A 120,935-nucleotide genomic window follows, 5' to 3' on the forward strand; every position below is an offset into this window, starting at 1 on the left:
CCTATGCTCCATCCTTTAAATCTTTCTTTATGGTAGCAGCTAATTATTTTATTATTGGAAAGATTTGCTCTCTATTTTCAGTCCTAACGATGTAAACCCAGCAACATTTACACGTAATGAGAAAAAAATATCACAAATGCTATCAGTTCTCTGCATTCCCGCCCTCGGTGGTGTGGCCAGGGTCAGGGAAGACCCCCACACTGTGCGCAGGGCTGGCCGGCGTGTCGGAGGCTTGAGTCCTCCATCTGCCGCATCTGGGATCGGTCAGCGTGGGAGACAGGAAGGAATTGGGAAGGTGACCCGTTGGGCTGTGTTGGCCTGGCCATCTCTGTGTTCCTGGGAGAGCTCTGAAGACAAACACCTCTGCCTGTTGAGCAGGCCCATGTTGGGGGACAGGTGTGGCCAGGGTGCAGTCAGATCAGGAATCCACCCCATTCTATCTACTGCTTTTCCACACCCAGTGTGCTGGAGCCACCAAGAAACAGGACACAAAGGGTCCCAGGGCTGGAGAGAGCCACACGCTGCAGCTCCCGCCGGGAGTACACCAGTCGGCCAGTCCTGACCAGCTAGGCACCCAGCATCCCCTTCCCTCGTCCACACCCAGGGACCATGCACCAAGGCTTTGGCTGGGCTGTCCTCTCTGAAGCTGCCCTTGTCCCACCTCCTCGGGCCACAGGGTGCAGCCCCACCCTGCTGGCCTCTGGGACCCAGGCTGGATGGGGGCTGGGGAAGGAGCATGAGCGTGAGGGTGCCTCACAGCCTCGCCCCGTGCTCTCGATGGCAGAGGACACTTCACCTGAGCGAGGCGAGTGTGCTCTGGGTGTGAATGTGTCACATTGGTGTATGTGCGTGTGTGTGTTTGTGCATGTAGTGTGTGGATGCACAAGTGTGCTGTGGGTGTGCACATGTCACATCGGTGTGGATGTGTGTATGTGCACGTGAGCGTGCACAGGGAGGGTGTTGTTAAGTCTGGACCTCGGCCTGACAATCCAGAGCAAATCGCTGTCTCCACAAAGACCAGAGAAACGTGGACTATTTCCAAGCTGAGCCTTATAAATAACATATTGCCGGGGCCGGCCCGTGGCTTAGCGGTTAAGTGCGCGCGCTCCGCTGCTGGCGGCCCGGGGTTCGGATCCCGGGCGCGCACCGACACACCGCTTCTCCGGCCATGCTGAGGCCGCGTCCCACATACAGCAACTAGAAGGATGTGCAGCTATGACATACAACTATCTACTGGGGCTTTGGGGGGAAAAATAAATAAATAAAATCTTAAAAAAATAAAATAAAAAAATAACATATTGCCTATCAATACACCCTGTCCAAACCGGGCGAGGCTGATTACTCGTAGAAAATCGTGTTTGGAATTCCATAGACTAAATCTCTAATGTCTGAGATGTCTGGCACGTAACTCACCAAAAAATGTGGCCCCAGAAAATCTGTCCCCCATTGGTTTAGTGCTCTGGGGTTTGGGGACCCAGGCCTGCGGTCCCTGTGGGGTTTGGGGGACTCCCTTTCACACATGCACAGCGAGAGACTCTCCCAGGACCCTTGTCATTGTAGGAGGAGGAGGAGTTCGACTCATAGAGATATTCTTCAAAGAACTCAAAAGAGTTTGTCTCATCACAGATATTTTTTGTGTGTGTGTGAGGAAGATCAGCCCTGAGCTAACATCCATGCCAATCCTCCTCTTTTTGCTGAGGAAGATGGGCCCTGAGCTAATATCTATTGCCAATCCTCCTCCTTTGTTTCCCTTTTTCTCCCCAAAGCCCCAGTAGATAGTTGTATGTCATAGTTGCACATCCTTCCAGTTGCTGTATGTGGGACTCAGCCTCAGCATGGCCGGACAAGTGGTGTGTCGGTGCGCGCCCGGGATCCGAACCTTGGCCGCCAGTAGTGGAGCTCACGCACTTAACCACTAAGCCACAGGGCCGGCCCCCACGTCACAGATATTTTTAAGTTAAAAAATTATATATAGAATGAATCTAAAATAACTTTCAAATATATAGACCCATCATTATATCTTACAAACTTAGTATTTGATTATTTCTCACAATACATGCTTATTTTGTTTTTGATGACTTTCCCAGTACTACCATTAAAAAAAAAGAAAAAACTTGATAATTATAAATGAAATGCACTTAAACATTTCAATCTTTCTGCCCAATGTCTTTCTCTTTACTGGACCCAGTTTTCCATTTCTACTGTGCATCTCACTAGCCTGGGCAGCTCTTTGTGATTGTGCCCCGAGGCCTCTGTCACAGCCTGCCATTGCCTGAGATGGGACTGCCCCCACTTGAGGAAAGCTAGGATTACAACCCGAGTCTCAATCCTGATTATTTTCACTTGGATCAAGTACCCAAAATCAGGGGTTCAGGTGAGTGGGTGGCAGGTAAGCCTGTGGATTAGAGTTTGTGATGAGAACAGGTTGGGGTCAAGGAGAAGGCCCACGGGTCTTGGCTTAGTGCCAGAGCGGGGTCTGCTCTGAACTTCGGGTGAGTGGAGACACCCCAGGGTACAGTGGAGGCTCCCTGTAGGATCCAAACTCTATGGCTCCAAAGTGGGGGTGCACCAGAGGGGTATTTAAAATTCTATATGTGCATAAAAGTATACAAGCATACGTACACACACACACAAAGTACAGAGGTGGATGGAGTATCACAAAGTTACCCTGCAGACGTGTTTTGCTTTAATGCCTAAAATTTTTCTAAGTTTGTTAAAGGACACATTTTTTAAAGGTAAAATTATGATCCTCGTACAGATGTCAAATGAGCCTCGTCAAGGATGTCATTTAGCACATTAGCTAATGAGGGACCCCGTCAGATGTTACAGCAGCACCAAGGAAAGTCCAGAGAGGACGTGAGTACAGGCCGCCAGGGAGGCGAGCGTGAGGCCTCCAGGGGCCGCTCTGGCAGGTCCCTCCACCGAGCTCCCACAGACAAAGTGCACAGGCACGGGGGCTGTCCGCCACCAACAGCTGTGACATTGCTCCAGGACTGAGGCGGAGACAGCCGAGGCTGCGCCAGCCAGACTTCCAGCCCCTTTTCGGCTCCTGTCAGGTTTTCATGAGTCACACCTTCTCCCCTAAATCAAGTGCTAAGGAACCAGCGGCTGAAGAATGACAAGACAGCCTCGAGGGACAGACAGCAGAGACGAAACCCTGCGATTGCTTAAAACAAACTAATGAAACAGCACCTGCAGTTGCAGGCTGTGTGTGGTCCCGGCCCTGTGGCCAGGGGGCACGTGAGCCGTGGGCCGGAGCCTACTCGGACATCTCCCCACCCTGGCCCTAAGCCCTAGCCCCCCGAGGCCGCATCTCCTTGTCATTTGCTCCCTGAGAACCTCAGGTAACCACCGAGTGATGTGTCCAAGGAGACACGTGCGTGGACCAACGCTTCTCGTGAGGGATCCCTTGTCCCGGGGCCACGGCCGCCCACACGGGGATGGGAGGAGAGGACGGGAAAGGCCGTGTCGCTGGACTGGGGTGGCAGGGGAGGGGGACTTCTAGGACCACGCTGATGGCTGGGTGGGGGTCTCCACCACACAGAAGTGGGGCAGGCACCCAGCCTCACAGAGAACGGTGGAGCAGACGCTGGGGCCAGCCGGCCGGTGGGGTCTGAGCTGGTCCTGGCCTGGATTTGAGGCCACGGACTCCAGACCCAAGCTGAGAATGTTGATGCCACCCAGCTGCCCTAGAGATCGGGGGGTTCGCCAAGTCCTCCTGACCACCATCTGTGGCCTTCCTGTGGGTATCAGCTGGGGGAGGCCGTTTCTGCGTCCCGGGATGGGCAGGGTCCCCACGTGAGCTGACGCTGTCTCACCACACCCACCTCCCTTCCTGCGCATCTTCCTTGCCCACCCGGCTGCTCTGTCCCCCACTCTGCTCAACAACTCTCCCAGGACAACCCTAGACTAGGTGCCCTGCTCCTGTGGAGGATCTTTATTTCTCCCCAAGAAGAGCAACTGTTGTTTCCACAGGTCTCTCAAGTCAAGGCCTCCAAGTGACTTGAAGCAGAATCCCTGCTCCGGGGGCCCCCGTGACACCCAATCTGCCCTTGTCCCCCCTCTGAGACCCCTGACACCCCAACCTGCCCTTGTCCCGCCTCTGGGACCCCTGACACCCCAACTCTGTCTCCTGTCCCCTCTCTGGGATCCCTCCCCTGACACCCCAACTCTGTCCCATGTCCCCCTCTGGGATCCCTCCCCTGACACCCCAACTCTGCTCCCTGTTCCCCCTCTGGGATCCCTCCCCTGACACCCCAACTCTGTCCCCTGTCCCCAAACTGGGATCCCTTCCCTGACACCCCAACTCTGCCTCCAGTCCCCCCTCTGGGGTCCCTCCCCTGACACCCCAACTCTGCCCCCATGCCCCCTCTGTCCATCTGAGCACTAGTTAGGGACACAGGTGGGGGGGGGTGTTGTCCTGTCAAATCCTTCTTCAAGTGAAGATTTGTATAAAATTCTTGTATAAAATTTGTATAAAATTCTTCTTTTATAACTTAAAGAAATCTAAACATAACCTATTATTCAGATGAAGAGACTGAGTTGCAGGCCCTCTTGGGACTTCTCAGTGACACGCTGCAGACAGGCTGTGGGAAGGATTCAACTTGCCAATGCATGAGTCAAAATCCGTCTCCTAAATTCAATAAACCAATAAACCAAGTGCTGGAAGTGGTAAGACCTTGGTTTCTAGAATTATCTAGAATTTTCTAGAATTACCTAAATACAGAGGGGAAAGGGGTTTCCTATGCTCCTGCCCTGCATCCTTGTCAGAATTTACTGGCTCTGAGGGTAAGACCCCCGCCCGAGGCTGAGAGAATCAGAATCAGGTGTAAAGGACCCTTAGGGGGCATCTGGTTCAGCACCATCATCTTATACTCCAAGACACAAGGGGCTTCCCAGATCCTGTGCTCACAGGGTAGGCTGATCCCCTGTGATACGTGGCGTTTAGGAAGGCTCACCCCAGGGGTGCCGTCCAGCACAGCATTCTCCCCTGCCACCAGTGACAGGTTCCAAGTAGAGGTGTGGTCTAAAGCTAGTCCAGCAGAGTACCCCTCCAGATCTGGCCTCTGACACTGGGACGGGAGACCCTCACTCTCATGGCTCACGTGCTGTCGGAAACCCCCTCGTGATGGCAAGTGGAACGAGCCTCAGGACCAGGTAGAAGAGAAAGACTTAAAACAAAAGCAAGCACTTGGTGTCATCATTGAGCTGCTGGATCAAACCATCCCTAAAGCCTGCTCCTTTGGCCCTGTCAGCTATAAGGGCCAATATATCTCCTTTATTATATTATTTCGTAAGTGAGTTTGGACTGAAAGTAATCTAACTGATACAGCTGGGTATAAGTTGAAAGTTAGAGTTGATTTCATATAGCCTTGACAATCCCACCCAGGCCAAACGAAGCACTAAATGGTGTCAGGTAAGGGAAGCACCTCCACGGAGCCCTGTCAAGATTTGCTGATTCACAGAGTCTCAAGAGAACGGCTTTCAACTGGTGCAACACTTGACTTTATTTTTCCTGGATAGAGGCTGCTAACTCCAGGACTGTGCATCTGCCACAGGAATCTCAATTCTACGAGATTTCTATCTAAAGCCTAACTGTGCCTATTAAAGATAATATTTAAAATAATAATGATGACATTATGCTTTTGAGAGCAAACAGTTGCTCCAGCTCCACTTCAAGAGGCCACAACCAGTTTTGTCAATTTTTAATCCATTTACCAGTGAAGGAGCTTTTAATTAAAAATGCAGAACTAAAGGAGGGGGCCCGGAGTGAAGTGGGGCTTTCCTGTGTTAGCGATCGGTCGGCAACGCTAACATGTCTCACCAGCAGAGAACTATTTCTGGGGAAAGCAGAAACAACGAACTAACTGAAAATACTCATGATTGATCCAAGCTTCCTCCTTCAGAGAAAAACCGGAAGTTTCCCCTTCCGTATTCTTGTGGAAAGCCTCCCAGGTGCGGAGACACGAGGCCCCTCCCGAGACCCGCTGCTCACTGACTCACAGGCTGGGCCCTGCTAACAAGCAGTTTCCAGCCACGTTCCTGTCGGGCGGCTGCTCCCCAACACAGGGTGCTGTACAGTCACCGTTGGAGACGATGATTAAAACTTGAGTGGGCTTGCTCCTTTGCACTGGAACTTGAAAAAATTAATTTTTCTTCTTGGAAAAGTACAAGCAAAGCAAAGCAAAACACAACAAAACAAAAAACCTCCAGTTATAGGAAGGATCTGTGCTACCAACACATTTAAAGATTTATAAAGACGCAGCCATTGAAATCGTGAGGGCCGCAATCAGGCCAGGACAGACGGAAGAAGCAGGACTGAGAGCCCAGAATCAGACCCGAGGACGCCCACAGACGTGCAGCACGTTACACGGTCACATGTCAAATCATCGGCAATAGAATGGATTCTTCAATAAATTTTGAAAAGCTAATTGAAGACAGCATTTGTCGAAATGAACCCCAAACAGCTCGTGTCTGGAGCCCTGGGGTTCTCCTTCACAGACTTGCTCCAGCCACTCAAGTGACCAGGCGCTCAGAGCGTTCTGATCCTGATTCAGCTGCCAGGCTCCACATGGGAACCTGGAGATTCCCGTCAGGTGCCGAGCCTGAGCCAAGCTGCTCCTGGAGGGAAAGGACCCCCGCCACGTCTGCAGGCAGCTCTCCGCAGCGCCCCAGTACAAAACTCGGGGAAGACCTGCACCAGGTCCCAAGGGGCCCGGCCTCCCAGAAAGCCCCACCCCATTATGTCTGTGCTGCAGGATCCACTCTGAACCCCAGCTGCTCAGGGCTCTGCGGGGAGCAAACATCCACCCTGAGTCCTTTGCCCCTGCAGGAGCGCTTTCCAGGGACTCTTGGGTTCTGCCACTGGCTCTCTGCCACTGGAGAGACAGAGCCCACAGTCGCTGGGTGGCTGTGAGGCCATGGTCTGCTCTGCGTGCAGGACCCAGCAGCAATTCCTGTCAGAGTGAAGCCTGGGGACCAGGGGAGAGGCTCTCCTCCCTCAAACACAAGTACAGTATGGGCCACAAGCCCTTTCTCCCGTCAGTCTTCAGACCACACCTCAACCCACCACCCCCGCCCTGGGGGCTGCAAACCTGGGGTCCAGCCTCCCTGGACCTCAGTTCCCCCTCTTGTTTCCTCTGGGCACAATTTCTTGTTTTCCACTCATGGTGCACATTTTGTTTCATGATCTATCTCCAACCCTTTCTGGAACTAGGCCAGATCTAAATCAAGGGACCAGTTGACCTCCTTAAAGTGTGGTCATCTCCACCTTCCCCAGGTCATCTTCAGGTCGGTAACGCCTCACACGCAGATGCCTGGGGAGAGAGACTGTGAAGTCCTTCAGGAGTGAGGGTGGGTTTTACGTCTGTTTTGTTCCGTGCAGGATAAGCCCATCCCCGAAATGTGTCAATAGAACTGAGTTCAGATGCAGCAGCTGGTACCTATTAGCGCCCACGGGCTGTCCCCTTGGGTGGGAGCTGTCATCCCAATGCTAAGCATAACTGCTCCCCGTTTCACGGCCACAGCCGTCAGGAAGTCACCGGAGTTTTCCACCCACTTTTAAATCTGCATTTGGGAGAAGCCTATGTTTAAGGGCTCCTAACAGACAGATGGCAGCGTGAATGTCCACTAGGCCCGGAGCCCGCCTGACGAGAGCCAGCTTGACGGGCTCATCGGGCCCGCACTGGCCATCTGGCCGCACAGAGGCTGACTCCAGGAACTCGGGGGAGACAGTCGATTTGCGAGCAGCGAGTGCAGTGATTGTCCAGTTAAGACACATTTTTAAACCCAAATAAGCAGGTGTCAGTCTTGCTGCTGGAATTCTAAATCGGAGCTTGAACCTTCTCTCCTCTGCTTGAAAAGCAGCAGCAGGGACACGTCGGCAGGGGCAGGGGCCTGGCTGGGGTCCGGGGAGGTGATACCGATGTAGACCTTGGAGGATGAAGGCTAGCTCACGAAGGGCGTGGGACTGAGTGTCAGCAAACTGCTGGGAAAGGGATCCTGGAAAACCCAGCAGAGCTGGAGGAGCACACGTGGCTGAATGGTTTTCCGGATGACAGGGGACAACGAGACCTGCAGTGCTGCTGGCAGAAAGCCTCTTCGAGGTGTCTGTGTAACTCAATGTCCACAAGGGCGGCTCTGACGGGCCCCCTGGGCCCTGAGAACTGACCCCCAGGGAACTGGACAGAGACAGATCACCTGAGCCAGGCCTCGGGGAAGGGCGGCTCCCACACCTCTGGGGGAAGAGATGTCAGGCTGGTAGGGCCCCTGGAGATGAAGCCCTCACCTCTCTGCTCTCTGTTTCCCACATATTAGGCCTAGATTTCAGGATGGACTGACCAACTGCCTCTGCAGAGTGGTGGACGGGAGAGGGTGGAGAAAACCTTTATTCAGCAGAACTGGCTTCTTTCTTCCCATCACAGCTCCATTACCTCAGACCAGAATGCCACACCTTAAAACACGGAGGGCAGACACCTGGGTCCTGGGTGGGCTCTCGGGGCTCGAAGGGCCACACCGCTTAGTGGAAAATAGTGGTGAGGCCGTTACGGTGTTCTCCCCTCACGAGGGGCGTCCTGGTCTGAGCCGGGTGCACGTGGTTACTCTACTTCCTCCCAAACGCAGGGAAATCTGGGAGATGGTGGTGATGGCTCTGACTCCCCTGGGGGCTTGTGTCGGTGAGTTCCCCTCACACGGCCACTCACCACCTCCTGTGGGCAGACGCTGTGCTGAATGTGGTTCTAGTGCAGGGCCCAGCGCCAGCAGAGGCGGCCGGAGCACCCCAGGGCAGGAAACAGTGGTCTAGTAATGTGTCTCAGGCAGGAGGAAAGGAATCTTTAGACCCAAAAAGGCCGAGGAGGGTGAGGAGGAAGCATTTGGGCAAAGTAGAAATGAACCAACTGCCTCTGCAGAGTGGTGGACGGGAATTTACCGAAACATAATATAGACTGGGGTCAACTATAATTATCTTTAAATATCTGGTTTGGGGTGTTGTAAATAATTGAAAATGATGCCATTAGAACTAACCCAGCTGGGAGAAGATGCCATGTAAGAAAACATGTCTGCTTTTGTCCTCTTCTGAAATTCAATTTCTCCTACTGCAATTCAGTACAGAGATTTTGTAAAATAAAATGGCAGACAGAGGAATGAAGATGAGACAGACTGGAAAGAAGATGGATTTATGGCAAATGACTTTTGAGGCAGCAGGAAGGAAAGCCAAGAGCAAACCTGATCCAGAGTGTGGACTCCCAAAGCCTCAGGCCCCTAAGGCCCCCAGACTGGAGCCAAGGCTTCAGACAAGCCCCTGGGTGGGCCTGAAGCATCTTCTCCAGGGGCTCTGCCCAGCCTGAAGGACACCCTAAATTACTGATGGGGCCCCAACCAGATCCCCTAGAGGGAAGTTCACAGTAAGCAGATCCCCACCGCCATGAGTGTCCATTGGCCTCCCAGCTCCTCACTCTCAAACATGAGCAGACCATCAGAGCTTCTGAACCTCTGAGCAAACTCTATCACGAAAAACACGAACTTTGAGCAAAGGCTTTTTGAAGTAAACAGGAATTATACAAGGATAAAACCTCACTATCATTACCCACAGAAAGTTATCACAGTCATGAAATGTGAACAAAATACTATAGTTACAACAGAGAACACAAAACTAACACAAGGAGCCCTAGAAATTAGAAATACTGTGACAAAAAGGAAAAAGATCAATAGAATGCTTGAAACCTGAGGAAACCTACCAGCAAGTAAAGCTAAAGATGACGAGATCAAAACTTGGGCAGAAAGGGCAAGGAAGCCAGGGAGTGGTCCAGCAGGGCGGACATTTGGCCAACAGGAGTCCCAGAGAGGGAACAAGGCCCAGAGAGGTGGAAAGGAAGAGATCACCAACTAACAATTCAAGAAAGATGTCCCAGAATTGAAGGCGTGAGTTTCCAGGCAGGAAGTCCCACACGGAGGCTGGAAGCGGAGCCCCCGTGGCTGCACCGTGGACTTCAGTGATCCAGCAGACGACACAGAAGGACACAGCGAGGGCGTCTCATGGCTCAGGATGCTGGCAAGCAGTGCAACAAAATAGTGTCGGCAAATGATTCCAGCAGTGGGTAATTACGAATTTGAAGGAAAATGGAAAACTGTGCAAGGAGAATAATCATAATTTACCGTGGGCTCATTGTGAACACTGTTGATGCGGCCATAACAGTGCTTCTTGATCAGCATCACTGTCACAGCATCGATGGGGAGCGTGCACATATGGTGGAGAAGGGGGCACTAAAGCTTCCTCTTTCGTCCCTGGGAAGCAATAGACAACGCAAAAATTAATATGTCACAAAGTAGCCATAGCAGCTAGTTATTTAGAGACTGGAGGTAGTGCCAAGAAAATCAGCTTTGAGACCCGGGAGTGAGTGCGTCTGGAAAGACGAGAAGCGGGGTGGAGGTCAGGGATGCTACTTGCAGAACACACCTTAACAAAAATCAAGTAAGCCTGACCTGAGGGGTGTCAGCCTCCGACAGAGGAAGACAGTTTTCCCCGGAACACACGGAGCACTCACAAGGGTGATGACTCAATAAACGCCATCTGTCTCCATCGTCATTATTATTATTACTAGGGGCCTTGACATCAACGTATTAATAATTAATATCAAATTGTCTTTTCATGTGTCTCCCAGCGGTGAGAAGATGCCGTCAGTTAGCTTCAAGTCCTAATCAGCCTCAGAGATCTTGGTTTAGGAAAACCCCACATTGATTTGCTGTGTCTCCACCAGTCTCCCGGTCTCTGGGCAGCCCCCTTGGACTGTCCAGGTGTGTCGGGACATCTGAAGGATACTGAGGGGCTTTAAAATGGAATCAGATTGCCGTTCAGACCGTTGGCATGGATCTGCTGGCAGAATGATTCTGTGTGGCACGCCAGATGCACAAGCAAAGAGGAATCAACGTGTGAGCACAGGCTGAGCAGTTAGCCCTTAGAGCAGGCTGTCCACCTGTGAACTGGAGGGCTGGCAGGTGGGACGCCAGCTTGTAGACCACTGCACTCTGGTGGCAGCCTCTTCAGTGAGTCACAGAACACTCCCTGACCCGTGCCTCAGTTTCCCCCTTGTAAATGTGAGGGCAAATGTTTAAGCTGCAGAAAATAACAAGTACCATAGGAACAGGAGGAAGTGTGGTTGTGACCCAGCAAACTCGTGGCCATGACTCTTCCTGACTAAGACACTACAGCACCCGCGGTGCGAGGCTGGGGCCTCCAGCCTGGCGTGGTGGTTGCTGATCTTTTGTTGGTGACTTTTCAGGGAGATCTGTGTCCACTTGTATCCATTAAACTCACTGGGAATAAGGACAGTCAGCCGCATACAGCTATTGTGCGTGCATGTGCGTGGGGGGTTGTGCATGCATGTATGCTCACGCGTATGTGCATGTGCATATGGCAGATGTTCACGTGTGTGTGCTTGTGTGTGTGCAAGGGCATCCATGTGTGTGGGAGTGTGCATTTGTGTGTGCGTGCACATGTGCGTATGTGTGTCGAGTCACAGGACCTACACACAGCTAAAGCCAAAGCTGACTGCCCATCTAGGCCGCTGCTTCGAGGCCAGGCCTGGAGAGCGAGCCACAGTGGACACCATGGGCATTTGCCTGCCTGCTGTTCTCTGCACGGCTGTCGCTTTGGGACTGGGATTCAGATGGGAGGTATGTAAGCTGGGCGAGACCCGGACAATGCCAACGGCAGGGCCCTCACGCAGAAGATGTGGCTGGTGGAAGGAAGCTAGATTACTCAGGGTGTTGGTCTTAAGATTTTATTTATTTATTTTTCCCCCAAAGCCCCAGTACATAGCTGTCTGTCATAGCTGCACATCCCTCTAGTTGCTGTATGTGGGACGCGGCCTCAGCATGGCCGGAAGAGCGGTGCCTCGGTGCGCACCCGGGGTGCGCACCCGGGATCCGAACCCGGGCCGCCGGCAGCGGAGAGCACGCACCCAACCGCTAAGCCACGGGGCCGGCCCAGGGTGTTGGTCTTAGAGTTGCAGACTCCTCTGGTTGGAAGTGGCGGAAAAACCAACAGCTCCTTCTCAACACTTTAGTTCTTTGTCAATATTCAAGAATGTACACCAGGAATTCCTAGAAATGTCTGATTTGTTGGAGGGAAAAAACGGTAAAAGAGGAGAGTCCAAAACCCACCCAGCCATGATTACAGAACTGAAGGAAAAGGACGATGATCTCCTAACAGTTTTCACACTGGGCTTGTTTCTTCGACTTCCTCAATCAGCTGGAAATCCAACAAGAATTGATGTTCACAGTATTTTAGATATTCTCGTTTTAGTCCTGGTTGAAGCCATTTAATTTCATGTGTACTTTGTGGGGTTATCTATTGAACTATCCATGTTTAAAATGCATGATCCTTAGTAATCAACAGCCCTTAATTATCCATATTTTGGAGGGCATGTGAATTCAGCTTTGAAGCAGAGCGTCGAACAAGAATATTTAGAACATGTGAAAACCACGCTGACTCGAGGGCAGTGAGTCCTGACCTGGACTTGCTGAGTGCATCGCCGGGCGAGCCTTGAGACGAGAGGCAGGAGGCCGTGGCCGCGTGGGCAGCGCTGGGTGGAGTCACACCTCAGACTGCCTCGAAGCGTTGTCCTTGGCTCTAAGGGGCTCTCAGTTAAGGTGGCGGGAACTGCACAGCTTTGCCGACCGGAGGGTCACAAATCTTAACCAACTCTCCAGCACACTTTGGGGTCTTGAGAAGCCACATTTCCTCTTTCAGGCCAACAGAGGGCCGTGGAATGAGTGACTGGGATCCCAGTGGCTCGGCCAGTGGGTGTGGGCCTTGGGCAAATGCAGTACAGCCTGTCACCCCCTCTGGAAGCACTGGGCGTCTGGGGGCACCGCTCACGGGGATTCTGAGCGCAGGTGCGATGTGCTGGGACCCGGAACAACGGGGGCACATCCTCCTGTCGGTCTGCTCCCACGGCTGGGGCCACGTCTAAGCTGTCCCACGTCCTCCCGTCGGTCTGCTCCCACGGCTGGGGCCACATCTAAGCTGTCCCACATCCTTTTCTCTTCCAGGATTCCCTTCGGTAAAGCCCCTGGTTGTGACTTTTCATGCAAGAGAACATCAAGCTAAGGTATTTTAGCAAAAAAAAAAAAAAGGAAAAAAGAAAAAGCTTTTTTGAGTGTCCATACCCTTAAAAACTGAACACAAAACTAAGAAATGAAAACTGGGAACTTCAGAAGGTCCCGGCTTGATAACGAGACCAGCTGCAAACCACAGGCTCCACGCCCTCGAGCTCGGGCAGCCGAGTCATCTGGGTCTGAGGAACGGCGCTCACCCGCCCCAGGGCTCACAGAGGCATCGGTGTGGCTGCTGTTGTGGTTGGTCTGGCGGCCGCGGGGTGGCGGGCTGTGCAAGGGTGGGCACGGGCACAGGCGACGTGAGGCCAGACCTCGTGTGTCCCCCCCGGCCCCTGCGCCTCTCAGGGGACCTGGGTGGCGGCAGCCGAATGTTAACCCGAGAGCTGACCTCGAGGTTCAGAGGAGCTGAGAGTGCCCACCATGCGGGTCCTGGAGGCCCGAGAGCCTCCCGCACCCTGGAGGGCAGATGCTCACCTCCAACCGAAGCTCTCACCCAAGACTTTGTGAATATACCCTTTTTTTCCCTCAGATAAATAACACATACTCATTATAGAAATTTGGGGAAGTATAGAAAAATGAAAGAAAGAAACCAGAGTCATTCAGAATATCACCACCCAGAGTTAGCTAATGTTAACATTTCTGTGTATTTCCTCCCAATGTGAGTGTGTGTGAGTGTGTCTGTCTATATACACTTGTGTATGTGTTTGCATGTGAGTGTGCCTGAGCACACACGCACATGGGGGGCCAGAATAATGCAGTGCTGACAACCACAGACGTCACCGGCCTGGGTCAAAGTCCAGCCCCACCCCGTGTGGACATCGGGGAGGGCGACTGTGCCCCGTCCCACATGTGGAGGGCAGGCTGGTGATGGCATGGACCCCACAGGGCCATCGTGACGACTGACGGCCCATCCGAGTCGTCAGCAGTGTCCAGCACGAAGCAGACGTTTAGTAACTGTGAGCTCTTGTCACAAGGCCAGTTGTGCAAGTCATTACATGTGTACTACGCACAGCTGTGTGTCTTGCCTTCTCACTCACAGCTATACTGTTTTCCCGTGGCAGTCACCATTCTCTGAGAATAGGGTTTTTACTGCGATTATGGATAATGCTGCAGTGAACACCTCATGTGTGGGTCTACACAGGTCTGATTGTCTCCTTAGAATTAGTCCTGGACACAGGATTGCTGACCAAAGGATGCAGACATGTTAGGGGTCATGATCCATGTGGCTTGGAGGAGGGACGCTGATTAGGACCCCACCAGCCGCACTGCGACCTCTCATCGCTGGGCGCTAGATCTCGCTGCTGCAGAGATCTGATTTGCTGTTCTGGGATCATCACTAAAGTTGAACATCTAGAGCTCTGCATGTGCCCGACTGGAGGGGCCGACAGAGAGGCCAGCCTTCCTCCAACCTGCTCCCCCAGGAAGGGTCCTAAAAGGCCCCCAGAACCCACTGAGTAAGCCTGTGACAAAGGCCCAAGGTGCCAGGACACAGGAAGGGACAGATAGTGCTGGGTCACAGAGCATATTGACCCTTGACCCTGGGCCATCCCAGGACCCTGGGCCCCAGCGGGCAGGGTGAGGATCTCCCGGAGGATTCCTTAGTGGTGGCAGAGAGGGAACACCCCCGGCGTTCTTCCAGTTTTCCGGGTGGCTCTGAGTGGCTGTCAGAAGAGATTCCCCCGTCCCAGGCTGGCCTGCCGCTCTGCCCCGCAGTCTGCAGGGCCCTGTGCTGCTCCCTCCAGCGCCTCCCATCCATTCTCCTGGCGTGGCCTGCACCCTGCTACCCGCTCCTCCTCGTGGCCCCACTCCCTCCCCCACCCCTGGCTGGCTGCTCCAGATAACACCAGACGTGCCAGCCGGTCCCTCTTGCTTAGGACACCCGTGTGCCCTCCCCTCACAGCCATCTTCTCAGTGGCCCTTTTTCTGTCCATCCCACTTAGATCTGCACACCCACCCCCAACACCGCTGTCTCCCGGTCAGTTTTCTCTGTAGCTTGCCTCCTGCCTGACAAACATCTACTTTGCTCACTGCCTGTCTCCTGGAGTCGAGGTCCCCATGGCGTCCGCTGGTGCGATCTCAGCCCCAGACGGTGCCTGACACACCGTAGGCCTGGATTTCTCGCCCACGCTGCTGAGTCTGCACCCTCCTGGCCTCCAGCAGGGACAGAGGGCCGTCTGCACCATCGCAGTTACAGACCGTCCAGTTACAGACACTTCAGGTCTCTGGGATGCTCGCTGCTCAGGGAATTTCTCCCACTCGGTCTACTCACAGCTGGGCGTTTCCTGACGGAGAAAGTCAGGGAATTGTTTTCCTGGTGTCCCCGCACCTGCTGCTCACCCCCGGAGCTTCACAAACACCTGCTCCAGCCCCGAGGTCACACCCACCCTCAGCCACACCCACAGCCGGCGGCCAACAAGCTGACCAGCGCCCGCCAGCCTTGGAGAGACCCTGCGAGGCCCGGATAATACACTGCTCGCCTGGATTCCTCCAGACCAAGGGGCCCTGCTCCTTCTAAGTCTACGGAGCGTTGCCAGCAGACGCGGTGCTCCAGCGTGCCCAGTCCCGCATGCCCCACGAAGCACATGCCGCTCCGCGTCCAAATCCAAATTCAGATGGTCCAGTGATGGAGGGCCTTGAGGGATGGGGATAAAAGTCCATGAGAGACTTGCAAGGTGGATGGAGAGCGGCTGGCAGAATCTTCCTGCCCCAGGTGCTGCTTTCTCTGCAGCAACATGCCTCCTCATGGGCCCTCAAGATAAATCCCCTCAGGGTTGAGACCGTGGGTCCCTCCTTCCGCGACATGTAGGGACAGAAGAATATAGCCCTGCCTCATGCCTCGGGACCAGGAGGCTCAAAGCTGAAGTTAGTATCTGAGTCAAGTCACATGTCAATGTCTTGCTACCTTGAATCAATTTTTGTTAATTTTTAATTTTAATCTTATTTGTCCTTTTATATGTATATCTTGGTGTTATAAGCGTTTAATCCTTTTTGGGTGAAGGAGAATTATAAATCTTAAAATCAAAACAAAAAAGTAGTGGCTGTAAAAATGGTCATGTTGATGGCCGACCCACAACCCATGGGGGTCCATTGTCTTCAGGTAAAACTGCCTTGGGGGTCAGTCAGTGCTCCAACCCCCAAGCAGGGGAGACCGGCAGAGACTGGCCGCCACGGGGGGTGTGAGTACCCGCCAGGAGGCCAGGCTGCAGGGCAGGGACCTGCTCGATCCACCGTGAGCACTGTCCTCTTCCTGCAGAGCAGTCGACGCACAAGGCGGAGTGGCACTTGTCCCGTCAGGCGTCACTGTTCTACTTCTAAAACACGAGAGCGAGTTTCAATGGGACGATGGGCTTTTACAGTAAGATTTTAGTTTGGGACGTGGTAGGAAACCAAGACAAATTACAGTCAATGGTGGTTTATACTTGTATTTTTATATATATTTTTAAATAGCTTGATCAAGTCCAAAGAGCTATTATAAACTTCTAGGAAACATCAAAAAATAACCTATCTGAAACAAAAAAGCAAAATGTAAGTAAAATTAATTAAACGAGAATTCTGCCACTAAAAAAATCCAAAAATCTAAAGAAGCAAATATGGGACACGCATGAATGTGGGGTGTTTTATAAAGGGCTAGACCACATCCTGCTCTGTGTGGCAGGTTGCTACCAACCTGGCCTCCTCGGTGACACCACAATGTCAACAGATGTGGAACAAAGTCTATTTAGGGCAAAACTTTCAAGTACAAGGCTCAGGCCATCTTGGAGCAAAATTCTACTTTCCGGGAAAGTAATTTACGTGCTACATTTCAGAATCTATAACATGTGAGGCAATCTAAATAAAAAATAAATTACACTTGTAATTGCTGCATTTTAGACATCTTTCTCTGTCCATCTGTCTTTCCAGGTAAATTTCCTTCCTGGAGGAATTAAATTACCTCTTTCTTTCATCCTTTCACTTGTTTGTCACTCGTTCATTCTCATGCCGGGTCATCAAGTAGCGTTTACTGAAAGCTCGCTGCATGCCAGGCACTAAGTTATCAGGCTCCGGGGACGTGAAATAAGCCAGGAGAGTCACCTGTGCTCACCTGTGTCAGTCCCACAGGTGGACATGGACAGTAGACAGAGGCAGCAACACGAAGTTTCTCTGGAAGGACACGCAGCAGAGGGGCCTGGAATGCCGGCTGTGCTCCAGGCCGCAGAGCGTTCTGACAACACGCAGCACTGAAGCCATCACAGCTCCGTCTGGGAAGCCAAGCTGTTCTGTGGGGCCTAGAACCTGAGGAAGAGGCACCAGGAGAGGAGCATGCCCACCACAAGGGTCCTTTTGTGCCGTCGGATCTGTCCCACGGCCACTGGCACCACCACCATGAAGGAAAGCAGATTGTAGGGATCCTGGGGACAGTGAAGGGACAGTTCTGCAAACAGCGCCAACGAGGACCTCAGAAGGCAGGAGCTGTAAGGTTAGAAGAGGTGTTGGGGGGACGGGAACATGATCCCACAGAGGTAGAGGAGGGCCAGCTCTCCCATCCTGGCTGGCCCTTGGCAATGAGGACCAGGGGGTGTGGACCGAGGGGGCGGACTGAGCAAGCAAGCAGGGTCATGCCCAGGTCTGAGGTCACAATCTGACCTGGGGTCACGTGTGGACCTGGGATCCATTGGACCTAGGGTCACACCCCAGCCTGGGGTTACACCTAAGATCTGTGGTCACACCAGACCTAGGGTCACACTGGACCTCAGGTCATGCCTGGACCTGGGGTCACACTGGACCCAGGGTCACACCCCAGGCCTAGTGTCACACCGGACCTGGGGTCACACCAGCTCATGGCCTCACTTTCTTTCTGGTTGCAGCCCAGGATGATAAAAGACAAGCTGTTCAAGAGAGCCTCAGACTTCTCTTTTCAAACTGGAAAGGGCATTACTTGTCAAATTTCCTATGAATTTGCACCAGCACACTCACCGCACTCGAAGAGCCTGGACAACTCTGCCTCTCACACCCCCACCCTCTGGGGAGAGGAGAGAGAGGCTGAGACAGAGGTTTCCACTCTTGGAAGGCTTATTATTGTCTGGAAAAGCCAGGGGAAGGGGCTGGGCCTGGCAGCTCCTGATGGCCACCAGGTGGGAGGAGCTCCAGCCTGGGTTGAGGGACCAGGCCAAGGAAGAGACACAGGGTTGCCAGCTTCCGGAATCTTCTATCCCCGCCAGGAGCCTGTGGGGCCTGAGGAACGGCCGCCCAGGTGTGTAGTGGTGAGCCTTGGCCAAGTGGCTGAGGGCTGCATGCACCCTCTGGCAGGAACAACGTCCTCCTTAGTCACTGCGACATCACTAGATGCCAGGTTGGGGCCCTCCAGAAGACAGCAAGGGACCCCAGGCTCCCATTCCTAATCGGAATGAACCACGTTGATGTCACATCCCAGAGCTTGGAGAGGCGCTTGGATGAAAAGTTAACTTCTGAGGGCTGGTTTCTGAGCGGTCCACACCTTTTAAGGCTCTGAAATTTGGAAGGCTCCAGGTTTTTCTCCCAAGGTTTCTGGGGTTGCCTCTCTGGAAGGCTTCCTGTTGGTGGCCTGGCAGCCTTCCTTTCTGTGGGCCAGATCAGAAATGAACATGCTAGAAGGGGCGTGGGCTGGGAGCTATCTCCACCTGAGTTGTCACCAAACTTGTGAAAAACGTTCATCTCTCTTCTAAATGGGGAAGCTCAGCTCAGTTCCCACCTCACTGGCCCAGCATGTGTGCTAAGGCAAACTTGCCAACGTCTGGACTCTGTAAATAAGGAACTCTGACCTAAAATTTTTTATAGGCTTAAAAGTTTTAGTGAAAATACTCCGGCAGTAACATTTCTCAAGAAGCAGGGTGTAAGAAAAGAGCGTTTATTTTGCTTAAACGGAAGCAGGGCCTCCTAGGCTATTTGTGTTGGTCTGTGCTGTGTGAGCCTCAAACCCAGTGACTTGGGCTAATGAGAAGCCTTTCAATGGAACAGAAATGGTCTGCGATGCCTCCCTCCCCGAAGAAGAGAGGTCTCTTGTCTGAGAGGGTTGGCATGCCCTCCGTTCAGTCGGAGGCAGGGCCCCTGGAGCCTGAGTCGGCCCAGGGGCAGGTGCCCACGCAGAGGTCCTGGCAGCCTGGAGACTTTTCCACAGTCTGAATGGGAGGAAAAAGCCTTGCACCACCAGAGCGGGCTTTATTGGACTGAAAAAAAAAGTGACATCCACTTAAAGTATGTCATAAACTCCTTTCACAGGATGGATGGAATGTGGTCGGCCACACCACCAGGAGTCAGAAGACAGAAAAGGGCCACAAGGAAGCAGCGCCCACGCGTGTCCATGGGCCATGTGCAGCACGTGCAGGGTTTTTTCAGGGGCCTGTATGCGGCCAGAAGCGTCGGACAGCTTGGCGGCAGGACACCCCCAAGGAGTGGCTGTGTTTCCACTGTGCCTGAGCGCGCTCCCTCGGCACGGTGACCCTTAGAACACACTGCCGTCAGCCTCCTGAGGCTCTGGAACTCCTCCTTGCCGTTTAAAACAAGAATCAAAACAAAACCCACACATTCTGTCTCTCTGACTGTGGAGCATCAAAGCGCCTCAGGAGAAACTGGGGGCCCTTCAGAAGAGTCCTACACAGTCCCTGAGACCCACACGCCCGGGTCCCCTCACTTTAAAGATAGTCACGGTGAAACGTCCAGGATTCCCAAATAGCATCAATGCAGAGTGAGTCCTTCCCGGATGGTGAACTCCTTCACTGTATTTTTTAAATTGTGAAAAAATTTGCCATCTTAACCAGTCTTAAGTGGACAGTTCAGTGTATTGAGTCCATTCACATTGTTGAGCAACCATCCCCACCATCTGTCTCCAGAACTTTCTCACCTTCCCAAACTGAAATTCTGTCCCCATTAAGCACCAACTCCCCATCCCCCGGCACCCACGATCTACTCTCTGTCTCTACGAATTGACTGCTCCAGGGACCTCGTACAAGTGGAATCACACAGTATTTGTCCTGTTGTGACAGGCTCACTTCACTCAGCATAAGGCCCTCCAGGTTCATCCATGTTGTACCAGAATTTCCTTCCTTTTTAAGGATAAATACTCCATTGCATGGATAGACTACATTTTGCTCATCCATTCATCTGTCAGTGGAGACTTGGGCTGTGAATAATGCTGCTATGGACATGGGTGCAAATCTCTCTTCAAGATCCTGCTTTCAGTTCTTCTGGGTGTAGACACAGCCTTCACTGTATTTTAATGCATGATTTTATCTCTCTAAGCCACTTTTTACACGTTTGTAAAATTTAACTCTTCATTTAATTGAGATATACCTGTAATTACTCTTTTTTACATTGATAACCAGTGTCATCTCCAAGTAAGTTTTCCGCTGACAAACTATCTGTGATTGGAAAGAGAGAGAAAAGAAAGCAAAGCTCTGAAAATCTTCTCAGCCTCCCAGGCCCAGGCTGCCACTCGGTTTTGCTCAGCCTCAGCCGAGTCCCAGCCTGGTGACAGTCCCTCAGGGCAACACTTTCCACAAGACCCCTCTCAGCCGCCCGCCCGCCACTGCAGCAGGAATTGTTCCCTCCGTGGCCTGCAGACCCTGCTCTTGAGTCTCTCCTGCACTCGAGCTCGGGTCAGGCTCTTCTTCAGTAATGACTGATAACCTCATAAGACTTCATAGGTGCTTAACTCAGGGGTTCTTGTCATCGCATGGGTGGCTATATCCCTTCTTAAATCTTCACCCCATGCCTCCCAGCTCTGCTGTCACCCCAGGCCCCACCACCTTCAGTTTTGGTGGTTTGCCCACTTCTCACCCATGTGACTGACCTCGATTAGGCCACTGAGATTCTCACCTGCAGGCCTCCTGCCCTCCACGTGTCCCACCTCAGACCCTTGCGCTTTCTTAGAACCAGGGGGGCTTATGAGTTCTGTCTAAACCAGGGCACTTTGGGGGTGAGAGGGGCACCGATCCTAATCACACGGGCAATGGGCGTAGGTCCAGACAGCAGTGAGTCAGCCCACTGCAGGTCCTGCCGTGACACTGGCCCCTCTCCCCACTTCTGCCACGCTCGTCGTCATTCTGATTCCCGTCCCCTTAAAGGACACCTGGTCTTCACACTTCTACACACTCTGCACCTTCCAGCTCTTTTTTAAACCCCTTTCCACTTTCATTCTTTGGATAAGATGGCAGCACACCTCTCTCGTTAAAGCTGACCCCTTTCTTTCCCTGTTTACTAAACAGGGTTTTGCCGTTTTTGTTTGAAGGATGCTATAAATATGGAAAAATAAATTTCATCCTGCACATATAATTTTTAAAGGTCCAATTGTGCCCCAGTGTGGTGACAGAAAAGAATGCAGACTAGAGAACCTCGTATCGACGTGCGAGTCTGACATGCTTGCTCAGGATCTTACAGCAGTTCCAGGAACTGGAAAGAATTAGAGTGACAGTCATGCCACACCAGCTTCTCTGTAGAACTCTGGTCTTTGTAACGCTTGATAAAAGATTTTATTAGCTTGTTAATTCTTTAAGACCTGGTACTATGTCTATTACCTAATTTATTCATTTATTTATTTCCTCAACAAATATTTCTTAACGCCTTTTATATTCCCCCAAGCATTTTAAGCAGATGCTTAATAACAGGAAACAAACACCCCTTTTATGCAATATGATTATACAACACCACAATTTGTCCTCACAAAGTTAATTACTTAGTACATGAATTCCCTTCCAAAAAATGCAACACTTCATGACATGAAGAAATCCTATGTCTAGGGTTTCTTCATTCCAATTTTTTTACCCACGAAAAAGCTGGCAGTTACCATGATAGAAGAAGGCTAAGTGTGCGTATTTGCGCAAGCAAGTGCGTTATCTTGCTGGGGTGAAAATAATTCTGAGAAAGCATAACATGTTGAAAGAAAATCTGGATTTAGAAGACCAAAATTCAAATGCCACCTCCAGTAACCAGTCAAGTTGCTCAGCTGCTCTGAATGCCAGTCTCCTCATCTAGAAAACGGGGATCATAAGACCTCTGACCTCAGGGGCTGTGACTAAGATAAGATACGAGGTGAGGATAGACAGTGGGAGGGCAGGGGCTCACTACAGGGGAGATGCAATGGAGAGGAAGAGCTGGAGAGCACTGAGCGACCCCAGCTACCGACGTTTGTTTCCAAAATCCTTGTCTCTGGGTTTCAAAATTGTCAGCTAAGCCCCACTAACCGCTATTTGCCCACAAAGAGCCTTCCTGTCCCTGCTCTCTCTCTGTCCCTACTGTGCACACGGCGAGAGACCTAACTCCAAGCTCGCACGCGTGGACCTCTAATTCTCTAAGGCCTGACTTCCTGATTGCATTATCAGCCTGAGCAAGGTCCCAGCTCCGGAGGGGCGGCTCTCCCCGTGCTCGGCTCTCCAACAGCGTAAAATAAATCCAGGCCTCTTCTTCAGAGGCCTGGGAGGAGAGCAAAGGAGTTGGAATTATTCCCTGCTAATCAGCAGGTGGAGGACTCCCAAACCATATGTGGCACAATAGTTTCTATCTGCTTCTGGAAATGGAATTTTCCCTTCTCACCAAGGTTAAGGGATTTATACTGAAGCCTCCTGCAATCACTCTTCCAGCACTGTTCCCAAACACAGACACTTGAGCACCCCACACAACTTCTGCCATATCCACGTCACTTGTACTATTAGTCACTCAATATTTTTAATTTTAAACATAATCTTTTTTTTTTTTCACTTGGCCTTGTCCTAAGTAAAACAAACAACACACGGGCTTAATGTAGTTGTTATATTTCTTCTATTACACATTCAAACAAATATATAATAATTATTTAACGGGTAAAATAAAAAATATTTTTCCATATGCTACCTAACAAGCCTCTCCTGTACCAAAGGATTTAGTGCAGCAAATTCAGGAAACTGGCTTGAAAAAGCAATGTTAGCCTTTGGAGAAGGCCCCTCCCATCCCCATTTGCTCAGGGCGCCCACGCCTGGCACAACTCAGGACAAAGCTTGTGCGGGAATTTGCTGAAGGACTACCTCCATCTAGTGGCCATGACCTCTCACGACACTGAGAAGCAAGCTCCCAGGGTGATGGGCACCGGGCTTCCACTTGGGGATGAAAGTGGTCTGGAATTAGATAGTGGTGATGGTTACATGACTTTGTGAATATACTAAAAACCACTGAATCGTACACTTTAAAGGGATGAATTGCATGGTGGAATTTATACCTCAATTTTAGAAAAAGAACTATTGTGAAAGGATTCAATATGAAGAGAGAAAACACTGCCATGCCCTCTTAGGGGAAATTAAATTATGTAGAGCAGATGTCTGTCTGTCTGTTCCATCTTGGGGACATAAAGTTTACATCCAGAGGCCAAAAGTCTTAAAAGTAGAAATTGAGAGCCAGCCCTGATGGCCTAGTGGTTACAGTTCAGTGTGCTTCGCTTCCGTGACCCAGGTTCAGTTGCTGGGCGCAGAACCACACCACTTGTCTGTCAGTAGCCACGCTGTGCCAGCGGCTTACATAGAAGAACTAGCGGGACTTGTAACTATGTACTGGAGCTTTGGGGAGGGAAAAAAAAAGAGAGAGAGAGGAAGATTGGCAACAGATACTAGCTCAGGGCAAATCTTTTCCGGCAAAAAAAAAAAAGAAATCGATTCTTTCATTTGGGTGTTTGCAAACCACAGCTACAGTTCCTATTAAACACCATCTTCCCAGGATTCCTTTATCTGATATCCTAAAAAACTGTTTCTTTTTAAGGCCATTTCTCCCTAAAAAGTGCTTTCAAGCTGCAATTACACAGATCTGAGATGTGCAGCGTATGCCTTCGCTCCTGCTTTGCAGTGGAGTTTGTAGGCGTGGTTAAATTATGATGTTTTATCTTAGGGGGCTAAGAAACATCTGCTGCCTGACAGAAACCATGTGTTATTACAAGACGCTACGTCAGGCACCCTAACACGATATATGCCTTACAATTACACTTACCACACAGAATACCATTACAGAATTCCCACTAATGTTCCCATCACACACCAACTCAAGAATCTCCCTCTGTAACTCACAGGAGATTGATCAGTGCAATTATTTTGTAAAGGTCTTTGTCAGTGGATGCAAAATAACCAGAAACAGTAATTATTATTCTTTAGGATTCAAGTGTTAATTTTCCAGCTGAGATGCAGCCTCAGCCTCACACAGCTACAGGTGTGGATCAAGTGGAAAACAAAGCCAACTGTGCACAGCCGATTTTGTAGGAGGGAGAACACTGAGTGGTTTCTCGTCCTGCGAGGAGCGTGCTCCACTAAAGCGTGTTGGAAGTATGGCCCTGAGATCTCCAGAGAACCCAGTGTGACCCTCAGGTCTGCCACTGCCACAGCTCGAGTCTTCAGAGCCCTAAACTCACCTTCCTCATCTGTAAGCTTCAGAGAGAAAGGGCCTTCTCGGGGTAAGCAGAAGCACCAGGCCCACTGGCCCCCAGCAAGAGCAGTGTGTGCTCCCCCAGCCTCAGGGCCTCAGCTGCAGAGAGCCACTCTGGGGCCTGGGCAGGGCAGGAGGAAAAGCCTGAGCAGCATTCGGGACAGCAATGGTGGTCACACTCCCTCTGGAGCTCTGGTCCGGGCAGTACGGCTAGTGGGGCCAGCACTGCAGTCAACTCGTCCCTCTGCCCATCCTGCTGCCAGTCCTCGCCTCTCACATTTTGGGCTGTTGGCCCAAAATACATCTCACACCTCCAAGTCCACCTGCATGTCAGCCTTGGTCTACAACACGCTGGACAGCCCTCCACACCACAGAATTACTCAGCCCAAAACGCCAACAGTCTGAGGCTCAGAGAGCCTGAGCCAGATGGACCAAGAAAAAGGAAAGGAGACACGGTTAGCAAAACGGACAGTGAGAGAGGGAATATCACCCCAACCACACAGAGAAGAAAAGGATTACAAGGGAATATTATGAACAACTTGATGCCAATGAAGACAAAATGGACAAACTCCTAGAAAGATACAGATGATCAAAACTGACTCAGGAAGAAAGAGAAAATCCGATAGGACCTATAACGACTAAAGAATTTCAGTCAGTGATTAAAAATCTTCCCACAAAGAAGAGCTCCGTCCCAGATGGCTTCACTGGTGAATTCTATCGAATATTTAAAGAAAAAATCATACCAATCCAAACAACTCTTTCAGAAAAAAAGAGGAGGTAACACTTCCCACCTCATTCCATGAGGCCAGTCTCACCCTGATGTCCAAATCAGACAGAACATTATAAGAAAACTTCACACCAATGTCTCCCAGGAACAGTGACACAACCCTGACCAAAATATTAGCAAACCGAATCCAACAGCATATAAAAAGGATTATAAACCATGACCAACTGGAATGTATCCCAGGAACGTAGGTTGGATGAACATCTGAAAATAGATCAATCAATAGATGTAGAAAATTATCACTGACAAAATCCAACAGCTATTCACGATAAAAACAAAAAAACCCTCTCAATATACAAGGAATAAAAAGGAACATCCTCAACCTGATAATGGACATGTAACAACCCACAGCTAAAGTCATAGTTAACAACGAAGGACTGAGTGCCCTCCCTCCTAAGACAGGGGACAAGCAAGGATGTCTGTTCTCACCACCCTACTCAACACTGTGCAGGAGGTTCTAGTCAGTGCAACACCACCCCCTCCCCAAAAAAAGGAAGGAAGGAAGAGAACGAGAGAAAGGAAAGGAAATTAAAGCCATAAATATTGAAAAGAACTAAAACTCTATTTACAGACAACTTGATCCTGTATATAGAAAATTCTAACAAATCCACACACAAAAAAACTACTAGAACTAATAAACGAGCTTATCAAGGTCCCAGGATACAAAATCAACATGCAAAAATCAATTCTATTTCCATATACTATCAACAAACAACCCGAAAATGAAATTAAGAAAACAATTCCACTTATAAAAGCATCAAAAAGAATAAAATACTTAGTATTAAATGTAACAAAAGAAGTGCAAGATTTGTTCACTGAAAACTACAAAACATCATGGAGAGAAATTATAGAAGATCTAAATAAATGGAGAGACATCCCATGCTTATAGTTTGGAAGATTCAATATTGTTTATATGTCAATTCTCTAAAAATTGCTACAGATTCAACACAATCTCAGCATGCTTTTATAGAGATTGACAAACTGATCCTATTATTTATATGGATGTGAAAAGAACCCAAATAGCCAAAACAATTTTGAAAAAGAACAAAGTTGGAGAATTTACACTATTGGATTTCAAACTCACTATAAAGCTGCAGTAATCCAGATCATCTGGTGTTAGCAGAAGGACAGACATAAAGATAGGCAGAATAGAACTTGAAATTCTAGGACGTTCAAAATCTATGTCATAAAATGTGACACCAAATAACATTTTAAAGAGTCATTGCAGAGAGGTTTTCCTCTATTAAGGACTCTCTCACCCTATAGTATATGCTCATGTCTATCTTGTGCTGGATTCAGAACAGAGAAGGTTGACAGGCAATGACTCCAACCCACTCTGTTTTGAATTACACTAAGATGGTCATCTTGGGACCTGCTTTTTATAAACTCTCTCTCCAGTGGCTGTAATGGAAACTTGGCAGTTGTAAGACGAAAAGCAAATTAGAAGGTAATTTGTACATAAATTACACGTGGAATTTATATAGGAAGATTATTTCCTCTAACACATTAAAATTTTTTTTATTATGACAGGTTTCAAACACATGCAAAAATACTGATGTTCCTATTACCTTTCTCTAGCAATCATCAGTACAGAACCTGTCTTGTTTCAGTCATACCCACCATTCCCTAAACCAGGTTATTTAGAAATAAATCCCAGGTATCATATTACTTCAACTGTAAATATTTCAGCATACATCTCTAAATGATAAGGATTCTTCTTAAACCAACATTCAAATAAATCATCCGTAATTTCCTATAGGAATTTTTAAAAAATAAACAGAAGAAATCCTCCCAGAAGCTGCATGGACTATCTGCATTCAGCCTATAAAGCCTTTTAAAAGTCTATTTTACACCCATCTGATAATGTAAAACCAAATAAGTCATGCTCATTTTTCAAAACAAATATATTTTTTCCAGCTGCAAAGCATATGTTCCAGTATGCAACGGTCAATAGCCTGTTGCTTTGTTATGCCAGGGTAAATATGTTAGATAGAATAAATGTGTTAGAGTCCATTAATTTACTCACTCCCATGAGATGTATTGAGTGTATCTTAGGTGACAGCTAGTAATAGAAGGGCTGAAAGTTGCCTAGAAGCTCTCAGGCTAGGAGAAAGGCTTACTATCCAGTTCTAAACCTGATAGACTGAATTTTTAAATAAAAACGTGTGGCTTAGAGATGTGAATAAGACTCACTCTAAAATACATTTGCTTAATGCCTGACTTGAAATAATAATAAAAAAATTAAACCCAAGCTACGTAGGAAGGCTCAGAGAGTAAAACGTTTCAATGCCATCTCTGCCCTGCTGTAATTAACAACATACTGGTGAAAATTCTGAGACAAAATCGAATCCTAACTCCGTGTACTGTCACTAGAATCATAATCCCATAGGATATTCCAGTGGAATGAACCACAGACTTGATAGTGTCTCGCTTTACCAGAAGTGTAACAGTAAAAAGAACGAGCAGAAAAAATTAGTCTGTTTACTTCTTCTCTCATGACTACCTGGTTGCTTCAAAGTGCTGGGAAATGCTCCTGGAAAAGTCACTGTTAGCATAAAACGCATCCTAGAAGATTCTGACCCTGCGTGTGCACAGGTCCTAACGGAAACCCTCTATTCTGGTCGATTTGTGGGATTATTTAAAGGGAATGTTTCTGACTGATGGTTAGAAATCAGCATGCTCTATCCCTTATTCAAATCAGCCCCCACAGCACACCAGCTACTCTCGTGAGCAACAAAATCACAGATGTTGTCTTCACTCCTTATGACTCTGCCTGCTCCTGCAGAGCATATGAGCCATTTAGTCTTCCCAGTAGTCTTTTCCTTTCCAAAATTCACAGAACCTGTACTACTGCCTCCTTTAAGGAAAAAAAAAAAGGAAGTATGTTCCTTTTAACCAAGATACATTTGTTTCCATTATTCCTCCCTTCTCACAGCGCCATTTTTACTGAGAGCGCAGCGCTGTGTGGCCCAGCTCACCGGGTGGTAGAGCCAGTAAGCAGCTGATCCAGCAAGCACGGTCGTAGCACTCACACGCCCGACAGAACAGACTTAACTGGTGTGTGTACTGTTTTCACAGTGCAATGCTCTAGGGGGAGTCCACCATGTCATTACATCTTGTATGCAAGTGCTCTGTTTGTGGACACCTTGTCCTATGGAGCTCTCTCAAGAGGACTCCACAGTCTTCTGTCCGAGTCTCTCCAGACACGTCCACAGTGCTCTTCCACCAGGAGGAACTTCCCGGTCTCCACCTTCCCCTGCCCACTCATCCAAACAAAAGGACTACGAGCATGTGACTCCTCTCAGATCAGTGCTGCATCTTGAAACACAGGCCAAAAAGGAGGAGGAGGAGGAGGGGGAAAGGAGGAGGACGGGAGGAGAGGGAAGGAGAGGGAGGAGGAGGGAGGGGAGGAAGGAGGAGGGGGAGGAGGGGGAGGGAAGAAGAGGGAAGAGGAGGGGAGGAGGAGGGGAGGGAGGGGATGAAGAAGGAGGGGAGGGAAGAGGAGGGGAGGAGGGAGGGAAGAGGAGGGGAGGAGGAGAGGGAGGGGAGGAGGAAGGAGGAGGGGGAGAAGGGGGAGGGAAGAAGAGGGAAGAGGAGGGGGAGGGGGAGGGAGGGGAGGAAGGAGGAGGGGGAGGAGGGGGAGGGAAGAAGAGGGAAGAGGAGGGGGAGGGGAGGAAGGAGAAGGAAGAGGAAGAGAAGGAGAATGTTTTCCCTTTTGGTCTATTTGATCCAGTTAAAAACAAACAGAAAAGAAAAATCAAAGAGAAGAATTTCCACTCCAGACAATATGGCATTCCAGCTACTCTGAAGGGCCCTCACACTATAAAACAATTAGATTCTGTCTAAGCCTTAATCTTCCATGCCAGAAGTGGGCTTGAAGGAAGTAAGGACATCTTGAAGGTTCCCAAACCAAGGAAATCCTTATGAGCTGAATCCAGGGGGGAGGGAGAATTCCAGTAAGAAAATAGAAAAAGCAGGGTTGGCCTCAGAGAACTTGCCAATATCAGAACCACTTAACGTTGTAGAGGCAGGGACAGTAAGCCTCGGGCTCCTGGCACAGCAGGAGAGGAGAACCCTAGACTCCTACTCTGGAAGGATTCAAAAGCGCCCCCACCTTGGGCCCTCTGGTCCTTGTCATAGCAACTGTCACCAGGATTCCCACAGATTAACATCAACCAAATACGGGCTCACAGTCAAAGAGCACCGACAATCAAAGGAGACACACTTCTATGAACAAGAGTCAGCAGAAACAACTACAAACACAACACAGATTTAGACCTACAAAGACTTCAATTATTCAAATGATCAGATTCAGAATCTGAAAAATTAGGTGTGAACTATTAAAGAAAAAAGATAAAGTTACAAAAAATGAGCAAGTAAAAAGAGACTATAAATGAACAGGCATATTTGAAAAATATCCAAATAGAACTTTCATAAATTAAAAATATAATTTTTGAAGTAAAGCCTCAAAAGATGAGTTAGCAAATTACACAGATGAAGAGAGATTAATAAACTAGAGGCTATATAGGAAGAAATTCCCCAGAATGCTGAAGAGAGAAATAAGAAGAGGAAAATATAAAAAAGATTAGGGATGAATCATAGAATAAGGAGGTTTAACAAATATCTATTCAGAGCTCCAGGGAGACTAAAAGGAAGAAGAAATATTTAAAGATATAATGCTTGAGAATTTTCAAGAACTAATGAAATTCATGAGTCCACAATATGTTCCAAACAGAATAAACAAAAAGAAATCCACCCTTAGGCACTGCAATGAAATTACAGAACCCCAAAGACAAAGACAAGACAGATCACCGACAAAGCCATACAATCAGACTAACAGATTCTCAACAAAAAAATGGAAACCAGAGTTCAACGGAACACTGTCTTCTAAATGAAAAAAAAAATCATTGTCATCCTACAGCTGTATGTCTACGAAACCACCTTTCCACAATGAGAGCAAAATAAAACATTCTCAGATAAACAGAAACTACGCGTTGTACTCCAACAGGACTTTTCTCAAGGAGTTCTAAAGAATGTGCTCCAAAAAGGCTAATCCCTGGAAGGATGATTTACTTACATACAACATATTATACATAAATATATACTATATACTACTTCCCTCCTCTTTTTCTTATTGCTTTTGTCATCTTAAATTGGATGTTTAAGCATTAATTTTAGCCTGTCTTATTTTTAAGTAAAACTTCAATGCATAAATGTCCTACTAAGTATTGCTTTTGTTTCATCTCACTAGTTTTGATATGTAGGCTCTTCATTATCAATCATTCAATTATTCTTTTATATCCATTATGATCTTTTTTTGACAAATGAGTTATTTAGAAGTACGTTTTAAAATGTGCAAAAGCATGGGAATTTTTCTCCATCTTTTTATTGTTGATTTCTAAACTAATTGCATTCTGGTTTGATAACATAACCTGAATGATACTATTTCTTTGAAATTTAATGCAATTAACATAATTCCAGTATATGGTTAATATATGCTTCAAAAGAATGTGTATTTTTTCCTTATTTGATTCAGGATTCTATATCTACCCAATAAATTAGGCTTGTTGAATGTGTTACTCAGATTTCCTATGTTTACTTTTCTTTTTCTGATTGAACAAGCAATGATTGAGAGGCAGATGCTGACATCTCTCACTATGATAGTGGATTTGCCAATTTCTCCTTGTAGTTTTATTTATTTTGTGTGTGTACACACACACACAAAATGTATATATATATACACACCAATAGAGAAAAAGAGGGGAGCTGTTATTAAAAGCATACACATTTAGAATTTTTATATCCTTGATGAATTGAACCGCTCATCAAGCCGTGCTGTGGCAGCGTCCCATACAAAGCAGATGAAGATGGGCTCAGATGTTAGCCCAGGGCCAATCTTCCTCAGCAAAAAGAGGAGGACTGGCAACAGAAGTTAGGTCAGGGCTAATCTTCCTCACCAAAAAAAAGAACTAGAAATACAAAGGAGGGAAATCTCCCCAACCCATCCCATAACTCAGTATGGCCTTGATGCCAAATTAAGCACGAGTGACACAGGAAAGTAGATTTAGGGACTATTCTCACTAATAAACAGGGATGTAAGAATAATACAAAATGTGTTAGTAAATTAAAACCTAGTGACTGAATTGGGTTTATCCCAGAAACGCATAACTTAATTTAGCTATATGAATGGAATTCGAATATATGTATGTGTGTAGATACATATTTTTCACTATTTTAACAAAAGAGAAAAACCATATGATCACCTCAATAGATGTAAACATTTGATAATACTCTAAAATAGTCATAAATTCTTTTAAGAGAGTAATGATAGAGTGAAGTTTCTTTAACCTGATAAAGACCATACCAAAAAAAAAAAACCCTCAGTAAACATTTTTCCTAATGGGGAAATGTTAGAAACAGCCCCTTTAAAATCTGGAATAAGACAAGGATACCCACCACAACTGATCTGGTGCATCAGTGCAGTGCAGGGATAAGCTAGCACAGCCAGGCAAGAGAAGAAAGAAAGCTATAAAACTTGGAAAGGAAGTAATAAAATAGTCATTATTTTAAAATCATATGATTTTCTACATAGAAAATGCCAAAGAAGCTACTGATACACTATTTAAAATTAAAGAACTTAGTAAGGTAAATGGGTATAAGACCAGCTCACAAAAATCTATTGCATTTTTATATACCAGCAACAATCAATTCGAAAAGGTTATTTTTTTTAAAAAGTATCATGTACCAACAAAAAAATAAGGTAACTAGGAATAAATCCAACAAAAAAAGTGCAAGTCCTATACAGAGGAAATTATAAAAATCTTATTGGAAGACCTTAAAGAAGACCTAAATAAATGGAGTGATATACTGTGTTTACGGATGGGAAGATTCAAATAACAAAGATGTCACTTCTCCCCAAATTGCCTTATAGATGTCACACTGTTCTGATCAAACTCTAACAGATTTTATCAATAAACCTGACGCACTAATCCTAAAATTTATGAAACAACAAAGGCCAAGAATAGCCACTAAACTTCTAAAGACAGACTATTGTGGGACACTTGCTCTCCCAGGTATCAAGACTTACTGTGAAGCTACAGCAGTTAACAAAAGAATAAACCAGAATGGAAAAGTCCAAAATAGGCTCACACACTTATGGAGACTTACTGTGTATCACAGACGGCCTCATACATCAGTGAGAAGAGGACGAGCTCTTCCACATACAGTGCTGGGACAACGGGTTACCCACGTGGCAAAGAAATCGGATCCCTGCCTCACACCACACACAAAACATCCATTTCTCATTATTTACAGACTTAGCTGTGAAAGACAAACTTCTACAAACCCCAGGTTAGGGAAGGCATTCCTAAAATTCAGAACTTCTATTTATCAAAAGATCTCATAAAGCAAATGAAAAAGACAAGCCAAAAATGGGTAGACGATGTGGGTAACAGATAATAAAGGCTCTGTATTCAGAAACCATAAGGAACTGCCACAAATCCATAAGACAAAAGCCCAACAGAAAAATGAGCGACGAGCATGAACAGGGATTTCACAGAAAACACAAGGCAAATAAAAAATAGGAAAAGATACTAAGCCAAAATGCCTATTAGGAGAATTCAAAGTAAAACCACAACTTTTAATTTTAACACAGATTTCCACCTAGATTGGCAGAGATTAAGGAGTCTGATAATACCAAATTGTTGAGGATGTGGTGGGAGTATAAACTGAGACAACCATCTTCAAAACTAATCTGGCGTTCCTTATCTCATAGATCTGAACATCTGCACATCCTACGACCCACGGTTGCACACTCAGGTCTACACCCTCAGGCATTAACTCCTGTGCCCCAGGAAACACGCAGGATGCTCACTGCAGCACTTCCCATAACACCACAAAGTGAAAACAATTCCAGTCTCCATCTACAAGAAAATGGACAAATACATCCTGCTACATTCATGCAACAGGCTATTACACAAGAGCCACAATAAATAAACTATAATCAAATAAAATAATAAGAACTTGGATACATAGTGATGAACAAAAAAGCCATTCACAGATAAGAAACATACATACGATGCATTTTTATAAACGTGGAAAACAGGCGTAACTAAACGATAGCTTTGTGTGTACATAGACACACACACAGCAAAACCCCATATAGAATAATGGCCACCAGGAGACTGAAGCTGGCGGCCACGCTGGTGGGGAACTGAGAGGACAAGATGGGATGGTGAGGTAGTTATAACAACACTGGCAATGTTCTAAACTGTAGGTGGGCTGACGGGTTCATTCTAGGATCACAGTCTTTGGTATGTACACAGTTTACGTAGTTTTTAAAGTGGGGAGAGAAGAACACAGGGAGAGAGAGATCCGAGTAAAGCTATGAGACGTGACCACCGGGCAGAGATGTAACTGTAATCCTCACCCATGTCTTTCCCCCATCACTTCTGTTTCACAGAAACATTGCCCCTACTCCCTCAAGGACCAGCTTGCTCTTCACGTATTCCTGGCCCAGCCTGGACCTTCCAACACAGCCCCTCCCTACTGGAAAAGTCAGCCCTTGGTCTCACCTGAATGCTTCACAGTGGTTGACCCACTGACCACTCCCTGCTCGCTGCTCCTCCCCCTTCTCTGCCTATGACATTACTGTAGCCACCTCCCCACACGAGAAGCTCCGCTCACTTAATGTCATGTACACTGTCCCCCCAGAACCCCCAGGAACCTGCTCACTGGCCCTGCTCTCCCACCAAGGGCTGACTTGACTACATGCCCAGGCAACTCAGACATAACAGATTCCAAGGGGACTCATCTCTTCCCAATGTGTCCTGTCTCCCTTTTCACTAACCCATCCAACAAGTGATAAAACCCACTGGTTAACTCAGAAACCCTCCCTGCGACCCTCTCATCTACTGAGATAATCCCAGAACTGGGACATCTACTTCTGGGCTCTCTCTGCCCTTAGCTGCTAGCTTTGACTTAAGCACAGATTGGGTAAGCACATATGTCAGCTCAAAAATTTTTAATGACTACCCACTGCCTACCAGGGTGGTTCTCAAACCTTGATACACATTAGAAGAACCCAGTGAACAAAACTCCTGATGCTCCGGCCCCACCCAACACCAATTAAATTAGAATGTGAGGGATGGAACCGTGGTATCAGTAGTTTTTCAAACATCCTAGGCCTGTTCCTCACATTTTTTCCACAAAGGACTCTATTAAGGGAACGCCCAGAACCTCAATCATGATGGATGGTCCTTATGCCTAGAATGCCCATCTCCTCTTCTCCTCATGCCAAGACCCCATCCACTTCTTCTTCCAGGTAGGATGACGTAGGTGGAAACCAGCTATGGCTCCTGCTGCAATAACTTGGGAAAAATGGATAAATGCAAATATCAAGACATCAGATAGGTCTGGAAAGTAACAGGACTGAAAGAAAGAAGATTCTAGAGGAAAGAACCATTCCTAGACAAACTTCTTTTCTCTCAGTGGCCCTTTCCTTCTCTAAGGCATTTGATGAGTCTGAGCAGTCTGACCTTGAGCTTGACACAGAGGGGGAGGCTGGACTAACATGAAGACAACTCCTCCGCTTGGGCTTGCGCGACAGACTGGAAACAGATGAGCCCCAGACACCCGGTGGCTTCCTCACAGGACACCTACTTAGTACTAGGGACACATGCAGGATTGGGGGTATCGCTGGGCTGGCGAGATGGTGTGAAATCTCCTGCAGTTGGAAGTGATTCAATTCCCACTAGCAGGAAGGGCCCACAACAGCACACAGGAAGGCTCACTTCTGAGACATCTGAAACCAGGAGTGGACTGAGTCATACCTGAGACTTGAACACAGCCCTGCCCCTAATCAATTCTTGATGGAATGGAGGTGATCGCCCCTTCACCCTGTATGCCTACAGAAGAAAGGCTCAGGCATCCTGTTCCTACGCTTCTTCGGTACAGCGTCTGGCACACTAGTAAAAACAATCCCAACAGCTGCATCCCGTGTTTCTCTAGAAGTCCTGGGGAGAGCACCAGGCCTCGTGGGCTACTGCAGAAGGGAGCGAGCAGGACCAAGGAGCGAGTCCTGAGGATCTCACTGGGCAGCAGCTGGGAGGAGCCAAGAAGGCTCTCTGGAGCATTGCAGATCCGCCTCTTGAGGCTTCTAGACTGTTTGGGGTGACTTTGAGGAGGCGAGGAGCTGGAAAACTTGCAATAGCCAGTGAGCCTGAAAAAATTTGTTCTTTGTGACAGCTAGAGTCACCTGGGCATGGTGAGAGGGACTGAGCTCCTTTTGTCAGCAAAAGGATTCAGGCAACAGAAAAAAACAAAACGCCAGCACCGCAAACAGGTCAAGATAAGGCCTATACAGCTAATGCGTGGCCTTCTGGCGTCCATTAGGATTGTGAAACACCAACCGCCCCCACGGCAACAATGTGAAAACTGTGTTGCTACTTCCTAGGGAGCAGGGTCCAAGTCACACTACTAGAAGATACATGCTTTCACTCAACAGCGCCAGACTGTGTTAACCCCAGAAAACGATGCTCCTTTGAGTGAGGGTACTTGCTTCCCGGACAACCAGAGGAAAAACCAGCGACAACTCTGTCTTGCTGGGCAGTGTGGCTTCCTTCAACACCCGGTGAGCCTGGACCTGGGCTTTGAAAAAAGCTTCTAGAGAAGGCTGTATGGAGGCTCAGAGGCGAGAGTAAGAAAGCGCTGACGGAGAAAACCCTCTTCAAGGGTCCGGAGTCCACGAGGCCCCCGTAACACCGAGATGAAATCATTTCTGTTTACCTGGTGTAGCTCTACTCCTATTTTCTACTTCCTCTTGAGTCAATTTCCGTATTTTGTCTTTCTAGGAGTTGTTCCCTTCACCGGTTACCTGATTTGTTGGCACAAGGTCGCTCATGACGCCCTCGCGCTCCTTTCCACTCCTGTAAGGCCGGTAGTACTACTTCTCCGTTTTGCTATCCAGACTTTAGTCATCTGACGTCCCCTCTTCCTCCATCTAGTTCACGGTTTGTCAAACTTGCTCACGTTTTCAAAGCAGCAGCTGCCGGCCTGCAGATTTGCTGTTTTCCGTCGCATCCACTCCTGCCGTGATCTTGACTCCTGCCCCTGCGCCGGGTCGTCCGCCCTTCCTTCCCACGCCGCAGGTCGCCGCGGACGCGCTCCTCGGGGCCCGCACCCGCGCGGCGCAGGCCGGGTGCGCCCGTCTCCCTCCCGCCACGGGCGCTCGCTCGCTCCTCGGCGACCGCGAGCCCTCCTCATCCCGAGCGCCGTCCGAGTGCCGCAAACCGGGATCCCGCGGCTTGCTTCCCGTTTCGCTGACCCGCCCCTCTCCCGCTCCGCGGGAACGGTCACGGGCAGCGCACGGCCCGCCCGGAGAAGGCGCGCGCACGGAGAGACGGGCGCCCCGGGCCCCCGCACGTCCTCACTGACCCGCCCCTGAGAGCGCCGCCGTCGAAGCGCCCCCCACCCCCGCGCCCGGCGGTTTCTCCGCGGCCTCCGGGCTCTGCCGTCGGGGCCCCGTCAGGATGCGCCTGCGCGTGAGGCTCCTCAGGGGCCGCCCCGAAGGTGACCTTGAGGGCCCCGGGCGGCCCCGAGAGCACCTCTCCCCTGCGGGCCAAGGCGGGAGGCCGCCCCACGGGGGCACGTCGGCAAGGCGGCGAGGAGGAGGCCAGCGTCGGGGACGCCGAGACACACGACCGCCGGGGCACGTGAACGACCTGGCGCCCTCCTCCCTCTGACCCTGGACGGCGCGCCGCATGCCGGGACCGCAGCTCCGCGACGCCCGCGTTGTATGCCGGGACCAGCCGTCTAACGACACCGAGCCTCAGCGCCTGACGAAGCCGTGGCACGGCGGCCCGCATTGCATGCCGGGCCTCGTAGTTCTCACGTCGCCGGGCCTGAGCTCGTGACGGGCGGGGCTGTGGGTCGGCGGCCCGGGTTGCATGCCGGGACCCGTAGTCCCAGGACGCCAGCGACCCTAGGGCAGATGGGGCGTGTGGTGACACTGTTCTTGCCAGGCCCACCCCGCACGGTGGTCCTAGGACGCTTCCGGTACTCGGGCCGGCGCAGCGCCTCTCGCGCCCGCGTGGGCGTGTGTTTACCCGCAGGCCCCTCGGCGCACGCGCACGTACGCGGCGTCACGTGATATTGCACGCCGTCCCGGAAGTCGGCGCGGGCCAGGGCGGCGGGTGGAAGCCGGTGCCGGAGCGGGAATCGCAGCGCCGCCGTCGCCGCCTGGGCCGGGTCGCCCACCCGCGATGGGCGTCGGGCCCTGAACGCCCGCCCGCCGCCGCGTTTCCTCAGCGACCCGCCGGCCGCGATGGAGGCGCCGCTCGCCGGCCGCCTTCCCGCCGAGGGCGCCGCGCCGGCCGCCGTGGCTGAGGTGCGCTGCCCGGGCCCCGGGCCGCTGCGCCTGCTCGAGTGGAGGGTGGCGGCGGGCGCGGCCGTGCGCCTCGGCTCCGTGCTGGCAGTGTGCGAGGCCGCCGCGTCCGCGCAGCCCGCTGGGCCCGCCCCTGCCCGCGCCGGCGCCGGGGGTTGCGTGCGCGCCGAGCGCCGGTTGAGGTCGGAGCGCGCCGGCGTGGTGCGGGAGCTGTGCGCGCAACCCGGCCAAGTGGTGGCCCCCGGGTGAGTGGGGCCCGGGGGAGGGGAAGGGAGGGGGTGCCGGACCAGGAGAGGGGATGGGGCCGGGATCTGGAGGGGGTCTCGGGCCGGGAGAGGGGAGGGGAGGGGAAGGGGTCCCGGGCCGGGAGCGGGGAGGCGGCCGGGGTCTGGAGGGGGTTTCGGGCCAGGAGAGGGGATGGGAGGGGAAGGGAGGGGGCCGGGGTCTGGAGGGGGTCTTGGTCCCGGCACTGGGCGGGAAAGGGTCCCCAGGACTGCAGCTGAAGGGGCTGTGCTCACTGTGCGTTTGCGGCTGTTTCTAAGGTTGGACGACAGTCACTGCTTGTGATTTTATCAAATGCAGGTGTTTGCCTTTAAAAGAACTCCTGAGCCGCCGAAGTTGCACTCTAGGAAACAGTGTGGTCGTTCCTTTTTTTCTGTAGTAGGTGCCTCCCCGTCTCTGAGATGCCGCGTTTGTAAGTTAAGAAAACTCGGGCAGCTCCACGCTTCTCGCGGTATAAACTGGGGGGGGGGGAGTGCGCTTCTTTAGGTTTGAGTAAATCTTGTGAAGCACGGTTGTGAAACCTGGCGCAGTTTTGCATTAGAGCTCGGGAAGGGGTTGCAGTCTCCCGCTAGTGGTTCAGGGCGACAGAATAGAAGCACACTCTCCCACCGTAGGCTCTAGCTCTCTGTACGTGCGTTTTAACCTCATAAAGAGCCTTTTTTCTTTTTTTGCATTGTGTGAATCCGATAGTCTACCTGTCTGAGTTTACCGGTGTTGTGCTCTGAGATTAGGTTGATGTGTGGGCACAGGTGTGTGCCCGTGGCGTGACTGTGGTTGTCATTGTCAGGAGCAGAAAGCCAGGGTAGGTGAGCGTTCCTGCGTGTGGTGATTGGTGCACAGCTTTCCTCTGCGGAGCCACAGGGCATCCTGGGTGTTCAGACCCTTTCTGCCCACGTTGGCCAGCCTCTGGCGCACGGTGCCACTTGCTTTGGTCTTTGCTCCTCTCCCTGTGGCTTGCACTGATCCTCTGGCTGTTGAGCATCTGCCGCTTGCCCTCCACCCCCCAAGAAGCTGATGACCAGGATAGGATGGGAAAGGACTGGTCTTTCTCTCAGCCCCAGGAGCCTCATCCTGTGTTCCCTTTTCCTAGGTCATTGTTTGGAGATAGAGTCTGGGTCCTCAGCCTTCAGCTCAGGCCCCCACGCCTGCCCACGGAATGCAGGTGGGGTGGAAGGGGAGCTGCCTCGCGGCACCCTCCACCGGAGCCCCCTGCCTGGCTTCTCGGAAGACAGGGGCTCACTGTGCCGTACATGTGACACTATGGTATGCTGCTGTTATCTTGGAGTCAGATCTTACCTGACCATCGCTTGCGCCCTAATGAGCCCATAAACCCGTCAATCCATAAATTATGGAGGTGAAGCCCAATGCTGTGTGTCGCTGTGTAGAAAACCCTGAAGTGAAAAGCTCTTCTCGGTGTTGTCCTGTTTCTCTGGTGTAGAAGGCTACCAAGGCCCAGACAGGGCAGTGACAGGTCACAGCTGGTGAGAAACACCACATGCAGTGCTTTGACCCCATCACCTGGTCTGGCCAATCGCAGGAGCCCAATGCATTGATCTCACCAATCAGCCAGTTCCCAGCTGTGAATAGTCTTTTTCTTTTGGTGTGTTTGGTGTTGAGATCCTGGGGTGTCTCACTGCGGTGGTCTGTCACGGGTTCCTTGAGAGCCTGTTGAGTGGCAGCGTTTCTCCTGGGATGCAGGTGTGAGTGAGTATGAGGAAGGCACCAGCACAGAGCCAGGCTTACCTGGCTGGAGCTGTTGTTGCCATCGTCATCGCTGTCATCAGCAGGATTCATCCTGACCGCATCGGGTTATTCTCTGGCAATGAACAGTTCTAGGAGCTTAGAAATGTTGCATCTGGGTGTAGTGGAAATGATCACCCCATTACCGTTGCGACCTGTGGTAAGATTGTATGTGTTTGTAGTGCTTCATGCCATCAGGTAGAGGTAGGAACTATCCTTACTCCACAGACTGAGGAGGGGACTGAGGTCCAGAGGTTTTGATGTGTGCAGCACCTTACCTTGCTGAGGCCTGCCTCGTTTTCTCCTCCGTGTTGCCCTCTCCTTAGGCCATTCTTCATCCAGAGAGTCTCAGTGGGGGCAAGTAGATAGAAAGACGATTTATGTTTTTGTAATATTTATGTGGGTTAAAATTATCTTGATTTGAAAATATCGTGACAGGGTACCATTTGTCAGAAACCAACTCTGTTAGTTATTAGTTTACCTAATGATGTCCTTCCTTGTTTGCTCTTTTGTCTGTCGTCATTGACTGGGAGATGCTGAAGTCCCCCAAAAAAAGGAAGATATGTAAAATAATCAGGGAATGAGTAAGGGAATGAGTTACCATCGAGATGGGTAAGGAGGAGGCTGTGGGAGCATCTTTGTTCTCAGTGGGCGTCTGACCAGCTTTGTCTGTGCCCCGTACCTGGTTTGTCTGCAGGAAGAAAGTCTGCCTCAGCCAGTCTGGGGTGAGCGGCGCCGGAGAGCAGGAAGGAGGATTGCTGGATAACGTGAAGGCCCAGCCGTCGCAGTATTGCTGTCTCCCTTGCTCTGTAGACTGAAGAATAAGGAAAACAACCTGCGATTAGTACCTCGTTTTAGGGTTCTAAAATTAGGTAGTGACGCTTTTTATTAAATTCTAAACACAGTTCAGTCAGTGCACTAAAGTAATCATCTAGAGAAGTCTTGCCTTGGAGTCAGGAAATTACTTTCTCATCCTGATCTCAAGAATCTTGAAGAATTAGTAGATTCTTTTAGTTAAATCATTTTATCCTTCCCTGTTGACGTGTGCACTATTTAAATATTAGTTAAAAAGACATTTTTGTCTAAAACTGGGGAAATTGTCATTTTGTTTACTTGAACCCATTAAACTTAATCTCTGCTTCAAACGGATTCCTGTTTTGTTTTTCTCCAATTTTCGCTTAACAGAAAACCATTGGCCTTTTTACTCCCTTAGTTCTCTGTACATGCGTGATTTATGTTTGCTGCAGTTGTTTTGATTTGTAGGTATCTTGTCTGATCTTTTAAATAAAGGCCTTTGAACCAATGGCCTTTGAAGCGTGTCTGCCTAAAAAATGATGTGTAGGTTTAAAGAAATTGTAGTGTGCGTTGTCAGATTTATCTCCATTTTCATGTTTTCTTTAAAATTAGTTTTAAACTGGGTCCACGAAATCAGATATCTGGTTAGAAGAATGGGTAAATCTTCAACTTTGTATATATTTTAAAAAACTGCACAAATATTGATATTAAAGCTGTAAATGACAACAACAAGTAATGTACTGTGTCAGTTGTCTCAGAAAAAATGATGCTTTTTATATTTGGGGAGTGAGCGAATCTAGAGAAAATACAGCAAATCAGTTTCACAGTATTTGCATAATATCTTAAAAAACAGGTATACTTCGTAATGATCGTAAATAGGTTTTAAATATTACTCGTTGAGCATTTTATATTTACAGAATTCCTTATAATTTCCAGAAGAACTTGAGCTAAACTTTAACTTATTTAATCTTTGTATTTTGAAGTAGCTTTAAAAGAGGTTCATGGTTTTCGTGTAGTGTTTTCAGTTTTGGACGCTGCTGGCTCCATACTGTCTTGATGCATTTCGTGTGCTGGTTCTAAGGTGTGGGAATGACGGAGTTCAGTCCACCTTGTGCGTTAACTGATAGATGTGTGCTTAGCCCGCGCTGCTTTTCACCTGAGCATGCCATGGGGATGGTGCTGCTTTTTAAGGCTGGAAGCATGTAAAATTGCTGGCATGTTATTTTGAAGAATTTCATGGCCCTCCAGGGTACGGGCTGGAGACACTACGGCTGTGAGGCTGTTGACCCAGCAGTCGGGGAGAGCCTGGGTGCATGTGGTTCTACCTGCTTTTGAAACATGTTAGGAAGATAGAGTTTGTCCAGTAAGTCACCCTGGAGCACACTGGAATTGTGTGCAGTTTTAAGAGGGCTCTGTAGGACTTCCTTTGTCGAGTCTCAGTAGCGGGCCTAGATTCCGACTCACTGGGAGTGGGTAGTCCCATCCTCGTTAGTCTCTTCTTCAGACGCTGTGGCCTTTCCTCTTAAAACCATGGATTCAGAGGCCAGGCCAGAGCGGGCCCAGGTTCTCTGCTGTGGCTTTGTCTTAGCTTGGGGTGGTGTCCAGCTTCGTGCCCAGCTTGAGTGATGGTGGGGTGTTGATGGCCATGTCCCCCCCACCCCCACTGCCCGCAGTACTTGTAGACAAAACAAGTACGCCTTGAGCTCCTTTTGGACATAATTTCAGACTTAGTGGGACCTTGCAAGAATAGTACCAAGAATTCTGAAGAGCTTCACCCAGATTTCCCAAATGCTGACATTTCACCATATTTATTTATCCTTCTCCCCCCTTGCACACGTTATTTTTTTCTAAAGGTGAGGTGTAAGTTGCAGGCGTGATGTCACTTTACCCCTGAATACTTTGATTTCCTAAAAACCGAGACATTCTCCTACCCAACCGCAGTGCGGTTCTCAGAACCAGGGTGACTGGTGCAGGGCTTTTCTGCTCTGCCGGTTCCCTGCTGGGCCCCAGCGTCCTTTGTAGCGCGAGAGACTCTGTCTGGGTCACGTGGTGTGGTCAGTGCCAGGCTCGCCAGTCTCCTCTGGCCTAGGGCAGCTCCTCTGTCTTCTCCCTTTATCTTTGCATTGTGGGCTGGTGGTTTTGCACAGTGGCCGTCAGTTAGGCTCTGGTGTGCATTGGCCAGGATGTCACCGGGGTGTCCATGTGTGCTCTGAGCAGCCCTCCTGGCGGCACATGGTGTCAGTTTGTGCCATTCTGGTTTGTTTGCTGTTGATCCCTTGGTTAAGGTGGTGTCTGTGGTGGAAAATGACTAATTTTCCTGTTGTAAGTGTCAAGTATCTTGTGAGAGATACTTTATTACTCAGTATCTTAAATTTTCATCAAACTGTTACCCACCGTTTTTGGCATCTATTGATTCTTGTCTGACTCTGCTAGTTTTATCCGGATTGTCCAATGGTGATGTTCTTGATTCCATTCCTTCTGCATTTCTTGGTTGGCCTTCTACTGTAAAAACAGTTAATTTATCAGTGTGGACTCACGGATTCATATTTTATTCAAGGATTGTAGTCCATTGCTATTATTTGCCTTGATGCTCAGGTTATCCCAGATTTGGCCAGTGGGAGCCCCTTCAAGCTAGCTCCTCTGACAAGGCCCCTTCCGTCTTAGAGCGTGGCCCTGTTTCTGACACAAATGGCATTTAGCCTCCTCCTTTCCAGCTGTAGCCCTGGAATCAGCCATCTCGCCAAGAAATCCCGCTTCTTTTTGGTGGAGAAGGGCATTTAGCAACCAAGATCTGGAGCACGGCATAGTCTCTTCTTCCCCAGTATGTGTCCATACTCAGACATCAGGAGCCTACAAGGATTCTTGAGCTCTCCTAATCCGTAAGGGGAAGAGGCAAGGCTGGACCCACCCAAACCCAGTATTTAATAGCAATTGCTTGACGAGCATCGAGTTCAGGCGCTCAGCTCCTTAACACTTGGCTGATGTACCTCGTGCCCTCCGATCTTCCCATTAGAGCAGACCCAAAAGCTGATGAGTACAAAAAATTCAGGGGAGTTTGGTACTTGTATATTTTGGGAGAAATAGCTTGTTTAGAAATTGCATTTCATGATTTTCCTGTGGATTTTCTTCAGGGACAAACCAGGAAGTTCTCATTTGTTTGTGACTGGACGTTCTGGGGCTGGTATCTTTGGTGGAAGCGCTGTGTTCACGGCACGTTCGTCCCTTTACAGTGTGGTGGCTGTTTAGGGGCTAAGGGGAGAAACACTCAGATCCACTGAGTGCCTGTCACCCCTGGCTTGTGTCCGTGTCCTCAGAGGTGAAGAGAGGGAACATCTTGCACCGAAAAAGGACATTGCTGTTACGGTGTTTCTAATCCCTTTCCCTCTCCCATGGCCACTCCATCTCTGTCTTTGAGAGTTGTTTAGCTGTGCAAAGATGCGGAAGGGGTCTGCTGGGGTAGTGTTGTACCTAGCTCTGACCCTGAAAGGCAGCTCTGAACGATCTTTTAACTGAGACAGAATAAAGGCTGTTTCCCTTCCTTGTAACTTAGACTGCATGTTTCTGAGATGCTGCGCCCTGGGCCTCATGCAAGTGTAAGTGAGGCAGGCAAACAGCTGGTTGCCTCGGCCGCACATCTGAGCCTTGTGTGAAGGTCACAGACCATCACGGGCTGCAGTCGGGCAGTGCTGTGTGTGTGTGTGTGTATGTGTGTGTCCCGCGGGGTCCAGTCCAGCAACAGCTCTGAGCCCCAGGCCTCTCCTGCCATCCTCCCCAAGCTGAAGAACTCCAGAAACTGGGCTTGCCAGGCAGTTGGGTGAGCAGACTGTGCTGTGCAATATACAAGTACCAAACTGCCCTGAATTTTTTGTACTCATCAGCTTTTGGGTCTGCTCTCTCTACTGGGCAGATCGGAGGGCACAAGGTGCATCAGAAAGAGCCAAGTGTTAAGGAGCTGAGCGCCTGAATTCTATGCTCGTTGAGCGATCACTATTAAATACTGGGTCTGGGTGGGTCCGGCCTTCCTTCTTCCCCTTATGGATTAGGAGAGCTCAAGAATCCTTGTAGGCTCCTGATGTCTGAGTGTGGACATGTTCTGGGGAAGAAGCGACTGTGCTCGCCCCTGCCTGCCTTGGGTGCCTGCTGGCCGGCCAGGCTTTGCCCAAGACTCAGAAACAAGTTAGGGCCAGTGCCTCCCTGCTCCCTCAAGGACTCTGCGTCTGGTGGGTCTTCTGGTTACAGCTTAGCGAGGAGGGCATGCCACCTGGGGCGGTGGGAGCAGACTTCCAGGAGGAAGTGCAGCTCTGGGTGCAGGAAGGTGCTTGGGTTGTTCAGACAGAAAGATGAGGTGGGCGTAGTGAGTAGTAGGTGGGGACCTCCAACAGTGCTTGGAGGCACATTATTGGCCAAGCACACGGGTCACGGTGGCCGTGGAGTGGCGGAGGGGCTGCAGCACCAGCCCCCTGGGACTTGGCCCCCACGCTCCTCTGTTCTTGCTGTGGTATTCTGTCAGAAGGCCTTTCTGGAAGGTCACCAACAACTCTCAACCGCCAAATCTGATGGCCTTGGCCTCTTTGTTGTAATAACTAGTGCAGTGCCCGAGTTTTAAGTGCACAGTTTGGTGAGTCTTGATGAACGTATGTGCCTTGGAACCAGCACCCACAGTCAGGATGCGGACGCCTCCCTCCCTCTCCAGGCATCTGGTTTCTCTTGGGGGCGTTGAACACTGACTCTTACTTCCTTTCTTAAAACGTCCCCTCCATGTGTCTGTCCTGGGCCTGGCTCTGCAGCCTCTGTGAGCACTGATTTTTTTTTAATTGACATTCTTTTGTCTGCACATCCCTTAATTGTTGGGGTTCCCCAAAGGCCCATTGTTGTCTGTTTTCTCCTTGGTGGTTACGCCCTGGCCTGGCACTCGGGCCTGTCAGGTCTGCATCCCAGCCCTGGCCCATCCACGTCCGGCGTGCATTCAGCTGAGGCGCCTGCGCCTCCCTCGCTCTGTTTCCAGGCGAACTTGCTGGTCTTGTTTGTACGTCGCTCCTGTTTGTGTCCTCTCTCCTTCCGTGTGTCTGGTCAACCATCAGCCTGCAGGTTCATTCCAGGGGTGTGTGGGGATGTCTGCCTTCCTACTTGGTTCAGGCATCCCTTGGTGTCTCCTGCCGTCCCGGTGCAGTCAGCGTCTGCTCACCCCGCTCCCGCTGCCCAGGCCCTTCGGTGGAACCCTCCTGTGGGTCCTCTGTGCTGCCTTACAGGCTCGAGATCTCTGCTCTCAAATCCTCCACTCCCTCACTCCTGTTCTCACGCCGGGAGGGAGGCCTGAAGCCCCTTGCACCTCGCCTGTGCTGCCCGGCCGCGGCTCTTCTTCTCTCCGTTGTGTGTCGAAACCCAGATATCATCTGTCTGTGAGGCTGTCCTAAGAGCTTCCTTCCACCTCAAGTAGAGTTAGTCATCTAGAATGAGTCGCCCCACCCACTCTGGGTTCCTGTTGAATCTTAGTGACCTGGGTAAGACACGGATTTCTTAATAAGGATACAGAAAACTTGATAAATTGGACTTTATCAAAATTAAAAACCTAGTCTTCAAAAAACACTGTTAAGAAAACGAAAAGGCAGACCACAGCCTGGAAACACGTACATCACATATCTCCAACCTGGTTGTTGGTTGAGCTAGAGACACACCAAATTTTCCTTGAGGTTAATGTTTTTCGGGGAGATTGGTGAAATCCTCTTAGTACATTTTTGAGATTCCTGAGAAAATATCCCCAAAGCCATAAGTTTTAGTTTAAAAATAAGTGAAGTGAACGAATGCAAACTCTGTAAGTCTCCCCCATCAGCTGTGCCCACAGAGGAGAAGCGGCTTCTCAAGGCCCAGCCCCTAGGTCACACACACCTGAGCCTGGAGCCCACCCATCACGCGTGCTCGTGCGGCCTGTGTGTGCTCATGTGGTGGGTGGGCAGCAGAGCCTGAAATTAGAGTGTCATCAGCATCAGTGCTTTTAAGAACTTGTCAGTTGGTGGATGAACCAGTTTACTCTGTTTCTCATAAAACCTACCCCGGCATTCCAAGGGGCAAACAGCAGACTTTTACCAGGTTCCAGAGGACCCCGCAAGCGCCCCTGATAGACCCTTTAAAAGACTCATTAGTGAATGATTGAAATACGCCTTTGATGACTGTCAGGAAAGTGCCTGGGGTCCTTTTGCGGCTCTGCCAGTGTAATCCAAGACAGTTTCACGTCATCTTCCCCACGTGCGTTTGGGATAGCAGGACAGGCGAGGAAGGGGCCCCAGTAGGAGGGAGTCTGAATTACAGGTGTTTTCAAGTGGGGTCTGGGCAGGTGGGTGGGACCCCATGGACAGGGGCGTGCCCTTACTGCGGCAGGAGTGGGGTGTCCTCGTGAGGGCTGGTTTGGAGGTCCTGCGAGTGGTGAACCGAGGGACCCAGACCGGGTGGCCTCTCCGGGGGGGGGGGGTGGGATTAGAAACAGGTGAGGGAGCTCCTGTGCGGGGACCCGGCGAGCCTAGATAACTGGAAGAGCGGTGTCTGGGTGAAGGCATTTCAGGGTGCCCAGGCAGTGGGCTGGGTTTTAGTGTGCGTGGGGTGCTGTGGAGCCAAGTGAGTAGAGAAGGCCAGCTGGGCCAGGGTCCCGAAGCCAGACCCGAACGCCCGCTCTGGAACCAGAGGCACAAGCCTCAGTGGGGAAGGGCTGAAGAAATGCAGGGTGCCCAGAGGAGGTGGACAGCAAGCCAGGGCAGAACTTCCCTTGGCACGTGGATCACCAGGGGCCACAGCTGGTGGAAGCCTGGAGCACGAAGACGTCCTTGACCAAGTGCTGTAGGGAAGGAAAGGTTGCCCTGAGGAGCCATGTGTGGTCTGGTGCAGGGGTTTATCCATTCCTCTTGTTTATTTAAGATTGGGGAAATTGAGGCAGATTTTTAGGTAGATGTTTAAGTGGCATTAAGGCAGGGGAGAGCACGCCCCAAGGAAAGGGTGTGGACTGATGGAGCACATCCCTGGAGAGCGAGCAGGGGAAGAGGTGCCCCACCATGTGACCCAGCACCGTGGTGTGGGGCCGAGCACCCGGCCAGGCTGTGGATACACAGTGGATACTGAGGTCCCTGGCCGCATCCAGGGTGCCCTGAGCAGCTGGTTGTGAGTGCTAGGGACAGAAGGGAGGGGAAGAAAGAGGCTCCTGCAGGGAGAGTGTTGCTCCCTGGTTGGAGGTATATCCATTTGGTAGCTCTATCAGCCCTGACAATCAGTTGCAGCCGGGAGCCTCCAGGATGCACCTGGGCAAGGAGGGCGGGGGCATAGCCAATTATCTGAGTGTGAGGCCCTGGCTGGCCCTGACTCTTCAGACTTCAGAGAATGTCTCTGTCTTTCGTGGCCTGATTTTGTGAGGAAAGGGCCCGCTCCACAGACACTGGCCTGACACGTGGCCCCAGTGCCCTGGGTCTGAGCGAGGCTCAGCTGGGTCGGCAGTCCCCACCGTCCTGAGTCGTGGGGCCTCTGGGGCACTGACTCGACAGGTGCTCTGATCACACAGCCTTTAGGTTCACACGCTGATTGGCTGCCTTCTAGGAGTGCTGCCAGGTGACCAGTGTTTGATGTGAACATACAAAGAAAATAGTAATTTCTGTGTTTATAAAAACTAAAAGTATTACAATAGTTCTATCAGAAAAACGTAGATGAATCATAGCCTCTTTCTAGACTGGGAGGTAACAATCACTTGTTGCTCGGTATTAACAAAGTTGTTCCTTGTTGAGGTAACCAGAGTTTCAGTTTTTATAAATTGTTTATCAGAAATAAGAGGATCGCGTATAAATATTTAATACATTTTGAGACAGCTTTCATGTTATCCCCAAGTCTCTCCTGAAGGACGTCCTTAGTTCTTTCAGCTGTGTTGTACGCACTTTTGTTTTGTTTTACGTTAAGAGACTCCTGGGTGAAAAGGCCCTTCATTTTATAGCCTGAGAAGTGGAGCCCTGCAGCGTGATGCAACTTGCCTGAAGTCACACGGGGGTCCCTGGGGGGCTGGTGCAAGACTCCGGTGCCTATTCCCGCTCCGGTGCTTCCCTTTCCAACTGTGGTTGTCTTCATCCCTGTTTCTAGAGCGGTGCTGGTGCGGTTAGAAGGATGTAGCCACCCAGTTGTCATGAAGGGCCTGTGCGCCGAGTGTGGCCAGGACCTAACCCAGTAAGTACTTGCAGCTGGAGCACGAGCACGCGGCACCTCGCGGTGTTTGAGAGGAGGTGCCCTGGGGGTGCAAAGAGATGAGATGTCTGAGGGCCAGGGTGGAGGGCGAGGAGCCCCACCGCGATTGCAGACAGCAGACACCCCTCCCTTACCTGGCCGTGAAAAGTCAGTTAGCTTCTGGCTGTATTTCTTTAAGTTCTGAAAGCACTAAATTCTGTCTGATGCTCATGCCAGGTATGGGAGGAAAGTGCTAGCAGGTTGAGCTTTGCTTCTCGCCCCAGCTGAAAAAGCTGCGCATCCCTTAATGTCTGGAGCAGCCATCCCTGAAGGTGGCCTGTACTTCACAACCCCCAGGCCCCGTCTTGCACCTGGGGCTACTTTACCACCAGTGTCAAGGGGTTACCCTCAATTACACATGTTGAGCCTTGGACCACTCTGTGTTTTCAGTTTGAGGGCCTCTGTGTTTTGGTGTGACCATCAGTTTATTTTCACAGAGAACTTTGTGAATGTGACTGTTACTTAATTTTTTACCAGTTTTCCTGTCTGTTTTCAGACAGTGGTGGATATTTTAGCTGTGGTCAACAGAGTAAAATTCTGCAGTTAGCTAGCACTATATGTCAACTAGAGTATGAATTGAAATCATGTCACCTACAATTCAGTGTGCTTCCTGATACAGGTACTCAGTTCCAGGCCTTCATCTCACACCCCTTCTCGCGTCCACAGGTTGCAGAGTAAGAACGGGAAGCAGCAGGTTCCGCTGTCCACGGCCACCGTGTCGATGGTGCACAGTGTCCCAGAGCTGATGGTGAGCTCCGAGGTAAGTCCAAGTGCTCGAGAAGACATCTCCTGGGGCCAGTGGAGCATCTGCGGGCCTCACCTACTCTGTAGAGGGACGTTTGGAGAAAATGTCAGATGTGTAATGGTCGTTATTTCTGAAATAACCACTGAGGGGACAGATAGTGCTTGTGGAATGTGTTGTCTTCCTGCAAAACCCAAGGCTGCACTTCTTCCTTTTTCTTTCCCAGACCACTGCTGCGCCTGCTCTGGAGGCATGGAGCTCTCCAGGGTGCTGCTGCTTTGCAGGGCTCAAATCCAGTGTGGTCAGGGAGGGACGTGAGGCGGGGAGCTGGAGCATGTCTGGGAGCCATAGGAGCACGTGAGCAGGGACAAGGGGAAGGTAGTGTGCAGGCTGCCACGTGGAGAACAGGTGGCAGGGCTGGGAGCGAGTGGGCACAGGCCATGCGAGAGGTGAGAGTGTCAGATCTGAGAGGGCATTGGTGGTGCTAGGCACGTGGATGTGGGGTGGAGGGAGAGGGGCACCTCACTGCAGTGCTCCTGGGGGGCGAGCCCCACGCATCTGTGTACCAGCAGACACAGGCACACAGGAATTGAAAAGACAAGAAGCTTGGGGTTTTACCTTGAGTGTCTGTTACTTTTTATACATTCTAAGAATCCCTAGGCAGTGTTGGTCGGAGGCATCCTGACAGCTCGTGTTTTCATGGGCTAAGGGTGTAAATGGGGTGAGGAGCATCACCAGGACGGAGCAGGAGGCCAGCACCCATCTCCCAGGGTCACATAAAAGCTGGGTTCTCGTCTTAGTTATAAAGCACTGTTAGAGCTGCACATTTTTGTGCATAGGCAGGTAAAATGTTTTTCTGTGTTATAATTTTATTGGATTTGTGCTGTTAAATGGTATATACCTTGTTTGTTTTTTGTAGGAAAGACAAATGTGAGATGCATGATTCTAGTTTTTCTGACTTACTGAACTTTAAACAAATATAATACATGAGAGAGAGAGTGTGTGTGTGTGTGTATAAAACAAAACTAGGAAGTTTGGGATAAAAAGAGAGGAGAATGTTCCCCACTGTTTCTGCTATAACAGAGTAACTGTTGGCTTTTCTCCATAATCCCTTTCAGGAACAGGCAGAATTCTCCTGCGTAACCTAATCAGGAACAGGAGTCGGTCTGTTGATAGTAGTAGCTGAATATCGGTTACCATGAGAAATCGTAAAACGATGCACACCGTGAGGCACTTGTCACTGTTATGTGTCTGGTTCCCTCTGTTGGCTGATGTGAGGTAGGGCCAGGGCCCCACCCAGAGGAGAGCCGGCGCTGGCCCCGTGTGGGCGACATCTGTGCTGCACTGTCTCCAACCCGCCCGGGTCTCTCCCGAGGTGACGAGACAGCGCTGAGCGTGCAGGAACCTGAGACTCGTGCTGCCTCTCTCCCGCCTGGCCCTTGTTTCCCGTTGTCCACCCTTCTCCCAGCTCAACTTCCTGCTGTCTTCATTGATTCTCCACCTCTTTGTGTTGAGTTGCTCCGTAGCATTCAACTGAATGTTTATAGATACAACTACTCTATTTTCCCCTCATTTTTCATCGGTTTGTGTATTTAATTAGATTACAGAATTAGGATCACAAGCGATTTGGGCCAGAGCAAGCTAGCTGTGGGCAACTGCGGTGTGGCCCCCTGGCCCCGTGGGATACGTTAACTTGCAGCAGGTTTGGCTGGCCAGGAAGGCAGTGTGGAGGGTGGTGAAGGACATCTCTCAACTTCTTCTTGTTTTTCTTGATAAAATTGAACTTTATTTTGGATCCAAATATACTTACTTTTCACTTTTCTTTTTTTCTTTTTAATTTTAGCAAGCTGAGCAGCTGGGAAGGGAAGACCAGCAACGACTGCATCGAAACAGAAAGCTGGTGCTCATGGTCGACTTGGACCAGACCTTGATCCACACGACAGAGCAGCACTGCCAGCAGATGTCAAACAAGGTGAGGCCTTGGCGACATCTGGAGGCTTCTTCGGGCCAGCAGATGCAGGAGCAGACACTGGCTCCCCGTCAGCCCTGCCCATCTGGGCCTCCTCCACAGGCCGGTGCTCTGGGGGTGTGGGGGGTCCTCCCTGCTGGTCCTCGTCAGGAGGCACTGCCAGCTCATGCTCACCTCCTCGTTCATGCGCGCCTCTTGTGTGCCAGGTCCACACATGGCCGTGTTAGTTAGCAGGGTTTAGAGTTCCGAGATCTGGAGTTTCTTGTTCCTGCCTCTCAAGGTGGAGTGGAGGGCAAAGGAGGAATGGTCTTGGTGGAGAAGATGAGCTGATTTTGGATGTTCTCCAGGAATATCTGGCATACTCAGGGGGAAGGGGGAGCAGGTGGGTACCTGGGTCTGTACTCGAGAGAGCTGGGCTGCAGAGAAAGGCTGGGCATCACCTTGCCTGGATTCTCCAGGGAGATACAGAGAGAAATGAAGGGGTCAAGGATGGAACCCTATTTAAGGACAGAAAACTTTCCCACGTTTCAACTCTGTCCTAAGTACAGAGCCCGAGAAGTTGAATTTCTGGACTCTTCAGAAGGCTTTGAATGCCTATTACAAATGGTTCTCCGAAGGGAAGGCTGGTGCCAGCTTATACTGTCATTAACTAGGGAGGCCTCACCAACACTGAGGTTATCATTTTTTAAGGTTCTTAGCTATTAGACCATTGATGTGTAGATTCACGTTAGATCTTGGGTTTTCAGTGTCTACAGATCTCACCAATTCCTGATTATGACTGAGCACAGTGGGAAGGTGTTCTCTGACGAAAGAGGACTGACGCCAGGCTGGGCAGTGCAGCCTGGGGCCAGCAGGGCACCTGCCCCAAACCCCATCAAGGGTGAGACCACTGGATGACAGTGTGATGGTAACAGGAGAGGTTTGATGGAAACAATTCAGTGACAGCCACGTGTCTTCAGAGTTTTGTTACAAACTTCATCTGAAAGAAGTTTGGTCAGTTTAGTTTGGCTTAGTCCATGAATCAGGCGATACAGATGTGCATGCAGATCCTCTGTGCAGTCCCTAATGCAGTAAAAATCACTTCTCTCGTAACTTGCGTCATTAGTGGTATGGAGAGAATTGAGTAGTTCTGTTGAGCGGTAAATTTTCTTCTTATGGCTAGAATTCATTCCTCGCCCACAAAACAGTTCACATTTTTTAGTTGTATTAGTCACTTTTTTATATATCATGGTGTCCTGTAGGGAATATTTGGTATTCTTTTGTGTAATGTAGGCTCGTAGTAAATACTTTCAGGTTGTTTCATTCATAACAACTACTCTGCTCATTCATTGTCTTAAAGAGTTCGAGGCCTTTATGCAATATATTTGACACGTATGTACCTGCATATATCACCATAGCTGTTTCTGGGTTTTATTGTGCCTTTGAAGTTGGGCATTTTTAGTTGGTTTATAAAACACTTTAAACAAGTTATAACATACCTGTTTCTCAGCTTGTGTGGTCTAGAGGGCGAAGGTGTCCTCGTGTCTGCATGGATGGTCCTCAGCTATTCCTGCTGGCTTTAGTGGGCCTCTGCCCAAACCCCGGCGGCCGGGCTCCTCTGCTGGACTCATTAATAGCGTAATTACAGGGCTCTGCTTGGTACAAGGAGGAGTGCCCACCCACACATCACAGCTCCTAAACCTGGACTCCTGCTGGCGGCATCTAGAAAGACATATTTAATTCTTAACTTTGAAGATCCAAACTTGTGTTTTTAAGGATGTTTATATTGCAACTTCTGGACTTTTTAACTGTTGACTAGGGTCAAATTGTTTATAAAATTTCACACTCCTGAATGTCTTAACAGGATGGTGTGACTGATTTAGAGCTGGTGAGAAATTCACTAGGCCTGGAGGGTTGTACCTTTCTTCTTCAGTTGTTGTTTAGAGTATTTTTACTAAGAAAATTAATGATACACAGGATGAAAAGGTTCAGAGTTTAACTTGCTAGGGAAAGTAAACTTCTTTACATATTAATCGTGTAAGCAGGTTGGTACAGGTGTACCTTGGGGATATTGGTTCCAGAGCACCACCGTCCAGCAGGAACTATGTAAAGCGAGTCACACGGAGTCTGGATTTCCCAGTGTGTGTGGAAGTTATGTTTATGCTAACCTACAGTCTGCTAAGTGTATAATAGCATTATATCTAAAAAACAACATACCTGCCTTAATTAAAAATACTTCATTGTTGGGCCGGCCCTGTGGCTTAGCGGTTAAGTGCGCGCGCTCCGCTGCTGGCGGCCCGGGTTCGGATCCCGGGTGCGCACCGACGCACCGCTTCTCCGGCCATGCTGAGGCTGTGTCCCACATACAGCAACTAGAAAGATGTGCAGCTATGACACACAACTATCTACTGGGGCTTTGGGGGAAAAAAATAAATAAAAATTATAAAAACAAAAATTAAAAAAAAAATACTTCATTGCTAAAAAATGCTAACCATCATCTGAGCCTTCAGCGAGTCGTAATCTTTTTCCTGGTGGAGGGTCTTGTAAAAACTGCAGTATCTGCGAAGCACAATGAAGTGAGGTCTGCTGTGTTACTAATTTCATCCATCTACTAAAGATGATCTAGGATACTGTTTCAGCTTTTCTCTTGTGGGTGTGAGTTAATAAAGCTGTCTTAAAGGAGTCCCTGAGTTAGACCAAGTTATGTGGGAATATTTGGTTTCCTTTCATCAGTAACTCAGGAAGACACTGTGGGTAGATTACTGGAGATCTGTTCTAAGCAATCTGCTGTGGCTCTGCTACTTGACAATACTAGTGTTTGAAGAAACAAAGACGTGCGTGACATCACTCAGATCCTGCTTTATCCGTTATCAGACAGATAGGAAGGGTGAGGATCTGCTGCATAGCCCCTAGTGAAGCCCATAGCAGCTGGGCGGTTACCTTCATTTCCTTAGAGAGCTAAGATACCATAGTTATCATCGGTAGTTATCATGGGTAATTACCATAGGTAGTTATTGTGTTATCATAGGTAGTCATACTGTGGTTGGTTGTCATAGGGAGTTACCATAGTTATAATAGAAGTTACCATAGTTATCATAGGTAGTTGCCATAGTTATCATGGGTAGTTGCCATGGTTGTCATAGGTAGTTGCCATAGGTTGTTACCATTGGTAGTTGCTGTGATTTCACAGGTAGTTACCATGGTTGTCATAGGTAATTACCATAGGTAGTTACCATAGGTAGTTGCCATGGCTGTCATTGGTAGTTACCATAGGTAGTTACCACAGCAGAGAAGGCTGCACTAACTCTCGTAGAGCGTGTGAAGGAAAGCATTTGTGCCACATGAGTTTAGCACACTAAATTGACTCCTTGTCCGTGACAGTAGAGCACGTATGTGCAGCTCTGGGGGACGGTGTGGAAATGCTGTCTCGGGAGCTCCTTTCTTCTGACTGGACACCACTCATTCTTTTCAGGGCATATTTCACTTCCAGCTGGGCCGGGGCGAGCCGATGCTGCACACCCGTTTGCGTCCCCACTGCAAGGAGTTCCTGGAGCAGATCGCAAAGTTGTACGAGCTGCACGTCTTCACTTTTGGTAGCCGACTGTATGCGCACACCATCGCAGGTGAGTGGCTCCAGTGCCGTTCAGTTACCCTAACTGAACTGAGCATTGTGTGGATCTGAAACGTGCATATTGTTGACAGTGGGTTTGGTTTATTTCTTATTTTCAGTGGTGTTTTCTTGAAGATGAAGGAAAAAATCAAGAAGCTCTCCCAAACTAAATTTCATTCTTACTTATAGCTGGCAGTTGGGGGTGGCAAGGCAAAGTTCAGTCCGTCTGGTAGACGAGAATGGCCCAGCCCCTCGTCTCCTGGGAGGGTGCCTCCCTACTCTGCCGGGACCCCACAGGCTGTTGCTGGACACACTCCAGCCCAGATGGGCAGGCTGCTGTCATTCTGGCCAGGTGTGCACTGCAGGCCGTTTTGGAAGTTGGCCAGGACCACAGATATGTGGAAAGGTGGAAACTTTCTATACAAGCGTACTTAAGATATTTTAGTAATTGGTTTGGAAATAGTTCTGGAGCAGTGTCATGCTTGTTTGCACTTGCACTTGAAGTGCAGACAGAATGGGTAGCTCTTATCTGCGAGTGGGCGATGTCTGATTCAGCTTGACTTGCTATCTTGGTAGAGACTCTAAGCTGCTCTGCTGGCCATGCTCGAGCAGCGCTTGTACACAGGAATCCCTGGGCCGCACGGCATTGCCCACCGGTGGCAGCTCTGGCTGAGGATGGAGTGTAGGGCTAGGCTTCACCCTGCCTGAGGACAGCCGGGCTCTGGCCTCTCTGACCCACTGGTGGATGTTGGCACCTGCGTTATAATGTGGTCACAGCTCCTTAGTATTAGATACTGTGTGGTTAAATTTAAGTACTTTCAAATTCAAATGTCTTTACAGATTGATCTTGGTCTTTTCTTGTTGACAGCGAAATGAATTTTGAATCCCCTTTTAACATTTAGTACTTTTTTAGGAGATTTTAATCATGAACACGTAAGCAATGTATTAAAGTTAATTCATCTTGTAACTAAAATTCAACATACCTGCCTTTAGTATATGGCTGCTGTGTGGCTGCCTGAGAGACATGATTTGAAGACCAGTGTAACTACTTTCTAGTGTTCTTGTACCAGTGAATAAGCAGCACCCCGTGTGAAGGCTGCACATTAAGTCCTTCAGGTGCAGACCTCTGGGGTAGCCGTGTGGCCAAATGAGGGCTTCTGCCTTCCCCTCTGGAAGCTTGGTGTCTCTCTAGGAATCGATTAGTAATGCAGGTAGAGAAATAGTGAAGATAATACCACCTGAGATAGAAGTGCCCAGGGAGGTGTCCCTGGAGGGTTAGGAAGACATCCCAAGTAGAGCATGTCTGCACTGCCCAGCAGACCTGGGGAGGAGCGCTCCCTCCTGCCTGCAGTCAGTGTGAGCCTTCTCCATTCAGGCTGTGCTTTGTACCTTAGAATTCCCACGTTCCAGCATGTCTAGACAGACAACACAGGGAAACTATAGGCTGGTATCCCTGTCAGGAGGGTGCAGAGACCCTCAGTAGAACAGCACCGTATTCAGCGGACCTGTGGCTGCTGTGTGGCTACCCCCCAGCACTGGCTGGGACGTCGAGACCGACAACATGTCACACCGGGGAGGACTTGGGAGGCAGTCATCACTCACAGGACGGATGCCCTGGGTGGCTCTGAGAGTGGTTGGGCCTTCAGAGGGCTGGGGGTGGGGATGGAGAAGTTCCCGTGCGTGCAGCAGGGGTTCACGGAGTTTGAGCTTGGCGTCTGCACGTGATCGTGGCGTTGGAAGGAGTCAGCAGATCATCTAGGTCCTGTGATTATTCACAGATCACAACCAGAGGCCCAGGCTTTCACTGATTCCTAACCGTGGTTTTGAAGAGGCATGGTTTCTGTAGCTTCCTCTTTCTATCAACTTTTAATTTTGGAAGTTACCATTTTCACAGAATTTGTGTGTTTAGTGTAATTGGGATAGAAATATTTTCATTCGGATAGAACTGTTAAGAGCTTTGGGTGTTTTTCATGTATTTTATTGTAGAGACACTAATAATTCTATTAATAAATTTTAGGTTTAGCTACTGAGTGGGTTCAGTGTTCATATAAAACTTACATTCTGTAAGAGCAAGCATTTTCTGTTCATGAAGTGCTCATGACTCAGTACCCCAAGGATTGAAGCATCTGGAGGTTACTGTATAGAGTGGTCCCCAGGGAGACCACGTGGACTCCAAGCGCAGTGCTCGTGACCAGGGAGACCACGTGGACTCCGAGTGCAGTGCTTATGGCACAGCGTGTGAGAGGACTTCGAGGTGCACAGACTTGTTTTAACCATGATGTGTGTATTGCAGCTGATAGTAGCAAACAATAAAACCTGTGTATCAGATTGGTGATTTCCGAGACAGACTGCGGCAGAGGGTGAGGCAGGGTGTGGATGGGCACAGGGAGTAGCTGACTGGACGCCAGTCTGAAGAACGTGGCGACTAAACACAGTGCATTGGGATGCACATCAGGTCAGGAAGGCGTGCTTCCATGTCTGTGTTTGGGCAGTGCTGATGGGATTTAACCTAAAAATGTCTTGGGAAAGCATGGATTAGAGTGTGAGTTTAAAAGTGCTGCTGAGATGTCCAGCTCACCCCTCTGCTTCACAAGAAACTGAAGGTACAGGGTGACTGCACATGGTGGCACAGCCAGAACTCAGCTCCCATCTCGGGTCTGCCTCCTCGTGTCCAGTCTCTGGGCTCCTTTTGGATCCCAGCTCCTTGGACACAGTGTGTGGGTGGAAACTGTGTGTTCACTTGTCTGTTGTGGGTGGAAACTGTGTGTAGGTGTCTATTGCCCCGCAGACTCTATTTCCTGGGGAGGTGACACTGAGGTTTGTTCATCCTGTATCTTCTGTTCTTAGCAAAATTCCAGGTAATGTTAAATCAGTAATTTTTAATGAGGATATGCCCTTAAACGCGTTAAAATAAGAGAAAAGGAACCGGAAGTGAGTGACAGTCTTACCTGAAAAGAGAAGCATATTTGATGCCGATATGTGATGCTCCGAGTCTCTGATGTACAGACACTGTGAGAGGCCTGACCGTGTGCACAGGGGGATGGCAGTGGATCTTAGACACGTGACCTTGTCTGTTTTCTTTTCAAAGGCTTTTTAGATCCTGAGAAGAAGCTTTTTTCTCATCGAATATTGTCAAGGGACGAGTGTATTGACCCGTTTTCTAAAACAGGCAACCTTAGGTATGTACCTGGCACGTTCACTGCTGAAGCTCACTCTTCATTCTCACTCTAAAGACTGGCATTTTGGGCCTCAGAGCATTAATCCTGTACTTAGTCTCCTGGTTTCTTAGGAAGCCCGCTGTCTTCTAACCAGACCCCTTCCTCCCTGCCTCTCCCTCAATGTCCAGGCTCTGGGGGACTCAGGCCAGAGCCCAGGAGGACAAGGGCATGGGGAGAGGGAGCTGAGGGCAGGGCCGGGGTTGGGGACGTAGGAAATGGAAGGTGACGATTGGAGAGCCAGTCTGGACAGAAGAGTACCCAGAGCTTCCCCCAGTGCAAGATGGGCTGTCTGGCAGAGTCGTGAGTTTGAGGAAGGTGTTTTTGGCATTAGTGTTGGCGTCTCAGGTTTATACTTCCTGGGGAGCTTGTATGTTAATCCTCATAGTGAGTCATGAAACCCTAAGTCATGGCGCCTTCTGCCCCACCCTGCCTGTTTCCACGTCCTTCTCATCACCGTGTGCCCCTTCCTGTCCTCTGCTTTTAGGAGGGGGCTCTCCCACCGCTGATCAAAAGGCTGTTTTACATTCTCGGAAATTTCTGGCTTGCTCTGTACAAGGGATTTCCCCATTTCTACCCAGAAGGGTAGGTCTGCCCGTTATGATACTATATCAGACGTGACTTGTTTTCATGGATGTTGATTCCTGACGACACTTGGACAATAACAGCTGTAGTCTCGGTGGCCTTTTGGCTGGTGTTGGCCACTCTCAGCTAACAGATTTAGGGTGTCCACGCAGACTAAGACCTATTCAAGTCCATATGAACTAAGAAGAGTGTCTGCAAGGACTTGTTTCAGAAAACGACCTCGTGTTTGCTAGTTAGCGTTGGAGTGAGCAGACTGACGATGACAAAGGAAAATGAGAGACGGTGTCAGTGATTTATAATGGGGACAGGCTACCCAAAAGTGAGACTGTCAGAGCAGAATGGGCCTCCTCCCCAATAGACACAGTGGCGGGTGCTGGGCTTGGTGGATATAGGCAGTCAGGTCTGCTTTCTCAGTCTGGATGTGGTGTGGTTTTTCTCTCTCTCATCTGGAATTAAATGTGCCAAAAGCACTAAATCTGTAAGTTATTTTAGCTACCTATGTTTCGCCTATGGCAAACACACTCATAGAAAATCATGTTAATTTTGGACACACGAACATTTTTTTCTGGGTAGTTGTGGCCTTTATTAGCAGCTGGAGAACCTAAACATGCAGGCATTTCTCATGGGTTTATTTCCTGATCCTTAAAGACAGGCGAGAAGCCTTTGTCACTCTCAGTTTTGAATGCTACGAGCCGACATCTCTGAATCTGAGTTGTGGACAGAAATTGAATTTCACAAGACACTTGAGGGTGGCAGCGCATGCCTGCGTCCATTAGATTGCGTTTTTAGACCTTGTTAACATTTCTGCTTACCCCGTACATCCTAATAGCTTTTGGGAATAGAGCAGTCACTTTTTTGGACTTGAAAAGATGTCACGTAGGCACACTGCAGGAGACGGTGGTTTATTTCAAACTGCTGAGATTTGAGTAAGGTCACAACCTCCTGCCTGTAACTGAAAGCCCTCACCTTCGGGAGCAGCCTGTGTTTGTAAATAAAGTTGCATTGGGACGTGGCCACGCCCACTTGATTAATACTGGCCATGCCACGCTGCTGGGAGTGGGGCCTTGCTGGGACCGGGGCGGGCCCCCCAGAGAGTAAACTCTTTATTTTCTGGCATTTAAGGAGAGCGTGCTGACTGCTGCTTCAGGAATATCACAGACAGTGGAGAAGAGTTTGACTATTTTAATGTTCCTTTCTCTGGAAACTTTGAGAGTTTAAATGTGAGCTAAAGAAAAGCCCTTCAGAGTAGTTTGCATCTGTTTCTGATTAATTTGCTATTTACTGGTTACATATAAAAAATCATGACTTTTAATTGATGATGATTTTTTGTAAATGGTATTAGTAGTTCTGATACATTTTTACTTCCAGAAATCTCTTTCCTTGTGGAGACTCAATGGTTTGCATTATTGATGACCGAGAAGATGTCTGGAAATTTGCCCCCAATCTGATCACCGTGAAGAAGTATGTGTACTTCCAGGGCATAGGAGACATCAATGCTCCATCTGGGTGCCGGGAGTCTCAGGCGAGAAAGAAAGGTGGGTGACCTTCTTCTAGTTGTCAGAGAAGTATTAGCCTTTGCTTCACTGTTCACTCCTCTATTTCTTATCTCTCTTGTGGCTGCTGTAAATTCAAGATTCATTTTATTTATTTATATTTCAGTAGTTACAGGGGTTGTTGGGTTTATTTATGTTGTACTGAAAAGCATGATATTGTTTGGTTTCAGTTTGGATTTTTCTTTTTAAGTAGTACTAAGCTAAACATTTTTCCAGTTGAGTAAAGATTAAAGAATACTGCTTAATTTAATAATCTGAGTACTACCTTTCATCCCAGTTTTCCTTAAAAGTCAAGCACGACGCTGGGAATTTGGCCGTAGGGTTCTTTGGAGGGAGCAGACGGGTGTAGTGGCTCCGGCATGTGGGTGGCAGACACCGTGGCCTGGAGCCTCTGGAACCACATGGTCTAACCTTTCAGGGAGCGCAAAGCCAAAGTTTGTCTGAAGAAAATTTAAAGTTTTGGTTTAGTGTTTCTGATGCTCTTTAGTTTTTAAATAAAATATTTTGAGGTGTATACTTATTGCTACAGTCACTGATGTAGAACTTAGCGGTCTGGGCCGGGGAAGTGGGACCTGTCACCTCTGCAGAGGACGAGGCTCAATGGCCTGGCTGGAGCAGGGCAGGGCGGGCTGCTGCCCACAGGCCCGGTCTGACCCCAGCCTGTGAACTGAGAGTGCTGTGTACATTTTTAAATCGTTGTAGAAACCAAAGGTGAGTGACCATAAGTGGCCCGCAAACCTAAAGTACTTGCTCTCTGGCCCTTGCCAGCCAGAGTCTGCCCACCCCAGGTCTAGAGTGTGGTTGAAGCTGGTCATGGGGGCATGCTGCGTTCGCTGTCACCAGTAGTTTCATGTTTAACAGAAAATGACAGTGGCCTCTTCTTTTGTACACATGTGTAGTGAGTCATTCTTCTAAAGGTGCCGATGCCACAGAGCAAGCTCCATCTGTCAAGGACCCCGAAGAAGGAAGGCAGGTTCCTGGGGTCGAGCAGAGTAACGGGCTTGGGAAGCCCTCAAGGGAGCTCAATGGGGGCACTCCTCCACAGGGGGACTGGCCCTTGCCTTGTCAGGAGGAGGAGAGGGGCACACGGCCTGCCACCCATGCCCCCTTGGCTGATGGTAGGGGGCCCCCAGCGTGTGCTCCTCAGCATGGTCGGACATTGCCAGAAAAGCGGCCTGCTCAGGGCACGGCGGGTGCTGACCTGGACTTTGACTTATCCAGTGACAGCGAGAGCAGCAGCGAGTCAGACGGTCAGTCTTCCTCTCCTGCCTCTGATGGCGAAAGTGGGGAGAAGAGGGGCCGGAAAAAGCCTAAGGCCGTGCGAGATGCTGGGAAAGTCGTGCCGCAGGGTGGCGTCCCGGGCTCAGGAGGGGAGAAGCCTGCAGGAGCAAATCACTGTGGGGAGTCTGTGCCCGCTGTCCATGCGGACGTGCAGGAGGAGAGCGAGCGGGACGGCCTCTGCGGGCTTGGGGGCGGCTGTGCTGACAGGAAGGAGGCTGAGACGGAGTCCCAGAACAGCGAGCAGTCGGGCATCACGGTGGGCGAGTCACTGGACCAGAGCATGGAGGAGGAGGAGGAGGAGGAGGAGGACGCCGACGACGACGACCACCTGGTCTACCTGGAGGAGATCCTCGCCCGCGTGCACTCCGACTACTACGCCAAGTACGACCGCTTCCTCAGCGGGGAGATCCAGGAGGCCCCCGACATCCGGAAGATCGTCCCGGAGCTCAAGAGCAAGGTGTTGGCAGACGTCGCCATAATATTTAGTGGGCTGCACCCAACAAACTTCCCAATAGAGAAGACCCGGGAGCATTACCACGCCACGGCCCTTGGAGCAAAGATCCTCACTCAGCTGGTGCTGGACCCCGACGACCCCAACAGAGCCACCCACCTGATCGCGGCACGGGCGGGTAAGTCTCTGGCACCTTCCTGCCACCCTCCCTGCTCCCTCAGTCCTGCCTGTGGGTATAAAGATGACCTGCGGGCCTCCTGGTACAGAGCAGCGTGGCTGCTGATTTCATGTAGAATTTTCAGAAGCATTTTCCAGAATCATTGCCTTTTAAGAGTTTATTGATAATTACGTTGTGGTCAGATTCTGATTTGACTGCTTTTGTGTGTGCCATATGGGCATTGTGTGCGCAAGTGTGTTCTCCTCGTATGTGTGCATTGCATGATGTCAATACGGCATCTTGAGTTACTCGGACAGCCACCGCTGTGTGCCATGTATGAAGTCAGGATCTTCTACCATGAGTAAGAGCCTGCGTGGGTAGGGAATGCACTGTCGTGAGTTTATAATGGAGTGACTATGGGCCAGTTACATAGTTGTCAGGACACTTAGTGGGGGAAAGATCGAGTTAGAAAATGGAATGCAAAGATTTCAGCTGGAACCACGTACAACGGAATTGAAGTTGGAAAAGTGAGGATGGGCCTGTTTTCTCATTACAGAAAAGTTCATCTCGGACACTCAGACTCGAGTGATTGCAGCCAAGTGAAGCAGCCCCTTGGTGACGGGCAAATCGTGAAGGAAGGCTTATGCCTGGTTGCTTGAAAAAACAACCTAATTACTTTTTTAAAATGCTCTAATATTTCCCAACAAAGACTGCTCCAGCCCCTGCTCATCCTTCCATGGCTTCCCCTCCTGAGCCAGGGCTCCCACATACCTGCCCCCACAGGGTGCAGGGCAGTGTCATCAGGGTGGGCTCCGAGACGGCTTGTGACATGCATGCGCTCAGAAAAGCATTTGCATGAAGGGGTAACGGAAGGTTCTGTCTGTGTGGAATAGTGCAAGATCCTCACTGGGGTCGGGGGCAGGCTGGTCAACCCTAAAGCAGCCCTCGTGTGCAGCAAGCTAGCTCTCCTGAGTAGTGGGGGACTGAGGAAAGAAGGCTCTGGGGTCAGTGAGCGTCCACCTGCTCTAGGACCGCTGCCCGGGTGCCTGCCCCGTAGTCTTCCCCTCAGATCCTGAAGCACTGCTCATTCGCCCCTAGACACGTGTTTGATGACAGTGACAACAGCTGGCCTGGCCTCTCTGCTCTCGTGGTCATGACGCAGCATGATCCTTTCTAAGCTCATGGTGGGCAGGACGGTGTCCTTGTCTGACACTGAAGGAGACTTTCCAGACACAGCCGCCTGCGTGTCAGGCACTGTGCCCAAGCCTCTGTTCCCATCCCACTTGGGCTGCTTGCATACCCGATGTGCCCGTGGGTCTGCCCTGCCTGGATTCCATCCCTGGCACTTGTCACTGGCCGGGAGACAGCGGGCTCTGCAGGTCCGGTAACAGTGTGATCCTGGCAGAGGGGAGCTGGGGTGGGGACTTTGAACATCTAGCAGAGGAGCTCAGACTCAGTGCAGCAAGAAAACGGCATTGTGGCGACTTTCTGAGCAGGTGGAAGTGGTAGCAGGAGCTTTCGAGAATGCCGACCACGTAGTCTTGGAGAGGAGGGAGAAAAGAGGGCTCTCAGGCAGTTGGCGACAAGGGCGAGGAGGAGGCAAGGGTACAGCTCAGGTTTTTGTTGCTTTGCGCCAGGACGTGTGTGGATGCGCTGGGAAAATGTCCTGCAGAAACAGACGGGCACCACAGCTCACCTGTCAGAGTGTACCTGTGGCCAGAGCGCTTAGCTTTGGGGCCCAGGTTTTCTCTGTCGTCCGCATCCCTCCCCTCCCTGCTTGCTGGCTAGTGCGTCTGGTGGGCGTCACCCTGCATCCAGTGAGAACGTAGCATCCCCCCATGCTTTGTGGGACATCCCAGGAGATGGGAGCTCGGGGCTTCAGGGGAGGAGTCTGGAGGCAGCCGAAGGCAGGCGGGTGGGAGCTGATGAGCAGTAAAGCCGGAGTTGAGGCTCTGGAGTAGACTCCGAGATACAGAAATTGTGCCGGTGGGGGTCAGTGCCCGTCCTGAGTGATTACACACTGCGCCCCTATGCACCTACCTCCCTGTCCTGCCCTGAGGCCGCCCCTACGCACCTGCCTCCCTGCCCTGCCGTGAGGCCGCCCCTCCTGAGCCCCAGGTAGCCTCCTCCGCCCCGTCTGTCTCCCGGTCCGTCTCTCGCCCTCCCTTACTGACAGGGCCCCGCGTGTAGGGTCCCCCCAAGAGCAGCGGAACTGAAAGCAGTTGTTTGATCGCAGGCACGGAGAAGGTGCGCCAGGCCCAGGAGTGCGGGCAGCTGCACGTGGTCAACCCCGACTGGCTGTGGAGCTGCCTGGAGCGGTGGGACAAGGTGGAGGAGCAGCTCTTCCCACTCCGGGACGACTGCAGCAGAGCGCAGAGGTGAGTGCCACGCCTGTGGTGGTGCCGCGGGGAGTCCGTGCTCTCGGGCCTGAGCAGGCCTGTCTCTCCCCGGGGAGCTGACCTGGACCACCAGCCTCCTTCCTGCTCATAGCTCTGCGCAGGTTCTCTTGTGTGATCACCGTGCCCGCCCCAGGCCAACATTGTCCCCATGTGCAGGCAAGAAGAGGGAGGCTCGGAGGGTCCAGGTCCATGCCAGTCCCCACAGGCTCGCTGCCTCCCTCTCCAGAAACCCCTCCCATGTCCCCCTTGCCACTCTCCCACTGGTTGTCTCCCACAAGCACGGGTTGTCTTTGAAAGTGCCTGTGTGATGTCACCTCCTAGGGAAGAAATACCATTGCTTTTTCTTTTGGCAGTGCAGCTGGCTTTTAGCAGTGAATCAGTTTGCACGTTTCTCTCGGCTGGGAGGTGGTTACGTAAACTGCATGAAGGTTTTACAGAGGCTGACAGCGCACAAGGGAAACGATGCCGGGAGAGGGGTGGGTGGAGAGCAGGGCCCGGTGGCACGTCCTCTGGTGAATACTCGGAGGTGGGGTGTGGGGAAAGAGGTCCCGTCTGCTGTGCATTTGTGGGGAGGGAGAGGCCCGTGTGTTGGGGAGAGTGGTGAGCAGTGAGAGTGCCTGTGTTTGTTGAGAAAGGCTTGCAAAATGCTTCCTTTTCTTTGTCAAAGTATGAATATTGTCTTCAGAGGTAATGTCCTGGACTAGACATCAGAGAAACAACAGATGCAGACTCTACGCTGAGGTTCTGGGCAGCCGCACTTGCGGTTCTCCACAGCACCTTGGGTCGCTTTTGTGCGTGGGGTTGGGCCCTAGAATTTAAGAAAAATCACGTCTTTGCACAGGCTCTTGTCTCAGACTTGGAAAGATCTCAGTTCATGGGCCTGGGTGGTGGTTGCTGGGCTTTAGTTCCCGCACTTTCTCATGGCCTTGTTCTCTTCCTGCAGGGAGGAAGGCCCGGCAGCCTTTCCCGACAGGCAGGGTGCACTTCCAACCGCCTTGTTCCATCCGACGCCTGTCCATCCCAGAGCCCAGGCCGGCCCTGAAGTTCGGATCTACGACGCCAAAACGGGCAAGCTCATTCGGAAGGGCGCTGTGGGCCCCGGGCCCCCCAGCTCCCTGCCAGTCCACGTGGAGCACTCCTCCTTCAGGTACATCCACCGTGCTAGCAGGGCCTCCCTCTGAGGTTTAGGTTGCCGTCCTAGCCCCACCAGCTGAGGGAGCAAGGTGCTGCTAGGTGTGCTTGTGAAGTTAGGGGTTGCTTCTGCCCTGAGTTGGAGTTGCACTGCCTGGCTGAGGGCTCTGACTTCCAGCTCATGGAGACTCCTCACCCACTTACACACCGGCCCTTTCTGCTTGTTCTCCTGTCTTGGGTCCCTAAACTGGGTCAGACAGATCCGTGGTTCAGCCTGTAAAAGTCCTGCACCTGTGCCTGGCAGTGCACACGCTCACGTGCTGACTCAGTGCCGTCCTCCACAAGCTGTTTCATTTGCAGACCAGACACGTGCGGTAAAGTCAGCCCGTCTCCTCCCAGTGGAGCCAGGGCCTGGGAGGGGCTGGATCTGACCCCTTCCTGCCTGGGTCCTCCAGGTCCATCCCTTCTGCAGGCCAGTCAGCAGTTGTGTGGGAGGAGGGACGAGCTTGGGGCCTATGCCCAGAGCCGGCTGCAGCTCTGGCAGACCCAGCCTTTCCAGCTGTCTTATCCCACTTCCACACTGAGGTGGGCCTGAGGCGGGGCTGGCGGTGGCAGTTTGTAAGTAGGAATGTAAAGGAGAGAGACCTAATTTTAGGTTTAGGACTGATGCTGCCCTCATCGAGGCGCTGCCTGAGCGAGCCAGTCTCTGCACATCCTCCATACGCGCACCTTCCCTTCCTTTGTCTGGACTGGGCATCACCTTCCGCCTGAAGCTGAGGACCATGCAGACCACTTTGTAAATAATATTAGGGCATTCTTTGAGAGTTAAATGAGGGATCTGAAGTTTTATTTCATATTGTTTTTTGAAAAATGGCCATGGCTTTGAAATTTCTGTGATAAGCTTATGGTCCTGCATCCATGTCCCCTTCTCCTTTCTGGAAAGCACTGAGGCCTTCCCCAAGGAGCCGCCCTTCGCCATTAGCAGCCCATCCAAGGCAGTGGCCTCCCTTCTGCCCCAGCTCCCAGTGGGCCTGTGCTACATGCCATGGCTCCACCGGCGAGCTCTTCAGGGATGGGCAGTGACCAACCAGAATCCCTGCCCTCTAATCTTCCTCTGGCCACAGCCACAATTCAGAGCCCGACACGAGCCAGGGTTGGCTCAAAAGGACGTGGATGAGCCCCAGGGTCGGCCTCAGGATGGAGCTGCCCCCATGGGCGAGGTGGGGTCTCCATTGACCCTGGACTGGATTCCACATGCAAGCCAATGGGTGCCCTGGGTTCAGCCGGTTTGAATTGGGCTTTTGATTGGTTGGTGGTGGTTTTGTTATTTGTAACTGAAAGCATCATCACCAGTTACACTTCCATTTTCTTCCAATAACGTAATCCTTAATTATTTAAGTCGTTAGATTATGATCTCTATGTACTGCTGGTTATGTTCCTGTGGAGTCACTTCCCAAAAGTGGTATTACTGTATCTTGAACTTGACTAAATGGTGTCAGTTACTTTGTCACAAATTTGTTGGGATTCACGGTCCTGCCAGTAGGGCGCAACCCCCTCCTCCCTGTCAGTGCTGGGGGCACAGCGCATGGTGTGCCCGTCCGTCCATTTCCAGGGTGGTGGGTCAAGAAGCACGATCTCGCTCTGACCGTCGTCGCTGGCTGCCCGAGGGTGACCTCTCACACCCTCGTATCACGTGTGCTGACAAGCCATTCGGATTTCACGTCAGCGGATTTCCCTTTACAGCCTGAATGCCCCCTTCTCCTTACGGGGTTTTGTCGTCTTTTTCTTTGTCCCCTGTGGGAGATGTTTATTTAAGTTAGAGAGATGTTCTGAGGAAGAGGTTGCCCAGCAGGCGTAGGAGAGGACGGCATGCGTTGCAGTGTTTCAGCAGTTCCTGCCCAGCCATACTAGACTCCGCGCCGTTGAGGACAAGGGACCCCGGGTGTTGTTCGCTATGGTCAACGCTTCTAGTGCTTCGTGTTCTCTGTGGGAGCTTTCTTGCGTGGTTTCTCACAGTGGGTTCATTGTGCATTCCACCCTCTTTAAGATTCTTTGGTGAGGTGATGCTGCTTCAGGTAGGTGTCGTTTAGGACACAAGGACAGGTGGACATTTGGGCATTTCCTGTGGCCGGAGAGCAGCCTGACTGAGAGTTCACCTCCCTAGTTGTGGAGGACGTGCAGTCGGAACAGAAATCCCCCTTGTGTTTGAGAATAATTCATTCGCAGTGTGCTGCAAAAAACTGGAGTGTTAGATTGTAGCTCTATATTTTACTGTCCCAAAAAATTTCAGAGGTAGGTTTCTTTAAATCTAATCCTGTCGTTCCCTTTCTCAGACTCTTAGTGTGCATAGACTTTCAGTTGTTCAGGGTGGGCTCTGCATTTGTTGACATGTAGTGTATATGTCGTGTCTGTTCATTTTTGTTGCTTAAAATAGTGAGATCATCCTCATTTCCGAGGTTCCTCCATTTAAAAGTAAATCCTGAGGGTGTGCAGAGTGCACCTCGAGAGGAACCAGTCCCAGGCAGGATGCGGGGGGCCACCTGCGGGCCTTCAGGGAGGGGGCCGTAGCCATCCTGACCTTTCAGGTTCTGAGATGTGAGGTGTTGTGCCAGACCGGATGGCAGTGCCAGGGCCTGCCTTCCCGCACACAGCACCACGGGCGCAGATCTTACTGGCTTTGGCTCCTGTCTATGGAGACAGCAGGTAGAGGAAACCACTCCCTGTGGGGTCCACTCATGAGTTGAATAGGGCTGGGTCTCGAGGACAGGGTCGGGTTGCAAGATTTTAAACAGAGAGTTAGACCGCGGCACCGGCTCAAAGCGAGGCTGACACCACGGCCCCAGAGCCGCTGTGTGTGCATGTGCTTCCTGTGGACCACAGAGCTGTCAGGGAGGCAGGAGGGGTCTGTGAGTAGTGGCAGGGACTGCTGCCTTCTCTGGGGCCAGGACAGCATTAGGAGAGGCTCACCTCGACTCAGCACCTGGGCTGTGTTCCAGGTGGAGGGAGGTATGAGTGGAGGCTCACAGGAGAGGAGCCCTCGGCCTCTGTCGTCAGGGCAGTGTGGGTTAACGCAGTCTGCCGTTTCCCACGTGTTCAACAGCAGAATATTCAGAAGTGGTGATTCCCGTGCTGACCGTTCATTCATGGCACCAAGTGCCCTTCTGCTCTGCTCAAGGAGGGCGGATGGTACAGTGCACGGGGCTGAGAGCCCGAAATCCTCCTGACCCGGGGTCTCACTCTGGGACTCTGCCCCTCAAGTGAGTGCTCTGCCCTGATGTGACCTGTCCATGCGTGGAGGACTTGCACTTCCGCGTGAGGGCACCGCTGCTATTGGACTAATCCTCCTGCTGCACATAGCCATCAGGGCTGTGGTCAAAATGCAGAAGACAGCTATGTGAGGGTGTTAGCGAGCATGCGACACCGCGGGACTTGAGCTGCAGCCTGGAGGAGGCGGGCAGAGCACCACACTCCCCACCTTTCCCTTAGGGTGTCTTCCCAGCGTGTCTTGTGTGTTGGCCTGGGAGAGGGAGCCAAGTGGAAGGCCATGTCTCTCTGAGCTCCCGAGACAGGCTGGGGTCTGAAGCTGTGAGCGCAGCTGGGAAGTGGGGAGAACCCCAGGAGAAGGAGCCCAGGGCCACAGGCGCCCTCGAGTTCTCAGGCTGCACGGGATCCCCAGAGGCTGAGAGCCTTTAAAGTAATTGTGATCATTGGTGGATAAGGTAGAAGGACGGACAGGTGAAGTAGGTGGGAAGGTAGAGAATTTCAATGGAGAATTGCAATCTATAAAAAATAACCATGTGAACATTTTAGAAGTGAAAAATATAAAATCTGGAGTTAACTGGAAGATAGTCAATAGAAAATGTGCAAACTGGAAGCAAACAGAGTGGACACAGATGCGAGGGCTGGTGTGGAGGGCCACGAGGCACCTGCATGCGTGGTCCCTAGAAGAGGAGGGTGGGCGGCTGGCCAGGGTGAAGCCTGGCTCTAGAAACCCAAAACCCAAAACAAATCTGTACATTCTGTAACTCAGTGAACCACAGCTGGATGGTGGAGAAAATCAGAGTCCAGCTCTTTAAAGCCAAAGATGAGCAGGGCCGGCCCAGTGGTGTAGCAGTTAAGTTCGCGCGCTCCGCTTCGGCGGCCTGGGGTTTGCAGGTTCGGATCCCAGGTGCAGACCTGCACACTGCTTATCAGAGCATGCTGTGTCGGTGTCCCATATAAAGTAGAGGAAGATGGGCACAGACATTAGCCCAGGGCCAGTCTTTCTGAGCAAAAAGAGGATTGGCAACAAATGTTAGCTCAGGGTTAATCTTCCTCACCAAAAAAAAAAAAAAAAAAAAAAAAAAAAACAACCAGAGAGGAGAAAATCTATTCTGTATGTGTGTGCCCGTATGTGATAGGATGTTACATGCTATTAATTACCAATGTTAACACTGACGTTAATGATGTATTAACATACTATTAAATCACAATACAATTATGCTATATTATATAATATATATTTATCTAATAGATCAATTTTTACCTATTAAATCTTTATTTCTACATAGCAAAAAAGTTTAAAGCAAGTTATTTTTTTAATTGCCACAAGTGAATATAACATTACATAAGAAAGTAAGGAAAAGTAGGTGTTCAGTACTCCTGGGGCTGTGGAGAGGAAAGTACTAACGTGAAGCAGTAGTGAATGCTGTGAGGCCATATGGAATGCTGAGTTGTCTGGGTGCTGTGCATACACTGGAGGAATTGGGAGGAGAGGGGGTCGTTGGTGGGATCCAGTTCTCCTTGGGTGGGGACGTGAGCCGAGCCTGAAAGGTTGAGAAGAGCGAGACAGGGAAGAGCGTCCCATCAGGCCTGCAGGCGGCGCTTCCACTTGAGAGCAGAATCTGTCCGTGCGCCCCCAGCCTCGCGGGGTGCAGGCGGACTCGCTGGGACAGCCGCTTCCTGAGGATGGTGGCCTGCATGCCCGAGCACAGAGCAAGCTACCAGCAGCCTCAGGACGATGCAGAAGGGACAGGAGGGTGCAGAAGGCACGGTGCAGGACAGGGAGACGGGGACAAGGTACTGAGCGAGGCCGAAGCTGGGTGTGTGGCTTGATGTCGTGGTGGTGTTTATGCAGTGGGCCCGCACTTTTCTCCAGTATTGTGGGCTGCTGGTGCTGGGAGACGCCTTTGGGACTTGAAAGAGTTAGTTGATTTATAAGCAGAAGAAAATTTGGCTCCGTTAGTGGTGTCCTGGGAGGAGCCTCTGTGACATTAACACACCAGGTAATAAATTTGCGAAATGCCTGGTGTGCGTGTGGGGATGCTGCTAAGCACCCTCTGAATTTTAACTCCAGGAGGCTTCCAACAAGGGGAAATACCACATGTTCTGTTTATTCATAGCACACGAGATGCTGGAATAAAATACTACAGTTAACAGAAAGATGGGAGTTTGTGACTTTGTATTTTGAGCCCCTTCCAAGTGTCTGGCTCTGTGCTTTGCACTGGGATATGGGATATGGGATCCTGCCCTTTGCAGGCTTATGGTTCAGGGAGAGAAGAATGTTTAAACCGTCAGAGGGAGATGGGGGCGATTGAGGATGGGCGTCGCCGGGAGAGGCTTCCCCAGCAGCGCAGATGAGGTGGGGGACACCAGAAAGGAGCCTCGGCCACAACCAGTGCAGGAAATAGTTGTTCCTGCAGGAAATGTATTCTGATTCTCCTGATTTCTTCTGTTTCATGTCCTGTACTTCCATAAGAACAGTGGTGTGACCCTCTCTGTTGATTTCACCACTGTCTGGAGCAGACAGCTAGAGCCCGGTGGCTGTGATGGCCGAGCCCCTGAGGGTGGCAGGTGGTGGTGAGAGGTGCTCCTGGCTCCTCTTCGGCGTCCCCTGGACCCAGTGGGGATGTCGTGACACCATGAGGTTGGTGGTCCTAAGTAAGAGAGGAGAATCAAGCCTCAGCTGGGTAGCTGGGCTGTGGGACCAAAGAGGGGAAGGGCCTGAGGTGAATCTGGGGTTTCCGATTCTGATAACAAGAATGGTGACACAGCCACAAAGGTGAGAGTGTTTCCAGTTTTTAGGAAGTTGTCCTATTATGGACTTAACCTTTCAGTGTTAACATATTTCTTCTTTTGACTCAATCAGTTCCAGCCTTATAGCAGAATTGACAGACCCCTAGACCACCTTGAGATGGTCACTGCCTGGATTAACTTAAATGACTATTAATGTGTCATGTCTAGTAAAACAATCTTATGATCCATAACATTTAAAAATGGGGGAATACAAAAAGGACTTATGCCAGCAGTGACTAGAATTCCCCTCTCGGAGCCTTGCATTTCGCTGGCATCTCAGTGGTTATGGGGTTGAGATTTCTGTCCTAGGTTGTGTTCTATAGCATATTATGACTTGAATTATTGGAAGTGTGAGGACAGGAAAGATCTGTGCATTACAGTTATAATACAGAAATGTAGTTCTTAAATTGCAGTTTTACACTGATGCTTACATAATTTAAAACAGTCACAAAATCAGTACTGTACTGACGTTTACATGAGCAATTCCTCTGTATTAGAGTCTGCTTTTCATATTGTGAAATAAAATCACAAACCTTTGGCGTGTTTCTCTTAAATGTGAAGAACAAAGGCATGTTGTCTTAAACTGTTTGTTTTAAAATGTTTAAAAATTAGGTACAGAAATGGTTTTGGGATTATTCAGCCTTGCTCGAAATAAGTAGCAGTAGGCTAGGAATTTCTAAGATAAGTGAGAAGAAGTAAGTGTTGTCTGCAAACAGACTTGCAGATGCTAAGTTAAACTTGAATAAAGTTGCACACCACTTTTTTACTTGTATAACACTAATAATCAGGCAACAGATAACCACATATTTTTTCTGAAATGTGTATAATTTATGTGAACAGCAGTGATTCCATTTCAGATGACACCATAAAGAAACAAATGCTTCAGCTCTGCCTGTCTTCTGAAGAAAACACACATGTGGCTGTAGTTTTTTCTAATGAGTTGACTTGTGATGAAATTCTTCTTCTTTGCACTTGAAAGTGTGATTTCCACCAAAATATTAATTTTCTTGTTATTGCTAGCCCACTTAGGTGTATGAAAGGATATTAATATACTTCATTGAATCATGAGTCACATAAACTTCGTAATAGAAAGCAGCATTGCGATACCCAAACCCTCGTGTTATCTCGTTGTTTATCATGTGACAGGCTTCTTCTAAATAACCTTTGTCACGTTAATTATGCTCTGTTTCTCTCCTCACTTGTATATACAGGAAACTGTACGTTCTCCTAAAATGAATATTGGTACAGCTTGTTGATAGTTCTGTTTTTAAAATCGATGAGATGACCAGTTTTATAGAAAAAAGGGATCCCTCTCTTAGCACCCCACAGTCTGAGCAGCAGTAGAACTCTGAGAAGATAGGGACGTGTAGACCGGGGGCATGTTCTCCTGGGCTTTCTGCATCTATGTGGATGTGGAAACATCCCTGGTAGAATCCTGGTGAAAGCCAGGGCCAAGGTAGACTTGACCTTTTCTGAAGGGTGAGGTGATCCCATGTGGTTCATCTTAACAGCTTTCAGTAAACATTTGCTTTTCATTTAAACCTAGAGCCTTCCACCATTTATTTGATTTCATGTTTTACCCAGACACATCCATGTCCTTAGTCCATCTGTCCACACGGGCCTACCCAACATCTGCAGGAGATCTGCATCTGTACGATCAGCAGCCTCAAAGGCAAGGTGTCCAAACTGCCATGTCCTTGGAACTGTGGACTGCGAGCCCCGCCAGCCACTGCCTCAGGGCGCTTGTCAGCCCTTTGCTCCTGCTGGTCCTACAGCGAGAAGTGGCCCCACACCTGTGTGTCGAGGGCTGCAGGAGTGGGAGCCCCATTCTCCTCGGCCCTGTTCTGTGCCTTGAACCCCACACAGACCCTATCATGACAGGGTACCTGGAGCTGTAAGGTGGTTACTTCATTCCTATGTGCTCCTCTGACTGAAGGTTCTGAAAATTGTAAATTTCTGTGACTCTTTCTTTGGTATTTTTGGGTCTGGGCTAGGGTGCTGGCTCATCTGGGGGATTTGGAATCAGAGGTCCTTGGTGAGTGTGTAATGGAACTCTTCCTGGCTGGTGTCAGCATGCGTAAGAACGTTCCCTCTTCCACAAGAATTCTGTGTGCAGAACGCTTAGGGAGACATTGGAAGTAAGCAGGCTTCATCTGGTTGGTGGGTGCAGTCTATCTCAGCAACATCAGTTCAGAGCTCACCCTGTGTTAAGGCCAGGGTAAGAGCTGCCTACCTGATGGGCGAAGCTCCCAGGGGTGGTCACTGCGCCTAAACCTTGACTTGTCGCAGGCGACAACGCCAGGGAGGCGTCTGAGGTGAAGATGAGAGGTCCTGGTTTGAGGGCATTCTGCATGGGACACCAGGACCATGGCGGAGCCCTGGGACTCGCAGCATTGTCAGGATGTTTCCCTGCATGGACAGCATGTGAAATGCTGAGTTCCTTTTTATTTATCCATCATTACTCTGTGCTACTATGAACATTTGATTTTTTTTAAATTAACGGTTTTATTTTGAGACAATTGTAGATTCACAGGCAGTTGTGAGAGATAACACAGAGACATCCCGTGTGCCCTTTACCCGCTTCCCCCAATGGTAGCATCTTGCAAAACTGCAACCCAGTCTCACAGCCAGGATGCTGACTCTGATACGGTCCAGACACGGGGCATCCTTCACCTCCAGGGCCTCCTGCTGCTATTTTATAGCCACAGCCATCTGCATCTCGGCCAGCTCCACCCCCAGACCTCATCCTTAACCACGGATCTGTTCTCCGTCCCTATACTGCCATTGTTCCAAGAACGGTTTATAAATGGAATCATGCGGTGTGTCACGCTCACTCAGCACAGTCCCTGGAGGTTCATCCATGTCCTACTGATCAGTCATCTTTCCTTTTCACTGCTGAGTAGTAGTTCCTGGTAAGGCTGTACCCCAAACTGTTCACCCCTTGAAGGACATCTGGCTTGTGTCCAGCTTTGGGCTCTTACGAGTGGCTGCTTATAACCATTTGTGTAAGTCTCCGTGTCTGCAGCATGAGTGCCCCGGCGTGTGGTTGCTGAGTTGTGTCGCGAGTGTGTGTGCAGTGTCCTGAGAAGCTGCCCAGCTTCTTTGTAGAGTGAGGGTACCATTTGACGCTCCCCCCGCAGTGTAGAACTGTTTCTGCACCCTTGTCAGCGTTTGGTGTTCGCCGCTTTTTATCTTCGCCGCTCTGATGGGTGCGTGGCGGTGTGCTTTCAGCCTGTGTGAGCCATGTTGGACGTTTCTCGTGGGCTGCTCTGCCCACAGGGGTCCCTTCAGTGAGACATCTTCTGCCCGTTTTCACATGGAATTGTTTGTTTTTACTGGTGAGTTTGAGAATTCTTTATATATTTTAGATACTAGTCCTGTGTCAATTATGTGGCTTACAAATATTTTCTCCCACTCCACAGCTTATCTTCTTATCCTCTTAGCAGAGTCTCTGGCAGAGCAGAAGTTTTTCATTTTAGTGAGGTTCTGTTTATCCATTTTCTTTTCATGAGTTATGCGTTTGCCATCAAGTTTAACTCTCTGCCTAGTCCTAGATCCTAAAGATTTTCTCTTATGTTTTATTCTGAAGTTTTATGGTTTTATGTTTTATATTTAGTCCGTGATCCATTTTGAGTCAGTTCTGTACGAGGTGTGCAACTTTAGGTCGGGGTCTTTCTTTTTCTCCAGCACCATTTGTTGAAAAGGCTGTCTCTCCTCCATTGTCTTGTTTTTGCACTTTTGTCAAAACTCAGTTGAGTATATTTATGGGTCTGTTTCTGGGTTCTCTGTCCGTTCCATTGATCTCTGGGCATTTCTGCCTTTAAATCCTAATCTTAGGAGGAAAACATTCAGTCTTGCACCTTTAAGTACGATGTCAGCTGTAGGTTTCCTGCAGATGGTCTTGATCAGGTTGAGGAAGTTCCCGTCTGCCTATTTTTCTGTGAGTTTTCATCGTGAGTGGGTGTTGAATTTACACGTGCCTTATCTGTGTTGGTAGGCTTGTGGGCTGTCCTTTCGAGGTGTATTTCCCTTGTAGGTAGAGGAACGTCTCTCACTGCTTTCCAGACTTTGTCCTTGTCTTGAAGTTTGATTATGATGTCTCTTACTGTGGATTTGGAGGGTTTATCCTGTTTTGGATTCACTCAGCGTCTTGAATCTGAAGGTCTGCTGCCAAATTTGGGGCGTTTCCAGGTATTATTCTTCAAGTACTCTTTCAGCTCTGCCATGTTTCTCCTCTTCTGCTGGGATGCCAGTGACACGGATGTTGACTCTTGTTACCATCTCACGTGTCCCCAAAGCTGTGTTTGTTGTTTCCTTTTCAGCCTCTGTCCTCTCTGTCGTTCAGACAGAGTGATTTTTCCCAGTTCATGGCGTTGTTGCCTCCGTTGTGATGTTGAGTCCATCCACTGAGTGTTTTGTTTTGATTTTTATGTTTTTCTTTATATATTCTTGTACATTCTTCTTTGTATCTTCTGTTTCTTTGCTGAGGCTTCCTATTTGTTCATTTACTTCAAGTGTGCTATAATTGCTTGTTGAAACCTTTTATTGTGATGCTTTAAAATCTGTCAGATAATTCTGTCATCTCAGAGTCGGCATTTGCTGATGGTCTTTTTCATTCGGTTTGAGATCTTCCTGGTCTTAGTATGACGAGTGCTTTTCACTTGAAACCCGGACAGTTGCACATCTCCTTATGAGAGGGTGGACCTAATGTAAACCTTCTGTTTATCTGGCTTTCTCTGGCTCTGCTCCAGCAGCAGAGGTGGAGGCACCACCTCATTATTCCTGGGTGGGGTGGGGGGGAGTCCAGGTCCCACTCGGCCTCTGCTGACACCCAAGATGGGGGTCATTGTTACTGCTGGGCTGCCGTTGGAGTTCCAGCTCCCCCCGTGGTCACTGCTGACATGGGGCCAGGCGGGTGTCCACGTTACCACTGGGTGATGGTGAAATCTCCCAGTCACTGCAGGGTGGGGGTGGACGTCCAGGCTGCCCCCGCCACGGTCTCCACTGCGTTGGTGATTGGGGGGCTCATTACTGGCTGGCTTGGAGGAAGGTCCTGGATCCCCACTCGGCATCTCTGAGACCACTGGCAGGGTTTGGGCCTTGCCAGTGGGTGGGGGTCCTGGTTTCTGTAGTGTCGGCCGGAAGTGGAACAGTTATTGTCTGAAGGTTTTCTGTCCTCTCCTGGAGAGAGCAGGCTGCTCTTGGGGCTTTGTGTCTACCTGTTGTGTTTCTGGGTTGCCAGCCCCTGGGATGTCTGAGCAGAAGGGAACCAGAGAATCACTGCTGTGCTGCCCCTGGCCCAGGGGTCCAGCCAGGCTGCCTTCTCTCCACCTTTCTCATCTGCCATGTTTATCTGTGAAGGGTCTCGGGTTGTGTTTGTGGGAGGATGGGGAGAAGCACATCGACTCCTTTCCAGAAGTGAAAGGCCAACTTCTGATTTCAGAAACGACAATGAATCTTTTGTTTTTTTATTTCCTCTCACATGTACGTTCCTGTTTTTCAGGAGACGTGAGAGCAGCATGGTGTAGAGGGATAGAGCTGGCCCTCCAGGTGTCAGAAGCCATGAGCTTTTCCTCCTGTGGTTTTGTCTACCAGTGTTTACCATATTAGAAATTAAAACTGACACATCTTTTAAATACTCATTTATTTATTCATTCATTTTAGAATAACAATAAAACATTACATGTTAACACAATAACACTTTTTTAATGAAAAATAACTATTTCCAAAGCAAAAAGAAGTATAATGGAAAAGTGTGGCTTACTTTGCATTTTGGGGAATCTCTTTGGCTTAGTGGAGGACAGTGGTCCCCCTGCCTCTGCGTCAGCCTGTTATGATCTGTTGTCTGGCCTCCCCTACTGTGTCGCTGGAAAAGGGAGCATCTCATAGATGCCCTGAGGGGGTCTCGGGAACCCTCGATTTGGTGACTCACATGTTGTACAAGTTGAAGAGAATGTGCCTTTGCTTGTGCACGTGAAATCGGCACCCCTGTGGACGCTGGTGTGGGGGCCGCCCCCGGGCCTGCAGATCAGGTTCAGCCCCAGGCTTGAGATCAGCAGGCTCCTGGTCAGCTTCCAGAGAGGGGTATACTTGTTTTCTCACATTTCGTGTTTTGGCTAAAACTATGAAACCACTTTTCTGAAGAGAGACGGTCATACATTTGTTTTTAGTAAAAAGATAGTTTTGCCATGTTTCCATATTTATAATAGGAGCTTTCAGTGTTTGGAGCTGACGGTAAGTGGGTGTGAACTGAAGTGTACCCCAGTGTCCACTTCGGAAGATGGGATGTGAAGCACTTGAGCTGTGTTAATACTTTGTGGTGGGTGGGTCAGCAACGAGGCTAGGAACATAGTCTGACTTTTGAATAAGCAGAGATCAGCATTTTTTTAGGTAGTCTTTGTATTCCTGGGTGAAAAAAATCTTACCTTCATTAGATGACATGTGGTTAGCCTAATACAATTGCTTCTTTCTAATTCTGTAGTTTGGACTTTAATACCCCCATTTTCTTCACAACATTTCAGTACGTTGTCTTTAGTGTCTTGGCGAGTGAGCATGTGGTTGGTGATGGCAGTGAGGTGCTAGAGGCTTCCTCGTCTGGTTCCCAACCCCACAGAGCAACTGACTCTAGAAACTGCCACTCCAAGGAGAGCATGACTGCAGCTTTCACGGAGAATCCCGTTAAATTATGCAGCACGCTCATGAGACCTGACATGAGGAGATAAAGTGTGTCTGTGGAGGGAAGCTTTAAGAGACTTGGAGATGGAACTATAATTGTGATGTCATAGAAGAGTCACTGTGACGTGAGCTTGGTGTTGGCCCTAGGACAGAGGCATCCTTGAAATGAAAGGTCGCTTTTTCTTGCAGTGACATTTACTCGTTCCTCTGCAGACATCATCTTGAATTCTCTGTCCCTGTCCTTCGTGGGCATATGACTGACTTCAGCCCAGTGCATCCATTTCTTAAATTCACAATCACATTTTTTTTCTGTTTTTTTGTAGCCTGGATAGTATAGAAATGGTTTGTTTGGTTTTTGGTTTTTTTTTTTTAAATCTTACAGCTTGCTTGACCTTATTTTGAGGATAAATAACATTTCCCGCTAGTTTCTAGGAAACTGTTCATCATCATCTCTCTTCACATTTTGCCCTTTGTTCTAAAATGAGCAGAGCCAAATGGATGCTCTCTGTGAACAGTGGTGGTTTTGTTGACAAAAGAAGGTAGGTGTTAGCTTTCAGCAGGAGGAAACGTAAGCATGATTGGTCACGCAGCCTGGCTCAACTAGCAGAGATTTGATTTAGTAAACAAACTCTGAAAAAGCATAACGAGGTTGACAAGACATGATGTTTTTTCATAAGTAAAATATTCTCTGTTTGTATTTATTTGTTTACCTATTCCAAGAGTCAGGAATCTGATTCAGTGCTGAAAAGGTGAATTCAAACTGACTTTCCTCATGTGGGACCTATAAAATTCATTTCAGAGTTGTTCAGCCACATCAACAGCAGATGTTTGGTGAAGAGTTGCCAGATAATCAAGATGGAGAGCAGCCTGGTCCTTCTAGAAGAAAGCGACAGCCCAGCATGTCAGAGACAATGCCGCTGTACACACTGTGTAAGGAGGATTTAGAGAGTATGGACAAAGAGGTGAGACACCCGACATGCCAGGACCCCGTGCCCGCAGGCAGCGGCCGTCATCCTGGTGGCCAGCACCGCTAGAACCTTACGCACCCGCATGTCCCAGGTAGAGCTGAAGTTCTGTGCTCACACTCTTGTGTGTGGTTCTGGACTAGCACTTTTGTTTTCACTAAAATTGATTTACAACCGTAGTAAGTGATGTGTCGGCAACATTTGGCAATAAGTACACTTTAAAAGGCAGGTTTTTGATTCTATTGGTGGGGCTGACTGAGTGGTTTTGTACCTCCCTCTCCATTCCCTCCCCAACCCCAAGGGCACATGGCAACATCTGGAGTTGTCATTAATAAGGGGTGCTCCTGACATCGAATGGGTGGGCCAGGGATGCTGCTGAGCAGTCCACAGTGTCCAGGACAGCCCCCCACAATGTCAGCGGTGCCAAGGGGGAGACACCCTAGATCACTGCCCTCTCAGGTGTACATAGATTTTTAAAACACACACAAATTATGACTGTCAATTTATTGTGGTATCTTGTTACGCCATTAGATAGTTTTAGGCAATACAGGTGGAATTTGTTTTTTTCAAATGCTCAATTGTGGGACTAATGATAATAGGACCCCATATCTGTTTTGAATTGGAGATTAAATACAGTGGGGATTTTCATTAGGACCAAAACCCAGCTAAACTACAAATAACCTTGTAAAGTTGGTATTGTCATCTGTCTCCTGGTTCGTCTTTAAAGATGACAGAAGCTTACCCATCAGCCTGTCCTTAGTCCCACTTGCCTTCTGTCCTGTGGGGCCCTCCCCCTAGGCCCTGTACGCCCCTCATCTCCCATCACCAGCCAGGCCCCTTGAGAGAAGGGGCAAGCCTGTTGGGTCTGTGTGTGTGGGCGGTTTGTACCTCCTTCTTGGGCTGACCGTTCTCTGCAAGGACCGTTGTAGAAAAGCGCATCACTCACCCTGAGTCATCGCAGCTCCTCCTGGAGCCCCAGCCAGGCCCCTGCTCAGGACGGAAGCTGTCCTTCTCCCCTCACATCTTCATCCCAGAGGCAGATAACCAGCCAAAGCTCCTCACCCATTTGGTGCTGTGCTGCTGTGTGGGTAGAAATTGTTCTTGGTTTTCATGGGGAATGCTGGGGAAAGCGCTTAAGTAAGAAAACAGCATTTCAGCTTATTTTCAACAGCAGCAGAAAAATGTAAATGGTTATATTCAGTGTAGAATCTTACCAGCAACTCATATTTTCATCTTCAGGCGACAGTTTGTCTTGTGAGGATTAAACCCTGTTTTCAGATGTGCCAAATTCCTCTGTTTGCCATTTTGTCTTTTTGAACACTCAGCTGGTCCACATGCTGTTTTTTTGTTTCATAAAAATGTTTTCTCTAAATTTTCTCAATGCTACTTCTTTATCTCCAAGTCCAGACTACTTGATGTAGGAAGCTGTCTGCTTAGGGGGCGCTGGGAGGAGACAACAGCAGTACCCTCACTTCTCTCCTCCTGGCCACCCCTCCAGTCCTCCCAGTGGGTCAGGGGGTGTTGTGTTTACTGCTGCAACCCGTGCAGAGATACAGTCCAGTTTGTCAGGCAGAAAGTCAACTTAAAAGCAAATTCACCCATTTTATTCTCAAAATGAGTTTATTCAGGAATAGCCAAAAGAATTGCAATTCGGGATGTGCATGCTACAGCAAACCATAGGCAAATGCAGACAACAGAGGAGGGGGGCTGCTTTTATAGAGAAAAGGAGGAGTGGGGAGGGGCTGCTGTAAAGAAAGGCCACTGGGGGAGAGTGACAGTTCAGGGCAGCAATGGCTTCTCATTGGCTGATCTGTGGCATCTCTGATTGGCTGGGCTGTTGCCGGGTGGGGCGAGGAATCTTTCTTCAGTGGTAAAGTGAGTTGTACTTCCTGCTAGAGATGCAAGTGATGATAGAGCATGAGAGCTCCCCCTACAGGCCTTCTCAACTCCAGTTTAGTTAAAGATTTCTCTTATTAATTTCCATATTTTCCTCTTTTGGTCAAGATTTTTCTCTGAAAGCATCGCTGATCAACAGTCACATTCTCTGCATGTAATGGTCTTGTACCTCAGAGCCAGAAGGGACCTTTCCTCGTTGTTGTGTACCATGTTGGAGGGAAGGTGCACAGTGGTTAGAAACCGTTTACGCCACATTTGAGTAACAAGGAAGGTTAGGAGGGAGAACTCGCAGGCGTTTCTTATTCGAAGTCTATATTTCTCCAAGGTTGTAGACATTGGAGATCATCTGGAAGTGCTGAGTCAGCATCACCTTATTGGGCATGTCATTTTTACAGAGGTTGGAGGCAATAGGTACAGAAGCTCACACAAGTATACGGAGTAAGATTAAGAGCAATACTTATAAGCCCAGTGTGCAGGATGGTTCTAGACCAGGAGCCCACACCTGGAGGTAACCAGCTGAATAAATTGCCTGGATTATTAGGTGTAATTTGTTGTAGCCAGTGTGCTTGCCCTCTAATCTTACGTAATTGGGTTTCCACTTCCCCAGAGGCATCTGTCCACGTGCGGCAGGAGGTGTTCACCATTGCACAGACACCTTCTTACTCAGCAAGTAGGTAATCAAGGGCTATATGATTATCCAAAACTACCTTGGCCAATGAGTTAAGCTGCCACTGCTGAGCTGTGGAGTTGGCCAGCTCTTCTAGTGTCGGGGACAGGTTCCTGACCATTTGTTCATTGGCACTCACTGCAATCCACGAGATGAAGGCTCTTCCCGCGGAGGCAAACCCAGAGTCATGTCCGCGTCCTGGAAGTTCTCATTGAGGGCAACCATGAAGATTCAATGCGAGAGACCAATGAGAAGTCTCTGGTTATGCAGAGAACAGAACAGTGAAGACGGCAAGGGCACACTGTCTTTGTATTCTCCAGCTGTCAAGGCAATGAGTTGCCCAAGGATAGAGGCCATTACTAAAACCTCCACAGATGAAGACATAACCAGGGGGTGTGCCTAAGACCCCTGCGTAAGTGATATCATCTGTAGACTTGTTTATCAGCATAGAGGCGTTAGCATTATATCACCAAGGCTGAGATACTATGTTGTTACACACCGAGAGGTTGCATATATACGTGGGTATATCAAGAAATTTACAAATGGCCTGGGTTACATTGGTGGCCCCACAGAATTTTTCATACAAATATTCAAAAGATCTTGTTTCCCCCCCACCCCCAAGTCTGGATCAAATTAAAGCAAGGAATGAGTTTAGCTGGGCTTAGCACCCTGACTCAGTAAAATGGGGAGGCAAATCAATTTAGACAGAGAACAACATCTGGAATCCCAGTGAAATTACTTATAGGGTGAACTAAGGAGTCATTACTGTTGGGTCATTGGGCAGACTGAGGTTTCTGATGGCAAATTCAGCAATCAGAGAGGTTTCCCCCTTTCACAAGGGGTTGGGTAATGCAAACAAGGACATCATCCTTCCAGGAAAGACAGGGAGAAAGCAAAATAAGAAACAACAGTGGGAAGAGGGAATACAGGCCTGGTCCAGTCGTTGGGGAAAGCTGGCTGCCTCAGATGCTGGCTGCTTCTCTTCCTAGCGATCTGGATTCTCCAGTGTTTGTTCAGGACCAGGTGTCAGGTGGAGCCTTCTTCAGCTCTGAGATGTGCACCCAAGGCTAGAGTCCCTGAGGTTTGGCTGCCGTCTGGGTAGTGAGAAGGGCCTACTATAGTCCCTTCCAAGGAGATTTCAAGGGCAGTAAAATTGAAAACGTCAGTTTGGAGTATTGTAGCCAGACATTTAAGGAAACTAGAAGAATTTAGGATCCAGTCCAGCTTACAGGTATAACAAAACCTTGAAGACAATTAATAGGATTAGAATTTAATATCTACAAAAGTGCAAACAATTTCTCTCTCCGCAGTAACCCCCATTTTTAAAATAATTATAGTAAAAGTAATCTGTATTACACTTGGCCTGATTGTATGTAAATGCAGCAAAAATAGTGATTCACCATATAAGCTCTTTTTTAAGATTGCTTTGCTGAAACTGTGTAAGCAAGGTACTAGGCTGGTTTTTCAGTTTCTTAAAGCTGTCAGTCATATCTGAGTCTGTGTACATCTTTCTTGAATATAACATTCTAGTCAATGCCTTGGTAATGTAGCCAATATTTCCAAATGTGTTTTGTTACAAGGAGAACAGACCTTCACTGAGCCCATGCAAATACATCCATTGTCATGAAAAGAGTACTCAAGAGTTTCCAAATTCAGGAGGGATCAGGCAGAGAGAAAAAGATAAATGGTTTCAACCCTTGTTGCAAAGATACACTTTACCAATTGCTTTAAGTTGTAAATAGCTTAAAGGAGAGGAGAAAAGGGGTCCTTTACATCTGGAAAACAAAACATTAAAGCAGTCAGCCTTTCACTTGAGTTCCAGAAACTCACACCCAGTTTGGTGTTCGGGTCTTAAAGTTATCAACACCTGCACTCCGAGTACTTGTCAAAGTTGTCAACACCTGCACTCCGAGTACTTGTCAAAGTTGCCCAAGAATCTCTGTGAAAATGAAACATTTGTAAAAGCCTCAGAGTTAAATGGTAACTGTCTGTAACTGGCAAAAGGCCTTTTTAAAAAAAGGCAATGGGTAAATACAATTGACAAGAAAATTTGGGTATTTTTGTGACATACATTTTAGATAGTAACTAGAATTACAGGTAATAACATTATATTAGGACATATCAGATTTTTAGGAATTCTATAAAATGACTAGAACATTTCTTAGTAACATTCACTTGTACAGTATAACCTAAAAAGGTTTATTATCGCTTACTTGACCATGCTTCTATGTAATTTGACATATCAAATAAGGCTAATTAGTGTAATCTCTCTCTTTTTATAAGGAGAGGGAATAAATCTTTTGAGATGTCCCAGGTGCCCCTTGCAAAATGTGAAAGTAACATCCTGGTTGAAAAAAATGTCATTTAGAATTTGAATATTTTGGGAAGCTTGTCAAAAATATTAAACGTTTAGACACTTGACCGAAGCAGATCACAGATCATTATGAAATAATACTTAAGTATCTGTTTGACCAACGTAACAATAACAAGTTTCAAAGGCAAATACAAAAGGTTATATAGTTGTAAGCAAAACTTAACTCTTTTAATGTTAAGAAGACTCAGTTTTCTTAAGTAATTAAAGACCTGATAAAAACCACGGGAAATTATTTTGATAAAACACAAAATCTGTTTTCTAGGCATATTGCTTAAAGATAAAGAAGCTTTCAGAATCTGTTACACCAGCAGACTCATAGCCCTGGAAACCTTGTCCTTTAAACAGAAAAGAAAGCCAAATTTTAATTATGCATCAGCTTATTTTGATATTAAAATTCATTCACGCCAATCTTAGCCAGTCCTAACTACTCATAAAATTCTTTTCCCTCAACAGAATGCATTTTCATTCCTCTTTTTGTTGAGGAAGATTAGCCCTGAGCTAACATCTGTTGCCAATCCTCCTCTTTTTGCTGAGGAAGATTAGCTCTGGGCTAACATCCCTGTCCATCATCCTCTACTTTACATGGGACGCCTCCACAGCATGGCTTGACAAGCGGTGCATCCATCTGTGCTCAGGATCTGAACTTGCGAACTCTGGGCCTCTGAACCGAAACATGCAAACTTAACCCCTGCACCACCAGGCCAGCCCCCTTTATATTTTCTTTTAATGAAATACACATCCTACTTTCCTTGCATACAGAGATGTTTCCCTTTTATTTCTAGTAGCTTTAGTTACATATATTAGACTTTTTAACTCTTAGAATTTCCAATTCCGAGTAAAAACTAAGAAGTAAGCGCTCGTGAACTATATTAGCATTTGCGGCTTGGTGAACTTCAGATACCTTTTATAAAGTTCTCGAAACACGCCTTCTTCTTTCATAGAAGATTTCGCAGTGTGGCATGAAACATGTTCAGTAATAGATTCAAATATGTTTAGTTTCTCTGCCATAGGAAGCCAAAAGTAGATAAACCTATATTCAATAATTAATGTTTTAGTATTATATCTTGTTTGGAAAATGATTTGGGTATTCAGTTATTTAGTTTAACTCAGTATAAACTTTGATCTTATTTACATTTATTTTAATTACTTTTAACAATCATGCTTAGATTAGACATTAAATAGCCAACCATCATCTTAAGTTACTTTCTTGCTGACAAATTCTGAAACGGAGACAGCATGAGCCCACTTGACTAGTAAACCCAGGCAGAGAATAAAGTTGCACATTTACATTTGCTTTACACCAATACTAACAACTCTGAAGACAAGCCTGTTGTTATTTACACCAACAACCTTAAGCTAGCTTTTACTTACTAAAGGTTAATCCTAGATCACGTGAACCTGAAAAGCATTTAAGTTAGTTTCTATTACATTTTTGGGATTTAGGAATGCTTAATTTATAAGTGCTTAATTTCAAGCAAATTAAATAGATCTTTTTACAAATCAGTTCTACCAATACAATCCAAAGGTAGAAAAATACCACATCTCTGTAACGTAAATACATATGCACATAAACACACATAAACAGAAGTCTCCTAGCTTTCGCTTTAAAACATTTAGCAGTGTCTCAGGTACAGAACTCAAGAATGGCTGAATCCAGACTGTGTTTCTGACGGATGGACTCAGGTGAGGGTACTTGTTCAGATGGCCAAAGTCTTTACTCAAGATTTCCTTGTGCGTGCTGTTCTGATCCCTTTCGAGCTGTTTGGAGTCGTTTTGTCTATTATCAGAAGTCTAGGGTAATTGCTATTTAAATTTTTCCTTCTAGTTGTTTCTTTGCTCCAGTTGACATAGAGTAGTAATTAGGGGTTTGAATCCTCAGGGGGTCTGATTTTAAAGGGGCAGGTTTTCCCAGAGGGGAGGAGAGGAAGGTGGTACTGGGAGCAGAGCCTGGGGACAAAGTGGCTGCCAGGGCAGAACCTGAGACAAGGAGTCTGGGAGACAACAAGATGGCGCCCGAGACAGAGGAATGGGGGGAGCAGCAGGCTTCAGAAGCCATTTTGTTCTCCCTCAGTGTTTTTGGTTGTTTTGGCTAATTTAGACAAGGTATGTTGTTGTGAGTCGATTTTAGAGCTTTGTGTGCGTCTGAAAGCCTCCAGGTACCAGTGAAAATAGACATACCATTTATTTTGCTTAATTTTAGAGCTGCGGTCTTTCAATTTGGTTTTAAGAAAAGAGAGTTTGGGGAGATCGAAAGTTCCCCATAATGGCCATTGCAATTCCGGGCTGCTTTTGATCTGTATGGCCCACTTAGTTGAAAACGCACATGTAAGGGGCCCAGAGTTCTTAAACGTAAACCCTACCAGGGTCCCTGAAAGAGAGGTTTCCCTCAGAACATTTAGATGACTAGGATCCCATTTCTGAAATTTCCTCTGAAAACCCAAGAAAGTTGCTAGTGTCCTAGCGCTATTCTCAAAGGGAATCTGAAAACAAAAGAAAAACTGGATTTTCAGCAGCCCAAGCCCCGAAAGGAGCAGTGCTACCCTCAGAAAACTACCGAGTACTCACCAAGGATAATGCCTTGAACCTGTAGGACAGAGCCTCTCCCCATCCCGAATACAGTCTGCGAGCTCAGAACACAGAGAGAGTGGAGCTCGAAACCCGAGAGGAGACTCACTGCACCGAAAGCAGGTGGCAACTCACAGACACAGTGAGCACAGGGGGCTCCGTGCATGCACCTCTCTTGATCCTGGGGGTCACCGTCCCTCAGGAGTCACCTCCTTTGGATCCCACTTTCCTGACACCAAATAAGTCAACTTAAAAAGCAAATTCGTCAGTTATTTTATCCTCAAAATGAGTTTATTCGGGAATAACCAAAAGAATTGCAATTCGGGATGTGCATGCTATGGCAACCCATAGGCAAATCCAGACAACAAGGAGGGGGGACTGCTTTTTTAGAGCGGAGGAGGAGTGGGAAGGGGCTGCTCTGAAGGAAGTCCACGGGGGAGAGTGCCAGTTCAGGGCAGCAACGGCTTCTCATTGGCTGAGCTGTGGCGTTTCTCGTTGGCCGGGCTGCGGCGTTTCTCGTTGGCTGGGCTGCGGCGTTTCTCGTTGGCTGGGCTGTTGCCAGGTGGGGAGAGAAATCTTCCCACAGTAGGAAAGTAGTTGTACTTCCTGTGGGAGATGCTGGCGTTCTCTCTTCCCATTTGGTGTCATTGATGATGTGATGGAGGTGAGAGCCCCCCCCACAGGTTTTCCTGACTCCAGTTTAGTTCAGGTTTCTTTTATTAATTTCCGCAAGTGATAATTTCAACTCTTGTTTGAGCCATATCAAAGGGGATGAAATCTTAATGTGAAATAAAACTGTTAAATGCAACTTCCGGTCACTCTGAAACCTGATCTTTCTTTCAGAAATAAGAATCAGCCTTAAGATGTTAGATTTGTCTCTTCAGGAACAAGAGATATTGACAGAGAGAGGCCTGGACTGTGGAGTCCAGTGAGCACTGGGGCTGCTTTGTAAATGGGAGGGAGAATAGGGGGTTTTGTATTGAGTGATGTTCAGGGAGTTCCGCTTGATTCCCAGTGGCCTTGGGGCCCAGAGAGAAACTGCGCTCTCCGGCACTGACAGCGCGGGTGTCAGGTGACCTGGGAAGTGGAAGGGTGTGGTCAGCGCTTCTGCCAGAACTGGAGCTGACCCTCCACCCCCGCTTCTCTTCAGGGGCTCCTGGTTCTTGGGGCGCTATGGACATCCCCATCTTCCCTGTGCGGGGTGAGGGCTGCGGGGGGTTAGAATTCAGAAGCTGTTGGAATTCAGAGAAGAGAGGGGAGGGGGACGTGCCTGGGAGGGGCAGTCGATGCTGGCCATGTCCCCTTGTCTGCAGCTGTGCCTGGAGCAGACCTGGGCTGTCATCCCCAAGGCCGCATCAGGTAGGGAACTGTCCCCAAGGAGTCGCAGCGGGCTGTGGAGGCCAGAGAGGCTTTAGCTCTTTAAAATTTAGTAAAACAGGATGATTCCATGCATCCTGGCTGCTGGGTGTGGGCCGCGCCAGGGCTCTGAGCCTCCGGGCAGCCCCCTCAAAGAGGACGCTCGGCTGGCTCGTGATGCAGCGGCAGCAGGTGGTCTCAGAGCAGCTTCCTCGGCTACCCAGTCGTGCCAGGTTTAAACAAGGGACATCCTGTACCGACTGCAAGCCAGCAGCCTCATCGTAGGAGGGCCCAGCTCTGTCCTTCACACAGTCTGCGCCCGAGAGGAGCAGGAGCGCTGTAGGCGTGCGACGGGCACCTTTGCAATTTGTCACTGTTGGTCAGCGTCACGGGCATGTGTGCCCCTTCTGAAAGGCCCCAGTGCCCAGAGAGTCTTAGAGAACCTCCAGAGCAGAGTCTCACTTAACCGGCCAACAGACCCACGTGGGCCCAGTGGAGAGCTGTTGTACACCAGGTTGGGACTTTTCCTGTGTCATGTTGTTTCAGCAAATGCTGATCTGGAGCCCCTGCTCTGTGAGATCTTAAAAGTGAAGTTTGAATTCTTCCTTCCTCTTCCTTGAGGCCCATGAGGGCTTCTGCACTCACACCAAGAGCTTTGGGCAGGGAGGAGAGGATTAATAAAAATCATCATAAAATAGAGGAAATGTGTAAAGATCAAATGTTCACTCCACGTGCAGCTTTCAAAGTGTGTCTTGATCTACAAGGCAGTGATTCCGAGTTCTGCTGGCACACCTCTTTCACTGAGAATAGAAGAAAAGAAGGTTTAAGCTCATAGGTAAACATTGAAATAAGTTTTAGGAGAGAATCCTAAGATGCATCTTGAAGACTGGAATAGGTCATAATAGAAAACTGCTGTGTCTCCACTAGAGTGTCAAGTTTCTTTTTCTAAAGAGATTCTTGTTCTTTTGAGATAATTCAGGATAGATTGCTTTTTCAGCTTCATTCTGATTTCTGTGGAAATTTGTATACGGTGGAGACTTAACTTAGATGGCCTACTTTTTGTGTATTCTATCTAGATTTGAAATTCAGTTATCTTTCAGTTGGCAAATTATCTTTCAGTTGAATGACAAAGCTTTTTTGCATGAGTTCCTTCAGTGGACTGTCTGCTGACAACATTTATTTTAAATACAGTTAACTTCTAGGAATCCTGAAATCTACCTTAGGTCACCTGGCGTGGTTTTGTACAATTATCAGGCAGTGTTACTTGTTTCAGTAAATGGGGCATCTGGGGGATCCTGGGAAATGTGATTGAGAAACCTGAGGTCCCCTTGCCCACCGTGCCCTGTCCTGAGGCCCCTGCACTCACCTGTGCCATGTCCTGAGGTCCCCGCACTCACCTGTGCCATGTCCTGAGGTCCCCGCACTCACCTGTGCCATGTCCTGAGGTCCTCGCACTCACCTGTGGTCTGTGTGACGTCCCCACGCTCCTCTGTGGGATAACTCCCAGCCTGTTGTAGTTGTGTCTTAGTCCACCAGAGGGGGCACTTCAGACAGACTGTGATCAGCGTTGACAGGTAACAGGTTTACAGAGTGCTTGCCCGGGGTAAACTGAGACCATGTCTGGTGGCTCCACGGCCAGGGTGTCCCGAAGCACGTGAGTCCCGCCTTCCAGGCCCAGGCACCTCTCCCGGCCCCCTGGCAGCCGTAGTCCCTTTCATTTCTGTCCTCACTTTGTTCTGCTGCCAGAGTTCTCTTAACGCAGCTCTGCCCCTCATCAGAAAGCACATCTCGCCTGTAACAAGGTATTGCAGGTGTTCCACGGCCTGCCCCCAGCTGTTTGTTTATTAAGACGGCCATCGTCCTGGCAGCGCACAAGGCAGTCTGCTGGCCTTGTAGATCAGCGTCTTTGCTGACCCGGGGTCTGAGACAGAGTCTTCTCTTTACTGGTTCACAGAATTATAGAAGTATGTGCATGTCTCGTGTGATTATCTGTTTGTTCTTAGTCGTGTAGGTGCCACATGGTTATCCTTTGTGTATTGTGGTTCACACAAAAAAGAGCTTTTTGCCAAGTGAAGGCTCAGTAACGTGGGCGTTGGCGGTGGTTCAGGGGGAGCGTGAGGGCGCCCACCCTGCCCACGTGCTTTGGCCTCACGTGTTGTTATGAGAGGTTCGGGGGACTCGACCGGAGACGTAAAAGAAACTTTCCACTCCAAACAAATGGGCTGAAGGTATATTTTATTATATAGAGGACAGTAAAGGCGATAGTCTGCAAACAGATCCAAATAGGTCAGATATTAAGAGGGAAAAACATCAGCTCGACTGGAAAGGGAAAACATCCACATTGACTGAGATAGCAGGAGATTCGAATAGATCATATAAGGAGAGGGAAAAACATCAGCTCGACTGGAAAGGGAAAACATCCATATTGACTGAGATAGCAGCAGATTCGAATAGATCATATAATGAGAGAGAAAAACATCAGATCGACTGGAAAGGGAAAACATCCACATCGACTGAATGGAAATGACACAAATCAACCGGAAAGAGAAACACCAGGTTGACCGAAAAGAGAACACATCAGATCAATTATTCACAACAAATCAGTTACTTCACAACAAATCAATTACTCACAACATCCACGCCCCACTGCCGGGAGAGTCCTTTCAATCAACACGGCTGGGCGGGGATCACACGTCCTGGGCAAGGTGTCCCTTCCACAGGTGGACCTCTCACCAGACCTCGGTGTCCAGCAGTTTTTTATAGCATCAGTAATTCCCAAAGTAAGCAGTTACAGAGTTTTTTTCAGAGCAAGCATTCAGTGTTCCCAGGCACAAAATGGTTATCACTGGTATACGTGCGCTGAGTCTCCTGGCTATCGTCCCAGCCTGGCAGTTGTGTACGTGCATTGTTTACCCTGGTTATTGTCTCAGCCCGGCACAGATGGCCAGTCTGCCCCAGGCTGCGGCACCTGAAGGGCCTTGAAATTTTTACACGCTGCAACCATCTCCATGGGAGAAGGGCCGGTTCTCACCACGCAGAAAGCAGCTTTTATATTTCTTTTTGTGCTGGTGGCTATAGGTCAATGGAGCGGCCAAACATGGCTGTACTCATGTCAAGACACGTGTTCACGCTGCAGCTAGTATTCTAGCACCATGGCAGCTTCTGTCATGCGTAAGATTGTGAACTTTGTTTTATAGTATGGACGCTTCGTTTTTATTGAATTTGTAGGTTTATTTCGCATCAGTAAGTGCTGTCTGTAAGCAGAGCGAGCTCGTGCCTCGTTTTCTGTGTGGACACGTTAATGTGTGTCACCAGAGGGAGCGAGGCCTCAGACCTAGGTTGCTGCATGCTGAGGTCAAGGGCGGTTTGGTGCCCACTAACCAATGCCCTGGGGCAGTCACGTGAGCCGGGGTGGTCAGAAGGCCTGCGCACCAGCATCTGTCCCTGTGAAGAGTCTCGCTGGTTTGATTTGTGCTCTGAGACTTCCCGCGGTCCTGGGGGAGTGATTTCAGCGGAGGCCGTCACCCCGCATGTTCTCCCTTTGGCTTCGAAGCTGCACTGGGCATGGGGCAGGGGCGTTGGGAAAGCTTCACAGAGTTGCTTTTCCCACCCCTGCCAGTGGGTCTTCCCTGTGCTGGGCAGATCCTGTTTTGTAATTATCATAGTCTGAATAGAATAGGCACATTTTCCATTGACTTCAAAATGTTGAGAGGAAGCGAGTTTATTCCAGAAGTACTGAGGACCCGGGTTTGGGAAGGGTGGGAGGCGAGTGCAGGCGTGGGGGCTGCGATATTTTAGTTTGCGTTCACAAGTCAGGATTGTTAATAATGCATTCGTGATTCTTTGCCAAAATCATGGTTCTTCTTAGGATTAACGTAGTCTTCCATTATAGGTGTGATTTTTTGAAGGCTAGCATTTCCCGAGGTTGTATGTCCTATTGTAACATTGTATCACTGGTGATCAGGTTTATTGGCGTGTGTTCACGTTGTTAGGTGGATGCGTAAGAAGTGTAGGAAGGAGTGCTCACAGCATTTGCTCAGCAGTGTTTGCTCAGAGGCTGGTGAGCAGTTGTGTGGTGGGACGTGTGGGTTGGGTGGGAGGGCAGCTGGCGGGGCTTGTGCCCCCAGGCTGCGCGGAGTTGCCTGCTTGGCCCGCTCGGTGCCGGGGAACAAAACAGCAGAAGGTGTCTGCCCTGGGAAGCAAACTCCTGCAGTGGGAGGGGTGAGGGAGACGGGCACTTGACGGGACGAACAAGCAGCGTGCTGTGGTGGGGGCAGCGGGTGTTGGGGAGTAGGAGAGAAGTGGAGTGGACGCGTGGCCCCACCACAGCAAGTGCAGCAGTTGGTGGTTGTCTGTGGTGCTCACTGGGCAGCAGCCTCATGTTGTAGCTCCGGGAGTGTGGAGCGCTGTGTCTGTCCCCCAGCACGCTGAGCCTGAGGACGACATCCACAGCTGTGGGACTCTCCCTCCCCCACCCGGCCACCTTTCTCTGCATCCGGCATCATGGTCTGTTTGCGTGGACGCCCTTGTGTGTGTGCTTGTCTTAATTCACCTTCTCCTCTCCTCCCCCTTTGTTTTCCTTCTTAATCTAAGGAACTGGCTCTTCCTTAGAAATCAAGGCCATTCTTGCTCCTTCTGATCGATTTGTTAGTTGATCCGTCTTTAACTGGCCACAAGCTGGGACTTGATTGTTCATGTTTGTCATTTTTTGAGGTTGATAAGAAGTTTTTGTGGTGGGATGTCGGGGTTTTGGCTCCAAAATAGAAGAAAAGTTCCACCCTTCAAGTAGAAATATACAACCACCCATTCTAAAAGTTAAAAGTTTAATGTCATATTAAAACATAAAATTTGCTTTAGGGTCAGATAACTAAGTGAAGTATTGGCCCTAAATAATGAAAGAACCAGTTGGTGCTCCTAAGAAACGCGTTGTGATAAGTGAACAGAAAATGTCCGGTTGTTGGGAGGAAAAGGGAAGCGGTGCTGGTCTGGGCTGGCCACAGTGGGGTGAGCCCACGCTGGCAGCTGGCAGGTGGAGTGGGCAGGGAGGGCAGGGCCCTGGAAAGTCAGCACAGCGGTCGAGTGGGGTGCAGCCATAAGCACCAGCATTGGTGGTGGCTTCCTGGCGTTTTTCCTCCGTCCCTGGCTCTGACGCCCATTTTTGGCTTTGGGGCGGGTTTTTCTCTTTCTGCCCTGGTTCTGCTCTGAGCCAGCCCGTCATGGAGCTGTACTGCCAAAGAGTATGGGCCCTTGTCTTTTGTTTCTCTTGCCTCTTTGCTGCATGGGCAGCCCCGACCACACAGAACTGTGCAGCAGCTCGGGAGCTCCGTCTGAGAGAAGGGCGCCCCTAATTCTGCATACAAGCCAACCCACACCCTGGGCTCACCCCTGACAGCACAGATATGGAACAGACCCAAAGAAGCAAGTCAGAGGCCGTCAGACCTGACCTGTGATGGAAACCTGAGGGCGTGGGACAGACAGCATGGCAAATGTGTAAAACTCACATCACAGTCCACACAAGGTAGGACAGAACTCTCCATCTTAACCTAACCAGCTGGGGCGCCTGCTGAAACACGAACTGGTGTTCTGCAGAGGCTCTAACAGGATGTAATAGTCGAGATGTCCGGGGCACAATCCAGAAGTTACTGGAATACAGAAAACAGGAAACTGGCAGATACCCAAGAGAATGACAGCAGATGCAGCTGGGGACAGCCCAGACAGTGGGATTATCAGGCCAGCTCCCTGGCTGTGCTCCATGGGGAGAGGTAAACAGCCCTGGAGTGAGTGGAAACTATGAAGAAGAATCAAGTGGAAATTTTAGAACTGAAAAATACACTCAATCAAGCAAATTCACTGAAATTCGCCAGAAGGACCCCCAGTAGGATGGAGGTGGCGAGCAAAAACTCGTTGAAGAGTTACAGAAATTACCATGAAGAACAGCAGGAAAGCACTGAGGGGAAATGATCAGCCTCCAGGACATGTGAGTCGATATCAGAAGTCTGACCTTTGTGCCACTGGAGCCCCAGAAGAGAGGGGAGAGAGGTTGGTGCGGAAAAAGTACTTGGAGACATAACAACTGAAGACCTCCAGAATTTGATAAAAGGCATATATTTACTGCCTTCTGATGCTACAGGCTGGTTTGGTCAGTTTTGGAATTTTGTCAGAGCAGAGTCACGTTGTATGTGCTCTCTCACTCCTCCTGGTCCCCTTTGCCACTGGGATCAGAGCAGACTGTGTAGACAAGGCCACACCTGAGGAGGCCCTGAGGCATGGTGGAACTCCTTTTTCGCATGTTTGGAGAGGAAGTATGCCACGTAAGCCAGAGGAGTGCAGACTCAGTCACAGCTGCGGGTGTGGAGGCAAGGCTCCATTTTCATGGGCGTGCGACTACGCAGAGGAGCGACTGGAAGGTATCTGAGAGTTAATTTGAGGCTGGATCACACGAGTCTTTAATACGAGGTGTTTCTGTGCCGTATGTACAAGCGGTAAGTATTTGCCAAGGTTAACTGTTTTCGTGGCATCCTGAGTATTTTTTTTCATGTGTTACCTCCAGCCTTTTTATGGCTAGGCTCACCGTGATCCCGTGTACGTTTGCGTAGCCTGAGCAGCCTCGGGGTCCACGTTAGCTTTCTCCTAGGATTGTAATCGACACCCAGACTGGGCAGGGATGCCACGGTGACTTGCCAAGTGGTTCTTCCTTTTACACACTGCTGTGTGGGGCAGGCGCTCATGGACCCACTAATAGAATTATGAGATTTAGGGATTTATGTGGTTAAGCAGGCTTCCTAAAATTATGCCTCACAAAAAAATCAATGTTAGAGAATTCTGTGTCTTAACACGGTATTGTGTTGCATTTTAGGAGGCAGGTAGTTCTGCAACTGCTGTCATGACCTTCCAGATACCTTGAGATAATTAACACATGTTGGCCTTTAGAAAAAAAATTGAGATTGAAGATAATATGTGAAAATCACACGTTAAGGTGATGGTAGTGAAATAGGGAGGCCTGTCATAATTTACGTCTCATTTCTCAGAGTGCCTGTCCTGTAGGCTCTGCCAGTCTGCAGTCATCAGTACCGCAGCCCCCATTGTCCAGGGTGAAGGAATCGTCGAGAGCAAGCAGCTTCACTGAAACCAGGCACCAAGACTGTTCCCGACAGGAAGCTCGGGGCTCCAGGGAACGGGAGGGGAGCGATTTCTCCATTGCCAGCTTCCAGGCCTGCTGCGGCTGCATGAAGAGCAGACCTTGCTTGGCATTGTCTGCTTGGATTTGAAAGCCTTAGATGAACTTAGGCAGACCACACCGTGGTTAACTTCAGTGCAGAAAGTTTACTGTGTCTGTAAACGCTGTCGGTTCCATTACAAGAGAATGTGGCACATTGAAGAGGATGGCTGAGATGTTTGTTCTCTGGCCAAGGAGACACATACATTTACGTTGGTTCCAAATACCTTTTAGGTGGCATCATTTCAGGCTTAATAGAAATTTATTTTTTTCAGCTAGAGATTAGAATTCTTGTCGTCAATCATTTGAGTGGTGGCCTTTTTAAAGGAGGTGCTGCATTCAGTCATTTAGAATAATTGGCTCATAGGTGTTTCTGCACATCCATCGCTCTTCATCCGACTCATGATTCTTCCGGCGTGACCGAGGTTCAGTTTCTCCATCTCTGATCTCAACCAGCTCTTACAATATATTCATTTCTGCAAGGCCCAGATGGGTCAGAGTCCTCTCTTCACAGGTTCTTATAAAAGAGCAGAAGGGTGGGAAGAGGAAAGTGCCCGCCGCAGGGCTGGAGTGAGGCCTGAGGCCTGTGTGTTGTGTCCCTGGACCCGACAGGACAGCCAGGTGGGCAGTCCTACAGCTGCTCTGCTCCCTCTGCTGCCAGGCTCATTCCATAGCTCGGGCTGTGATGAGTGGTAGTGTTGTTCATGATCCTGCATCTTCCCGGTACATTGACAGGAACCTTTCCAGTAGCATTTGATGTTATCCACATTTGCCCTTAATTTGAGAGATTTCAGTAGTTAATTCAGTATAAGATGAATTTTATTTTTCTCTTCGCATGATTTTCAAATATTTACCTTAGAGTCTTTTAAATAATATTTATAAAGTAAATAGTTCATTCCAGATTATTCTGTTTCAGGAAGTGCAAAGTTACTTTTTATAAAAGAAAGCCCTGGAAAGGTATCTGTCACTCTCAAACAGACACTTTTATATGAGTAACGCAGAATGAGGGAGAGCAAACGTAAGCATAATGTAGGTAAGGTCAGATTTTAGTGAGTATCCATGATTTTAGTTTGGCTGTACAAAATATTTCTCTGCATCTTCCAAACAGCTGGCAGAGTGAGCACACACATTTGTTAGCTGCCCGCCAGGCGCTAGGTGCTGAGGCAAGGATTAAGCCCATGTAGGTTGGGGTGCACGCGCTGCCACAGTAGCCCCCGTGGAGGTCACTTCGCCATCTCTGAGCCGCTGTGATTGTGTGCTTTGGCAATCAAATTTAAAATAACTGATTTTTTAAATCCTTTGTTTTCTCTCAAAAAGGTATGATGCAGAGTTAAAGGCCTTAAGTATTTTCAGGGCAGAATTTAATGAAATATTCTAATAGGGGTTTGCTTCTCGAAATAGAGTGAGTACAGCCAATTAAATAGACCTGTGAAATACAAATGCAATATCTTCTTAGAATTAACTAGATGCTTTGTATTAAATGCTGTTAGCTTAAGAGCAAACCCGGTAAGGCACGTTACATTTAAAAATCTTGTAATGACCTAATGTTAAAGCTACCACTTTATTTAATTAACTGTCGGTTAAAGTGTTTGCATATTTTCATATGTAGGGTTACTGTGCTCTTGTTGTTTCTTAAACTACGTGTTGATATGTTTGAAATTGGAGACTGAGTGATTAGAGGAATTGACATTGACATGAGCTCTTTGGGTGTGACTGATGGCTTCTGGTCAAAGCTGCACTGTACTGGGTGCTCTCTTTAATTTAATCAGAGATTTTACAAGAGCTAGCTGGTCCTGTTTCGATGCTTTACTCGTGACGTCCCGCGTCCTTGCATTCTCTTGTCCACGTCACTCACAGAGAAGCTCATCGGTCCTCTCACAGGCCCCAAAGAGGATGAAATGTGGAGGGTGCCCACTGTGGAGATGGGTCCAAGAGCACCACAGGCAGCTGTGCAGGGCACACGTGCACTGGGAGGGGTGTGCGGGCCTGGGCCAGCGACAGGTCAGCAGCTGAGGGGCAGGCAGAGGATGAGTGGGGGGTGTACTTGACCCTTTGTGAGAGGGGCCTGCAGCGGGTCCGCTCTTGCTGGAGGTTCCTGGGATGCCCTCGAGCAGGCAGTGTCCTGGCTTCTGACCCCACAGGAGCCTCCCTGACGCGGGGCCTTGTTGGAAATGGGTGATTCCGTCGGAAGAAGGCCAGGTTCTCATGAGTTAAATACATCCTCTGACAGCCTTCCTTCCTCTCTGTTTTCTGGAATAAGCTGAACACCTGGTCTTTCTCAACTTAATGTAGTTTTTAAATTTCACATTTAAATAGCCATTACATTCCTGTGGTTCAAAATTGAAAAAACGTAAAACATCAGCCTCTGTCCTGTGCTTCCTTCATCCTCCTCTCTCCTGTTGCTGGTTTCTTGCTTTCCTCAGTCCCTGTGCTTGGTCGTTGACCTCAGTGTGTGGCCCAAGGGACTGCCCCTCCTCTCCCACGACTTTTGTGCCCGTCGCCCTCACGTGGCGTGTCCATAAATGTTTCAGCCCGGGGTCTCTTGGAGAAAACACTAGTTTTCCCTCTAGTGCGCCTCCCCAGACGCGGCTGGGACTCCCCCGGCAGCACTGCCCTTCCCAGACTCCAGGGCTCCTCCTGGAAAGCAGTTGTCCTACACCTCTCATTGATCATGAGCTTATTAAGAGAATGCCCTCATCATTCACCATGAAATCAGTTAGTGTGCTAGAAATAAAATCCCTGTTAGGACCATGCAGCTGGGAAGTGACTGACAGGCTCTCTGCGTGGCTTGCACTGGGGTCACACTCAGGGTTGCAGGACTCGACAGAGGAAAGGACAACCTGGGCCTTCTCTGCTCCCCATGGTCCATCCTGTGTGCCTCATTTATGTTCCTCAGTGCTGTCTGTAAGGCTCAGTCTAACTGCACACCCCAGTGTTGGGGGCGTGAAGTAGGAGTAAACACGTAGCCCGTGCAGAAGTTGTGAGGGAAGCATGTCTCGTGTGGTTAGTAACAGGAAACAGAGTCTGTGCATTCAGTCTGCTGCGGTGTTGCCATTTGCCTGGGGGAGGGGACACGTCACACGGATTCTTGAGGAAGTTGATCTGTAAGCATGCTGACTCTTGGCCCTTTGTCAGGTGGATGACATCCTAGGAGAAGGCAGCGATGACAGCGACAGTGAGAAGAAGAAGCCGGAGGAGCAAGAGGAGGAGGAACAGGAGGGGGCACCTCAGCCCCAGGAGCCTGAGGCCCCGGGGGCCCACATGGGGCCCACGCTCAAGTCAGCATCATCCAGCGAGAGGAGTGCAGCGGACGGCCGGGGGCCCAGGTGAGGGTGGGCGGGCCCAGGTGCGGGTGGGTCCAGGTGCAGGCCATCCCAGGTGAGGGTGGGTGGGCCCAGGTGAGGGTGGGTCCAGGTGCAGGCCCTCCCAGGTGAGGGTGGGCAGCCCTGCGTGCGGGCAGGCAGTCTAGTTCCCGGGTGAGAGGGCCCTGGTGAGGGCAGGCCCAGGTGAGAGCTCTGCAGGTGTGAGGGCCCCAGGCCCGCACGCTGCCCCTGGGGGTGCCCGACACCTTGTATTTTCATCAGCACACTACTGCTGTCACGTTGGGTCTTCCAGCCAGCCTTCCACGTGTGGATGTAGACCGTAACATTGAGTGTTCGTTGTCACAAGCAGCAGTGAGTGGGAAGAGAAACCTGAAGACGTCTGTCTGGGTTGTCCTGAGAGGGCAAAGGTCACTCTCTTCTGCTTAATGAAACATTTAAATCACATAGCAGATTCTTCAAGCTTTAACATGTTCAGAATATTACATTCATGCTGACATGGAATTTTTTTTTTTTTTTTTTTTTGGTGAGGAAGATAGCCCTGAGCTAACATCTATGCTAATCCTCCTTTTTTTGCTGAGGAAGACCGGCTCTGAGCTAACCTCTATTGCCAATCCTCCCCTTTTTTTTTTCCCCAAAGCCCCAGTAGATAGTTGTATGTCATAGTTGCACATCCTTCTAGTTGCTGTATGTGGGACGTGGCCTCAGCATGGCTGGAGAAGTGGTGCGTTGGTGTGCGCCCAGGATCAGAACCCGGGCCGCCAGTAGCAGAGCGTGCGCACTTAATCACTAAGCCACGGGGCCGGCCCCCTGACATGGATTTTTATTAAATTTTTTATGATTTCAGTTATTACTCAGGCGGGTTTAATTTTTCTCCTTCGCAAGGTACTTTGTATCTCTTACAAGTGTAACGCGTGTACAGGTGTGAGCCAGACAGCCCACCCAGCCGCGCAGTGAGTCTCCTGGTCCTCATCCCAGCTCACATCAGGAGGGCTCCTGGGCTCCTGTGTATAACAGCGGGGACCCAGGCCCCTAGGCCCTGGTGGAACAAGAGCAGCGTGCTGTCTGCCTCTGGGCACCTCGTCCACTGCCAGCAGACCTGGGGCAGTGCTGTCTCCGCACGTCATGATCACCACCGGCTTCTCCATGTGTGTTCAGTGGCCTCTGGTGGTGGGCGTTTGGTTGTCTCGAGTCTCTGGATCCCGAGTCTTCTCACACACGTGCCAGTGTGCGGACAGGTGTGCAGTGATGTCAGCGCTGTTAACCTCTTCCTTTCCTCCCTCAGTGCTGACAGCGTGGTTGTGTTGGTTCTGGAATTATTCAGCATTTATCATGACTGTAACTTCTTTTACTGAATCAAATAGGACGCCACGGCGATGCTTCCTTTCTTAAACATTTTTTTGTTTTACTTGGATTTGGTAATTACCCCAGTGTTTGTTTGCTTAGTTTTCTTCCTCTCCGCCTCTTTGTAAGTCTCCCCACCGCCAGTCCCTCAGTTCAGTCCTCCTGGAAGTTACAGCCGCCGTCTCAGCCCCATGTCCCCTGAGCCTCCTCCTCAGGGTCCCCTGGCTCCTCGGCATCCCATCACCGTCTCGCTGGCCTGCGTCCCATTTCCTGGCTCCGGCGTCTTTGTTCTCTCATTTTGGTGGAGTGGTCTTCCAGAAGCATCCTGAGAAAATGCATGGAAGGCAAAAAAAAACCCTTGGCCTTCATTAAATCTTTCACTTTATCCACATTTGGGTGATAGCAGGAAGAACAGTTCTCGGGTGGGAGCCTTTCCCTCAGAATTCCAAAGGCGCTGCTCCTCTGGCATCCGGCTTCCCAGGACAAGACCTGCGCTGTCTTGGGTGCCTCTCCTTGGTGACGTGGGGAATCTTTGTCTCGTCCTTGGTGTTGTGAAGTGTTTGGGCACCAGGCCATGGGGTTGTTCCACGGTGGTCCAGTTGTCGTCATCTTGCCCTCTCACCAGGTCTGCCCCTAACCCAGCCAAACCTCTGGTGTGAAGAAGCCTCATCAGCGCAGGCTGACGGGACCACCTTTGGGAGAAGCAGGTAGAAACACCAACTCCATCTCCAGAGCCTTCTCAAGCGCATGGCCGTGAGGAAGTCATTGAGCTTCCAGTGTCTGTTTCCTCCTCTTGACACGAGCGTGACAGCGATGCTGCCTCGAGGCGGGTGCGGGAGGGCACCCCGTGAACTGGTGCCAGCACAGACAGCACACGCTGGGGGTGCTCACCCTGTACCCTGATTTCACCTGGGGGCTCTTTTCTTTACCCGCTGAGTCCATTAACAGCCTGTGTATTCTGACTCACAAGCCGTTCTGTAGGTGAATAAACAACGTTTTTAAAAAGAGTATAGCTTACTCAGGCAGTCCAATTTACAAAACAATATTGGGCCAGAAATTACAGCAACAAATGGAGACAGAACAGACAGTCATTGTTCTGTTTGTAGGAATTACTCAGAGAAAATAGATTGATTAGCAGCTGTGTAGTTTGGCAAGAAAGCATGCACAGTCCCTTACCAGTTATGAAGCATGACTTTCCAGCTTTGAAATGCTGGTAAATTGCTTTAGGAGAGAACTTTAAATCTGTGTTGTGTGATGAGAAGCCTTACATGGTCACTTTACTCCGTTGTGTCTTCCTCTCTGTGCAGGTCCTTTTGGGGTCTGGTGATGCTCTGAGGAAGGGACATGAGGAGTGAGGCCCTTCAAGGAGTCCAACCGCTCATGCACTCTGAACCCCTGGGTTAAAGTGCTGGCTGGTGCCAGTAACATAGAAGGTCTTCTCATTGATTTGTAGCGTGCTCTGGTTATGAATTTTTTTATCTGACAGTGTTTTCTCTATCAAGTGAAAGGAAAGAAACTCAAAGCGTTTTTCACTAAGACTCAGAAAGGTCTGGCCAGAGCCCGCAGGGTCTGTCTCTCCTCTTGGGGCGTGGTGGATGTGGGGCACCCAGTGGACTGAGACTGAGCGCACCGCAGAGCACGAGAGTTAACGTCTTCCTTTGTCTCTTTGTTTTTACTGAATTATCTCCCCACAAATGAAACAAATCAGGACATCTCTGGAGAAGAACCGCGGCTTTGACATGGTTTGGGTGCTGCCCTTCTGACCGGGCAGGTGGAGGCGGCGCCCTGTGGTTTTAGTCCCAAATCGCAGGGTCATCCTGCACCTCTGTTTTCAGCTCTGCATGGCGAAGGGGTCCAGCTTCCAGTTCAGAAGTTTTACCCAGTGTTTGGGGGGTGTTCTTGTGGCACCAGGAAGCTTTTATGAGGTCGTACCGGGCTCTTGAAATCCTCAAACATGTGACGGTGGAGGTGGGGAGGAAGTTGGGGCCCCAGCAAGACCCAGGTGCCGGGCCGAGCGCTCGTGGCGAGCGTTGTAAGGGCCTCTCCTTGCTGGCTTCTTGTCATCCCCACGTGGCACTGTTTCACCTCGTGTTTGTGGGTTTGACTTGGGTGATTTTAGAATTTGAGGTCAGAAGGAGGGAGCATCCTCAGTTTGCTCAGACTCCATCATTTACCTCTCGCAAAGCTTCCTTCTGCCTGTCACCAAGACCAGCATGATTCATGGTGCTCGTTAGGCAGAGCCGCCGTCCCGTTCCTCCCTGCCCTTCTCTGCCTCACTGTGTTGGCGTGCACGTGCCACCAGGCCGGAAGCTGTCGTGTTTCTGTGGGTGCCCTGTGGCTCAGACCCTCGATCTGAGGTTGGAAGGATGGGACACAGCAGATGGTCAGTGGTCTGCCCTCAGCTCAGTGAGGTGATTCAGGTTTGGGCATCTCATTCCTTTCTTTAGCAGAAAACTTGGAGAATTTGGTTTCTGGTTATATTTTACTGTTGTTTACTGGTACTAGAACTAGAAGTGTGGATTTTCTGAAATTTTTCACATAATGGTATTTTTATTTAAAATTAAGTAAAACGTGTTTTGGGTTTTTGGGTTTTGTTTTTGATTTTGGCACGTAAACATTTCAGTTTCATAGTGAGTTTTTCCATGTACAGTGACACGTTCCACACTGAAACACGGGTTTGGCTTCTCACGTGTCTGGTTGGCAGCGCATCTTGCTGATTCTGCAGGGCCAAGCTGTTCTACAGAATCTTAATGTCAGTTGAACTTGGAAGTGGTTCTCAAAGGAAGGAGTAAGATGGTGTTTCTTAGTTGTCTACCAAGAATTGACTCATTCTTTTTTCAAATCAACAGCCATCAAATGCTCAATTTACACACAGCAGCTCGCAGGGTTCCTTGTGGTAAATCCCCAAGGTGAAAGTCAAGTGTATATTTGAAAAGCATTTGCCCAAAGAAGCTATCTCCAGAATGTTTACAACGCCACACAAACACATCACCATCACCACCACTTGCAGGTCGTGAGATGGGCAGCACGGAGACGGCATCCCTGCGGTCTCGTGTTGGGTCCCTGTCCAGCGAGTGCTTGCTCTGGGCCTGGATGTGGGCATTTGGCCCACAGGGTCTCCAGAGGAGACCTTGTAATGTGACATAAGACTCTTCCTTCAGGTTCTTTCTAGAGTTAGTGGACAAGTGAGAACGACAGTATTTCACTAACTGCCAAAAATATGGGACAGTATAGCTGGTAGCTTTACATTAGAGAAGATCAGAAAGGGGGCAGGAGCCGTTTTCCACTCTCTGTTATCAGTGATAGCAGCCGGCTTTTTCTGCACCGAAGGCTCTGTTCTCTGAGTGCTGGGAAGTTGTCGTCTTGGCAGGCGACCCTCCCGTCTGGTACCATGGTGAACCCGTAAGGCCATGGCTCCAGTTTTAAAGCCTTCCTTCCTGTCATCCCAGACCCCCAGCACCTGGTCCCTCCGGCCCTCCCCCCTTCTCCCAGCAGGAGCTGGTTAGCGTGGGCTGCAGAGTCGTAGACAGCCAGGAGATCTCTCCCCGGGGCCTGTGCTCCTCTTTTCCTTCTAGGAAGGTTCCCACTCTTACAGACAGGCAGACAGCACTAAAACGCTCAGAGGCACCCGTGCATGAAAGTAGTTTTCACGTTGTGTGATTAATCCAGGCAAGATTTTCTTTAATACATTGGGGAAATTTGTCATTTCTAAAAATAGAGGCAACATAAAGCTTTGTAATGTTTATTGCCAGAAAACAAACACGCGTATGTCGCCAGGATGGAAATTTGTGGCACTCGTTTCTTCTGTAGTTCTCAGCCTTCACCCCAGTAGATACTTCACTGTTAAAACTGGAAAGGAGAAGGTTAAACATCTTCCTTCTGCCCCAACAACAGGTGACTGTGGGACTCCAGGTGCTTAGCTCAGGAGCGTCAACTCCTCTTTTCATTCCCAAGGATACGTGTATACTATGCGTCCTGTGCACCTGGGTCGGTGCCTTGCTTCCTACTCTGCACTCGAGGAGCTGCCTCCTTCTTTCTCATGGACATGTGGTGTCTCGTCATATTTGTTTATCACAACTTGTTTAACCTTCTTTTAACATGTGTTCGGTCTCTTGCTGTTACAGAGGGCGCCGTGGTGAATATCGTTGTGCATTGATTGTTCGCACATGCCTGAGTTTATCACTCAGATAAATTTCTAAAAGCAGAATTGCCAGGTCAGAGGTACTTGCTTTTTTAACCTGAGAGTTGCCCTCCATAGAAGGTTGTACCAACTTACACTCCCCTCAGAACAGGTGAGAATGCTTGTTTTTTCACACCTTCCACAACACAGTGTTTTATGACCACTTTTGGCCATTGCCAATATGATAGACAAAAAGTGGTATCATTATAGCTTTAATGTGTGTTTCTCTTTTTATGGGCTGTGCCCATGCCCAAGGCTGGACCTTCAGAAGCTTCATGCTGCAGGGGAGGCAACTTCACCAACACGGCCCCGGCAGTCGCTAGACACATAACAGCAGTCACAAGCCCTGGAGGGGAGCCCAGGACCTAGAGCTGCTACAGCATAGTGACTAAAATGTCCAGTTTCCCGCAGAAAATACTATGAGACACGCAAAGAGACAGAAGAGTCTGACCCACAGACGTGAAAAAAGCAGATGAGAGGAGCCGCCTGTGAGGGCGGCCGGGTGTCAGAGTTAGCAGACCGACTTCTAGGTGGCCGTGACGGGTGTGCACACAGAGCTGAGGGAACCCTGCTGTAAGAGTGGAGGACGTGTGTGGACGGTCTCGTCAGGTGAAGTTCTGGAGCTGAGCAGAGCGATGACCACGTGAAAGTTCCCCGAGGGCCCAGAAGTGGACCTGAACCAGCAGAGGAAAGGCTGGCAAGCCTGGGGACAGCTTGTGGAGATGATGTAATCAGAAGAATGGAGAGAAAAGGAGCAGAGTCTTAGAGATGTGGGCGCCGTTGAACACACCAGCACATGATGGTGGGAGCGCCAGAGGGAAGGACAGAGGAAAAGGGGCAGAAAAATATTCGAAGAAGTAATGGCTGAAAACCTCCCAAATTTGATGGAAAACATTAATCTAACACATCCCGGAAGCACAACAAACCTCAAGTAGGGTAAGCACAGAGATCTACACTGAGACATATCAGAGTAAAAATGCTGAAAGCAAAGACAAGGAGAAAATCTTGAAAGCAGCAGGAGAAAAACGGTGCATTTCCTAAAGAGCCTCATAGGACTAACAGTTGGCCTCTCGTCAGGAACCGTGCAGGCCAGAAGGCAGTGGGGCGGCCCACTCAAAATGTCCAAGAGAAAAACCGTCAACCAGGAGCCCTACATTCTGCAAAACCATCTGTCAAAATGAAGGTGCAAGGGGCTGGCCCGGTGGCATAGTGGTTAAATTTGTGTGCTCCGCTTTGGCGGCCTGGGGTGTGTGGGTTGGGATCCCAGGCACGGACCTACACGCCGCTCATCAAGCCATGCTGTGGAGGCATCCCATACAAAGTAGAGGAAGATGGGTACAGATGTTAGCTCAGGGCCAGTCTTCCTCACCAAAAAAATAATAAAAAAGTTGTAAAAAAAAAAAAATTATTAAAAAAGAGAAAAATGAAGGCTTGTGAAAGACATTACCAGGTAAAAACTGAGAATTTGTTGCTAGCTAACTCGCTTTATGAGAAATACTAAGGGAGGCTCCTCAGTCTGAAAGCAAGTGACCCCAGACAGAAATGAGAATCCACAGGGACAAGGAGGAGCGCCAGTGTGGGTGACTGTGTCAACAGTACCAACTCATGGTTGGCTTCCTTCTTCACTTAACTGATGTAAAAACAACTGTAAAATCACACATACGTAGTTGTAGAAGTGTAATATGTTTGCCAGCGATCACACAGAGGAGGGAGGAGGAACAAGATGTTTTGGACAAAACGGTAAATGAGGAGGTTAATACAACAAATGCTGTAAGTACACGCTTGTCTCCTTTCTTCCCTCTGCTTCTCTTTGAAAGACAATTATAAAGTAACACTTATAATGTGGGTTTATAACATAGGTAGGTAGAATACGTGTAACAAGAATAGCACGAAAGGGGAAAGCGACCAGAGCTGTGGGGGCAGGACATCTCTGTCTCCACCTGGCCTGGGCTTGTGTAGACCTGAAGTCAATTCTGATGGTGTGAGATCTGCGTGATGAGCCCAGATGAGAACAGCCGCCACAGAGAATTCAGAAAAAGTCGTTGCTGGAACTACAGCGTCACGTTAGAATGTGCTCACTGGACGCGGAAGGAACCAGTGAGGGATGGGCGGAGGAACAAAACTGAGACGGAAGCTGAGGTGAAGTGGCGTACGTGAATTCCAGTGTGTCAGTGACATAAGGGAACGGACTAGATAATCGATGAAAAGACAGACAGTGTTGGACTAAAGAAACACGATCCACCTGTGTGCTGTGTACAGGAGACAGTGTCAGTTCAGATAGAAGTAGATTAAAGTGATGACGTGACACCATGCGAGCAGCAGCCACAGGGCAGCTGGGACGGCTCCGCGAACGTGAAATCAGAAGAGCCTGACTCGGTGAAGTGGAAGATGCCGCAGGGGTAAGTGTGTGTGTGCCCTGAGTGAGAGAGCACCGGGGCACGCGAAGCAAAAGCTGACAGGGAGGGAGGAGTAGACGGTTGAAGGACCACAACCGGAGACTTCGACGCCCTGCTGTCAGTCGAGGAGGGAACAGCGTGATCGACAGCTCGACCCACCAGACGTCGGGAGCATGCTCCCCCAGGAAGACCAACAGGCTGGCCTGGAGTCACATGGAAACACCTGGGAGTCGGAATGGCCGCAGCCGCCCTGAAAGGAGCACAGGCAGGAGTCACACTTGGGATTCAGAACTTCTGTGAATCTCAGTAGTCGATAGTGTGGTCTGGCGTCAGGACACGCAGAGGGCACAGAGTCGAGTCCAGAGTCCAGGCACCCATACGTCTGCGCTCAGCAGGTGTCCTTCCGGTGCCAGACCTCTGGGGGAAAGCACTGACCAGCGGAGGCTGGACGTGTGTGTGGATGGTCTTCCTCCTCTCCCCCCGGGGGATCAGAAAACGCCTTTGCTGTTAGACGTGGTCTTGCAACATGTGAACTTTGTGTGAGTTTTCACGCTTTTCGAAAACAGTTGCAGTAATGTCCGAATAACTTTTTTTGGAAACGTTTCTCACCACTCACACACTGACCACAAATCGTGCATCCCCTGGTTCAAGTATGCTGATACTGCAGCCCGCTTAGGTTTTGCCACAAGAATGTATTTCAAAAGGTGGGGAATTCCCTGCACGCAATGCTCTGTTTGCTTGTGGAGATTCACCTTTTAGTGATATCAACACGCGTCTCTTTTGAAAAAGCAGCAGAGCCTTTTGCTGACCGTCACGCCTGGACGAGTCAGGAGCCCGCCACCCGCTTCCTCTCTGCCTCTAGACCTCAGGTGCTGTTCTGTCCACCCAGCAAAACTCCGTGCATCCCTTGAACTCAGATGTGCTCAACTTAGGTATGCCCCGGTCAGAATTCAGCAAAAACTGCTGAATCAAATCAAGTATTTTCTCTTTTTTTAATAATGGCCCATTTTTCAATGTGAGACATTGCTTTTTTTCAGGTCTTTTCATATCCTAATAATATTAGGCAGCAGTTCTTATCCTGATTGAGTGTTAATAACACACTGACCTTCCTGCCCCAAAGCTGCCGCTCACGCTGAGAGCCAGGCTCTGCGGACACACTCTGTGCAGCCCATGTGCCTAGGGAGCCCTCCTGTCGGCCACGGCCCTTCCTCCTCGAGGGTCTCTACACCACCCAGCCTGGCGCTCTGGCTCGTCAGAGGTGTCTCTTTTTCCGCTCGGATTTGAGTGTGACACCCATCAAACACGTGCACAGAGTCATCCTGCTGCTGGGAAGTGGCGGGTGGAAACTGGCCTCTGAGCCCGGAGCTGCTGCTGCTCCGGGGACCCTGCCTGGTCTGAGGGTCGGGGCCGTCCGCCTCTTCTACAAATGCAGTCGTGCCCCGTGAGATGATGACTCGGGTGGGGTTGGCCGCTGTCCTTGGTGACAGAAGTGCTCTGGCCGTCTTGGCCCAGCCTAACCTGTGTTCCAGGGGCCCAGATCACACAGCGGGTGGCGGGTTCCCCTGTGGTTCTCCCCGAGACACGGTTCCCTGAGCTGACCAGCACTGAGCCTCTGCTGCGTCTCCGTCCTCAGTGAGGAGGAGAATCCCGCTGCACCCATGTGCGCCCTGCTCATCTCCACTGTCAGTGTGTCTGAGAAATGACCCGTTGTGCTCAGCATTCTACAACGCTGTTCCAACAGAATACACACCTGTCCCCGCACACATACACTCACCCCCTGAAAAAAGTTTATTGGTAAAACAGTAACCTTACCGTGTGCAATGCTGCTATTTTCTTTTTCTTTCTGCCAAAAAAAACAAGCTGGTTGTAACCAGCAATTTGAAAAATATATGCTTTATGGATTCTGTTTGAGAAATTGGTTAGGTGCTGGTATAAAATAATAATGTGTGTTTTTGCCATAGTTACTAAAATAATTGTATATCTGACTGGATGGCAAACCTCAGGCACTGGTCCGCGTGTGTGGTGACGACAGTGTATTCAGAAACGGGCATATCAAGGATGAGATTCACATATATATTATGTTTACATTCATGTTCTTGCTTTATTCCATGTTGAATTCAAGATGATTTTTCCAGCTTTAAATTTTCCCCAAATTAAATCTGTTAGCATTTCTCTACAGAACTGTGTGGTTGGTTGTAAAAACAAAATCTAAATATTGCACGTTATGCTAAGAGGAAATGGAGCTGATATCAATTACAGACATTTATGAACCATGACCTGCAGCCGTCTGTTTCCAATTTTTGAGGTAATTCTTAATTACTAAAATCCAATCATGTTGTTTATAAAAATGTCATGCTCCAAACATTAACCAAGGGTCAGTTTTTGCCCATTGTTAGGCTCTTTCTTGCTTTATTACAGGAAGGCTGAGATGGCCGTCTCAGCACCACGTGTTGCTGCCGAGGGCCGCCGGCTGCCCTCTTGCCCTAATCTTGATCCCGTGCTGCCCCTGTGGGAAACGGGAACGTGGGAATGAGGCACGGCCGCCTGGGGAGGGGCCGCAGGTCTGTGTTGTCTTGCTCCCTTGGTCAAGTCCGTGGGAACTGGTGTCTCAGAGGATGGCCCCCCCGTTTCAGGGAAGTTGTTCATTTGTGAAATGCACAGTCATTTCTCTGAGCATAAGCTGCCACCTGCATGTGATGCTGGGTGGGGTCTGGCCTGGCCCCGAGGACTGGCTGTTAACTAGTCTCTCTCTCGGGCTCTCTTCTCCTCGGTGGAAGTAATGATGCCCACCTAATGGGTTTTGGGTTTTTTTTGTGAGGAAGATTGTCCCTGAGCTAACATCTGTGCCCATCTTCCTCTATTTTGTATGTGGGACGTCACCCCAGCATGGCTTGATGAGCAGTATGTTGGTCAGCACCCAGGATCCCAACCTGCAAACCCCGGGCCGCCGAAGCAGAGCATGCAAATTTAACCGCTATGGGCCGGCCCCTAATGGGTTGCTTGTGAAATTTAAAGGAAATACCGCCCCATGCAACTAGTACTCAAAAAACAGTCTTATCAGCATAGAGGTGAGCTCAGGGTGAATCTTCCTCAGTGGGAAAAAAAAAGCATTATTAGCATTGTTTGTACAGAGGCCTGTGTGTGGTGAGTCCTGCCCTGTGTGGGCTGCATGTAAGCAACAGAACTGGCTGTCTGTCTCAGACATTCTCCAAATGGAATTGAAAAGGCCTTCAAGAAAGATTTTATCAACAATGTGTCGGGATAAGTTGGCCATTGTGAAAGATAACTCAGGAACCCTAACTCCTCCTCCTCCTCCCCCGCCCCGTCCTGCTAAGCGGCTGTCTTGCCTTCCGGGGTGCCTCATCTTCCTCCCCGCCCCCACCTCTGCCACCCAGGCCCCAGCCAGCAAGCTCGCCCTCCCTCTGCCTGAGGCCTGTGCTCCTCGCATGGCGGCCACCCTGAGCGTGACCACGTAGTTCAGAAGGTGCTTTTCATTCACTTGGCCGCAGCTTTCTTCTTAAACCCCTGAGGTCATGCCTGAGGTGCTTGGGTCTGTTCCTGCAACGCCTCGGCGTCCACACAACAGCAGGTCCGGCTTTTTCCTGGACTTGGGGACATTCCTCATTGACCGCAAGAACTGTCTCCCCTTAGTCTTTTTTTTCCTTCAAGTTCTCGAAGAAAAGAAATGGAGGGAAACCTGAATGGGAGCCGGGTTTTGTTGAAAAGCAAACGATCTGTATTAGGAAGTCAGAAATTACTAACGTTTGTTAATTACTAAAACCTTGTTGCCGTGTAACCAGACGACAGACTGAAATAGCTTTGACAGCGTTCACACGCATCAGAGTTGTTTCAGCGGCTCACCGATAGTGAAAGCTGAGAACACTGAACACATCTTGACAGCAGGTAGCTGATGGAGTGAGGAGACGAGAATAGACCTCACGTTCCCACTGCGTTCTTGCCTGGGGCCGGGCTGGGGGCCGTATACACACGAGGTACCCGGAAGACGGGGCACACCTGATGTTTTCCCGAGTTTCTTAAGTAAGGACCAGAAAACTTGAGTTCGGCCAGTCAGGATCGCTGATTTTTGATAAACCTCTGCCCACTCACAGCGATTGAGCGGCTAAGATGTATTCCCACTTGCAGGTCTGGGGCCTGGGGAGGACAGGCTGCACACACACGCGACCCCCAGTTCTGTCCTGGGAGCCTTCTCTCTCCTGCACGTGTTATGTGTACACACGTGTTACTGCACACACGTGACCCCCAGTTGTGTCCCTGGGAAACCTGGGAGCTGACCCTTTGCTGGGCAGTGCCCATGGATGTAGTTTTTATTGGGGTTACTTGCAGTAGTATGAAGAATAAAAATACCCTTTTATGTGGCCACTTGACATTCTTACATGAAGCATCTTTTTTACCTGATCCGTCTACATGTCATTTCTAAATACATCTTTATTTTTGTCACCACTCAACAAAGGGAAAATCAGGTAAGTGGTTTCAGATTAATTATGTTAATAGTGTCTTTTGTTTTGTTTTAGTACATCTTGCAAATCCAGAATGAACTTTGCTGAGTTATCTGACAGTGCATGGGGGGTTAGGCCCTTAGGTGCATGCCTGCTCTGGTTTTGGCTTGAGCAGGAATTCCAGTCGTGATTTAGGAGAGAAAGCCTGGCAGGTGGGCACCTGGCACCTGCGTGCAGCCCACGTGCCGCATCCAAATGCAGCATCAGTGCGCCGGCCGTGGGCATGCTCTGGTGACTGGGTGGGTCGGTCTGTGTTTCTCCCAGAAGTGGGGCACGTGGAGCACGGCCTCCTTCCTTTCTGCGTGCCCAAACCCTTTGTGCCTTTCGAGCTGGCACCTGCCACTGTCCGCTCCGCTCCTCTGTGCTCTGCCCCTTCTCGGTGGCCCTGGAGCTCCAGTACTGGTGCCATCTCTCCCAAGGGCAGGGCCGGGACCCCGGCTTCCTGATGGTGCAGACCGTGGGGCGCCTCGCCGCAACCAGGTTCATGCCGCCTGCCCACACAGAGTTTCAGGGGAGGCTTTTTCAGGGTTTATTTTCCCTTTTTCTCCTCTTCTCCTCCAGGGCTGTGCAGAGCCACGACCCGATGCCACACAGGGCTGCTCCCTCGGCTCTCGGGCCAAGCCAGTGGCTGTTTGCTCCTTGGGGACTTAGCGCTCAGCACCCAGCCCCAAGATGACGTCACAATTCTGGGAAATGGAAAAGCAGTCTGCTGGCTCCTGAGTACTATTGGGAAGTAGTGCTACGAGCCAGGCAGTGGCAGCCGGGCAGTGGGAGCCGGGTGTTGGCAGCGTATGCCAGCTGTTTGGCTCAGACACTCCCCGCTGGAGAAGCGTGTCTGGGCTTGTATTTTAATTCTGTTGTCGTGAAGTAAGAAGAGGGCAGAACAGCCCCCTCACTTGAGTGGAAATGCAGCCCGCTTGCTAAAGTTGACGTCTTCTTTCTCATCCCTCTCTGAGGGATGTGGATGCTGTGCTCTTGTTTTTAGAATGAGGAGGGGGGCCAGCCCCGTTGCTTAGCGGTTAAGTGCGCGCGCTCCGCTACTGGCTGCCGGGGCTCGGATCCTGGGCGCGCACCGACGCACAGCTTGTCGGACCATGCTGAGGCAGCGTCTCACATAGAGCAACTAGAGGGGTGTGCAGCTATGACATACAACTATCTGCTGGGGCTTTGGGGAGAAACGGGGGGGAAAAAAAACAGAGGAAGATTGGCAACAGATGTTAGCTCAGGGCCAGCCTCTTCAGCAAAAAAAAAAACAGGGATTGGCATGGATGTTAGCTCAGGGCTGATCTTCCTCAAAAAAAAAAAAAAAAAGAATAGAATGAGGAGGGACGCCCTCCCACGTTTCATGGCAGAGGAGCCGCGTTGGCAAACGGCCTCCTCCCAGTCGGCGGGGCTCGGGGGAGTGGGGTAGAGCAGGGCACTGGGGCCTTGGGAAACGTTGATGAGCTCTGTTCTGTCATCCTGCCTGTTCATAGTCTTCTGTTCCTGTGACTCGGGATAAAGTAGAACAGGGTTTGAATGGAGATGTGTTCGTATACCCAAGGCGGGCCCAGTTTTTCACATAAGAGCTCCGTTGTCCCCTGACATCCCCACCTGAAATTCTTCAATAACCATCCTTAACAAGAAAGCTTGAGAGAAACCTTCACCTGCCTCCATCCCGGATGAAAGTGACTTAAACTCATCTCTGTTATGTACCCGTCACAGAGGCCCTCGCTCCTCTACAGGACTGGCCCCTCTGGGATGGGGCGGCAGAACCAGGGAGCAGGACACAGCAGTCACCTGTCCAGTCTTGGCTCTGTTCACTGACTCAGTGTGGTGGAAGATGCTATGGGAGGAGCAAGCATAAACATGAGAAGGGACGTGTTTGAGGGGACAGAGGACAGTTATTTGTAGTTCTGTAAGCATGTGTCGAGTGGTTGCTAGGCGCCAAAGCACATGTTAAAAATACATTTGAAATCAATTCGCGTGTCGTCCCAACACTTGCCCTGTGTCCAGTTCCGCCCCAGTCCCCAGACCGAGGTTATGCGGTCTGCCTGTGGTCAGCGTCCTTGGACGTGCGTCCTCACGCAGGGGCTGGCGGATCCGAGGAAGCGTGTGTTTTAAGTGTTAGGGGTGTGTTAGCCTGGCTTCCAGAGCCCCTCTTGGCCACATGCTCCAGCCCCGCGTCTTGTCCCCCGTGCCCCCCCGCTGGGCCCTCTCGGCCTGCGCTGTGCCAGCCTGGGGTGTGTGAGCTGATCGTTACCCCAGTTGGCATTTCCCTAGGGTCTTTTTCAGTGTTTCGTGTCCATTTTGAACTTATTCTTCTGTCAATTGCTTTTTGCCAGTTTGAGGACATTTCTCACAATTAGGTTGCTTATTGTTTTACCAGTTTGTAAAAGTTTTTTATGTATTACAGTCTGAGATTGTGTGTGTGGTGCTCTGCAAGTAGTCTTCCCAGCCTCGTGTCTGTCTGGGGCTGTGCTTGTTGTATCTTTTGCCAAAGACTTGCACGTCTCTAAATACATCTGTTTTGGGGTTTCTTCTCTGCTTCAAAATTCAAAAGGTTTCCCCAAACCATGGGTTTATATACATATTTCTATATACTTTCTTAAATTTTGTTTTCAAGAAATGGTACTACAAGAGTTACATGTCCAAATGCCAAAAAATTAGTGTCAACGCACACCTCAGAAATTAACTCAAAATAGATTGTAGACCTAAATATAAAACGTAAAACCAAAGCCTGCAGAGGAAACATAGGACGGAGTTTTGTGACCTTAAGTTACACAGTGAATTTTCTTTTTCTTTTTCTTTTTTTTTTGACCTTGAGCTAACATCTGTGCCCATCTTCCTCTGTTTTGTATATGGGACGCTACCACAGTATGGCTTGATGAGCGGTGTGCAGATCTGCGCCCAGGACCTGAACCTGCGAACCCCAGGCCACCGAAGCGGAGAACGCAAACTCAACCACCATGCCACCGGGCCAGCCCCTTTCATTTATGGCCTGGCCCATTTCTTTTATGGATGATACTAATAGTACCATCCATAAAAGAACAAATAACTGTGTCTTGCAAAAGTCATGTTAAGTGAAAAGACAAGCACAAATATGTACCAGCATACACCAAAAATAACTCGTGTCCACAGTGTGTAAAGAGCTCTCAGAAGTGAACGTGAGAACAAGCTGGCAAATGAAAACACGGGCAAAAGATCTGCACAGACACGCTAGCAGAGAAGATCTGCGGGGGCAAACAAGCGCACGGAAAGATGCTCAACGTTGTCAGTCACCAGGAAACGCAAACCAAGACCACAGCAGGTAGAATGGCTGAGGTCATTGGCTAAAACACCAGGCTGGCAAGGGCGGGTGCTGGCAAGGATGAGAGCAGCTGACAGGAGCGTCGGTGCGGCCACTTGGGAAGACAGTTGGGCGGTCTCCTAGAGAGGTAGCTGGCCCAGCCGTGGGGAGCAGTCCCGGGACGTGTTTCTCTCGGCAGCTGTGGGGTGGGGGCTGCTGTGCGCTCGGCTGCACGTGAACACAGGAGAGTTCGAGTCACATTCATGTTCCTGTGTCTGAGTGTGTCAACACTTCTCAGGGATCGCACATTCGTTTACTTTGCAAAGGCGTAAAGCTGAGAACAGATGCCCTGAGCGTCGTGGAGCCTCATGGGTCCTGAACCCTGGGTGCCGGGCCCGCTCGCAGCAGGTGTACCTTCAAGCCAAACCGACACCAGGATGAAGATCCAGGATGCCCCCGATGGCTCAAGTGTTGTTCACCCGGGAAAGGCCAAGCCGAGGGCAGCGCCTTGGAGCAGAGCCCTCCACGCGGGTCCAAATCCTGCCTCCATTTGCCACCAGGAGGTTGGCTGGGGAAGAGTTGGCCTTGCAGATGGGGAGGCAGCACAGTGACAGCTCACGTGACTGGACACTGGCTATGTGACTGTGTCCCTGGTGTTTGTGGTGATTCTATGAAAAGTCCCTGCGCTCAGAAACCCCTTTATGCCATTTTTCTAGTGGGGAAATTAAATTTTGCTTCCATTGTTTTTACTTTATGTTTTCCAGAGATGTCATAATTAAGCATTCCTTAAATCTTGATTTTCAGTCACTTGTGAGAAATCCCACTTTTCACGTTTTGAGCCCAACCCATCACTTTTCTACAACGATTAAAACTAAATCTTTTTCCTTGGTAGACCCTATTATTCATTCCCACTAACTTGAAAATGGTATGTTTGTTTAACATTGAGGCTGTCAGAACACAGCGCTTTATAAAGGCTCTCCTTGGTCCCGGGTCCCCGCCTGCAGTCAGGAGGCGGCCATTCCTCCTGGACAGAGTGTGGATGGAGGCGGCTGTTGTCACAGGCCTGAACTGTGGTTCTCCTATTACCAGCGCTGATGGTTTCAGGTTATTGGTGTGCTCTAGTGTGTGTGAGCTTGTGCTGTGTGTGTATGCACACGTTACAAACATACACTGTATACACGTAGTTCACACATGCATAAATCTGTATGTTATGTGTATAGTTCACACATGGATAGGTCTATGTGTGTTACACCGTTGTATGTTATGTGTCTTCGTGTGTTGCAGGTGCAGTGACACATGTACATGTGCTATATGTGCCTAGATACGTATACTTACATGTCACAAGCACATGTATGTGTTCGCTGTATTGTTTGCACGTCAGCCAAAACAATGTTTTGAGTATTTGCATAGAATGACCGCCATCACAGCAGGTTCTCTCCAGGAGGTTTTCCCGGATTGTGGCGTGAGGCTGGTGCTGCCCGGTACCTTTGTGTTACCGGGATCGGGCGTCCGCTGTCAAGGCTGTGGGACGTCTCCGCCTGCGAGGGCCCCTGGGGGAGGGGTGTGTGCGATTCTCCGCTTAGAAACTCCATCGAGTGTTCTGGTCCAGTGTGCGGATAGCGTCCCTGGGACCAAGTAACCTTCAGTGGCTGGTGATAAAGTGTGATGCGTCTGCTGGAGGTCACCGTGCTGTGTTCCCCGTGGTTCATCACTTACCAGAGTGACCGGTGCTGACACCTGCCCGAGGAAGAGGCCCTGTGAAAGGACGTGAGGCCCAGCATGGTCACTTGGACGTGCCTCCGTCCACGCGTCTGATGAGCGCGTGAACAGACGCCTCTGTCCGCCGTGGGGCTTTTGACTGTTGGTGTTGTGTTCCTCTCTGGAGCTTTGGGCAGATGTGTCAGCTCTTCAGGTAGAAGAAGAGGTGCGGAGCACGCTGGGGCACAGGCGACGCCACGTGTCGGCAGGGACTCCTCGTGAGGAAGTAGGGGGGAGTGCTTCCACGTGGCTCGGAGCAAACCAGTCCCTTCCTCCTGGTCCGTTGCTGGGCATTCTTCTCTCGCTCACCTGACGTCCACTTTCCGTCTGCAGTCAGCCCTGCCCCACGGGGCAGTTTGAGGCCTGAAGCTGCCTAGAGTGACTCCGAGGCCCTCTGCAACGTGAGCTCCTGCGAGGAGCCGTTAGCCCGCGCTCGCCTGGGTGGGTTCCTGGCCTCCCCTGGCAGCTGTCCCCGCCTCCCGGTTGCTCCAGCTCCAGCCGTGGCCCAGGAGCTCACAGCGTGCCACTGGGCCTCCTGCTCTGCCCTTCTCCTTTAAGTTCTCTGGTAGTACGGGCGTTTTATTATCTGCCTAAATCAGTTCCTTTGTTGCGGCGATTTCATGATATCCTAGTGTGTGACTGACTGTGATTTTTTTCGGCAATGGACCTCTGTAGCCCACCTACATCTTCTCTGTCTTTTGAAATATGGATTCTGGCAGTGAAGGGAACAGTGGGAACATGTGTGCTGTGGTCCCGGGTCTGGTGGCCCCGCCTGTGTCCCCTACCTGTGGACGCGGTCCCGGGTCTGGTGGCCCCGCCTGTGTCCTCTACCTGTGGACGCGGTCCTGGATCTCGTGGCCCCGCATGTGTCTGACCACAGAACCACGTTCTGTTCTTGCACTGAAACTGCAGAAGCTCCTTTGCAAATGCAAGTCAGCAGATGACGGGGACGCGCCGCGTGTGTGCATGCCGTGAGCATTTCACAGTAAGCATGCTTCTCTTTCAGAGGCCACAAGAGGAAGCTGAATGAAGGGGAAGCTGCCAGCGAGTCCAGTGGGGAGTCCAGCTGTGAGGACGAGGAGGGGAGCAGCTCGGAGGCAGACGAGATGGCCGCAGCGCTTGAGGCAGAACTCAACGACCTCATGTGATCTGCGGGCCACAGGGGCCAACACATGCATGTCCTTCCCTCCCTGCCCGTGCTGGCCTGCAGATGGGGTTTCCTTTTCTCCAGAAAAACATGTATATTTTGCAGAGCTCCACATACAGAAACACATTATTTTGCAGAAATAGGTGTTTTTAGAAGTTTTAGTACGGGAAAGTCTACTTTTTTAGGTGACGGGGTGTCCCGGGGAAGCGGTGTGCCATGCCAGAGATCCTTGTTGCACACAGCAGAGCCACGCAGCAAGACTGGGGTTGTGGTTTGGTGTCGTGTCGTACGGGGTTCTTTAGGGGGCGGGGTGTTTTTCCCTTGAAATCTCGCAGCATATTGGGGGGTGAGGACTGGGGGATCTGACAAGGCGTAAAGAATGGTGTAGCAGGAGCCTGGCGTCTTGTCTTGCCTGTTCACAGCTAAGGCCGCCAGAACGTGAAAGGATGTTTAAACGGGGCAGAGCTCTCACGTGTGTACAGAACCCTGAGAAGAGTGCAGACAGGCTTGGGGAGCCTGCAGAGGGCTCCTGGGGAGCACATGGCCTGCTTCTGAGCGACTCGGTGACAGCCACGTCCCTGGACCTGTGGTGACCTGGGTTTCCAGCATAGGGTCCACTCTGCACAGCCTGGACCATCTCCTCCCTCCCATGGGCATCACGACAGAAGGGGCACTGCCTTCCCCGAGCAGCCTTCTCCTCCTCTGAGAGATCTGGTGTAAAGTTTTGTATATCTATTTCATATTTGACCCACCAAACAGATTTTTCTTTCATTTAATAAAAGTCCTTTTTGTAAGCTCTCTTCTCTGGTGCGTTGTGGCAACAAGCAGGCCTGCCTCCATCCATCCTCAGCACCCAGCTCGTGTATTGGGCTTGGGAGGGTGAGCCGCTTGTGGAGCGTGAAGGAGCTCCACAGAGCACAGGAGGCACGTGTCAGAAGATTCCCCGGTGAATTAGCAGGACCTCGGAAGTTTAAACAGAAGAACGGATGATCTGACTTACTCTCTTAAGCCATTCCAGGGCTGCTCATCTTCTCGTTATTTGGGGGGGATTTTTCAGAAGCTTGCACCAAAGCATTAAAAATGCAAAGGATCAGTTATTTGTAATTATTAGATTTATGAAAATTAGATCTAAGACATCTAGGAAACAAGGCAGCTCTGATCCAAGGAGCTCAGTGCTATAAGTAGGAGGCCAGGGTCCGTCACACACGGTGCATCAGCCAAGCTGCTGAGTCGTGCGTTGTCCCCATCGCTGGGCTCCCTGGGCTGACCCACAGGCCTTGTGCGCTCGGGGCCCGTCAGACTTGACCCAGTGTGCGGTGGCCTCGGTCTTCACGTCCTGTTGTGCTCAGGTCTCTGGGCACTAGCCTTGGTCAGTGGCGCCCAGGGGGGGTGGGGAACAGTGGTGAAGTCACCTTCACGCCCCGTTTGAGACAGCCCCTTCACATCCTTCCTGTGTGAAGTCCAGGGTTCAGGATGTGTCCCTGCTACTGCAGTCAATGCCCCACTCTGTCCTGTGGAGAAGGAACACCAGGACTGAGACTCAGACGCACTGTGTTATTTAAACAGTGGTTTGAGGCATTAATTGAAGACTTCCTTGTTGAATTTCTGTAAAAATTTAAAGGTGTACCTTCTACTTCAACTCGAGGTCAGCACAACCTCTTTGTTTCTATTTTCTGGGTTAATTACCAAATTAAAAGTGAAGTTTTAGGCTGAGGCTATGGACTATTCATACTCTTTCCAGTTATAAGCAACAGAGTCACAGCTCCACTGGGCTTATCTTCCCATATTGACTGACTTGTCTGAGAGGTTGTAGACAGAGCTTCGGGTACAGCTGGATCCAGGTGTTCACCAGATGCTCAGGCGTCACTGGGAACCTGAATCATCCTCCCACAGTTTGGCCTTTTTTTTTGCTGTCTGCACTCTTGGTAGGCCTTCTGCTCATCATGGCGTGATGTACAAATTCCATCCACACTCCTGATGACGTGGATGGTGTGGGGGGTGGGGGGGATGTAGGGGACAGGTGTGGGCAGGCAGATGTCCAAGAACCAAAGCACAGTCCTTGCCTGGTTCTCCTCACCAAGGTGAGTGTCTGTAGGTACAATGATTTTCCACTCCCTACGATGACAATAAAAATCTCTAAGATTTCCAGTCAAAATCTTTCCTGTGGTACAGAAAAGGGGAAAACCCTCTTTTTGATGGGTCTGTGTTAGCACAGAAATGGAGACAATAGAATTGTGAATCTGAATAATGTCACGATTTCCTCTTTAAACACAAAACAGCCTCTTAGGCCGGTATTTCTGAGAAGATTCAGTATTAAACGTCTTGCAGTATTGTTCTCTCGGTAGGAAGAGTTTATTTGGGATCTAACGTGGTGGGAACCAGCCCTGTGCTGTCACGTCTGTGAGACGGTGCTGCTCATGTGCCCTCCTGCCTTTTGTGTCTGTGGCAGGTGGGGCCCCACCCCGTGGTCACCATCCTCTACTCCTGCTGGACCTTCCTCTGGCCACGGCGCCCGGGAGGCTGGTGACAGAAGCCGTCCGCATCTCAGCGTGCAGCCTGGCAGGCTGGCGGCTCAGGTTGCCCGTGGTGGGCTTGGCCTTTTCCTGTGGGGTCCCTGGAGGGAGACGGGTGAGGAGGCTCCTCACTGCTCAGAGGCCCGTGTCCCCAGGGCTCCATCAGGTCACGGCAAAGCGACGGCAATAGAACTTGAGGAAAGACTGACCCCAGGACCTGGTCTCCCAGTGAAGACAGGACGATGCCCTTGGAAGCCCAGAGGCTGCCTGGAGCTGCCGTCTGCAGACGGACTGTGCTTTCCAGCGCCGCCCTGTGAGCGGCTCCTGCCAGCCCAGGCTGAATGTGAGGTGAATTGAGCAGGAAAACACAGATAGATTCACAAATTGATACCCCAAAGGAAGCAGCACTCTCCTCCAGTTTGGTTGACCGAGACATAAAATATGCCAGGGGTCGTGACTGGTGCGCTGGGAGGGGAGGAAGGGGTCGAGGACTCGACTCTCAGGCACATCCTGGGAGCAAACGTCAGCAGAGGGGCAGGGGTCTGGACGTTGGCCTGGGCCAGCTCTGGACTGTCACTTCAGACACAGGTGACAGCTTGGCTCGCACCGTGTCTGCTCTGACTTCATAGAAGGTTCAGCTGTACTCTAGGGGCTCTTAAACCTAAAGAGCCAATACAGATGGGGAGACCTGGGTGCAGCCACCACGCAGCCACCATGGGGGTCTCTGGCCAGGCCCCCGGCCCCTCAGTGTCCACCTGCCTCCTCATCTGGCCACTGGTGTTTTTGTCAATGGTAACAACGCATTTGTGCCCCAAATGAGCAAAACACGCCTTTCAACCCAGAGGACTCAACCTTCCTCCACCCGCCCCCACCCACCTCCCTAGGAACGTGAGGGACAGGGCAGCTGTCGGGGGA

The 120,935-nt window shown here is 49.6% G+C and overlaps 1 protein-coding gene across 4 annotated transcripts; it reads left to right on the forward strand.

The window, feature by feature from the left end:
• Window positions 1-37,494: 37,494 nt before the first annotated feature.
• Window positions 37,495-118,301, forward strand: CTDP1 (CTD phosphatase 1). Of its 4 annotated transcripts, none has more exons than XM_087439378.1 (13): window positions 37,498-37,918; window positions 48,597-48,680; window positions 49,404-49,497; window positions 51,323-51,451; window positions 54,900-55,050; window positions 58,126-58,216; window positions 60,206-60,372; window positions 61,290-62,300; window positions 64,516-64,657; window positions 65,622-65,825; window positions 79,338-79,500; window positions 98,713-98,903; window positions 114,192-117,339. In XM_087439378.1, exons 1-13 carry the CDS (start codon window positions 37,614-37,616, stop codon window positions 114,199-114,201), a joined length of 2,742 nt encoding a protein of 913 aa, XP_087295504.1. In that variant the 5' UTR covers window positions 37,498-37,613; the 3' UTR covers window positions 114,202-117,339. The 4 variants fall into 4 exon arrangements, with proteins under 4 accessions (XP_087295505.1, XP_087295506.1, XP_087295504.1 ...); XM_004422652.3 differs by lacking the exon at window positions 114,192-117,339 and adding an exon at window positions 117,367-118,301 and having other exon boundaries at window positions 37,500-37,918; XM_087439379.1 differs by lacking the exons at window positions 79,338-79,500; window positions 98,713-98,903; window positions 114,192-117,339 and adding an exon at window positions 117,367-118,301 and having other exon boundaries at window positions 37,495-37,918.
• Window positions 118,302-120,935: the final 2,634 nt, after the last annotated feature.

This window comes from Ceratotherium simum, chromosome 14 (assembly GCF_057802395.1).
Source record: "Ceratotherium simum simum isolate JZ-2026a chromosome 14, ASM5780239v1, whole genome shotgun sequence".
NCBI classification, from domain to species: Eukaryota; Metazoa; Chordata; class Mammalia; order Perissodactyla; family Rhinocerotidae; genus Ceratotherium; species Ceratotherium simum.

Excerpts from the sequence above, each read along its gene's own strand:
- CTDP1 (XM_004422652.3), top strand. The coding sequence starts at position 37,614 with ATGGAGGCGCCGCTCGCCGGCCGCCTTCCCGCCGAGGGCGCCGCGCCG. Across the intron at positions 51,452-54,899 it reads GCCAGCAGATGTCAAACAAG|GGCATATTTCACTTCCAGCT; the intron begins GTGAGGCCTTGG and ends CATTCTTTTCAG. Across the intron at positions 98,904-117,366 it reads GCGGACGGCCGGGGGCCCAG|AGGCCACAAGAGGAAGCTGA; the intron begins GTGAGGGTGGGC and ends CTTCTCTTTCAG.